We start from the raw sequence: 131409 nt of genomic DNA on the forward strand, positions 1-131409 counted from the left end.
CAGTTCTTTCCCTCTCTGCTCCTCTCTTTTGATGATCTCTCTCTTTCTTCTCCCCATTATTCCTCTCTCTCTCACACACACACAGCTCCTATGTCATTGTTACGTACAAGTTGGAAGGGCTGAGTTTCATGGCTCTTGCATGGCAATTACGCAAATGTCATGGGAATAGGTACATGGCTAGAAGGGAAGTTACAACTGATTGTGTGGTTATAGGGATTTATTGTATGTAAATGGGTTATGTAGGGATATGGGTTAGTTGCTGTTTGTTTGTTTTTATTTTTTGATGAACAGGGATATGGGTTAGTTGTTATTCATTCTCCCATTATTCCTCTCTCTCTCACACACACACAGCTCCTATGTCATTGTTACGTACAAGTTGGAAGGGCTGAGTTTCATGGCTCTTGCATGGCAATTACGCAAATGTCATGGGAATAGGTACATGGCTAGAAGGGAAGTTACAACTGATTGTGTGGTTATAGGGATTTATTGTATGTAAATGGGTTATGTAGGGATATGGGTTAGTTGCTGTTTGTTTGTTTTTATTTTTTTGATGAACAGGGATATGGGTTAGTTGTTATTCATGGGAGTTGTGGTTAGTAGAAGTTATTAGTGGTTGCCATATTTTGTTATTGTAACCATTGTAATCACTTATCTTTGAGAAACGAGGCCAAGCTTCCTCGGTATAGCCAAAGTTATCCTATTTTTCCCTCTCTTTTTCAATTTTCTCTCTTCTCCCTTTCGTGTAAAAGGGCGTATCCAGTGCATGAGGTTCCCGCCATTGCAGGGTCTGGGGAGGGTCATAATGTACGCAGCCTTACCCCAGTTTTTGCAAAGAGGCTGTTTCTAGACTCAACCCATGACCACTTGATCACAATGGAGCAACCTGACCCTTGTACCAAGGCCCTCTCAACATTGATACGTGAGGGGTTGTTTCTTCTTCCTCTCGTGTATGTATCAATATTCAGCCCTTTCAACTTGTACCTAATAATTGGTACCAGGATGCCAATAACTTGCCCTAATAATAATAAGGGGAAAGTTTTCATACACGGCCGTGTAAGCATGCATGGTCATGCCCCCTCTCATAAAGAGTTGGCAAAGTCATAAACCCCCACCCATTAATTAATGCCTTGAAACTCTCACCCTCTCACATACACGGCTTACACAGTCGTATATGAAAATTTTCCCCTAATAATAATAAGGGTTTTTCACAATTACCATCCCAAAAACTTTGATATCTACTATTACCCTCCTAAAAATTTTCAAACAACTATTACCCTCACTTGTTGCATACTAATAACTAACTGGCCCCCACCGTTACATACCCGTAACGAAAAGGATTAGTTGTGAGAATGTGCCGTTGTCACGAATTTTTTAGGACCAAAATGCCCTTTTAGGGTGGTAATTGGAAAAAAAAAAACCCACCCGATCACCGTTCCTTCTTCTTCTTCCTCCTCCTCTGCAACCCCAACCGCCCCAATCTCTCTCTAGCTCTCTTTCCAAGACCTCCTCCTCTATACCCAAAAAACGAAAGAGAGGTTTCTGCTTTTCCCAGCGTCTTTACCTTTTAAAGTGACACCTAACGCGTATAGTTTTTAACCCACCCAACGCCCACCATCTCCACCTCTTTCACTCCTACACTCTCTTCTCCCCTGCTTCCATCATTCTCACTTTCCCTCCATTCTCTCTTTCTTGCTCTCTCTGCAACCGAAGAAGACAACTACTGAAGAGAGAATTAAACAGGAAAAGTGAAAAGCGAGGGAAAATATAGAAAGAAAACAAATACCTTAATTGCTCTGCTCCATTGATGGTTGAGAATCCGAGAGCTTTTCTTCCAATGCAAGCCTGAAATTCCACTTCTTTTGCTCTCTAGATCCACTCTGTTACTTTCCTTGTCTCTTTTAGCTTTAAGGTATGATCAATTCTTTACTCTTTACTTCTGTTTGAATTGCGTTTCCCTAATTTATTTCTCTGCATTTTCTTTTCATTTAAAAATTTCCTGGCTCGTCAGTGGTGTCCGCCGTCCGATGATTTTTTATTTGGAAAGGGAGGTTAAAAAAAAGGAGGAAACCTTTTGTTCTTCGATTGTATCTTTGGTGATTTTTTTTCTCTTGAGCTTCTCCGTTCCTCGTATTGGATACCTTTTTAAGCATTTCCGGTGGACTGGATTATGTTTTGGATTGCTATAATTTTGTTCCGGTGAATGGACGAGAAGGTTCAAGGTAAAGAACAGGCATGGAGTCATTTCTTCTCTAATCGGTTGCTGCTCACTGGATTAATGCAGAAACCTCTCTTTCGTTTTTTGGGTATAGAGAAGGAGGTCTTGGAAAGAGAGCTAGAGAGAGATTGGGGCGGTTGGGGTTGCAGAGGAGGAAGAAGAAGAAGGAGAAGAAGAAGAAGAAGAAGAAGAAGGAGGAGGAGGAGGAGGGAGGTGATGGGGTGGGTTTTTTTTTTACAATTACTACCCCAAAAGGATATTTTGATCCTAGAAAATTCTTGACAACGACACACTCTCACGACTAATCTTCTCCGTTATAGATATGTAACGGTGGGGGTCAGTTAGTTATTAGTATGCAACAGAAGAGGGTAATAGTTGTTTGAAAATTTTTAGGGAAATAATAGTAAATATCAAAGTTTTTGGGATGATAATTATAAAAAACCCTAATAATAATAATAATAATAATAATAAGGGACAAGATTCCCTACACATGCCCCCTCACATGAACATTGATATGTGAGAAGGTTTGAAATTTCATTTGTAAGCTCACATTGTGTACTATTTTTACCCTAATAATAATTAGGGAGAATGTTCTCTATGCCGGGGCCACAGGCTACACCCAGACATGGGGGTGGGCACAATGACCACCCTACCCCCTGAGTGGCAGGCCCATGTGTCTAGGCGGTGATTGCGCTGCGGCATAGAGAACATGAGCAATTCCATCTCTTTTTTATCCTCTTCTTTAAATAAAAGATGAAAAAACATTACATATGTCATGTCCAGCCTATAAGATCATGTTCCTCAATTTGAGCCACATAGAGGGGCCATGTGGCACATCCAAATTCTTGGTTCGTTCCCCCATTTGCCATTCACATATTCCTTGCTTTAATTGTTGCAACAGCTACAAGGACCATAGAGGTCATGAATCAGCTTGAATCAAACATCCCAGTTGAATTTTGTAGTTGTCACTTCCCTTACCTATGCTAGGTAGGTGCCCCTTCAAAGTCCTCTCTCACATTCTGGAGATTATCAACTCTGCTAATTTCCCATCTACAGAAGTTTTTCGCACTCGGAGCTTCATTGTAAAACCAAATGGAGGCATGGTTTCAAATATTGGTATTGAATCAGCCGTATCGGTTTTAGCCTAGATCGAAATGGTTCTTTTTAAGGCAAATTGGTTCAAAAAATAATAATTTTTTTCAATTGAAATCAAGGGCAAAATCATCCGATAAATCCCAATATGGAATACACTGAGATCGATACCGATATATTTGGCTAGTATGATACCTAATCAATGGTTTTTATGCATAGCCGAGGCCTTCATATACCCCGAATCAAAAGTTTTTGGAGTTGGGATTGGGAGGTTAGAACTGATTACCATCATGGAAACCTCCACTCCCTAATCAACAAAATTAACCTCAGCGCATTTCAACTTTAGTATTTTCTCTCTGATTGCCCAAATGGAAATAAAAATGAAACCTAGTGTAACGAAATTAAAAACCTTGTTATGGTAATTAAAAATTTTCAAAAAAATATATTCTTCAGCTTGTTTTTTTTTTATTTTCCGATTTGAATCCAATTTGATGAGTTCATGAGTTTATTCTCATTAAGCGATCATTTCTCACACTATCACTAGTGAAGCAACAATCTTTCTCCTTGATCAATCTCCACCTTCCAAGCTATTGAGAAAATCTGATAGCATCACCAAGTGACGATCATTTTTTCCAGTCAGGATTTAACTTGATATCTTGATCTCGAATTATAACTACTCAACTTGGCATTGATCAAGATCAAAACATTTGAGACGATGCTTCTTTGCAAAACCAGAATCCCTTTGACTTCCTGTAAACTTCTACCCCAAACTTGTCGATCCAACAGTGAAGGCTGAAGACACCAGCAAGGTCACTCTATTCATCTTCCCTCGGTTCCATACAAGATTCACCAATACAGGACAGTAACTTATTTTCCCTGCTGATATACCAAATAAGCAATTGCTTACTTTCTGGCTGAACAGTACTCACCTCTTTGGTCCATTTCACCAAACCACAGTTTTCTATGCATTACATTTCCCCCCCCCCCCCCAATAACTGAGTCTTGGGCATCCTTAACAATTGTATTAAAAAGAACATTCTTCTCCCTTGCAGCATCAGGCATCCCCTTATAAAGTGTGAACATTTGAGGACCTAAATTCCAGATTTTAAGGGTTTCAGATGCTCACTCAGCCTGAATGTAATTAAGACATCCCTGATTCCTTGTCACAAGCAGCTTGGATACTTCGGAAAAGTTTTGACCTTCGTTTTCTAATATTTTATCTTTCTTTCCTCTTTCTTTTATCCCATGGGAAATACTCCCCATAGAAAACCAATGCAACCTTTGCTAATTCAAGCCAAAAACCATGTCTCTGAAAGTAGTAAAGAATGTTTGGAGTTTGAACATAGAAAAATAACACAAACCATTGCCCCTAACAATAAACAGTATGAACTGCCAGCTTTCTTCTGGACCCTCTGATCTCAGGAGGTCCACACTGTTGTTGTCGAGAAAGGTACAACCCATCCTCAATAAAGACTTCTAAAGTTAAAAGTGGATTCAAAACCTCAGGTATCGTCAACCTGTGAGTGAAACACAAAACTCGGGAATGTAGTAGTTATGTCCCTGTTCAAAGAAAATGAAATAGTTAGTCTCGAGGCAATAATGATTTATGTGACGAACTAATAGAGTACTGTGATTTACAAGAACTTCCTACTTTCTTATTTGGTATCAGAATCTGTAGTAAGATCATCCAAGGCCCAAGAAGACATGAAGGCTAAACCAGGAGTGGACAGGACTTTACCTGTATTTGGGGCATTATCCTATGGAGTTACTGTCCCTTAGGTCTTAGGGTTAGTCACCTTTGACCTGTTCGTTCTGTTGTACTAAATGTTAGTGTAGCTTTGCATTTCATTATAAATTTGTTATCATACCCGAAAAAAGAATCCATTCAACTTAAGTAACCAAGGTTTCTCAGGGGACATATTATGGGTTGAACATGACTTCACAATCAGAGAGACATCAGCTTCATTAGAGTCATTGGTCCTTAAGGAATCCGTTAATTTTGAAAAACTACTCAAGAGAACACAAATATTACAGGGTTTCAATTTTAAATAATAGGGAGTCATCATCATTCCCTCAATGAATAGAACAAACTACGGCAAACCATAACCAAAGTGCTCCTTTGATCTAGAAAAAAATTTACAATATCCATACAGAGCAGGAGAGTTGTTTGATGTGATTAAGGCATGTAAACCAGAGGCCATCATATGGACTGTTGAGGGAAAGTAATAGTGAAACAGGAGTTATGTAGCCAACTGCCAACCCCAATTAGTTGGAAAAAGACTTAATTGAGTTTAGTTATCCATACAGAAATAAAATATCTATCTCCTTCTGTGTTCCATTATTGCACAATGTTGTTTCCTTCATATTATTCACTACGAGCTTCAATGTGAAACCAAATATCTAGCCATATCAAGTTATAGCTTCTCACCGACAAAAAATGAAATGCAGTTGAATAAGACACAATTGGACGAAGAATTTTAAACAAACTAGGCAAAACAGAAAATGCCACTCGACAAATGCCCATAAAGAAAAAGAAAATTATTCATATTATTAAGTCAATAACTTACTTGAGGTATTGAAGAGTCATATTCTTCAAGAGAGATGGATGTCGCAAAACAAGACTACGCCACTCTTCCTTGTCAATTTTGCCATCATGTTTTGTATCAGCCTCCTCAAAGGTCTGTAACAGATCATGCATTGATGTCATAAAATGTAATATTACGGGATACACACATGAAACACACAAAACTTAAACCTAACCATGATTTGGAAAAACATATTCAAGAACATTGTTGCATGAACATCCATGTAACTGAATTAGGTAAGAAAAGTCAAACTTGGAGTTGAAATTTTACCAATTGAGTTTAAGTTCCCAAAATCCCTTGCCTTGAGGCTATAGTTCTAACATAGTATTCAAATTTCTGATTACAACTGAATTAGATTAAATAAAGTCGACTTTGGAATTGAAGTTAGGGCAAGGGTCCAGTCTTTTTGGAGGTATTTCGGGCAGAAGCCCAAGGGCGAGGGGTTATGAAAAGGGCTCGTGGTGCATCAATGAAGTAGGTAAGGTCTATGGGCCATAAGCTCATAAATCAGGGCATTTGTGAGGCATGGGATTTATTCATGCAAGATTCCTGAGATGCGAGCCTCATTAACCCCATCATATTGGGCTTTATTTTTCAACATAAATGCAATGTTATTTAAAAACTGGTCCAAATTACTACTTTATCTAATTTATATATTAAAAAAAAATGAAAAAAGAACATTGAGGTTGTTAAGTTGAGGACAGGTAAGGGGGCTATGACATGGATACATTTCGTGGTATTCCGTAGGATTAATTTATGAACCAATCTCAGTGTTCCTCCTATGGGACTCATGATCAGATCCAGCATGTTTGGAGCCTTCCCCTTCCAACAATGTGAAGCTAAACACAGATGGCAGTTCTCTAGGGAACCCTGGACTGGCAAGGATTGGAGATATGTTTAGAATTCACAAGGGATTGGCAATGCCGGTTCTATCACAGCAGAGCTTCAGGCCCTTATTCAAGGGATGGAGTAATGTGATAGTGGAAGGTGATTCTTCCATTGTCGTCCATAGGCTTCAAAACCAGGATGGGGGGCCATGATGTTACTTCAATCTCATTAGAAAGGCAAGGGCCCTAGCGGTGCAAGGAGGCTTTCTCTTGGAGGTGAGATCTGCAAACTCTATTACAGATGAGTTTGCTAGGGGGTCTGTAAATACAGTATTTGTAAATGGGCCATTAGTCCATTACCCTTTCAAGTAGTCCTGTAGTGGGGTTTGGCCTCCTGTTGTTGTACTATTACTTTCTTGCTTGGTACTTTGTTTCGTTTACTTAATAACTTAGTTACTTGGCTATCTATCAAAAGGGGGAAAATATGTCCTAAACTATTAAATTACCAAGAAATTATGTTATGGTGTTCACGATATATTTTTTTCTCCATTAAGCTTATGTTGCATATTATAACATATACCTTGGATACAAAATAAAACAAAAAGAATATGGATACTCATACTACCCACACACCCAAAAAAAAGGAACAGTGCAACATAGATAAACACTATCTTTTTCTCTCCCACAGGCACATACACATATACAGTCATCTAGTTAGATTATACATAGAAAAACACTATCTTTTTCTCTGTCCTACATACACATATACACATTCATGTCGTTAGATTATGGATGCCTCATGTATGCCCATGAGGCTTATGGTCCCTGCCCTAAGGCTTACACCTGACCTTTTTGACAAGTGGAATGCCTAACCTCACGCCTTAGCACTTCAAGACATTGCAAGAGTCCAAAACATGAGGCACTCAAATAAGGTTATGGAATTTCACCGGTTTCCCCATCCCAATGAAAAAAACAGTTAATGAATCTTTTCTCTCAGAGATTCATCCATCTGCACCCAACCATTAACTCCTTTAAGTAAAGGGCATACCCAGTGCACGAGGCTCCCGCCACTGCGGGATCTGGGGACGGTAACCATTGGAAAACCATAATCATACCATACTCATCCAAAACCCTGGCTAACAATTCTTCAGCATATCCATCACAAATATAAAGTTTTGCGGCTTTCTATGTCCATCGACAACCATTAAAATTCATTCTATGCCTGCCCCATATAAATCGCCAAAAATCAAAGCTAATACTCAAAAATAATTTCGCAAAAAACCTTAATTCCCACCTTTATCCCTACTCCCCACTTTAAGCACATGTTTTGCCTCGCACCTCAAGTGTTAGGAGGCCTTAGCATTTTCTGTGCACCTCTCAGCTCACTAAAACTACATCTGACCAGCATGTATGTTATCATGCCTGCCAATCCAATACAGGTCTAAGAACACAACTAGTGAGAACCCACATCTATTTCAGCATTCAAATAAAAGTGACCATTATTCTAGTAAAGTCATCTTTCAGAGTGCCTTGACAATGAAAATAAAGGGAGTTGAGCAAGGATTATAACTGCTGGAGATCTGCTGGTACACGGCAGCCAAGGGTTTGGATTTCTAGGGCCACACTCTAAGGAAGAGGTTGTGGGGAAGGAGGAGAAAGGGATAAGACCGCTAAGAAAAGGAATAAGGGAAAGAAAATAAAATTAGGCACTATTATGTGACTGTGAACACTTGAAACCCCTTAAACCAAGGTACTTTCTAATTCAGCCCAATAATAGTTGTCATGGCATCTAGGCGACCCTAGTTGTCAAGGCACTAGGACACCTAGGCGACGTTTTGACAACTATGATCCCAATACAACAGAAATCCTGATGCAGAGCATCCAGCAGGTTCAAGCCCAGCCCAGGTTCAAGTCCAGCCTGGACTGAACCAACTCTGGCCCTTACAGCAATTTTGTGGAGCCTTGGGACTGCCAAGTTCTGGCCCACAAGTAAACAAAAAATCCAGTGACTTCTCAGCTTCCTAGAATAATTTAGTATTTCTTGTAACAAGTTTCTAAGTTTCTTGTTTATTGTTCCTAGGTTTATTGGGGATAGTTTCCATGTATGGGGAAATGTTTTCTAGGTGTGGGAACTCCACTAAAACTGGGAGGACTAACAACCAAGTTTTGAGATGCATGTAACTAAGAGACTTTTGGGAGCTCTTCCTCCCCTATAAATAGAACTCGTGGAGGCTGCTGTAGCATTCCAGATTTTCAATAAAAACTAAGACTTAAGTCTACTTCTCTTTGAGAGTGCTTGTGAGTTATCAAGTGTCTTAGGCGAGACTCCTATGGTGAGACACTAGTGAGACTCTAGTTGTCTAAAACTATCCATCTTCTCTACAATTTCAAGTTCAACTATCAATTACAGCAGCCAAAATCACCAAGTAAGTTAGTCTCCTACATCACAATCCTTCCTTTCATTCCCCCTTCATTTGCAGCCTTTCTCTTCATAAAACCCTCCAACCGTGGCCCTTTCTTTACTTTCCATTGAACTAGATTTTGACCCTGGCAGCAGCCATTCTTGACTGCACCAAATCCCTTAGAAATAAAATTCCAACCCATACAATCTTCAAACAAGCCTATAACCTTTACATCAGAATATCAGATTGCATCATCTACTTAGGTTCCCAATCTGACCCGACATGCAACCAACCCCCTCCCCTTTTCAATTTTCTCCCTCTCCTAGGTTAACAATTTTCTGAATGACAGGCAGATTCCGATTGACAATTACCACTAGATTTACATTTAGGTTGTGAGTTGGGACTGCTCAACATGTTCAAACCCAATGGTAGGGAGAGAAAGAGAATATGTAGTATTGAAACTATATGATGCAGTAGTGAGGCCCATAGGTGACTGGATCGATCTGATCTATTGAGGAGGCCCGAGTCAAGATCTAAACCAATAGGAGCTGGCAGCAACAAAAGAAGGGCAGTTTAGTCATTAGGACATGTTTCGGGGGGGAGTCAAATTTGTAATTTGGAATTTGGAATTTAATTGGGCTACTTGAATAGTCAAATAGTCAATACTCAATAGTTATTAATAGGATATTCTTGTTTCAGCCATCAAGTAAAGTGTTTGAGGCAGTTTAGGACTTTAGAAGCAGCAGTGTTGGATTGTGTAGTCAGAATTAGCTTAGGAGACTGATTAGGTATCCTCGAATGCACAAGCAATGTAGGTTCTGGATTAATTAGTTTTAAACCTCAGCAGTTCAGAGTTAGCCAACCAAGTTTCAATTTGGTTCTCATTCAGGTTTAGATTGAACATTCCTCAAACAAATTGCATCCCAACTCAACTGAGTGCCACCTCTAATAGAAAGCAAACATAGGGTGAAACAACCACAATAAACCAAAATAAGGACTTAAGATCCCATCTGTAGATGTCAAGACTAGGTGTCTAGGCTCTGTCTTGGGTCCAAGGAGATAGCACGCCTTGTTAACACTTCACAAGTTTACGTTGATTGATGTTTATTACTTTGTTTTTTCATGAATATGCTTATATTATATCCTAAGCTTTATTTGTTATATGTTGGTTTTCTCATATGCCATTACTAGCATAATGATGCAGATCCAAGTAGGAAGAAGAAGAAGAAGAAGCCCTGAACTTAGGGCTTGGTTAGGGAGCCATAGATTAGGAATATTATTTTCCATACTTAGTTTATTTTCCTGTTTTTAGATTGAACCGGTTTAGAATTGGTTGCACCCAATTGGTTCAATTGGTCTAATTTAAGTGAAGTGTTCCTATTGGTTAATAGGTTCTTATATCCTATTGGCTAGTATGGAATCTTCTTTTAAATTAGTTCTTTTAAGTTAGATGTCTTTTAACTTAAGTTAGTAGGGTTAAATAGGTCTTTTACTATTTTAAGTTATTAGTTTTAGTTTAAATTCCTTCCTTCCACGATTTTGTGAAGGAGAAGTCATTAAGTTGTAGTAGGATTTGGCATAAAGCCACATTATAAATAAAGTACATCGTGGAGGGCTCCCCCGCATTGAATTTGAATTAAAAAAGACTGTTACTGCTGGCCAATTGTTGCTGCTGCTGTTCCTACTCCTTTGTGAGTGATATCCTTGTGGATCTCAAGGTGGATAGGGTGGGTGGATTCCTGCAACTCCTTGCATCGAGACGATCGGGAGGTTCCTTCAATTATCAAGCTGCTGCCAGTGGATTCCTGCTGTGAGTTTGAAGTTTAATTCTGTTCTTTTATTCCTTCTCCTTCCCCATTCGATCCCTTTATTTTTAGTTTGAATCCCATAAACCCTAATTCATCTAGAACCTGTCCAGCCTTCATCCTTCATCAGTTTTCATCCAAAATTTAACCACAGATCCCTTACTGCCCTCCCTCCACTCGACCTAACCTGCAGCCTCAACTGTCCATCAAAAAACCTAATCCCCTCTTCTCCATTAAAACCCCAAAAAACCCTAAATAGCCTAATTTCTGTCTAGAGCTAACCACCCATCAGAATCTGTCTATATTACAGTCGAACCTCCCTCCTACACACCTGAACATTCGACCCTAACCCCTGATTCAGATTCCCATTATAAACCCTAGTTTTGACTACTTGGTTGTTTCCCTAAAACCCAAACCCTAACCCTAAAAATTCTGGAAATTGAATCTTGTTTCAAAACTTGTTAAAATCTGTTTTAATAGCTTCCCCAAAGCCTGCCTATCAAAATCAGATATACATTACCCCATTCCCCCATACCTAACCCTAGAATTTAACCTAAAAACCCTAATTCTGCCCAGCCAAACCAGTAGCCTTATTAGATCCTATTGTTTGGCCTCTAGTGGGATTTTTCTCCTATCTAGAGCTACATTACATAATTATACCATATTGCATTGATATGGCTTCTATGTAGAGCATATAAACTTAATTATACAAAATTATCATTGTTATATTACATATAGTCATATACTGCACACTTAGGGCACCTAGGCAAGCAGCTTGTCGCCTAGGCACCCCTCGAATGCCTTGGGTCGTCTAGTCGCCTTGACAACTATGATCCTGTGACCCTGTCACCTCCTTAAGATGCAAATATGAATCTGTACCAACGGTAAATGTCTATAAAATTAAGCTCTTTATGGAAGGCTCGATTAAAAACAATAACATTGGACATTTAAATGTCTTAAGTAAAATATTACAGCAGCGGAGACATACAAAGAAGGAAGAAACCAAAAGGGTGCACAAATGAATTATCTGAGTGAAGGTGAGCAAGATAATATACGATCAATCCTAGAGATAAATTAAACATGAAAATTGTTCCAGATTAAGGAATCACCTTGTCAATGATACTTTCTATTACATCATCTGAAAGATTCATGCCAGATTCAGCAAGTGTAGCCACTACCATTTGCTTCACCTATAGAGAAGTCGGTCAATTGTCAGAATTATATTAAGATGTCCAAGATAAAGTGCAAAAAATTTGATGTTTTAAGATAATAAAAGGTGAAATATTGCTCCTATAATTTTCGAAGACTATTTCAAAATTACAAGAGGTTATATGTAATAAAACAAGACACAACAAGTATGAACCAAACTGTCTTCGGTTAAATATTGTTTACTTTAACCCATCGATCACTCTATCTTTAACACATTTAAACTCTTAAAGCCACTAACATCCGTTCAATGCATTTCCTTTCTCAGTGTTTTTTATTATTGACATCCATATCTAACTTCCGAGCCCAACAATACTTGAAAGTATACCTATTTTCCCTTCGATAGATTATGTCAAGGAAACACACTCAATTTTATCCCAAAAACTGTAGATTATTGCAAACAAAGGTAAGCAACAAAATAAGAAATATAAGAAAGAAAAGAATTGGATACCCAATTTATAGAACCAAAAGAACTTGTACTTGGAGACTTGGTAATTAAGTTGACATTCATGAAAATTAGCATTAAACATATATTTTTTTATAGATAAAGTTGAAGACATTTAAAACACACTTTATCTTATCAATGTGCTCATACTTTATTTTATATCAGAGTTATAAGAGTTACTAGTTATAACACGACCCAGCTATTAAACTACAGCTATGGATACATGTAACTATGTATTGTCTTCAGAGGTTGCATAATGTAGGACAGCCTAGGGTTTTGGATTTTAAGGTTGAACTACAAGGAAAGGTGGGGGGAAAAGGTTATAACTGTTCAGGCTTTTAAAAGTTACAAGAAATTAGAGGAAAGGTACTCTTATGCAAAGTGAACAGTACAGTGAAGAGTAGCCTTGAGAAAGAAGAAGAAGAAGAAAGGAAATAGAAGCCATCAAGTAGAGAGACCAAGTGAGCTTACCTCACAGACACAAACGCACTTCTTTATTTTATCATATGGCACTAATATTCTGGGGGTCAAATCTTGTACAACAACCCATGTGAAAGAAAATTATAAACATGAAGAGTAGAAACTTACTACTTTAGGACTCCCAACATCTTCTCTCCGGATAGGCAGAGAAAGGATTTATCAAGAAATATGACAGAATATGTACGTGTTACAGCTGTGACCAACAAGCACGCTCTACAAAAAAACTTACATATAAACAAAAAGGTCATCTATTTACAGGTTGTGCTTGTCTAATAAGTAAGAGGGCCAGCACAATGGTAAGGTTGCTCCATTGCAACCTAGTGGTCACGGGTTCAAGGCGGGAAACAGCCTCTTTGCGAAGCGAGGGTAAGGCTGTGTACATTATGACCCTCCCTAGACCCCACAGTGGCAGAAGCATCGTGCACTGGGTATACCCTTTACGTCCACTTGTATAATAAGTAACCATTAAGAGACTTAGGGAAATCTTCCAGGTAACGAAATCCTATTGTTGACATCATAGATATGTACGCAAGGTTGGTGTGGCAGAAGTTCAAGAAGCCTTAAGAAAGATTAAAGAAATGTATGAGAATGTGGTGACTAGTGTGAGATCTGTGAGAGGCCAGGGTAAGGAATTCCCAATTACAGTTGGGTTACATCAAGGATCAGCCCTAAGCCCTTATCTATTTGTGCTTATCACAGATGAATTAACCAAGAACATCCAAGATGAGGTACCGTGGTGTATGCTCTTCGCCAATGATATCGTTTTGGTGGATGAGACAAAAGTAGGGATTAACGCTAAGTTAGAGATGTGAAGATTGACCTTGGAAACAAGAGGCTTTAAGATTAGTAGATCAAAGACGGAGTATATGATGTGTAACTTAGCCACACTATGATGGATGATGACAAGGTGAAATTTGAGGAGAGAGAGTTACTGCCAAGTGACTATTTTAGATATCTGGGGTCTATCATACATAAAGAAGATGATATAGATGATGATGTCTCACAAAGAATTAATGTGGAATGGATGAAGTGGAGAAGTGCGACCGGAGTACTGTGTGACCGATACATTCCTTTAAAGCTTACAGGAAAATTGTACAGGACTGTGATCCGACCTGCTATGATGTATGGGGCAGAATGTTGGGCAGTTAAGACTAATTCATAAAGCCTACAAGCAACCAGAATTCTGTTAGGGAATGGTCAAGTCTGCAACCCACATGTTGTTTCCCCCTCATCACTGCAAAATTCGAGGACACATTTTTTCAAGATGGGGAGAGTTGATGCAGATGCATCACCAAAAGAGGCTTATTTTGATAGGAATAAGTCTAGGGTTAGGTTCTATACATGTTGGGCCTTTAATCTCATGGATTTTATATGTAATAGACTAATAGGTCACTTTTATGGACCTAAAGTATGGGTAATAGGGTTGCATACTGGATTAGTTGTTTTAGTTCCATACTTAGTTTTATTTTAGTGTTTTTGTTCATAAATTGAACCGGTTCAACCAATGGTTCAATTTAAGTGATTTTAGTAGTTTTCTTTTAAGTGTTCAATGGGGCTGGATTAGGACTATGTTTTGAGTCTATTTCTGTTCCCTAGTCAGTTTAAGTCACCTAATAGGTTAAGGATTGGGTTAGGCCTTTCCTTTTTAGTGTAGGAGTCTATTTTTGAGTCTTTTATATAAGGTTGTAAGGGGGGGGGGGGAAGTATTGAACACGAATTTTTTATTAATGAAAAGCTTTTTTGTTGCTCTTCTCTTCTTCTCCATTGAAGATTTTGTCTTGTGTTTGATCAAGGCTAGTGGGATCGGTGTTTGATCCGATTGACACCTTGCGGTGGGAAACCCTGGTGGTTCGTTGGTGGGATTGGTGTTTGATCCAATCGACACCTCGCGGTGTGAAGCCCGAGTGGTTCTTTGAAGCTTTCCTTCAATTTTTTAAAGATCTTCTTCAAGTTCAAGATCAAGATTCAAGATTTATTCCAGATCCTCTAACCAATTGAGCTGCCCTTGCAACAACAGTAAGTTTGAATCATCCCATCAATACCCACTCTTCTCTTAATCCTCCAAACCACCCCCAAAACCTTAATTTTCCCACCCATTTCTTGAAACCATCCCATCCATTCCATCTCCCAAAATTCTTAACAAACCATTCAGCTAACAACACTTTCACATAATTGGATCGAGTATTCTCCTCCCAATTGGAATACTCGAACCAAGCTGCTTTCCCAATACCCCATTCAAACCACAACATCCCACCTATTTCTAGAGATCATCCCATTACCCAAATTCTTCACAAACCAATCCAACCATCAGAAACATACCATTCCTGAATCGAAATTTCATTCGCCATACTAGGAGTAATCGATCCAAGCCCTAGCCCCAAATTCCCATCCTAAACCCTAGATCCCCCTCTTTTCCTCTTTTCCAAAACCCGAAACCCTAAACCTAAGTTGCTGCCCATTCAAATTACACACTTCCATCCATTAAAACATCTCAAGACCTTTACTGATAGACTCCCCTACCTCAACTTGACATAACCAATAAATCAAACTCTAAACCTAATTTCACCAAAACCCCTATTTTGACCTAGCCGATTCACCTGGTCATAACAGATCCTGGTTGATTGGCTCCTAGTTGGTCCTTTACCAATCTAGGACTACATTACTTATCATGTGACTTGGACCCGTACCAATTGGGAGGTCATGAAACAGATTCTGAACGAGAAATTTATTCCTCCTAATTATGAGAAGGAATTGTTTCACAAATTGTTCAATTTTCAGCAAGGCAGTAAGGATGTGGATACCTACACACTAGAGTTCCACAAATTATCTTCAAGATGCCAACTTCAGGAGACAAACCAACAGCGGGTTATGAGATATATCAGCGGATTAAATACTGAGATTCGATTAGAGTTTGCTAACACTGAATAAAGGTCCGTTGATTTGGCTGCAGCTCATGCCAAGACAACTAAAGAAAAGTATAGTTATCTGACTCAAGACTCCTTCATCTCTACTGATTTTGTTCGAGCACATAACCTTCCACAGAAGCAGTTTTTCAAGAACATTCATGTGCAAGGTTTTGGACCTATAGCTCGCGAAGAGGCCACTGCAGTAGTTCGAGTACACCTACAGTTTGGGCCATTGCAGTACCATGTGTCTTGCCTAGTTACCTCATTGGCGCATTGCGACATTCCTTTAGGGCGACCTTGGGAAGGACATGCTGGTATTCTCTATGATGGTGCACGGAATACCATCAAAGTAAGGCAAGGAGAGCACATGTTTCTAATGTTGCCTCATGCATTGAAGGATATGCCACGGCAAAAACAGTTTTCTCTTCCTTCAGTTATGGATCACTCTACTCGCGGAATTGTCGTTCGATTGTCTACCTCAAGATATGTGCCACCTCAACGTCAAGATAATTACAAAGGCATCTTAGGTTCGCGACCTCACTCGACAGAGTCGAGTTCTTTAAAGATTGGGAGAGTTGATGTAAATCGGCTGCCTAAGAACAGCCACAAGAGTAGGGATTCTTCCCTAGACCAGTAGTGTAGGTGTAGGGATTCCCCCCTACACCAACACTAAATCATGGGATTAGGTTTAGGAATATTTGACTTTTAATTAAGTGTTTTATTTGAGTTTTGTTTGGAGTTGTAATCCTCATTGGGATTTAGTTGTGAACCCTAGTTAGCAATCCTAGTTTCTATTTTTGAGTCAGTTTGAATTTGTTTTTCTTTTCAGCCATAAGGCTATAAATATGTAAGAGCTCTTGTGAGGGCCCACGATTGAATGAATACAAGTTTGCTTATAGCATTGCTGACCCCTGAGCTACCTATTCTATTCCCCTTCCCCTGCAACTATTCCCTTCTTCCCTACCGGCCCTACATTACAACCCAAAAGGCCAAAACCCTTGAATCTTATTCCAAGAAGTCCCTTCTTCCATAAGTAAAGAGTCCGAAAGCAAACCTGGTTGCTACAGTACCACAAGATTTAGTAGGTAGGAATTAGAGATTAGTGGCGTGACAAACTACTCTTGAATCTTCAGATTGATTGGATCTCTGAGATGGAGATTTACATGAAGAAATAGCCTTTCCGCTGCTGGTTCGACTCTAGGTTGAAGACGATAACCCTTCTCCCTCACGATTCCTTTGTTGCTTGATTTTATTTCCCCACTTTCCTTTAATGCCCCTCACCATCTCTCTTATCCTTTCATATCCGTCTTTTTGAGTTATTTCCAAGTCTACCCTCACTCAATAAATACTAATCCCCTTTACATCCTTGTCTACCATCTCCTTAAACATTCTGGTTGTTTACAGTCTTGCCACTCACCCTTTAAAACTCTGAAATGTTTACAAGATTGCCATTTTTTCGTACTTTTGGATATGGTACAATTGGGTGGGCCTATAGCGAACCCAATAATGTCTTTCGAATACGGGTTCTGCATCAGGAATAGTTCTTGCCTCCATACAAATAATCTACAATTGTCATGAACAAGACCATATTATTTACGCATGTGTGTTTTCTGCACTTTGTTTATGTTATATTGTTATTCTAAGATTGGTTTAGAATTATTTTTCATAAAATAATTCTGCAAGCAAATGCTATGAAGGATAACAAATATTTATGTTTCTGTAAAAGTAAACTATTTCTGCTGTCCATGTGCCATCCTTTAGCAGTTATTGACTATTGCCAACCCATGGTTCCCAATGATAACAAAACCTGAATCGTACTGAGGCCATAATCCATTTGATGGAGAAGAGTGACAACTCTTCTTACGTGGAGTATAATAGTACAATAGACAACTATAATAGACATAAGTCCCCCCAGAGGGTCTTTACTTCTATAAGGTTATGGGTTAGGAATATTTCCTCATGGGAGAACCAAATCAACTCTATCTGATTAAAATCCTAACGGCATACCCAGCACCCACAAGAATGTTCCAGGTAAGGACAATAAAATGAAAATAAGAAATTGAAACAAAAGAATTTTCCCAACAGTTAAGCAAGGAGTAAACTACCTCCCTCTGGCAGATGTACAACTACTATACTCTCTTTGTGACCAACAAAGCCGTTATTCACAAAAAGAAAAGAAAAGGTCAAACACCAAACTAGGAAATAACTATAAATTTTTATGGGTAGAAATAACCATATTTAAGATCAAGATGGAAGAAGAAAGCATTTAAACTAGCAATTTGTGCATCTTGTCAGAGCTAGTTGAACTAAGATTAATTGATTCAGCTTTCACATAAGTAACCTAACATTGTCAACTGACTAACATTAGATCTCAACTATTAATTAATTAGTATTTCTAGCAACTAAGAAAGTTACCTCTTGTCTCTCAATGAATCCTTGCTGTTTGAGGTCGTATAGTTGAAAAGAAACTGCAAAGGAACAGTGAGGAGTTAGGGATGACCCACATCTTCCAACATAAAAGCAAATCATCTTGAACATTAGGATTAAACTTAACTTGAAAGTCAAGTAACCTTCCATAGCTCTAACAGTTCCAAAACTACAATCATATAAATTGTAATACACTTATAAGGAGCTAAACAGTAAAATAAACATCAGCCCAGTGGTGCTGCAACTCACATTCAATCTTATCATCAATTGGTGCATTGGGGTGAAAGACTGACAGAGCACGTGCAAACTCCTCAAAACCTAATATTCCATTGTGTTTTGTGTCAAACAAATCAAACACCTGCATAGTTCGAATTACAGCCTGACAGTCATTATATGGAATTCTTGGAACTTTCCAAAATGTAATCGCAGTAAAAAATATCAAAATTGGCATAACCCCCTCCTAAGTACCAACAAAAAAAAAAGAGTCAGGTTCCAACTGAAGCGGTTTTTCTAAAGTGTTTGATCAGGCCCAAATTTAATGGACATGTTGTCCACATCATCTAACCATGTGTCAGATTTCAGACCAATCTGATTTCTCCATATGCCACTTTGTTTGGCACTGGTTACCAGTTACAACATAGGAACTTAAAAAAAAAAAAGAGGGGGGAGGGATTGAGATAGATTCCCAAATTTGACATATGGCCTATCCAGGTCAATTCTCATCTATCCAATGATCAGAATGACCGACTAAATAGTCCACGTGGCAAAAATACCTGCTTCTGTTGGAACACTTTCAACTGTTCTCCAGTTGGCTACATTTTCAACAAGAAAGAGGATGGGGAAGAAAAAATAAGAAAATAAGAGAATTGAACCATGGTCATGTGGAAACAGAACGAACAACAAGACAAAACTGCATAATAAGATTGAAAAGAGTACCCGATCAGCAAATAAGCTTTCCTTTTTGTTTGTCTTGAATAAAGCCAACTGAAACTCTTCCTGTGATGGTTTGCAATCAAAATAACATAATAGGAAAAAATTAGAAAGAGAAAAGTCAACAGTACATTAGGTAAGTGGAGAACACAATTGAATCTTTCCATCTCATCAAGATGCATACACTACAAGGCAATTTCCAATTAAATTATGAAAACAGAATAGTAGCCTGGAAGTTATACCTTGTTGATCAGCCCATCATCAATTACAGCACTGCTGATCTTCTTAAATAGCTCATATAAAGCTTCAATTTCACTTACACTAACTGCAGCAAAACAAAGGGAGGAGGTAGAAAAGAAAAAATAACAATCTTAATATGAATTGTTCATCAATTGCTTCAACGGCACAAAAGGATAACTAACTAGAACAAAGAAAGACATGAAGAAATTAAATCGGGTGGATGAATAAGCCAATTATGGTAAATGATTTAAATGATTCTATGACTTGAGCAAAAGAACTTCAGAAAGAGAACTAGAAAAGTAAACAATGTTTCAGTCTAAAAAAGGTACTATCATTCAATTGCCACATTTTATTCAGAAAAGGATAAACCGATAAAGAAGGAGAAAATGAAATAATGAATAACATATGGACATCATGTTGGCTGGTAAGAAGCAGCAGGTCGTGAATCAAGCTGCAACAATAATTCTAGTGTATGCTAATTGCTACCAGTTTCAAAAGAGAAATATCAATCTCCTATATTTTTATCATTTCCCAGCCAACCCATTGCCCCCCGCCCCCCGCGGAAAAAAAAGGGGGTGGGGAACAACATCTGCAAAGGAGAGAAGTTACGTACAAACTGTCACCCTCGCAAGAAGTTCTGGATCTACAGGGCCCTCTCGTTGATTATCACAACACCCCAGCAGGACAGCAAACAGATGCTTATATCCCTCTAGGCACTGCAACATGATATTCTTCGCACATCAACACACTCCATATCTGTTGGTAAAAAAGAAAACATTGTTCAGATCACTCCAATCAACATATCACTCAAAATATAACATCCGTAAAATTGGTAAAAATGTCTATTAATGTTTCTGCAGACCCAAGCCCCAATGCAGGGATCATAGAACTGGAGAATGAATTAAAAAATTTATCTGTTACTGACAATGAAACGCAAATGTTCATTCTTTTCTTTATAAAAAATGAAAATTTCCATTATTTCGGGCTCATAAGATTACCAGTTCTTGGCAGCTTTAGAGGTCATTTGACTCCCTTCCATTCGTTCTGTGCAAAGACTTTTTTTCAGATTGCGCAAGGAGTAGCAAGTAAGAAAACAATTTCAGTCCCAGACAGAACCTGATGATGCGGATAATCACAAGTAATTTACAGCAGAATGCTGCACAAACAGTGATGCGCGAGTAAGATGGTCAATCAATCTTCCAAAGAAATAATATGAGGAAAAATATAGAATAGAATGATAATACGATTGAGATTTCAATTTGATAATCAATTACATTTTACAAAGGAGAAATCGCTTCTATCATCTGTTGATAGGTGTTTGATGTGCCGGTAATTGTGATTAAACGACTCAGATCTCTGATTGGGTGAACTTGATATACAGTACCTGAAACGTATATTCCTCTATTATTTCTTGATTTCTTCAATAATTCCATTGTAGTTGTATAAAAAAGGAACAAAATTTCAACCTTTCAGTCGATTTGAAGGAAAACTAATCTAATCAAAAGAGAGAGAAAAAATAAAAAAAGAACAGAAAAGAACCAGAAAAACATTCAAAATCAAATTGATCATACCTGTGCCTGCCATCAATCACCGGAGAAAAATCACGCCAAGGTCATGGAGGTTAGAGAGAGAGATTCTGCCGCAATTAGGTTTTTTTTTGGGGGGACAAAAACAGAAAATATTTGCACTTTCTGATAGCTTTTGATTTGGATCGGAATTTTACTTTTTTTGGAGTTTGAAGTTTCAACAGAAGTGAGAATCCATGATGGATATGGAGTGGAAGAGGAAGGAAGACTCTCAATATTCTGCAACATCATGTCTCGCTGTATCTTTTTATTTTTTTATTTTTTTATTTTTTTATTCTAAATTTTGCAGGAAATAAAATAATAGCGATAATCATTCGGTAAAGGATATAATATAATATTAACATGACGACGTTGATGGGTAAGTGGGTAACAGCATACATGTAACCATGCTTATCCTTTGGTCAGTTGGGGTTAGAATACGCATCTGTGCACAATACTCCCAAAATCAATTTCTTTCCCTTCTGTATCCAGGAATCGGGGACAATTATCGTCTACGGTTCCTAACCGGTGCGGTTCCTTAATTCCTCTCACAAGAGGGGGTGGGATCCACCCGGGGCACCTGACCGAATAGTCTGCCCAGGTGGGGTCCACCCAGACCTTTACCCCCTGAGGTTTGCTGACTGGTAAGGTTGTGCAGTTTCTCTCATAGGAGGTGAAATCATTTCACCCCCTGACCGAATACACTGCCCGGGTGGGGTCCACCCTCCTTTTATTAGAGGCATTAGGGAACCGTACCGGGCAGGGGAACCGCAGGTGATAAAAATTCGGTCCACTCTCCTCTTGTGAGAGGAAATAGGGAATTGCACCGGTCAGGGAACCGTACAGGAAAAAAATTCCAGGTATCGGACAAGTTTACCCCTGTTTAAAAAGAAATGGATTTTTTTACATTTTTACCCTTGTCCATACTGATCCACCTCGGTTAGGAATCAGTATCGATTTCCACCAATATTGATATGAATCAGCCGATACGATACCGATTCCTCAAACCATGTTCTGTATAGGTCCAGTGTTCGAATCTACTCTAATTCTTGACCAGCACCATATTTAAGGGTGTCACTTAGTTCAATTTTAGTATAAGAGCATCTGAATGACACCATTAGGAATTTGATACTTCTTTTAATTGCCCCTTGTATTATTTTCAAAATGTTTTTTATGATATATGGGTAAAAGGGCAAAGAAGTAAGATTACAAATTATTTGACAGTTTGACGGGGGATCTGGCTCTCCTTCAGCTGTGGTGGGAGCTAGAGGGTCCAGCCTAGCAAAAATACCCAAAAATAGGAGGATATGATCATTTCATAGGGGTCCACCTGTGAATTGACCAAAACCACCCTTGTTTTGCTGGGCTAAACCCTCCAGCTCCTGCCATGGTTGGAGGAGAACCAAATTGGCTTGACGGGGTGTAAATAAGAAAATCCTTATAAATGGTTTGATTTGACTCATTGTAATTGACGAAAATCAAAATCAAATCAATTATTAGTCGATTTCAAGTACTCAAATCAAAACTGATTACTAATGGGTTTGAAACATAATTAGCAAAAACGGACGATAAAAAAATGGAGTCTTACGGTGTGAGTTTTAAACAGTAAAAAATTGTAAATGGACGGTCAAATAAAATGGTCAAAAAATAGAGAACAATAAAAAACGAAAAATGGAATGATACAGGTTTTAAACGTCTATATTTCAAAAAACGAAATAAAAGCACTAATATGGGCAAACCATAGATCAGTTCCAACAAAATCCAGATGGAAAATTTGTAATTTCTCTTTCATAGACCATGAGTACGTTTTCCCTTCTTGAACCTCTGAGTCATTGATGGAGAACACAAATTGTTAAGAGTGAAAAAAAAATACAATATTAAACATTCTAATGGAAAAACCATGATTCGCTACACCTAAGTATTAGTGTTTGGGGTTTCTTCGCATAGAAATCGACTAGTAAGCATAACATTTGCTGTCAAAGAGAGCGATGCAGCCAAAACCTAGAATTCTGATATCGGATTTAATCAACAACCTAAACCCTTGTCAGAAACGAGAGAAAAATAGTGAAGAAGGTTTTCGATAGAAAAAACGAGAGAGACGTGTGGAAAAGAAAATCCGGAGTGACCAGAGGATTCACCGGCCAATGAAGAGAGGGGGTTGGGAGTTGGGGGTTGGGCCGTTGGGGAAGATGGGGTATGTAAATTACGGTTTAATCCTTTATTAGAAATTCCGTTAAATTCTTGGTTTTATTCAATTTGTTTGTTTCTATATCCCACCGTGAATGTGATTTCACTGAATTATCCTATAAATTAATTTCCAAACACATCCCTTATTTTAGTTTTAAGAGGATAGTTGGTGTCTTGTTATGTTTAGATAAATAACAGACCCTTGTTACATTAATAATTTCCTTATAAATTGAGATATTTTTATTTGAAATATGCATGTTTCTAATTTTGGTATCAGTGCATTGACTTTGAGTTAAAGTCTTAAAAGTGATATCATAAAAAATGCAGCACTTCAAGTCATTTTTACATTGGTTAAAGAATTAGGCCGATCAGAGTTTGGGGAGAGAGAGAGAGAGAGATGATCACTTGAGTCCAAGATCTTAAAGAACGAGAAAAAAAGGGAACGTGTTTTAAACACATTTAAAACGGGAATGCTTACCGTTTGCCATTTTTTCCCGTATGTTTGGGAAACATATAGAAAATCGTGTTTAGAACGGTTAAAAACGGAAACACGTTTTTGCTGACAATGGTTTGAAATCAACTATGATTATACGGTTTATTATCGTTTGTTTTTTTACTTTGTTATACGGTTTATAAGCATTTTAATCGGCTTAGTTATTCATTTTATTTTCTTTTTCAATAAAAAGAAGAGGAAAAAAAAACTATGGTACTTGCGAAAATAGAATAGTTTCAACTTTAGAGTTTATAGAGCCTAGAGTTTATCAACCTTGGCTTAACTACCCATCTATGTGCAGTAGAGACCTCTTCCTTAGACCTCTCAACAACAAAAACAGAGTTAAAACTCTTCATAAGTCCATAGACATCATATAGTAAGTGAACATGTCCCAAGGCCATTATCTCACGTTTTCATGCATTAACCAATCTACCACCTCTTGACAATCCGTCCAAACTATAGCATGGGTCCACCCTTGCTCTTTTGCTTCTTAAAACCCCTGATATACTCCTCGTAATTTTGACTTTTACCAATTCTTTACATTGCATATGACAAACATGACACCCCTTCTAATATTTTTTTGATTGGTTATTTCTTGTATTCAATCTAATGATTAATATGTTTTAAACGGTTCAAAACCGAAATTGAATCAATTAATCCTTTTATAATACGTAAAAGAACTAAACCAATTAATAATTGGGTCGGTTTAATTTTGATAAACGATTTCGATTTGAATTTGACAATTGACACCCTTTGGCCCATTTTCCATTGTTTCATGGGCCTCAAATTTTCTTGATTCATGTGGGTTGTGGGATGTTATATGGGCCTAGGGTTTTACCCAATCTACCCAAAGTAGAGGGCACGGGCTCGTCGTTATAGAAAAATAATTATCAATAGGACAAGAGATCGTTATCTCATTGTGTAGCGATTACACCAGCGTGGGGCCAATAAGAACACATGCAGAGCATGTGATTGAATGGAATTTTTTAATTCACTGGGGGCTAAACGGTATTTTCATACAGCCCTGTGTCTAGGTGCAAGAACCACCCGATCAGTTAGCATTCTATGACTTGAAAATATACTATTTGAGAATTAGAGGTGCAAATTTAGCCTGAAGAACAGAAGAAGGCCGAGGATACCTAAGTCTCATTCAAATATTTCAGGGTCTGGGTTGAACTTTTGAACCCGCACGATGTTATATGGTTGGGAAATCCAAGTTTGTGGTCAGGTCAAGATGAGCTAAGGTTGAGCCCTCGGGTTAACCTCATCCATGATTTGAGGTATTGGTATTAGATCGTCTGACAAAGGCGATTCGTAGCGGTATCACTAGCACCCGATCCCAATACCATTTGGTGAAACAGTATGGACTAGGGCTAAAACAGTCAAGAAAAATCTGATTTTTTAAGAAAACCAGGGACAAACCTGTCCAATACTGGCCAATTCATGCCTATCCATATTGGTATTGTATCGATTTTGAAAACAACCTATACCTGATCCAATATTGTCCACTAAATCCATGAGCTCATCATCCCAATGCCTCTGGGTAAAATATTTTTGCGAAGGTCTAATCATTCTATGTAAAAGGTCAAAGTTTTGATTATTTTTGATCATTTGTTTGGTAAATTTTTGGATCCAAATGGATTGAGAGTGTAGAAACAGATGAATCCGGATCAGTTCCCCGTATCTAAAGGTTTTACATATGATTTGGTGATGATAAATGTCTCTTAATGCTGCCATTAAGAATGTATAGAAAGGCATTTATGGGGGGGGGGGAAAAAAAAAACCGACTGTCACGAAACCATATGTAAAGAGTTGTTACCCTTCATGTATAGTAGGGATGCAACCGGGCCGGGTTGGGTTGGGTTGGGTTTATGAAAATCCAACCCGTTAACTCACTAATTGACAATAAACAAAAAAATCTTAATGATGGTAAGACCTTTAATAATTCACTAATTGACAATAAACAGGTCATAAAACTCCTGCAATCGTACAAATTGAATTCACATACTGTTTGTAAACATCCTGCTAATGAACATTATATCATAATTTAAACCTCAATAAAGACTAATCAACTTTGGAAATGAAAAAACAGAAAACCATGGTGCAGGCAAACCTGGTGAAATACAAGACACCTTTTCTTCATTTTTGTTTTAACTTCAGCAGATACCAAAGTTCAATGTCAGTTCTCAGAGATGATAAAGAACACATTAGAAACGTATTTGAGTGACAACAAATCTTCTTCCTCCAGAAACTAGTGTAGGTCAGCCTACTTACAGGGCAGGCAAAAGAAGCATGAGAAAATAGTATATCCTTTTAGACTATGAAGATAAGATGGATCAAACAAATAAAGTCAACAGCCAAGAGCTTGCTTCTTATGTCCAAGTAAAAATTTTGTTTTGTGGTTCTGTAATCTTCGGTAGAAATTGACTTAGAAACATCAACTAAAGATAATCTGATAAGCATCAGGCAGCAACGAGAAATATATCCACATAGAAAGGCCCATATTCATGCCGTAGAGTAGTCAAATATAGAACACTAAAGAAAACTGGGTCATCACACATACAACACAGATTCAAACCTAGGAAAAATACTGAGACTACCACGTAGACATTCTAGAAAGCAGAATTGCAAGTGAAGAGATAAGGGAAGTGGACCCTTATATAGATTCACCAAAATCAGCTACTGCTTGGTCATGACAATACTTGACAGAAAGTATATGTAACTTGCAATGTAGCCTTCAGTGAATCATGTATCGGCATCTGCTATGCTTGCCAAGCATAGCTCATGCAGTTCATTCAGTATCCACTCCTCGCCAGTTTGCCCACCCAAGACCAGAACTCTAGCCCCTCCAACCACACATGTGCTGTGACCCCATGCAAATTTGGGTGGTTGCCCAGGAACATTAAGAATCCTCCATGATGGCTTCTCCTCAGAAGGATCCAGAAGGAACAGCTGCGAAGGAGAGTGGAGACCAGCAATTGAGCCACCAAATATGATAATTCTTCCACAAGGCATGCTGACAGCAACATGGTCTAGTCTGGGTGGAGGAACCACTGCATTCTGGCTGCCCACAACACCACAAACTAGTTGCCTCCACTGTGGTTCATCCTCCTCCAAATCAATTGTGTAAGCCTCACCTGATCTCAAACGTAGGTTTCCGATCTTGGCAAGTCCACCAAACATAAGAATCTTGGTCCTTCCATAGACTGAGAGCGAGTGTCCCAATCTAGATGGAAAAGCCCAAGATGTAGGAATCTCTTTCCATACGGGCTTGTCTGTCATTAGATCCAACAGATGTATATCACTGAGAAGTACCCCAGCATCTGTGCATCCACCTGAGACCACCAATTTAGAGCCTTCCACAGTGCAAGAGCTGTGCCAGGATCTGGGAAGGGGAGGAGTTCCACCTAAAACTTCTTTCCATGTCGGCTGTTGTGCATCCAAGTCTAGCACAAACATATCATTGAGTAACCCCTGCCTCCCACATCCCCCAAAAACCACCAACCAGGAACCATTCACACATGAAAGAGTGTGGCCCCAGCGGCCTGGTGGAGAGGATGTCACAGTCATCCGTCGCCATTCTGGATTTGCTGCATCAAGATTGAGAACAAATGTGTCATCCATTGGCTGCATGTTCACCCCTTCTCCTCCAAAGAGTACAAGCCGATTACCAGCTGCACATGCACTAAAATTGCAACGTGAAGGCTCAACTGCACCCCCAACAGTTAGCTTCTTCCAACAAACTGCCTCGAGGGTGGTCAGCTCCCTAGCGAGACGTCCCCACCCCAATCTCTTGGTCATTAATTCCAGCGTACCCATGACTTCACTTCCCCATGCATTTTGACAGACCATTTTCCGCACATGCTCATTCTTTGTTAGTTGACGAATCCTTCTGCAAACAGACCCAATGGATGCAACATCTCTTGGTGTCAAGCGTGATAAAATGTTATGTGCTAAGACTTCATCAGATAGCTGAAGAATCCCACATACATCAGAGGTTAGGGAATTTGCTGCTTGCCCGTTTGTGGAGGGATTTCCACCTGACAGACCACACTGCTGATAGGATGTCTGTTTGAAAACTGGGTATGATACATGGTTCAGGTCAATCTTTGCTTCAGAGAATGTTTGAATACCCATGACGTGTGTTACAATGCCATCATCCCCATGTATGGGCCTGAGTTGTACCATGTTCACCAAAGGAGTACCATCCTTCCTGAAATTTAGGAGCTCACCATGGAATTCAACCCCTTCCTCAAGACATCTTCGCATTTCAGATACGACCACAGGATCCACCAAAGGATGCCGCCTTCGCGCACGTGGGTCTCTGTACTGTAAAAACCGACTGAAAGGAAAGAGATCCACATTAGACCAGCGTAGGTATTGTGTAATATGATTGCAATTATGAGGAAGACACGATTCATTGTGAATGAACGTTATAATGGTACAGTATTCATTTGAATGAACTCAAACACAAATATTTACTCAAAAACTGTAAAGCTTCATAATAACCCATAAAATTGACAGATTGAAAATTGCTGATCTCTACTATTTTTTGAAATATGTCCAAAGAGCAAAACCAACAACCAACAATCAAAGTTATTTGTGGAAGGTGAACACTTCTAGTTTCAGATAATTAAATCAGCACAAATTCTAACAAATTTTAAAGAGTATGTCTTATCACCTATTTGACACCAAGACATCCATAGTTTATACGATAGGAGGATTTGAACAAAGAATCATACACAATTAAACCTTAATGCCAAACTCTTCAGACTACCTATCTCATTATGGCTCAAAGTCTATATATCTGGATAAGAAACTAATCTGACATAGTGGTCAAAAGGCATCTAGTTTAAGTCAATTCCAATTAGGAAGGGATAAAACAATAAAGACAACACTCTGTTGCACTCCTAGAAGAGACTTGCCTTCCTATGGGAGATTCCCAACATATAGGGCACTTATGATGCCATTTCTCAGCTACAAGAGAAACATTGGAGGCAACCATGGCAACAGAAACATTACAGCTCATTGAATTTCATTATCTCAAAAAGGCCTCAGGCTCCAGTTACATTTTCCTTTTATGGACCAATAGGCTGTTGTCCCCTATTGGTTAATCATAAAACAAGGACCACTAAATGCCTGTTTGATAGATTGATTTACAAGATCATCACCATTGATGATATTAGCATGCTGACCCAGCAAAAAAGGGAAAAAGAATGGTATTAGCACCAATTCAAACAAAACTTATGATGGTTAACTTTGCATTACTTTTCTCATACTCGTGTTATGTTGAAAGATAAATATTCCACTATCAAGAATCACAAGATCTGCACTTTTTCATTCTTCAAAAGAAATACTCGACTCAAACATCACAACTCCTTGGGCTCAGATACACAATACTGTTCCACCAACTTTATTTAGGACCTCATTAGATGTTAACGCATCAGCAAAGGGCATACCCAGTGCACAAGGCTCCCACCACTGCGGGGTCTGGGGAGGGTCATAATGTACGCGGCCTTACCCCCGCTTCGAGGAGAGGCTGTTTCCAGAGACTTGAACCCGTGACCACTTGGTCACAATGGAGCAACCTTACCATTGCACCAAGGTCCACCCTCATGTTAACGTATAAGCAGTCGTGTATTTTCCACCATTTCAATCCAAGTCAATTTCATCTTTCTCCTTGTAATTAACAGGGAAAGATATGTAAAGTAGCAAGTGCATCTATGAGTCTTTAGCTTCTCATCCACGACAAAATTAGTTGGGAGATGGTGACATAAGATAACAATTCACTAAAAAGCACTGTTTTATATAAGTATGGCTACCTATTTAGAAATATTATATTCTTCTTAAAGGAAGAATTTAAAGAAAGACACAAGTTTTTTCCCAAGCAGGTATTATAAATAAAAGTAACTTCACATTGGAATATCATCAAGTTTCCTAAGGAACTCTTTAAGCCTTTCCCACATTAAAGGCCAAATTTATTCTTTCAGTTGCTTGAGACTTTGACCAAACGTAGCACCAGTTGTTCTGCTTCATGGGAGCTGATATGCCAACTCCAGATCATCCATCACACAGTGGACCCTCTGGATGAGCCGTGCATGGAGTGTCACTGTCCACACCTCTCACCATCTGTTACGGCACTTTCAACTAAAATATAGCCCTTGAAATTAGACCAGACATCAAGGTAACGCTTCCTTTACCTTTACCTTCCAAAACACCTATGCCCATAAACATAATTCATAACCATACAGTAACTCAAAAGGCCATTCATGAATAACTTTTTTGCATATATAGACACAGTCATTAATCATACAGTGTAAACAATTGCCTTTCAACTGGAGAACAAAGTTCAGATTTCCAATTCAATGCACCCAGTAGTAATGTCATCAGGAATTAACAAGAATATCCAGTTGAAAAAACGAGAAAAGGAACGAATGCTATGTATACAACAGTGAGAGTATTAACTTGGATCAATTAATAAGAAAATCATGTGTGTGACAGAACAAGTAAAAAAAAAAAAAAGTATTTGCAGGAAAAATTGAAACAAAAGTCACTACTGCAAGTACCCAAAAATAGAAACCGAAGTGAAAGTAAAGCTATAGGGTACATATAATGTATAAACTCTTACAATTCAAACTCAGAAACAGAACAGAACCTTGCCAAGTACATATTTCCAAAGTCCAAACCCCACAGATTTAACAATCAAAACCAAACTAACAGAGTGATAATATACCTAGAATTTGGGTCAGTAAGAAAGCAAAGAAAAATCTAAGCAAAATGAACCGGAACAAATAAATCGAACAAGCTTGATTGAACTGAAAGCCGAAACAAGTAAAAGAAAAAAATAAATAAATAAAAAGCAAAAGGGTAAGCGTAGGTACCAGTTCCGACCGATGATTTCGTCGGCACGGTAGCCAGTGAAGATTTCGAAGACACTATTAACATATATGATTGGAAAATCAGGTTCTAGAGCATCGGAGACCACGAACGCCGTGGGAGCCATGGGGTAGAAAAACGATCCAGGCATCAAAGGAATATCACTCTCGTTTTCTTCCGGACCTGCACATTTAAACCTTTTTCCGGAGTTCTGAAGCTCTTCTCCTACTTCTTGTTCTTCTTCTCTTTCCATACTTCTGCTTCTGTTCATAGCTTTTCTCTCGCTCTCTCTCTCTCTCTCTCTCTCTCTGTCTGTCTGTCTGTTACACTTCCAGCGGTTGGCATCAATAAATCAAAAAGGTTCAGGCAACTAAAGCGAATAATGTGGAAGCACAGATAGTAAAAATGCTCAGTTTAATGGAGAAATTTATGAGAATGCCAAGACTAGATTGTGCTTAGCATACGTGGTGGGCATTTCGGGATTTTAAATAAAAATGAGGGGTAAGGTGAGATAGTACCGGAATTTTTGAATGACACGTGTCAGTAAATATCTTGAGGTCAATAAATATCTCGGTGGGTTTGTATCGTCCACTACTAGGCGTTCACGTCATCCCTTCGAATCAAGAAGATATTTTTGAGCTCCTTGGAAAGGACCAATGCGGAGCCTATATCTGATCTCTTTAACTTTGGTTTTTTTGTTGGGCGGTAAGCCATATCTTATCGCTTTAACATATCTCAAATATTCTTTAAGAAAAAAAACATATCTCAAATATTCGGAAATGGTACGGACAAGGGTAAAATAGTAAAAATAACTTTTTTCTTTTTAAGAAAACAAGAGGTAAACTTATCTAATACGATCAATCCATGCCGGAACCATATCGAGATCATATCGATTTTGCAGATAGCTGATACCCGATATGATATTGTGTACTAAAATCATACCTATTACCTTTATCTCTTATGAAAATTGGATGAGATTCTTAGATAGAGGGCGGACCTTGGTGCAACAGTTAGGTTGCTTTATTATGACCAAGTGGTTATGGGTTCAAGTCTTTGAAAATAGCCTTTCTACAAAGTAGGGGTAAGACTGCGTACATACGGTATATTATGACCCTCTACATACCCCACAGTGACAGGAGCCTCGTGCATGGGGTATATTAATTTGGGTATCGAATATGGTTGATTTGTATCAATGGCTGGTTGTGATCGTCAATTTATGAGGGTGCGATGGTCATTTTATATCAATGGCTGGTTGTATCCAATTATGTGGAGTCATTTATGCAGTCCTCTTGTTATGGAGAAAATTTTCCTTAATTGTGTGGGAAGAAAAACCCGCCATTGTAGGGCTATTATGTTCCTCTCTATTAGACAAAGTCGATAATATCATCACCCTTATATGCGATATCCTTTTTTGTTTATCCGAAAGTTTTGGTCAAGGGATCGTGGGTGTGGAAAAACTCAGTTCTTTAAGTATCAAGATGTTATGAAAAAAATGGTTGTCCTGTTTTTTTTTTTTAAAAAAGTGGTTGTATCTTGACAATCAATGTATTTGACATCTATGAAAGACTACTCTCATCATATGATTGGATTCTTCCCTCCACTTAACTATGCCCAAATGTGGTTCTTTATCACGTTTAACCATAAAAAGAATAACGAAATGGTATATAAAATAAAGCAAAGGGTTCCCTTTGATGCTCGTCTGCAGTTTTGGGCGAAGGAGGGGGTAGAATTGAAAACTTTGTCAAATTAAGGGGTATTAGGACTTTTAAAAGGGGAAGTGCTACAGTGTTGCAAGTGAGGTGGGGGGGGCGTAAAATTTTGTCCTAGACATTGGCATCATGGGATCTTTTCCCCATAAAATAAAATAATAAATTTTCAAGAAAATATTTATGGTGAAACAAAGAGAGCTGAGTATGTTCCTATTTTTCAATGATGGTTTTTTTTTGCTAATTTTTTTCAATGATCTAATTTCTTGCAAAATGGTTTTACTTAGTATTTCAATTTTGGGTACAAGTGGAAAGTTGAATTAGCGACCTCTCCCTTGGACTTAGCGTAGTGCCCCACTACACTGCCAGCCACCACCACACCAAGAGGCGCTTCACTCACCCCAAGCCCCCCCCCCCCCAAAAAAAAGGGCCAATATCTAATACGTATATCTAAGTAGGATGATTCACAATGATTGCAAGATGGTTGAGCCGGGCTGGGTCAGACCGAGCCGGGGAGGGGAAAGGGAGATGCAGGGGCTAGGCCAGGCAAGGGAGAAGAAGAAGAAGAAAGAAGGGGCCAGGCCAGGCTCAACCCGAGGCCTCAACCCTAGCTATGATGCAGGGCTAAAAATTCCCAGCCTTGACATGCCCTCAGGGCCAGGGTCTCTTAGCCTAGGCCATGTTCAGGCTCGGGCCAATAAGGCCAAACTTGAACCCTACTCTCCTCTGCATAAGTGAAGGTGCATTTAGTTGCAATGTATGGGCATGTTTGGATAATCCAGGCAGATTTACTAGGATTGCTACTTTCCCAATTAATGGGCTTGTTTTTTTTATTTCTGAATGGGGCTTTAACTCCTTGAGATTAAAAAAAAAGGGTAAAATTGAATATATGGTGAACCATATGGCTCAGATGGAGCTTGAAACTTGAGACATGTCAAATAGGGTTGAGAAAAAAGTGGAGAGAAAAAGAGAATGCATTCAAATTAAAATTTTGCACGAAAAAGAATTTAAAAAAAAAACAAGTGAAAAAGATTGACTTGGGTAATGTTATACCCAAATACAACCACCTAATTAGATTGCATCACGTCATCAAAACATTGCCGCCCCATAACAATCAAGGACTCAACGGATCACTTCCAATAAGAAAACCTACCAAAAAAAGGCACAACACGCCACGCAAGCAGAAATTAACCTTTCCTTTTGCCAACTTACTCCTATATGAAAATTATTAAAAGTGCTCACGATCCCTATGAATCAGGGATCACACTCTTAAAGGAACTCAACCAAAGATTTTATTACCAAAGATAAAACCTATCATGTTGGGACTCTCTTCTCAAAAGCCTATGTCTGCCACGAACCCTACATATACTCAGGTATAACCATATACAGAGACATCTTGATTATTTTCAATTGTTGCTTAGAGAGATCTGACTTATGCATCGGAGAGTCCCCCACTGGTACAAACCAGCTCTCTAGTGTGTCTTCTGTGCAAGCTATAGTACAGGAGGATAGATTGTGGAGATTTCTTGACGCGACAGGTAATATGCTCAAAACATCTTGACAACGATTAAATTACCACATGGTAGAGTGCAGAGTCCCAGTAGGTCATGGATTCGACTCCTCTATAGTCCTTCAGGCATTGTATTGTATTGATAGTTCAGAACAACTTAAAAACAACTAAGCCACCATCATTGGAATCTGTCAAGCTTAATATATTCTATTTGGAGATTGAAGTGACATAAGGTTTTATATAAGAGGGGGGGTTGTTTCAAGAAGTGGTCTTTCAATATGGTTTAGAAAATCAAGCTGCTGATGTATTAGCCAAATATGCCCTAAGATTTAAGGTCTTGATTATTACTATACATTGATGAAGCATCATCCTCCTTTTTTTGAGGAAGGATTGGATTATGTAGTATTATGTAACCCTCTTGGTATTTTGTGAAGGAGATTTACTTATTGACACTCCTTAAGGTATCGAATAATCAGTAATTTTACTTTTTTTGTCCTTTTAGTATAATGTATTTTTTTTTAATCAAGGTAAATCCTATCATTTCACATGTGTACTCGAAAAATGTACAAAGATAATGATAGATTTTGATAATGACATGAAAAAATCACTTTCAAATTGTTTTGAAAATCCATTTTACATTGACTTATAAAATGTTCAAGGAACCCAATCTCGGCCATGATCTCCGTATTGGATTGGACTTTATCGAATCAAAAGTTTTTCAGATACCTAACCTTAAGGGGCTCTGTTATAAATAAAACTCTTCTCTTTTGGTTAAGAAAATGAGAAGATATTTTTAGTTCACACCCCTTTGTAAAGATTTCTTCTTCTAATTTGGTGATAGAGGAGAGATTTGAAGGCTCTTTGTTGATTCCAATCACCTCCTCTCCCCACTCTCCCCAGAAGGGCATCACAATAAAAGATGGCGAAAGTTTTTCTTCATTGTAGCTGTAAAGAATCTAAACATTGAGGATGTTATTATTCCTTCCCCCGCCCCCCATATTGAATGCTCTTATTATCATTATTTCAAGAATCCCATCCAACCACCAAAACCTAGGTATTAAGACATAAAACCCGTGTATTAAGAGATTCTCTCCTCGCCATGGGTGAAAGAATCTCAATCAAAAAAAGATTGACCTATGTTGCATGTTGAATACCCCTTCCAGGAAGAAAAAGAAACAAATGTGTGTTTCAAAACCAACCTCTCTCCATCTCATGTGGATCGTGCCTTATTTTCTGTTCCTTTGCATATACAATCTAACAGTAGCAGTACTTCTATGACTTTAGTTGAGTACCAAGCTATACCATGGGGGGGGGGGGGGGGGGTTGTCTGATCATTATTTGTGATGGGTGTATGGACCTAGTATCTCATTGCCGTGGATGGGCTACTATCATTCTTTTTCAATCTGAGTTTCACTAGGCTTCTTTGAGTTTTGGTGTTTCAAGGGATGTGTTCGCATCAAAAGCCAGAGGCATCATGTAGGATTTGCACTATATAGAGACACAAAGATTCACGCGGATAAAAGTATGAATAGATCACAACGATCTTCGCTAATGGTTGATGCAAGGGAATTAAAAATGTTGGCATTGAGATTTTTGACATCCTTTTAAAAATTTCAAATATTATGGCTAAGTTAAAGGTTAATGTTTTATGTAAGTGTCCTTATTTGATTTATGTAGAGCTGTAGACACCGAATTTTCCGAATTTTGTAGAATCTAAACTGATGCTACCCGATTCTTGCATCTTGTGGAGCTCTTGCACTATACCAGAAAAGAAGATCTATAGTGCAACAACTCAACAACTTGTAACATGTAAAAGGACTTTAAAAAAACCTGTGCAATCGAAGGGGAATACATGATATATATATATATATATATATATATATAGAGAGAGAGAGAGAGAGAGAGAGATTCTTTAAAAACAGAGTATGACTCTGAAAAGGATTCCTAATTTGAATCTAAAACTCCAAATAGCAATAGTTGATAGCTAACCTTTTATACAACAACAAACACAGCCTTATCCCAATTGTTGATAGCTAACCTTTTATAATTAATATATATAAATATACATAGTAAATTATAATATAAAATTTAAGTTTAGAGCAAATAACCCCAAATAAAAATGAACACTCTTGCTGGACTAATATCCAAATTTAGCTTAGTTCTTATTGGCTTCGGCTTCCAAACTGGAATTTTTTTTTGTCCAGCCAGGCTAGTGCAACTGCATCACACGGTTGAAGTTGAATTTGCTTCAGAGAATGTTTGAATACCTATGATGTGTGTTACAATGCCATCATCCCCATGTATGGGCCTCAGTTGTAGTCTGTTCACCAAAGGAGTACCATTCTTCCTGAAATTTAAGAGCTCACCTTGGAATTCAACCCCTTTCACAAGACATCTTCGGATTTCAGATGTTACCGCATTATCTACCAAAGGAAGCGGCTTCTGTGTAGATGGGTCTCTATACTGTAAAAACTGACTGAAAGGAAAGAGATTTTCATTAGACCAGCATATTTATTATGTAGTATGATTGCAAATATGAGAAACACATGATTCATTGTGAAGTAATGGACATTATGATGATAAAGAAAACATCAATTTGAATGAACTTAAATACAACTATTTACTCAGGAACAGTAAACCTTCAGAATAACCCATAAAATTGCCAGATTGAAAATTGCTGATCTCAACTGTACTTGAAAAAGACGTCCATAGAGCAAAACCAACAACCAACAATCAAAGTTATTTGTGGAAGAGAACACTTCTAGTTTCAGATAATTAAATCAGCACAAAGCAAACAAATAAAAGAGTATGTCTTAGCACCTAATTAACACCAAGATACCAATAGGTTAAACACTTAAACAGACTATCTCATTAGGGCTCAAAGTCTTTGTAGCTGGATAAGAAATTTTAAGTCAATTCCAATTAGGAATGTGTAAAACAATAAAGACAGCACTTTGTTGTCCTCCTAGAGGAGACTTGTCCTCCAAAAGGAGATTCCCAAGGTTCTTATGATGGCATTTCAAACCAACAACAGAAACATAGAAGGCAACCATGGCAATTTATATAGAAACATTACTGACTCTACGAATTTCATTATCTCAAAAAGGTCTCAGGCTTATGGGAAAAGAGAGAAGTCTATCTTTAAAGTTTAACAAAGACAACTATTCACTAAGGAGCACTGTTTGATATGAGGATGGCTACCTAGTTAGTAATACTATATTCTTCTAAAAGGAAAAATTAAAAGAAAGGCTAAAGATTTTACCCCCAAGCAAATCATATAGATAAAAAACACAACTTTTTGGAATATCATCAAGGTTTTCAATGGAGTTCTTAAGCCTTTCCAATTCATTGTTAGTCCATATAACTGAAGTCCAAATTTATTCTTTCAGTTAATTGAGATTGACAGAAGGTAGCAGCAGTTGTTCTGCTTCAGGTGCTGATATGCCAACTCTAGTGGGCCTTCTGGATGAGCCGTGTGTGAAGTGTTTTTGTCCACACCTCTTACCATCTGTCTCTGGCACATTCACCTAAGGTAGCTCTTGAATTTTTCTAATTATCTTGACTTGAACCAAAGTGAGAAATGAATCAGTTTGCCATGTGGCAGATTATAGTTTGGGCTGAAACTTGCCATCTGATTAGTTGATGTGTCAAAACATGTAGTTTCAGGTTGCCACCTCACTCATTGACACTTGAGTTCTGCTACATGAAAGCAATATTAAGAACATTTCGACAAAACTAAATTATCATTTTCTCTTTCTTTTTTTTCATTTTATATAATATCAAGAAAGAAGCATGAATTTATAGTATTATACCAGAGGGAGGAAGAGATAAACAACCAGGATATCTAACATAATGGGAGTTTAGTTGGTGTTCACAATTTGTAGACATGTTGTCCATATTGTTGTCTACCTTAAGCCATAAGGCAAGTGTCAGGCCAAGCACATCAGCTATATGGCTTTATGGAGCTTTCAAAATGATTGAAAACTCAACCTTCTGACAAAATGGCTCTAAACAACTGAAAATTTGAATGTGGCTCATCCCAAGGGTATCTAACCAACCATCAATGTGGCCCAAGTTAGGCCAGACATCAAGGTAAAGCTTCTTTTACTGGCCTTCCAAAACACCTATACCCATAAACATGATTCTTAACCATGGAGTTACTGAAATGGTCATTCATGAATAACTATTTGTATACACCAGAAACAGTCAATTATCATACAGTGTAAACAATTGCACTTCAACTTGAGAATAAAATTCAGAGTTCCAATTCAATGCACTTGATAGTAAAGATCAGGAGTAAACAAGAATATCCAGTAAATAATGAGAAATAGAATGAATTCAATGTAAGCAACTCAGAGTATTAACTGATAAGAAAATCATTCATTTACATAAAATATGGCAGAAAATCAAGATCATGAAAGAACAAGCAGTTCGTGATGGTGTCCTCTTGGCACTGAGGCTTCAAGTTCAGCGTCTTGTGGTGCTCTTGGATTGCTACCCGATTGTCTCGGCTCTGATTCATCTATTGGCTACAGTTGACCGGGCTACTAGGTCCATTGTAGATGACATTGTTTCATTTTCTCACTTTTTTTGTTCTGTTCACTTTTTCTATGTTGCTCTTAGATTGAACCCTGAAGCCCACTGTCTGGCTACTAGAGCTTCTTATTCTGCTTTGTCGCATGTATGGTTCTCCCCTCCCACCTTTCTTCATTCTGTAGCTTCTTCTTCCTTCTGGAAAATTTTCCAAGGGGGGAGGGGAAAAATTCTGCCATCCCCCCCCTTTCTTCATTCTGTAGCTCCTTCTTCCTTTTGGGAAATTTTCCAAGGGGGTTACATGTTAATAAAAGTTCTAGTTTTCTGCCCAAAAAAGAAAGAACAAGCAGAAAATAGGTTCGAAATCAGAAACCATAGTGACAGCTCTGACAATCAGGGAATTTTAGCTTTGATAAAGCTATAGGCCACATACAATTTCTTTTACTCTTAAGAGATTATAACTTCTAACTTTCCAACATCTCTCCTTCTTTCTGGTGGATCAGTATCGAAATTTATCTATTCCATTCTTGAACATTCCTAAATCCTAATAACTTAAACAGAAAGAAAAAAAGATCTTTTCATATAGAACTTACAATTCACACTCAAAAACAGAACAGAAAGAGCCTTGCTAAGTAAATCAGAGAAATGCTTCCCATGCTCAGAAACATATCTCCAAAGTCCAAGCGCCAGACAGATTCAACAATCAAAACCAAACTAACAGTGATAATCTGGGCAGAATTTGGGACAGTAATTAAGAAATCACCGAAAAAACAAAATCGAACAAGTTTGATTGAACTGAAAGCCAAAACAAGAAAGCAATAAAAAAAGGAAAGGGATCGTAGGTAACCAGTTCCGGCCAATAACTTCGTCTGCACGGTAGCCAGTGAAGCTTTCGAACATTCTATTGACATATATGATTGGAAAATCATAATCTAGAGCAGCAGAGACCACGAACACCGTGGGACTCGCGAAGGAGAAAAACGATCCGAGCTTCAAAGGGAGATCGCTCTCTTCTTCTTCTTCGTCTACTTCTTCCAGTTCGGCGTATTTTAGCCTTTTTCCAGGGCTCTGAAGCTCTTCTTCAGCTTCTTCAACTTCTTCAACTTCTTCAACTTCTTCCACTTCTTCAACTTCTTCAACTTCTTCAACTTCTTCAACTTCTTCAACTTCTTCAACTTCTTTAACTTCTTCTATTTTCATATTTCTGCTTCCGCACACAGCGTTTCTCTCTGTGTTAGTTACTTGGCCGTTGGCACAATTAAAAAGGCTCAGGTGATTTGTGACAGATAATAAAAATGCCCTGCTTTGTGAAGAAAATTACCAGAATACCATTAACTATATTGTGCTTAGCATACCCAAAGGGTGTAAATCGGTCTGGAATCGGATATTTGGTTCGGTGGTTCTAGGGAGTGTTGGTGTGATCTGGAACCGAATCGAGGCCGCCACCATGCCCCTGAAAATTCTGCTTTTCCAGGGTGAGTTTAGTCATTTAAAAAAAAAAAAAAAACATAAAAGCAATTCACCTGGAAACTGAAGTAAGTAAAATGTAAATCTGCATTCCAAAACAGTAAGAGGCCCTCAAGTCCTCGTCTCCCTTCTGTTGTTCAATGGTATAAACTTAAATTGCATTGATAAATGATTCCTTGATATTCCCCCTCCCAACCCTTTTTTTTGTATTTTTTTTTTATTTTTACTAATTTATACATATTTATTATATTAAAAATAAGAAATAAGGGTGATTCGCCTTGATCGGGTTTGACAAGACTGAGTCATTAGATTTTCTGAAAGATGAGTTGAGACTTGAATCGAGGAAGAAAAAAATCTTTTTTCCATTTTTAGTTTCTTTTTTTTTTATGAGAAATAAAAACAGATTACTAAGAGAAAGAATAGATATTGTCGTGGTACACAAAAAAATCACATTGTCCTACTAGTGCAGTAGTGGCTAAGTATCCAACTATGTCCAAAAACCATCAGATTTATACACAAAAGATATGTTCGTCTTAAAAAGATCAACAGACCGAGTTAGCAAATAAAAATTATCTCAAGTCCAAGCTGTCTTCTTAGGCTGAGTGAAAAGATGTGAGATCCTATAGTTTCCACACGAAACATCACGAATCGTTATCCCCTCCAATTCGCTTCCCCCTTCAATCTCTCCAATTCCTCACATGGGGGCGAAAATGATCACCCCACCCCTGCCCTAAAACACTGCCCAAGGTGGGGTCCACTTCCCCCTATTAGAGGGATTGGAGGAATTGGAGGTGGAGGTGGTAATTATTCCAAACATCATAGATGGAGATGTTCTTGCTTTTCACATGCTTCCAAGATGCCTTTTTAGTTCTTACCCCAAAAAAAAAAAAAAAAATTGCCTTTTTAGTTTCTTATTGGTTTTCTATCGGTTTTATCGGTTTGATTGTGGGTTCAGTTCAGTTTTTTGTTTTAGTTGGTCCAATCGGTTGAGTTTTTATAGGTCTTCAAAAACCCTAACCTTAAACCACTTGATAAGTTGGTTCGGGATGGTACAACCAAACCCATGGCATTTACCAAACTACCCTAAAGATGCTCTTTCCTGCTCAATGAATGGACCATGGAAGATTAAGTGAATTTAAAGCTTGTAGGCAAAGAATAGTGGAAAATGAGATTTTGAGGGTCAAGCTTTGGTCATGGTCACATTCATGGATAAATGATATGTTTGTCATTTTTGTGGATACCATGTTATAGCATGAACAACAGAGAATTTCCATGTGTTTTAGTTTGGTTGTTTTTGTCAAGATTTTGATATTTGCCCAATATTTAGGTACAATTTAGGTGGTGATTTGAGTTCCTTGCCTAGTGCTGAGTTATCCAATGAGATTAGAAACTCATGGAAGCATTTACACCAATCATAACTTCTTGATCTTGTTTCTTTTTAATTTGAATTCCATTCTAATTTTTTTTTTTGTGTTAGAATTTAGTCCAATAGGGAAAGACCCACAAGGGGATAGAAGGGGCCACAAAGTATCAACACTTGATTCTAGAAGAGACCTGACTTGCTGCAAACGATAGGGAAGAAAGGGGGGGAGGGGGAAATGGTATCATTTAATTGGTACAAATATCATTAAGAGTGTTGAATTCTTGACCTCCTGGGAGAGCATGTACTCCAACTAGCAAGACTCCAACAAACTGAGCTAGCAGGTGTTCACAACCATTATAACTAGGTTTTTAATCAATCAAAGATCTAGTTTCTCTTCATCCATGGTGTTCTCCTATGATGAAGAGATCTATGGGATCTGACCATAGATTAATTAGAAAAAGTATTTTAAGCTCATCCAATAAAGAATGAGAGTTAATGATGAATCCAATGTCTAGCTTCACATCATTTCTAGATCATGGATGAAGGAAAACTTAACTTATCAATTAATGCATGCATGACTACTAATTAAAATTTCGAAGTAATGATAAATAAAAGAGCATAGAATTCTATGGCCAAATGTCAAAGTAATTCAACACTTTATTTTCGTTTCTTAAAACTCTACTGTTCATGTGGAAGGGAGTACTCTTGCGTTAGGTCTTCCAATCCATTCATAGCACAAGTTGGAGATGAAACAGAGTATTCCGTTTGTGAAACTATAAGTAGTAATTCTATTCTAAGGTCAAAACAAAACTATTATTGGTTCTGTCTATCCAAGCGTGTATTGTATCCCTTCATTCACTTGTACATCTCATCCTTTTTCCTTGGTTACTTTCTCCTTTTGTTTATATGGTAGGCAAGGATTTGATCAGCTTAGACTAAGAGAAGTTTATTCCCAATCAATTACCTTAGTCAATGGAGAAATTCTCGCCAATATCTTTGTAAACATATTCCTTCTATCAATACATTTAAATCACTGGATTTTGAATATCAAATTCGAATTTTACAAAAACTAAAAGAAAATCCTTAGATACAGAGAGAGATCTGGCTTTTCACTGAAGGGGGTTCGACTAAACCCAAAATAGAGAGAGTGAACCCCCTCCGCCTGCTCTGGTGGTGTTTTCTCTACTTTGATTGATCTAATCAGCCGATTTATATCAGTATGGCTAAAGATATAAAACTGTAAAAAAAACCATTTATATCAGTATTCAGTATGGCTAAAGATATAAAACTGTAAAAAAATCCATTTAATTTTTTTAAAGAAATTTTTTAAGAAAAAAAGGGTAAACCTGACTAATCCAAACTGGTATTGGATTGTGGTAATGACAGAGACTGATACCGATTACTTATCTTGAATCTCTTCTTTCTTCAATTGTTATAGGTTTGTTTTTCACACTCGCTAAAGAAAGGTTGTGTTTGTCAGATTGAGCTCCTCTCCAAGGAATCCAGCGCCCGAAGCATCCAACCGTTAAGTAGTGCCATACATATCCCAATGGCTGATTGGGCACGCGCCAAGATCTTTGCACCACAGCCAGCCCTTAGATGCCCCCAGGCACTCCCTGCGCTGGGCACCCTAGAGAGGAACCGGATCCGTGTCTGTACAACTACTGTGATCCGGCCTCAATAATGGAGGGGTAAGAGCAATAAACGGCTCAGATTAATTATAATCAGATCAACGGTTAAAATTTAATGTAGTGAATACAAGTTGTCAGGATTATGCACTACTCAACTTTTTTTCCTCTGCTTTTTTTACTTTCTTCATGAACTGAAAGCCTGAAACCGAGTGATTCTGTGGCAGATCTGCGATTATTTGAAGCTGCCGGCGATGAGCCTGAGAGTGCTTGTGGACGATGACACAACCTGTTTGAGGATTTTGAAGCAGATGCTTCGGAGATGCTTGTATCTTGGTAAGTTCATCTTACTTAAAGATGATACTTGTAGTAGTTATGGATCTTGCAAGGGAGATACTGCAACAACGGATCAGTTTCCTGCTGGTCTGAGAGTGCTTGTTGTAGACGATGACACAACCAGTTTGAGGATTTTGGAGCAGATGCTACGGAGATGCAAGTATCTTGGTAAGTTCATCTTACTTAAAAGGTGAATTTGATGTTCGTTGGCTTTGATTTCAATAGTTAACTGACCTATTTTTGCTTTGTTCAGTTACAACTTGCTCCCAGGTTACTATTGCTTTAAACTTAGTTTGGGAAGGAAAAGGTTATTTTGATGTGATAATAAGTGATGTTTATATACCTGATATGGATGGATTTAAGCTTCTTGAAAAAGTTGGGCTAGAGATGGACTTACCTGTTGTTAGTGAGTAATTCTTTTTTTCTCTTCCCCTAATCAATTTTATTGGTTATTTAGGTTTGTAAACTATAATTTGATATTTCTTCCATAGTGATGTCTTCTGTAAGGAAAAAGTGGAATGAGAATAAAGAAGATGAACAATCTGGTTGTGAAGATGAGGGTGAATTGGAAAATGATGAAGATGATGAAGATGACCCGGGTACATCAAAGAAACCCCGTGTAGTGTGGTCGGTGGAACTGCATCAGAAATTTGTCTGTGCTGTGAATCAGCTTGGAATTGATAGTAAGAGCCCCTGATTATTACCCTTTGTCTTAATTTCTTTATCATATTCTTTACTGTCAAATATCATCTTGGGATTTAAGTGATTGCATTTAGATGACACTGTAAATTTTCATTTTGGTTCATGGTTCTAAGTATACGTATGGTACGTACCAGTTTTGTATGTAGCCGATCCCGATAATATGCCGATACTGCATCGGTGACACGGTACGGACAAGAGGTAGAATGGTCAGAAAATCTATTTTTTAAAGGAGATTTAGGGGTAATTTTGTCCGATACGACTGATCCATTCTGGATATCGATACGGTATCGTATTGGTTTTGCAATTGAGCGATACCATGAACTAGAACAATGTTGTGGTTGGCTATTTATTTGTTCATTTCTTTAGTATTGTGCTTTGCCATTAATTAATGATGAATTTCCTGGCTTGACTGTGCAGAGGCTGTTCCCAAGAGAATTCTTGAATTGATGAGTGTTCCAGGTTTAACTAGAGAAAATATTGCAATCCATTTGCAGGTTTGATTCTAACTGAGCTGGATTTTGATGTACTGATGATTTTGAGAAAATATTGCAATCCATTTGCAGGTTTGATTCTAACTGAGCTGGATTTTGATGTAGTGATGATTTTATTTTATTTTTAATTAAGATGGGGATAAATAAGTGAATCAATTATAGTGGCCATTTTAAAATAGTTTATGGTTGCCAAACTAATTTTTTATGTTGCTATTTAGCTTTCAGTATTGTCAATTAACTGTACATAATTTTTCACTCAAGAGTTTCCATCACATTGAGGAATTTAAGGGGGTATTCACCTCCTATCCCCCAAGAAAAAGGCCAAGGATAACAAAAGAGAAAAAAAAGAGTTTATTCTCAATGTTTTCCATCTTAACCTAAAAGTACAGAAATTCAATGTATCAGTATAGATATAACGCTGCTACCAAATTGTATTCCAATGAGGGTAATAGAGACATTTCACATGTGTATTCGAAAATTGTGTGTGACAATGATACCTTTTGATAATGACGTAATGATGTCACTTTCCTTTTTTGAAAGCCCTTTTATACCCCTATTGATGCAGGGTGCACTCCCATGGATCAACCCGAATCCGTTTGAGAATCCAAACCAAGATGAACCGGATCCCAATCCTGTTTTGGTTCAGTAGGATATTTAGGATTTATTTTATTTGGTTTTAAGATATGTAATTTTTTATTTTGAGTAGCTATTAGACACGTAGGGATAAATTCTAATTTGAGTTTTATTGAGTTTCTACTTTTATTACTCTCAAGTGTTAGGAAGTAATTAGGAGTCTTTGGTTTCTGGATTTTATAAATATATGTGTAACCCAACGATGGGAGTAGATTTGACAATGAAAAGACAACTGAGTATCTGGGTTGAAGCCTGTGTGGTCTTGCATGAGCACTATTCTTCTTCCTATGTGATACCCTCTCTCCCCTGCAACTCTGATATTCTTCTCCTCCTCCTAATCAAAAGAACTTTTGGGAATAAGACAAGGGGCTATTAAAAGAAAGTATCGAGTTCTAAATACATCTATAGAGGTGTGATCATTCAGACTTTCCTATGAGAAAGAGTACAATATGGCTATACAACCACATCGATTCCACTAATCTATTATATAATTTTTCAAACATATAGATCACCATATTAAAACTTCTGAAAACTTGACACTTGACATACATAAACTTCATCTATGTTGACTAACATTATTTCTGATTTTTCAATGTGCAGAAATACAGACTATGTTTAAAGAGGATAAGTGGAGTAGCTCAGCAACAAGGGGGGATTTCCAATTCATTCTGTGGGCCTGTGGAATCAAATGCAAAACTTGGTTCCTCTGTTCCTTCTGGGTTTGGAACCTGTACACCTAATTCTCTTGGTTCTGTTGGTCCTTCAGTCAATTTTGGGGGGCTAAACATTCAGAACAATAATATGTTGATGCAAATACTACAGAAGCTGCTGGCGATGAGCCTTAGTATGACAGCTAGTAGTTATGGATCTTGCAAGGCTGATACTGCTACTACGATGGATCAGTTTCCTGTTGGTCTGAGAGTGCTTGTTGTGGACGATGACATAATCTGTTTGAGGATTTTGGAGCAGATGCTTCGGAAATGCATGTATCTAGGTAAGTTCATCTTACTTTAAGGTGAAGATGATGTTCTTTGGCTTTTGATTCAGTAGTCAAATGACCTAATTTCGCTTTGTTGCAGTTACAACTTGCTCTCAGAGTACTATTGCTTTAAACCTGCTTCGAGAAAGAAAATGTTCTTTTGATGTGGTAATAAGTGATGTTTATATGCCTGATATGGATGGATTTAAGCTCCTTGAATATGTTAAGCTAGAGATGGATGACTTACCTGTTATTAGTGAGTAATTTTTTTTCCTTTCCCCTAGTTATTAGATTTGATCACGGGTTCAAGTCTTGGAAACAGCCTCTCTGGAAACAGGGGTAAGGTTGCGTACATTTGACCCTCCCCAAACCCTGCTAAACGCGGGAGCCTTGTGCACTGGGTACGACCTTTTTTTTAGGCAAATTTTATTGGATCTTTAGGTTTGTAAACTAATTTGATATTTATTTCATAGTGATGTCTGCTGATGCGAGAACCAATACTGTGATGAAAGGAATTAAACATGGGGCTTGTGATTATTTGATTAAGCCCGCTTAGAAGAGTTGAAGAATATATGGCAGCATGTTGTAAGGAAAAAGTGGAATGAGAATAAAGAAGATGAACAAGTAGTGACAACAGATATGACCAAGAAGGGAAGATTCAATAGACGGTTGTGAAGGTACCTTTGCCCCTTAAATGTAATGTAGGCAATTCAAGCCAAAACACCAAGGGAAGTGTATATGGTTGGTTTCTTAGTATATTAGTATTAATTAATTCAAAGGAGTGATTTGATTCAGATTAATTGAAGGTACTAAAAGAATTAGGGCATTGCCTAAAATGATCCTAGGAGAAGTGGTGAAGAAAGACATGTATAGGTTAGATCTTGTTTCTAGTATGACGTCGAATCCGTGTAACAGATCTCAATTAATTTATATAAGATTGATTTGTATTTGTGATTGTTGTGTATTTTTTTTATTATTTTTTTTTTACCTTTTTTTAATATTTTTTACAGAGCTAAGTATGATGTTGTTGTTGTTGATGATGAAATAGAATATTAGATTTTTTTTTCATCAACAATTATTTTATAAATTGTATTATAGTATGATTATATTATTTATCGTTAAAGTTTATATCTTAATGAAATTTTTATTTCTATCAAATTTAAAACAAAATCTTACATCTGGAAAAACATCTTTAAAAAAATCAATGGTATTTTTGTAGTTACCGGTCACATGGTAGTGCCTTTCAATTGTTGGATGGGAGTGGGGGTAGAAGTGTAATAATGCATCCCCTCTCTCCCTCACCCAACAATTGAGTTCCTCTTGCCATGAGATAATAATTGAGAGCCAAATTGACCCAAATGGTATCTTTCCATAATCTATGGCATTTTTATCAATATTAACCCAGCAATATAGGCGAAATAACATTCCTGGTTAAATGTTTTTTTGGCCAAGGTGGGCCCGACACAATGGTGGCTCGGAAGGGGATTGGGCACCTAGGGACCTCGAGGGGGAGGGAAGGGGAGGGAGAAAATGGGTAGCTGGGAGTAGGAGTTGAGAGTGGATCACTTGACCTCCTGGACTTGCACCAAACCCACTCGCTGACAGCCAGTCAGCCACCATTGCGCTGCACACGCTTGCCCAACATTCCATGGCATTTAAGCAAATGCCAAAGCATACATACGACGACACCGACCTTTTTTGCTTTGTTTGTGTGTTTGCAGGTGAAGCTGACTTAGGTACTGATGGCACCGAGATTATTGTTGACTCCGAAACTCCAACTGCCTTTCAATCTTCATCAATCCTTTCCTGTTGTTGGACAAAGCTCCACTCGCAGATTCAGCAGATTCTTACAGATCTGTTCGAAAGTAGGCTGTGGCATCGACTCTGGTGGTCTTCTTGTCGACGATCGAAGCTCCACTCGTCGATCCAGTAGACCTTTGCCGATTCAACAAGTCTGTTTGAAAGTAGGTTGTGACAGCGTGTTGACATGAGTAGGCAATGTGACGTGGGACTTTTCGGCCCGTATGGGGTTCCCTCTATTGGCGTCAATTTTTATCCTCTCCTGTTACAGCACGGTGCTGTAACGCATCGTGTGGCAGCTCCAGAGGTCATGTGCATCGTGTGGGACCCGTTGTGCCACATGGCCTCTGCAACGCATGATGCGTTACAACACTGTGTTGTAACAGGAGAGGATAATGATTCCTATTGGCACGCATGTGGATGCGTTAAATTTTAACTGTATCTATAGCCTTTTATCTAGGAAAGTGGTTGTAATCCATCCCCTAGTTTGGAAGACACAATCAATGACATGTGAGACCGGGTCAATTTCCACTCTTTGGTTTTGGATACCATATATCTAACCTTTGCGTTTATCATGTTATCTATCAGCTTTATGTATCTTGTTTTTCTTTGTTTGGCGTTTGACGCGCATGAATGAATAGTTTGCTTTCTACCCCTTAAAAAAAAAAAAAAAAAGGTATTTTCATCACCATTTCATGAGGGAACACAATGACTACATATATAGGGAGTGTTTGAATGGCATCTCTATTGGTGAATCCTACCCGGGCAAAGGTAGGGTGGTCCTTGTTAGGGGGACTGAAGAACTGGACTGGGCAGGGAATCGGAAGGAATAAAGATCCAATGTTTTGACCTTATAAGGGTCATGATGGGCTAGAGCAAGGGCTCCGATGTACTTGCCGAATCTTTGTGAGTACACCCCTATTGAAAACAACTACTTACCGAATCTTTGTGAGTACACCCCTACTGAAAACAGCTACTTACCGAATCTTGTGAGTGGGGATTCATATAATATGTAATAGACCACACTGCATGTGGCCTCAACCTCATCAAATTTATGTAGTGTGACTGTGTGAGTAAAAAGTACACCCATCTAGGGGGTGTCAATTTCGAGCCCGAATGGGTCGTATTAATCGAAACTGACCGGTTTCGGCCTGAATTTAGTGATTCCTCTTCGTTGGTTTAGTTTTGCTTTTAATTTTTTATTTATAAAATTCGGTGAAAATTAATCAGATCGACCGAAATGAAAAAAAACTGAATCAAATCCTAAAAATCGATAAAATTTGATGAAGCCATTAGTTTCAGTTTTTTTTTTTTAATGTATAAATGAAAAATCAAAATAGAACCCACTGTTACATCAATCTGATAAAGGACTAAACCAAATCGGACCTTTATCGCCTACGGTTCCTTGCCTGGTACAGTTCCTACAATTTTCTAACAAAGGGGGGGCAAAATGACCCTTTCACCCCCTAACCGAACACTCTGCTTGGATGGAATCCACCCCCATCTTGTTAGAGGACTGAAGGAACCGTATCAAGCAGGGAATCGTAGATGATAAAAATTCAAACCAAAGCTGACTAAAATCGAACTTTGGCTTAACGAATATTTGGTGAACCTCTCTCTCTCTCTCTCTCACACACACACACACACACAACAGGTCCCATGTCTCTTGTTGAAGATAATCTTGCAACTGCATGTTTGAGACCATTATTGTACATTGCAATTGGATATTGAGAGAGAGAGATCAAAGCAACAATTTTACCGTCAGCCCTTCAGGCATTCATGCTTCTAGAGTTTAGAGATTCCTACACTTCCCTTAACTTCACATATCTATGACTTACTATTTATAGAACTACTCAGAATCTTTTGAACTCAAATATCCCAAAATATGTGAGTAATATGGATAGTTGGGTTTACATATTTAGCATGGAACCCCTTATTTGCTAAAATAATAATCGGTCAAATTTTTTCCAAACATTAAAATAGAGTAAAATTATCATTCACGTTAATTAAAAATTAAAAAAAGACTTGACGATTTCGATAATGAAACCGAAACCAAATCAAATCAATGAAAGATTTTAGATTTTGAAACTAAAATCGAATCGATTTAATTCGGTTTGATTCGCTTTTAAATGACTGGTTTCGCTTCTAAATTGAAACCCTTACTTGGCTGGGCATAGGTTTCAAAACCCGACCCAACCCGGCCTGACTTCAGCCCTAAGGGCTAGGCTGGACCTTGGAGCAAACCTTTCCTATGTTGGCCCTACAAATTAAGAATCTAAAGACTTTTTTATTCCCCTGTATGTGTTTACTCTGTTTGGGCTTAGCCTCAGCCACTTCCTTTGTTGGACAGTCCTTGTTTTATCTATCTATACTTTACCAAAAGCAAATGCTATGCATGCTCACAGGCTTCACAGCTCATCTCTATCTACAACATCGCTGTCTCAGGATTTTTTTTCAGTTTATTCGTCCTATTGACAGCACATCTGTACCATAAGGGTCCAGTTTCGTGCAAAGAGATTCCAATCTTACGCTAAGATGCTGAGATTACAGCCCATTAGCATCCTCACATGATAAAAATGGGGCGGTGTTCTTTGTGCCGCAACGCAGGCTGTGCCCAGGCACATGGGGGTGGATGCAATGACCACCCTACCCCCTGAGTGATAGATCCATGTGCCTGAGCGCAGCCTGCACTGCGGAACATTCTCTCAATAGAAATATAGGCTCTTAAAGAGTGTCAAAGTTTAGCCTGAATCGATCGGACCAGTCAAAACAAACTGGTTCAGTCTAGGCCAAATCAATCATACTTTATCAATGTAGTTTTGATTGGTATTTTTACGGTTCCACTTGAAATCGAAGCCAAATTGAATTCACGAAATACATCGATCAAAATAAAAGACCTGATCGAACTTGATAAAAAATCGTTATCAGACCAACAGAAACCCAATAAGAAACTAAAAACACACATACAAAAAAAAATAGTTCTCTGTGAGGATGTGTACTTACCACTCTAGATACATAAGGGGCAAAATGACCACTCCATTTCCCATGAAAGGTGGAAATCCTTCCCCCCATGATGCCAATGCTTGTGCTCTCGTTGGCCTTTGGAGCATTCAGAGGGCACACTATCCCATAGAGACTGTCGACCGCCCCCAAAAAAAAGATTTTCTCAATGCTTTATTTATGTATACATGTAAACCCAAAAATCGGATCAGACCGAACCTAATAGTAAAAAATGGGACCAAATTGGATTGAAAATCGAAAACGGTTTGGTTTGGAATTGACACAAATCGGATGGAATCGACTATTGACAAAGAGTGAATGGACCCACCCAAACAAAGCAGTTCAATCTAACGGCTGTAAAAGGATTATTCATGTCCCCACAAAAAATCCATTTGTCCTTTCTAATCATTAGAACTAACCTATCCTGACGCAGCAAAAGCTAAACTTCAAAGAAAGATTGATTAGAAGCAAATCATCTAAAACTTAGGACTAATGACCTTTGAAAGAGAAAAGGACACTGTTCTTATTTACTTGGGCCCACTTAATATGGTGGGCCATATCTGTATGGTATAGCCTTTATAGCCATTTTGTCATTTTGATGTGGGGACCCACTCACCCACAACCCGTTGGTTTCTTTTTATGGGCCCAATACCAACAGAGCTTCAAGCCAAAGCCAGGTTGGATACCATGAAACCCAATTAATGATAAAAGGTATGGGTCCCATTAGGTCAGTGAGTTAGTGACCTATCAAGCTGAAACATAGGTGGAATTAGCTGTGAACCAGCTTTGATGGGCCTTTAGGGCCCATAAAGGCCCAATTCCATGAAGCTTTGTTCTATGGATTTGCTTTCACTAAATGGGCCCACCAACTTCTGATTGCTCTAGTTATTGCAGTTACTTGAGTAGGGTTTAAGCCTTTCACCGTCCAAACCTTATTTTCCGCCGCTATGGAAGTGGGCACAGACCTTATCCTAAAAGAGTTAAAAAAGATGTTGATTCTATATTCTTCTTTTCTAAACAGGTATGGTTTTGTCAAACCATGATTGGACCGGTTCTGTTTGACCGGGTTTGATTCAATTTAGCTTGAATATATGGGGAAAACTTTCCTACATCTTCCTAAGATCGCTGACCAGAGGTGTAGTCCCTGCACCACCAATGCGGGGTCAATGAGAGCGCGCACAAAGGCATCAACAGAATATAAATGGGTTTTTTTTTTATTTCATCAGGTATGGAGTGATAATTTTGTATGCTCCTGTTTTTTGGTGTAGGGGCCATGTGATCAAACAACATTTTTTTTCCTATATATGTGTGAAAAGAGAGATAATTATCTAAGCAAGCGGCATAGGGAGAACACCAATTAGGAGGTGTTTTCCATGATCAGTCAATAGGGGCGGGGCGAAGATAGGATACAGGAGAGAGATAGAAACAAGCGTTGTTGGGGTAGTAGTCCACACGAATAGCTTAGATAGACTTTTCCTATAAGAATATTCTAATCCCTTATTGGTGTGGTGTGCAGATTTTTTATTACATTGCCCTTGTAGGAAATCTTCCCCCAAGTTTCATCTTGTTTTCGGAGTTCTCAAACTACATTTGGTTGTCCAGAATTTAAAAAAATGGAATTTTCAATTAAACTTTAAAAAATAAAATGTGAAACTCATGTCCTCCCCCCCCCCCCACCCCCCCCCCCCCACATTTTTTACCCTTTTAATGATATAAACTTTGTAGTATTATAAAAAAGGAAAGAGAACGCTACCTAATCGCATGCGATGTGCGGCTCCTACGCTTAAACACAAGATTTCATGAAATTACACCCTCGTGGATTTTTGCCTTTTCATGGGGGCAAGACAGTCATTATGGGATGCCATGTGTCTTCTAGGTGCAAGGGCCATGCGCTGCAAATGATTAGGTAGCATTCTTTTCCCCTATAAAAAAAATAACATACAGTTCCCTGATCATAGTGAAATTTTACAATCTATTGTTGACCATTTGACTCCCTTGATAAAATTGGACCCAAATTGACCATCGTTAGGGGATGATTCAAATTATGTAAACATTTCTTATCTTATATATTTTTTTCGGGTAATAATTTCCTATTCTATTTTGCTGCTTGACACCACTAACCATTTCAACAACACTTTTCATGCTTGATTAACTAATTCAATCTCATTGATTAAAATTTCTTGAAGGGAAAAAGAACTCGATAATGTGGTTCCACTATCAAGACATTCCTGTGTGAAAGTACCACTCTCACCCCATGAAATAAAAAATTACATCTATGTTGATGCCTCTCCATGCGCTCTTATTGATCTTTGAACTGGTGTAGAATGTAGATGATGCACAATCAGACAACGATCTCTTACCCATCTAAAACTCCTAATTTAAATCATCACTACAATAACATTTTGTTGGATTGCTAACATCTTCTAAAAAACTTATTTATAGTTTGTGGTTCGATATAAAAATTTTCTTTTCTCAGGATAGGATCACTACGATGGCAGAGTGCACTTTTCCACTAAGATGGGATGGGAAATTACTTGTCACGTAAGGAGTTTTAATGAGGAGAGAGAGTGCAGGGTCCATGGGTGTCACTAAGAGGTCGTGGGCAAGAATCTGCACATTGGTGTTGTGGCAATTCCTTTATTAGCTTGAGAAAAACAATTTTTTTCCCTTATCCAATTGGACCCAAATCCCACATTTTTTGCCCTTTAAATCAAAATCCATCCACCACCATCTCTTCACCTACTATAGATTCACATGTAAGCAATCTATAGGAACCAAATCTAGCCTTATTGAAACTACTTCATAAGTCTGGTGAACCAAACCACCAAACCTGTTGAAAATGGATTTTCCCATTTGTGGTCCATATTGGTTCGGGTTCAACCAATGGTCCAATCAGGGTTATTGAGCCAGCGAAGCCACAGGGAAAAACCACTGAACCTGATCTGATATCTGACCCAAGCCGCAGCTCCAGACTGAGAATTCTGCGGCGTGGTTCGCTGCCTCTTATGAGGGAGTCACTGAGTCAGTACTCACACTCACTAATATATAAATATTAAATAAATGATTAAAATATATATATTTATTATTAAATTAATTAATTAAATAAAAGAGACAGCTTAAATCGTTAATGGAGGTTTCTCCACTGGCCTCTCGCTGTCTTTTGGTCGTCTTCCCTTCTTTACGGGTCCTTTATTTTATTTGTTTACTAAATTTTACTTTTTTCCCTTTCTCTGCTCAAAGACTGAAACCGAGTTCGACATCTCTGGATCAGTGGATCGATGTTTCTGAACTCAAAGTGAGCTGTAATTCGTCGAAGATTCTCGTCTTATAGACGAACAAAGGAAGATATAACAGTGATTCCGTGGCAGATCTGTGATTATTTGAGCTTAGAAGGATCGGGACAGAGTACAAGAGTCTTTGAAGGGAGATAAGAAGGAAAGTTTTTTCGGATTTTCGTTGTAGATCTGGTGGGGAAATGGTGGTGAGGTTGGTCTCACGACCTATTCATAGGAAGGATCCGCCATGGCGGAGGATCCAGTTGATTTGAGTTTGCTTGGGAGGAAGAAGACTTGAGTTTGAAGGGTTAGTTGTGAGATTCTCTGTGCTTGGTGATGGCTACTGTACAGAAACTGTCGGCGACGAGTCTTAGTACAACGGCTAGTAGCTATGGGTCTTGTAAGGTTGATACTGCTGCAACGGATCAGTTTCCTGTTGGTTTGAGAGTGCTTGTTGTGGACGATGACACAACCTGTTTGAGGATTTTGGAGCAGATGCTTCGGAAATGCATGTATCGTGGTAAGTTCATCTTACTTTCTCTCTATTTGTTGTTTAATTATGGCATCTAAGTTAATTTGACTGAATTTGGTGCAAATTCTGTTTAAAGGTGAAGATGGATGTTCGTTGACTTTTTTTTTCAGTTGCCCAACTTAAGATGCTATTTGGTGTTCTGAGTTTTTTTTGTTTGAATAATTCAAATGAGTGGGTCTTCATATTGGGATCTGTCTATTCCTTAGTATGATGGGAAGTAGGATACTTAGTTGGCACTCATGACAAATGCAAATGAACGAGGTACTTGGAGGGTCAGAATTACTATTTCTTTGTTGAAGCAGTTCCATTGTTGTTTATAGACAGTCCTGGGTCCTCAGAGATTGAACGGGGATATTTGTTATCTATGTTCCAGAACTATTGGATGTGTGGACTCTTCCATTCTTGTTCTAAGGCTCATCCACTTTTCTGGCTATGGAAGACTAGCAGTGGAGTGTGACTGCTCCTTTGTTTAAGGCTTGATTCAGTCCCTTGTGGTTTATGTTGTCAAAGCAGCTAACCATGTCTGCTTGATTCAGTCCCTTGTGGTTTATGTCATCCTTCACATCCATGAAGTGAGGCTAGATGGTTAGTCTGTTTGAATATTTCATACTGTTAGATTCTGAGGTGGGTAGGTTGTCCTACCGCATTGTAGATCACTTGGCTGACAGTGCAGTCTTGGGAAACTCTATGTGATGGGCCTGTTGTACCAGAGTGAGACATTGATATGGTTTCAGGGTTCAACACGAATAGGTGTTTGACATAGCACATGCTTTGAATGTTATAGAGATTTAAGTAGAAAGTGGAAGTGTCAATGTCTATGTTGTACATGTACATGTACATGTACATGGGATGCCTAATCTTGCTAGTTTTGGAAAACAAAATATGCTTAGATAGCGTTGAAGAGAGATTCATCATGGAAAAAGGAAAAGAAAAAAGTGAATGATCAACACATCTGAGGTCATATTTCAATCTTCAACTCTTTTTCTTTCTTTGTAACTTCTCAGTTGTTACCTAGTTACAGTATAAAAGCATGCAATCTTACTTGGTGAATATCAAGTATTCCATACATACAAAAGGCATAGAAAGGAGGAATATGTTAACTAAAATGGGAATCTTCTTTTAAAAATTCTCAGCCTTTGTTTGTAACTCACTGACTAGATTGATATAGAAAACTTGTTTTTGGATCTGTAAGGAAAGCGATTTTGGTTGAATAGTTATTAAGGAGTACAGAGAAAGGAATTGACCTTCTAATGAGGCTTCTGAATAATTCCAATTGGGGATAATGTAACCTATCTTATCATTTTTTCTTTTGTGTTTGGGGGGAGGGGGGGAGGTGGGGGGGGGGGGAGGGGGGAGGGGAGGGATTTGATTGTAGACTCCTTCAGTGGGAGGTAGAAGGTGATTTGATTTAGCCAGTGTTGAAGGGACCCCTCTGGGAATTTAAACTTGAACATAAATCTTGCATTTGGCAACGAGTCAATCATGTGGAAGTAGTTTATGGGTGATTCTAGATTATTAGCTCTTTGATTTGAACTTCATATCATCATAGAAATGATTGTGGAGTGAGATTGTTAGGTGAAACTTGGTAGTGGTTCGGTATGAAATATTAAAGGATATTTCTGGTGCCTGATGGTTTTTGTGTCACTACAATTTGTCCCTTTCTCTCACAAAGTCAGACATGAAAACAACATTTTTTTTTACTGCAATGCAGCGAGGCAATCATTCTGCCTCAAAAACCAATTGGGTTTTCGTTTCATCTCTGCTTTCTTCATGAATAATCGAATGTCAGAATATGGGGCATGGTTTGGGACTGAAGCCAGTGGCTTAGCGAAGATGGAGAAGTGGATTTTATTATTCAAAAGAATCATGGGCATAAGTGATGCAGGAGCATCTGGGGATACCTGATGGAGGGGTTAGATCTGCTCTCATGTATTTGAGGATTAATTATGTAATCAAGGGTGATTTATTTTTTTACAGCTTTAAGGGGGGAGATTAGCTGGTCGTAGGGTATGTTTGGTGGTTCCCATATGTGAAAATAGTTGGTTATTTGGGTTCTCTTGGTTGTGTTTATTAGGATTCCTTAAATTTTAAAAAGTAAAATTTTATTCTGAACATATGTGGCCTATAAGTGCTTGTATCAGTTTAGGAAACTAGAGTCTTGATTAGCTGTTGTCCGAGATGTAGATATTTCTTTGGATTTTTTTTCCTATAAATAGATGTACCTATGATGATTATGTGTTATTGGATTAATCTTGTTTGATTTGGTAATGGTCTAGCTGGCTCTTCTCTCTCTCTTTTCTCTATCGGGTAAGAGGTATTTCCCTCTCTTCTCTCTTTCCCCGCTACTGGAGATTTTCTCTTTCATTCTGTTGTTATCCTCTCTCACTTCTTTGCCCCTATTGCTTCTCTTTATTCTTTGTATAAGCACAATATTTTTCTCTCTCCTCCTTCCATCGAATGCTACTTTCAGATCCTAAATCTTAGGATCTAACTTCCCTGCTTTATCTCCTCCACGACTTCCATAGATCTCCCTTATTTATTTGGGTTATCCCCTTTTGTTGAATCTGGTATATTTTCTTAACATCCTGTTTCTACCTTCCATTAATTCTGATTGTTTGATCTGAGATAAGATCTGAGCAATCTTAGATATTAAATCTGTTTGGTAGATCTTGGTAATATCATTTCTTGAGACAGAATCTTAGATTGGCCCATCACCTACGAATCCATCTTGATCATTCTGCATCACAAGTTAATGTGTTAAAATTTGTTATGGATTTTTGGGTGCAGCATCCTTCAAATGGCAGGTAGTTATGAAATACTCGGACTAAAGTTAGTAGTTTGATCAAGGTGGAAAATGATGAGAGGATCTATTTCTGGCTTGATTTCTTATAATGATATCTGAGTCATTAGGTATATCATCTGTGGATGTACATGGTTGTCATGTATCATCATGGGTGAGGAACATGACATGGCCATTATGTAGATGTATGCGTGCATGTTCTTAAGATGGGAACAAACATATACAATTTGAATTACATGCACTGAACCACAAAACCAACGTACACATGCAATTTGGATATCTTCGAAGTAAAACATTCCAATTTCCCAAAGTAAAAAGGAGATTTAACTGGCTTCTTGTGCTTAGATTATGGAAGAGATTCTATTGTTCTTTTGCCTTTTTTTGGATATGTTATTATATATAGTTTAAAGAGTAGCCCTTGATTAAGTTATACAGAGGGATGCACATAACATTCTTACATATTAAGATGTATTGTAATACATGCTACTAAAACTAGTCAAAGGAAGAAATTTAAAAGAGGTAAAATATGAAAGCAAACATTTGTTTGGTACTCCATTAGGCATGGTACCCAAAAGAAAAAATAAAATTGTTGATTAGCCTTTATGGCAAAGATGTAATGTTATATGCATGACATGACTCATGTGGACATGAGAAATCAATGAAGGGGAAGTGTCCATAGAAACAGTTGGTTCGAGTTGAATCTGAAGATATTAGGCTTGATGCAATGGGTAGTTGCATGGTGACCCTGATTAAACCTTGATTTGTTGCTAGAGTTCCACTAGATAAATTTGGACAAGGAAAATAGGGTGAGGCTCAAACTATTTTATCGTCTTCAAGGCAGAAAAATATGATTCTCTGGTACTAAGAATTCCTGGAATTTAATCTTATGCTCCATGATTCAAGGAGAAGATTGCTTTCTGCTGTTTGACATTTTTAGTAAATATGGCTCTTGGATTTTTTCTTATGCAGTTGCATTAGCATTTCATTCTATTGGAGACCGAATGACTATTATTAATTTTTCCAATATTTTATTGTAAGTGAACTTTCTTACATCAGAGATTTCAGTTGGAACTTAGATAAAATGGTGGCAGAAGCAGTTGCATGGCCTTAGTGCAGTGCTTGCTATTTCCTCTGGTAAATGTAGATGGTTTGATGCAGTAGCACTCGACTGGTTGGGCCAGCACGACCAGGTTTGGAAACCCAAACCCAGACGGAGCCGGCCCAACCCGGGTTTTTAGTCTAATTAAGGCTGGTAGTGGTTTAGTTTGTAGTCTTTTATTTTTAAATAATATCATATTTTGTTTTAAATATGTTACATAGGAATAGCTGAATAGGAGATAGAGTTTGAGTCAGTTTGGGTTTTCCATTCCAGTTAAGTGTCTTTGTTTATTTCTTCTCTTTATATACTTGTAATCAAAGACAGATTGTAGATTTGAAATAGAAAGTTTATTGAATTTGCTCACTGTGAGTGTGGCGTGACTGTGGCTACGAGTTTCTTCTCCTTCCTCCTCTTCACACCCATTGTTATCTTCCCATTCTCCCATTGGCCTTCCACCATGGTTCTTAACCTTCAAATATTGTGATACAAGATAGAATGATGGGATGAATGGGTAGTTCTTATGTTATCTTAATATGTTCCAAAGAAGCCATATAAGAAGTGTGCTAACTAATTAAGAGAATCATAGTCATCATGTAAGCTTTACTTCCCACTATTTGAAGGGGCTACTTGAATCCTGCCCTACCATGTTAGTCTATCTGAGCTATATGTTGACAAAACGTGCATATTGCAAGAACTATTGTTCATTGATGTTTTCATTGGTCATGTGTAAGTCAACTTTCTTCTATTACCTATGGGAGCAAACCTTAAGTGTTGTCAGACCATTGGCCAATCTATAAATGACTTTATCTTTCATACCATTATCATCCATCTGAACATCATCCTCTTGAATATTCTCCTTCCATGGATTTGTTGTTTTAGTTGTTTCTTGCTTACGTCAGAAACAATGACCTACTTTTGCTTTGTTGCAGTTACAACTTGCTCCCAGGCTACTATTGCTTTAAACCTACTTCGGGAAAGAAAAGGTTCTTTTGATGTGGTAATAAGTGATGTTTATATGCCTGATATGGATGGATTTAAGCTCCTTGAACATGTTGGGCTAGAGATGGACCTACCTGTTATTAGTGAGTAATTTTTCCCCTTCCCCTAGTCAAAATTTATTGGATCTTTACGTTTGTAGACTAATTTTCTATTTCTTCCATAGTGATGTCTTCTGATGCGAGAACAAGTGCTGTGATGAAAGGCATCAAACATGGGGCTTGTGATTATTTGATTAAGCCCGTACGCTTAGAAGAGCTGAAGAATATATGGCAGCATGTTGTCAGGAAAAAGTGGAATGAGACTAAAGAACATGAACAATCTGGTAGTGCAGAAGAAAATGATCGACATAAACGAGGAGGGGATGATGCTGACTATGCTTCTTCCATTAATGAGGGAACAGATGGAAGTTGGAAAGGTCAGAAAAAGAGGAGGGATGCTAAAGATGATGAAGATGAGGGTGAATTGGACAATGATGACCCGGGTACATCAAAGAAACCCCGTGTAGTGTGGTCAGTGGAACTGCATCAGCAATTTGTCAGTGCTGTGAATCAGCTTGGAATTGATAGTAAGAGCCCCTGATTATTACCCTTTGCCTTAATTTCGCTACCATATTCCTTACTGTCAAATATCATCTTGGGATTTAAGTAATCACATTTAGATGACACTAAATTTTCATTGTGTTTGGCTATTTATTTGTTATCATCTTGGGATTTAAGTAATCGCATTTAGATGACACTGTAAATTTTCATTGTGGTTGGCTATTTATTTGTTCATTTCTTTAGTATTGTGCTGTGCCATTAATTAATGATGAATTTCCTGGCTTGACTTTGCAGAGGCTGTTCCCAAGAGAATTCTTGAATTGATGAATGTTCCAGGTTTAACTAGAGAAAATGTTGCAAGCCATTTGCAGGTTCGATTCTAACTTGCTGGATTTTGATGTACTGTTGAATCTTTTTTTTTTTTTTTTTAATTAAGGTGGAGTTAAATAAGTGAATCAATATTCGGAAGACCTTAATTTAGCTTTCTTTGTCCTTTTTATTATTTTTATCTATATAAACATGAGCTATTGAATTCTTTTCACTATGACAGTGGTCATTTTAAAATAGTTTATGGTTGCCAAACTAATTTTTTATGTTGCTATTTAGCTTTTAGTATTGTCAATTAACTGTAAATAATTTTTTCATTTAAGAGTTTCCATCATATTGAGGAATTTAAGGGGGTATTCACCCTCTATCCCCCAAGAAAAAGCCCAAGGATAACAAAAGAAAAATAAGAGTTTATTCTCCATCTTTTCCATCTTAACCTAAAAGTTCAGAAATTCAATGGGTCAGTATAGATACAATGCCTCTACTAATAATTACTGTAGGCATAACCTAAATCTTCGAAAGAAAAAAATGATAATTTATTCAACAGTTATAAGAATATTGTCTCTATAAAAAAAAAAGAAAAAAAGAAAAAGAAAAATCTGAGGGTTGAGTTGGAGAAAGGGAAGTAGGTTTGAATAAAAGAATAGGGGTATATCACTAAAATTTATAAATGCTTCATTTGTGGTTGAGAAAGGATTCTATTTTATTCAACATTTCTGAACTGTCTTGACATTGAATAAAATGTACTGATGTCAGCTGATATTTCGTTAGTTCCTTCCTACTTAACAATTAATGATCATTATCAGGACCTTATGACTGTAACATGCACAATGGATCATAACTGTATTTATTAATTCTAACCATGGTTAATTCTGAAGTTGTATTCTGCTCTCTCTCTCTCTCTCTCTCCTCCCCCCCTAAAATTTTGGTAACAAAAATTTTATTTTTATTTCTCAAGAAAGATTTGTTTATCATTATATTATATATGGGATTTTCTTGTTGACACCTGGTGTCAAATAGTTTGTAACCTTACTTTTTTGCCCTTTTGGTACAATTTTTTTCCAATGAGGGTATTGGTGAGATTTCACATGTGTATTTGAAAAGTGTGTAACAATGATACCTTTTGATAATCACATAATGATATCACTTTCTTTTTTGAAAGCCCTTTTATATCCCTATTGATGCAGGGTGCATTCCAATGGATCGACCCGAATCCGTTTGAGAACCCAAACCAAGATGAACTGGATCCCAACCTTGTTCTGGTTCAGTAGGATATTTAGGATTTATTTTATTTGGGTTTAAGATATGTAATCTTTTATTTTGGGTAGCTATTAGACACGTATGGAAAATTCTAATTTGAGTTTTATTGAGTTTCTATTTTTATTAGTCTAAGTTTGAGGAAGTAATTAGGAGTCTTTGTTTTCTGGGTTTTATAAATATATGTGCAACCCAATGATGGGAGTAGATTTGATAATGAAAATATGAGTTAAGTATTTTGGTTGAAGCCTGTGTGGCTGTGCATGTGTAATCTTATTTTTTTCCCCCTCCCCCTTTCTTCTTCCTATGTGATCTCCTCTCTCCCCTGCAACTCTGATATTCTTCTCCTCCTAATTGGACTTCCACCAATTTGGTATCAGAGCCGAAGGATCCATCTCCTTCCCAATCAATTTCTTCTTCCCTAATCTCTCTTTCCTGTTATTGTTCTGCGGTGCAGTGAAAAAAAAATAAAATTCCAGCGACCACACCTTCCCTTCGTTTCCAACCTCTTAGTAAAACCCAACCCACCTTCCCTTTTCCTTTCTTCCTCACTGTAACCGCGAACCAAAAAAAAAAGAAAATAAAAAGAACTCTGTCGGAAAAACAGAGAAGTCGAAAACCCTACCCCAGCCCATTCCTTCGATCCCACAGAATAACTCCACCGCCCTCCCTGTTTTCCCAACAACCTTCGATTGCCCCTCCCCTGTTTTAGGTTCCCGCCGGCAACCAAAAAACCCCGAATAATATATACCTGGTCTCAAGTTCCCGCCGCGAGTCATTCTCCTTCCGTCGAAGTCCCAGCGGATCCACTTACCCTCTGGAGTAATCGGCTTCCTCCCTCACATCGCAGCATGTCTTTCTCCTTCCGTCGAAATCCCAGTGGATCCACTTACCCTATGGAGTAATCGGCTTCCTCCCTCACATTGCAGCATCTTCCTTCTGGTTTCCTCTCTGGTTACACAGAGAAGAAGACTCCAAGTGAAGGCGGTAACCCTCTTTTCCCCTTTCTCGTGTATGCCCCCTTCCCACACAGTTTCATTTTCTCTTACCAATTTTACCCCTCCCTATCCTCTTTATCTTGATTAATCTCTTTTTATTTAGTTCCATGTTTGTCCCTCATTCTCCCCCATACATTAGGTCCCTTGTGCGATTTGACCCTACTATCCCCCCACTAATTTGTTTAGTTCTTTTTTTTTTTTCTTTCAGATTTGCCCCCTCCCTTCTATTCTTATTCTACTTTGCCTTTTTTTAGTAGTTTCCAAGTTTACCCCTCCCCACCCATCGTTACACCACACTTTCTTTTCTTCTCTTTAGTTTGCAGTCCAATAAATTACAATTCTGCCATTGTTATCAGAAACCCACTACAACATCATGGAGGTTAATCGATACGATTTACTTAGTGATGGGTTCCATAAACTGCAGACAACTTTCTAATTTGACGACAGGTTTTCGAGAGCTTGCCAATATTAACAACAACTTCTGTGATAAGATGTTAAGCATGATACAATCTTTAGAAGGTGGATCAGATGTGGAAGAAAATGTGGACAACGAAAGCAACGATCAAATTGAAGTACACGGTCCGATCAGGATTGAAGTTGAAGAATTGATTGACGGTCCGATTTCGGTTGTGAAACCCCACTACAACATCTTATCACAGAAGTTGTAACAACTACTTCTGTGATTAGATGTTAAGCATGATACATTCTTCAGAAGATGGATCAGATGTGGAAGAAAATGTGGACAACGAAAGCAACGATCAAATTGAAGTGCACGGCGATCAGGATTGAAGTTGAAGAATTGATCGACGGTCCGATTTCAGTTGTGAAACGCGACGATCAGATTCCCATAAAAAATATGTTGTTTGCTAACGACCATCAGAAGATCGTGAAGGTTGATCATGAGATGTGCTGGATCATCACCCCCATCAAAGCCTATGTTTGTGGATACCGATCGAGTGGTACTGATTCTCTCATTTTACAAAACTTGTGGACAAATTTTTCTTAACACCTGGGGAATTGATGTAGGTGCACTCCCATGGATCGACCTGAATCCGTTTGAGAACCCAAACCAAGATGAACTGGATCCCAACCTTGTTTTGGTTCAATAGGATATTTAGAATTTATTTTATTTGGGTTTAAGATATGTAATCTTTTATTTTGGGTAGCTATTAGACACGTAGGGAAAGTTCTAATTTCAGTTTTATTGAGTTTCTATTTTTAGTAGTCTAAGTTTTAGGAAGTAATTAGGAGTCTTATGTTTTCTAGGTTTTATAAATATATGTATAACCCAACGATGGGAGTAGATTTGATAATGAAAAGATAACTGAGTATTTGGGTTGAAGCCTGTGTGGCTGTGCGTGTGCCCCCCCCCCCCCCCCTCTTTTCTTCGTCTTCTTCTTCTTCTTCCTATATGATCGCCTCTCTCCCCTGCAACGCTGATATTCTTCTCCTCCTAACTGACCCTCCACCACCTATCTTAAAGAACTTTTGGGAATAAGACAAGGGGTTATTAAAAGAAGGTGTCAGGTTCTAAATACACCTATAGAGGTGTCATTGAGACACTACATCGACTCCACCAATCTATTACGGTAATAAATTAGATTACTCTAGTAATTGCAGTAATATCCCTGAATAGATAAATATGGACAGAAATAGTCCTCTATGCTTGATAAACTATTTTCAACAGTCTTCCTCAAGCTGGAGCTTATATAACACCATACCCAGCTTGTAACAAAATTGAATAGAGGGACCATTAAAAATAGATCCAGTACAAATGTCACCTAGATTATTGGAATATTCATATAAGGAGTTGAAATAACTTTACACATCACTCATCACAGATGAAGTGGTAGTCAACCTCATATCATAAAAACACAGGATGCGTGGTTGTCAGAAAATATTTCCATAGGCTTATCAATAGAAAATCCCAACTCGTCCATGAGACTAGAGCCACATCAATTCACATCTAGTATGAACGATAGCTCTATATTCTGCTTCTGCATTTGAGTGGGCCAATTTAGTCTTATGTCGGTACGTAACCAGATTTCCATCAAGAAACGCACAATAGCCGTCATAGATCTTCTGTCATCATCATTTCCAGCCCAATCTATATATATTTTTTCAAAAATATAGATCACCATATTAATATTTTACCCCCGTACTTTCAATGGTTGATCTGAAGTTGTCCCAAAGTTGCTACAGGTGAATTTTCTACCCATTTTTTTGGCTTTATATCTCCATATGGGGAAATCAGATTGGGTTAAAGCTTATTAGACTAATAGATGGTGATTCCACTCCCCAAAAAAAAAAGAAAAGAAAAAGATGGTGATTTGAACACCATGTCCACAAAATTAACCGCCAACAGTGCTGCCATGTGTCAGACATTTGGACTGTCAAGATATGCTTATCTCAATGGCCATCAAGATAAAATGAACGGTCAGACTGCCGAATCCAATGATCTGTGAGAAGCCTGATACAAAGGTTACTAAATTTACTATCTAATAATGAGAATGCATGGACAAGCTCCACTGGTAGAATAATGCATTATTTTATGGTCGTAGGAGTTCACAAATTGTATATCATGTTATGAAACATCATGATATAAATTTTATATTACATTTTGTGTTATCTAGGCTTTGATAATTGTGATTTCTGATATCTGTGGTTCAATGGTTCGACCAGATGCTTTGAATGATATTTTGTTTGGTAGTTATTGTAGTGCAAAAATGATCCAGGGGTTAGTATAAGTGTAAAAGCTTCCATTTCATGATCATGTGTCATTTGTAGTCAGGTTTTTGGCTTCGATCCTTTCCCCTAAGGTTTAGCAACATTCTGAAGGCTGGATAATTATGATCAAGAAGCTGTGCAGTAAGGCTAATTCCAAGAATAGTCTAAGGATCATTCCTGTTGCCACCTCTCTGTAGTTCCTAGTAAGGTTAACCTGGATTGGTATTTAGAGTTAAAGTTAACACATTATAATCCAATTATTGTGTATTTATTTGTGCTCATAGTCCGTTGAGGTTGCCAACCTCATTTAGTTGGGATAAGGCTGAGCTGAGGTTGGGACGCAATGGAGATGGTATAGTCATCTGTAGTCATGAAAACTGTTAAAAACCATTTCAGTCTTCTGGTGCCTGCTCAAAATCTAGTGGTCCATGGGAGGTTGTGATTGTTAATCTAAAACCTCACAGCATTATGTTCATTATATGTTGTTAAACCAGCTGACGTGTGATTTATGTTTGGTTTTCAAGTATACCAATGATCAATACGACAAGAGATTATACTTCTGGAAACTTGACACTTGCCAGACGTTAACTTGATCTGTGTTGACTAACAATATTTCTGATTTTTCAATGTGCAGAAATTCAGACTATATTTAAAGAGGTTAAGTGGAGTAGCTCAGCAACAAGGGGGGATTTCCAATTCATTCTGTGGACCTGTGGAATCAAATGCAAAACTTGGTTCACTAGGCAGACTTGATATCCAAGCATTGGCTGCCTCTGGCCAAATCCCTCCTCAGACACTGGCTGCTTTGCAGGCTGAGCTTTTTGGTCGACCAACAGGTGGCCTGGTGTTGCCAGCAATGGACCAACCAGTTCTTCTTCAAGCATCATTACAAGGACCGAAATGCATTCCAGTTGAACGTGGTGTGGCGTTCGGTCAACCCTTAATAAAATGTCAATCGAACATAGCCAAACAGTTTCCTCCATCCAACATTTCTGTCGAGGATATTCCTTCTGGGTTTGGAACCTGGACACCTAATTCTCTTGGTTCTGTTGGTCCTTCGGGCAATTTTGGGGGGCTAAACAGTCAGAACAATAATATGTTGATGCAAATACTACAGCAGCAGCAACCACAACAGGGTGTGCTACCTGAACCCAGCCACACAATTAATGTTCAGCCTTCTTGCCTTGTTGTCCCCTCCCAATCATCAACCAGTTATCAGGCAGGAAGCAGTACTGTTCCCCTCAATCAGAGCTCTAACATTAATAGCAGTGCCATTATTGATTACAGCTTGCTTTCTTCTCAACCCAATAACGTCTCATTGGGTATTGGACAAGTAATTGATGGGGATCTCAAAAGTACTGGTGTACTTAATGGGTATACAATTCCAACTTCCATTTCCCCGTCAGTGCCATCTTGTGCAGTCCGAGCTGACAACTGCACAAGTTGGCAAGTTCAAAACCCGGCTGTATCTTTTAGTACTGCCAGCCAATTGCCAGGGTTTGTCCCTAATCCATGTGAGATTCAGCGCTCTTATGACACAAAAGCAGCTCCATTGCCAGATCAAGGGCCTGGTAGGAATCTTGGATTTGTTGGTAAAGGTACTTCCATTCCAAGCCGGTTTGCAGTAGATGATATTGAATTGCCAACAAGCAACTCAAGCCATGGAAAGCTGTATATGGACAACACTGGAGACAGAGTGAAGCAAGAACTCAATTTCGATTTTATGGAGAACCCAAAAGTGGGTGTCCCTGTATTGCAACATTTTTCGCCTAATGATCTCATGAGTGTTCTCTCCAAATAGATTCAGGTAATTCACTAAAGGATTATGCTCTGTTTCTTTTCCTTTTCTCAGAATGAGAGTTTTTATATGTATATTTTTTATGACAGCTAGCCCTTTGGTATTGGTTTGTTTTTTTTGGAAAAATCAGTCTGATTATAATATCCACTGGGACAATGTAGGCATGTGGTTCATGTTTCTGTAGTATTTTTGTTTGAAATTGAGAGTCTCCGCCTGAAAATGAAGTGCCAAATGCTGATAAGCAGGTTGAGCTCATGATATGTTGTATTAGTTATGATATATGTTAGTAGTGATTAGTGAATATATACATATTTCTCCTGTGAATATCAAAAAACCACCAAGAATTGAATAATTTGGTAGGAGTTGACTTATACAGTTGGATGCTAATGAGTGTTCATGATAGCATAACTATACTGCGAGCCCCTTATAGTTTGATAGACCTCTGCTTACCAGGACAATTAAGCACATATGCAGAAATCCTAGAAATATTCTGATAATCAAGTCAAGCAATTCAACTATGCCTGATAAAAACTCTTGGTTCGGCTACTTGAATCTGTTTCCGAATTATACCCTCCCCAGGGCCATATTTTCTGCTAAATAAACAAAGTCCATATATTTTCTCTCAACAAAATTTATCTATTTTGCAGCTTATTAAATACCAAGGATGATCTCTCAAAAGGAAATCCTGTTTGGTGTTACAAATAATATACTCTGCTTTTTTTTGATAAGTCTCTAACTCAGTGTTTCCACCGACCATTGAATTGAGCAGACAAACTGTGCTTGGACAATTCAGAATCGCAGGCCTGAATCCATCTCGCCACAAGGACTGGAGTTCCTTTGAAAATTTTTGACTTTCCAACAAACCATTCATTCAAACTATCCGATCATTCAAATTGTTCATACTAGTTGATTGGACCATTAGGCCATGGGGTGGTTAGCCGTGTAGGGTTTAAAATTTTTATTTGAAAAATGTGCCTGTGAAGTTCCACACAAGATTATTTTTTTATTATGTTTAAAACATAACTGTTATTCTACCTTCTCTCTTCTCTTCTCACTAGTTGATTAGTTAGTTACAGAGTTGATTTCAGATGTCGTCCTCCCTAGTCCACCAGATTCAGTTTCAGCCTTTATGTACCATCTAATCACACGATATCCTGGGTTTTTGCTGCTTGGAATCGATACGACCTCAAGTTAGCAACCTTCGCTTGCAATTTCAGAACAAATCAAGTTCATAGGTGAGAGTTCCCTTTCTTGAAACGAGTCTAGGATCTCGGCTGGTTGTATCTAACATGAGGTTGAAGAAGAAGCTTTATTCTTCTTATTTATTATTAAATGCACTACTCCTGTTGTTTCCATAAAAGGTCCTCATGTTAATAGATTGCATAGTTTTAAATCCCACTTCGTGTTAAACCTAAATAAGCCCACCTCCTCAATTTAAGTTAATGTTTCGCCCCAGACTCCTTTAATCCTTTTCAAAAGGGTCTTAGTTGTGCTGTAGATTTACAGAATTGCCCACGTGAGGTTGGCACATCATCAATGCACCAATGAGCTTACAAAGAGGCTAGTAACTTTTATTCTACTTATGTAGTTCTTGGAACATACACTATGTTAACATATTAGACTATTCAGATCATCTGACTGGATGGTCAGACCATCAACTGCCAGGCCAGAACGGTGCAATGTAAAGAGTCCGGTTTTTAAACATTGTCTTCCTTGAGAAAAATAATGGTTATAATATTTGGTAGCTTGAGTGGAGGTAAGACTTTCCTCGTTCAGATGCAGTTAAGAGTTTTGCCTCTGCCCCCTTCCCCTTCCTCCAGGAAATAAATTCCTGGCTTCGCTGTTGCCAGTATGGTTGTAAATATGAAAATTTTGTAACACATCAGTGACAATCTGCTACTTCTTCCATGTTGGAAGGTAGCACGTATCCTACATGATTTCAAGCTGGGAGACCCATGCATTCAAGTTTACATACAATAGGGAATGAATGGGATATTTTAATTGTGTAGTCTCCTTGGAATTCCAGAGTTGATTATGCAAAAAATGTTTCAGACATCTATCCCCCCCCCCCCCCACCCCCACACACGAAAAAAAGAATAAATGTTTGTGACAAAAACTGATGACTAATGGAACCCCCTCCATTGTCTTCACTTTAGTTGTGCATTGTGATGTGTTATATAACAACATTTTATTAAATATTATTTCTTGTTATAATGCTTGCTTGCGTTTTCAGCAAAATATATTCATGGTGTGGTGAAAAATACCTTGAAACTCAACCTTACATTATAATGGAAGACATTCCATTTTTCAAGATACAATGTATCCCACGTTTATTACTATAGTGATACATTGCACTATATATACCGGTTTGTGTGTGTGTGCATGTGCGATCATCAACCTCAAATGTTCGGTCTCTGTGCTTGTGGATGTGTGCTTTTAAATAGTGTGGTTGAATCATGCATTTTTCTTTGTATTATCATATAGGCATCTATACTAGAAAGCCAGAACTTCTCCATGCTTATAAATTTCAGAGTCTATACTAGAATGCAGGAACTTCTCCATGCTTATAAATTTCTGGGTGGAATCTAATCTAAAACTCACTTGCAGGGTATTGTCTTTCGTGCCGAGAAGGTGCTTCAAATTCCTTGGAGAATGTCGTATGATGATTGCCTCCAAAGAGTGGGAAGAACCTTGTGTATGTGTATTATTCTTAGCATAGGTTCTCTAGGTAAATTATCCTGCTTGCCTGAAGACCCCACCACCTGCTCCCAGATGCAGAGGTAAGAACTCTGATTTCTCTGCTTGTGGCCTGAGATAAACAAATTTCAAAGAGAAGTTTCTTTGTATGATAATTTGTTTCTTTGCTTGGAGCAGGTATTATTTGGTGTCATTTAAGTATTATTCCCTTTTAACTAATTGGAAAAATAAGTTGTGTCAAGAATCTGAAGCTTGGTAGTGGGTTTATTTCAAAACATAATGGTGTTTCTTGCCAGCATGTTTACAAGAAGGAAAAGTTATATGCAATTTGTGATGATTCTACTCATGCTTGGTTGCATGGTTGGTATAATTTAGGAAAATTCTTGAAATTTAAGTTAGAATCAAAGGGATTTGGTACAAAATTGTATACTTATTTGTTTGAAATTATTTGAAAGATGGATTCTAGTTCTGGACTCCTTAGGTGTGATGCTAGTTTTCCTGCCTCAATTCTCTCACCAACAAAATCTTAAAGCAGTCTTGGCTTAGATTTTGTCTGTCCAAATCCGATTAATCTCCGAAGGATGAGCATTGATTATCTGTGGTTTAGACCTACGACCACTTAGTAATTTAATTTTAGTGAGAGGGTTTTCTACACGGATAGTGTGTAGTTTCATGCCTTGGAGGATGAGTATTATGGGAAAACATTAAAAACATGGGGTATATGAGATATTTTACAACGGTTGGTGCTATAGTAATCTGAATCTTACGAGGGGTGTCATGCAATTTTTGAAATTAAGCTGGCGTTGTGTAAATCTTTTACCCTTAATTTTAGCCTATAATTTGTGGATAATTATTGTAGTTATGTAATGTATACAAATCTTGCCATCCATGTTGGTGTCTCTATGTGCGTTCTCATTGGCCCTTGTGTTGATGCATGGTCACACTACCAGGCAATGATCTCTTGCCTTTTTATATATTTTTTTAGGGGAAAGAAAATTAATAAAGAAAATCATGTGAGAGGATGTATGAAACACCTTAGGCTCAAAGAGGCTTCTCCCTTATTATTAAATATGTCCTTGAACTTATAATATGGTAAATGTAGATAAAAGTTTCCCACCAATGGGATGCTATAATGACTGGATTTCTTGAGGCATTGGGGGCCTTGGTGACACAAAAATGTATATATAGAGAGGTAGAGATGTCTCTTTAACTTGTAAATGTCGGAAAAAATCTTCTATAATTTCTTAATCTTGTGGTGCCTTGTAGTTCGGGCCTGAGAGCTCAACACGTGGAAGATGCGACATCCAATGGTGTCAAGCTCGAAAAAAAAGAAGAAAAAAAAAATTGGATCAATCGAGCTTGCACCGTTGGATGAAGCATCTTTCACGTGTCGAGCTCTAAGGCCCAAACTATAAGGTACCGCAAGATGAAAGAATTGCAGAGGATTTTAATCCGTAAATGTTAAGGAATTCATAAGTAACCTATAGACAATGATGGCTCAGGGCTAGTAATGACCATGATGCATTCAACCATCCTTGACCCTTCGATTCAAGGGGGGATTAGATATTTTAGGATTGGCACTTTGGCCACATTAATGGTGGTACTAAGGGTGTCAATTGCGACAGTTATTGATTGGTTCCGGTCCAAGAGACCAATCCCATAACCATTCCATCCATTTAACGGTTCAAAAATGAGATCTGGTCCTGTTTATTGATGGGATGGTCCGGTTCTAACTCGTAAATTGTTCTAAAAATGCTACAATGTCCAAAATTCCAAAATAATCAGATAATGTGGCCTGTGATAGTTTGTATCAATTGTATCAGATGGATTTTGCTTGGATCCCTCTAATGCCGAGCTGCCCAAACTGCGGTGTGCATCCTAAACACAGCAAGGCTGCAAAAAGACTACCTTACCCTTGCCTGAGTGGGGGTAAGGCGGTCTTTATTGCCTTGCTATGTGTGGGACGCACATAAGTAAGGGCAACTCAGAAGTAAAGGATCCAGATCCCTCAAAATATCAATACCAGAAATTTTTTACATTTCTACCATCATCTGTACTATTTCAAGGGTGGATATTTTTATTTTTTCAGTAAAAGGGAATTTTATTGCAAAGAGGGGCAAGAGGAGTACAAGGCATCCTGATTACACAGATCAAGAAGCCAAGGAGTGGAAATTGGCCAAACTATCGTACTTGCCTCCGATAGCGCCTTCTGGGCTAGAGAGTCAGCGGTCGAGTTCAAAAAAAAAACTTTCAAGGATGGATATTAGTATTAGATTGGTATTGATGTTGACCGATACTGATATACAACAGATACCAAACCGATACCTAAAACCATGGTTCAAGTTGGTTCCTTTTATTGGGGTCGCAAAATAAATACGACACGTCGACACCCTTGAGCCTTGAGTAACATATCAGCTCTATGTGGTTCCCATGCTATTAGATGTGATGGTTAGTTACTTTTAATTAATTCCACTGAAAGAGTCTCGTGAACCATGCGTATAAGAAACCCCAACTTATTACCAAAAAAACAGAAACCCCTAAAATATTATACCGCTTTTGCCCATGGACCCACATGGTACTACCGTGCGTTCCTACGTACAAATGTGGTGGAAAGTATCGTCTTATTTTGCTTAAGCAATGTACTTGGGTAAGGGTAAGGTGGTACATTCCACTTTGCTTGTATGTCAAGACGAACAGCAGTAGGGGCGGCAGAAGTAGAAGAGTCGAATAGGTCGATAAGATGACCCAAGGTCTACAAAGAACATCATATACCTCAATCTTATGCCGTTACTTTGGAATCCTTTTCATTAGGAACTTTGAAAATGCAAACCTCATTTACTCCCTGGCCCACCTAGTCGGTTCCCCGTGCCAACCTCCCAACTTCCCCAATTCCTCCGGAATTTACAGTCTTGTCAATTCGGATCTCCCATAGTGTGTGGTTTACATTTTCTTCAATTTCGTCAAGTCAGTCTCTCTCCCCTCACTGCTTCACATGCTAGAGTATTCAAGAGCTTCCGAGTAGTCTCTCTTCTCTCCTGTGAGCACAACCACTCTTCGCTACACTCTACTCTTCTGAAACCAGATGGAGAAAAATCCAGAAATCGCACTTACCCAGATGCGAAAATCTGTTCAGAAGCTTGGGTCTTCAACTGAGGTTACCTGATTAGCTCACTAACTCGACACTCCATTTGGGTTTTGTGGGTTTTGTTCTGTTCTTACTTTGGTTCTCCAGGGCTTCCCATCTGATCATTTTGAGTTATTTTACTTGCAGAATCATGGAGATCAAACGCTTATGAGGTTTTTGATAGCTAGATCAATGAACCCTGAGAAGGCAGCGAAGATGTTTGTTCAATGGCAGAAATGGAGAGCCGAGTTTGTTCCTTTAGGGTTCATTCCTGATTCTCAAGTACCAGACGAATTGGCTACTCGGAAGCTCTACTTACAGGGCCTTTCAAGGAATGGACACCCAGTCATGATTGTTAAAGCCTGCAAGCATTTCCCTTCTGGAGATCATCTCCAACTCAAGAGTATGCAATTATGTCCATTTCCCCCTTTTTAATGCTTAATTTTTTTCTTTAGCTTGTTATCTGATCCAGATCACCCAATTGTAATGCAAACACTCTATAAAATAGATCCAACGATAATTATTTATTAAATTGGGCCCACAGGAAGAATTTTTATTTTTTTATTTTTTTATTTTTTTATTTTTATTTCTATTTTGACAGCTTTAAATTAAACACTTAGGTTATTTGTGGACCAGTGACAGTTGAACACGATAGCGCATACCAGATTCCTCGTAAAGATAATGTTACTAAAATTTCGATTATTTAAATAATGCTAATTTCTTAGAGCTAACATTTATTTATATTTTTTTGGGCAATTTTTGTCTTTTACTAATCATGCTTTGGCGTAGCATCTGCATCTTTGATAGAGAATATTCTATTAATTTTGTGGAATTTATGCAGAATTTGTGGTGCATTTACTGGACAAAACCATTGCAAGGTGAGAAAATCCTATATTTTGTTGGTTTAATCTCTAATTCTGTTCTCTTACCAAAAAGAAAAAAAAAAGTCTAAGTCTGTTCCAATATATGATATTAAAGATGGGGTCATCATCATTCAGTCATTCTGTAGGGCTATGATCCTAAATCAATAGTAAAACCCAATAGTGATGCTCTTCCTCTCAAACAAAACTAGATAGACTGAACTACTATGATATTGAAGTATTGAACAGTTAATATGCTTCTATTGAGTCTTCTATCTTCCAGGAAAATCAAAACTTATGGCGACCCAATTCAAATTGATCTTTGTGGCTTCTCTAATTGAGCACTCCTAGAGAGTAATCTCTTGGTGGCTGTTTTTACCTGCCACTTGGCAACCTTAGTTTGTGCTGAAATTTAGTGGACAGGATGTCATCACCCTTGAGTCATGTGTTTTGTTTCAGTCCTAGATCATCACAATACTTCATGAATCAACATGTCAATTTTGGTCAAGATTTGGAAAGTTACTGATGCTAAGGTAAAGGATTAAATAGATGGTGGGCCATATGATTTAGTTTAGCTTTAAAATGATTATTGAGCCTCTTCCCATTGCAGGCCTTGGTGCAACGGTAAAGGTTGCTCCATTTTGACCAAGTGGTCACGGGTTCCAGCCTGGAAACAGCCTCTCTGGGAAAGCAGGGTAAGGCTGCGTACATTATGATCCTCCCCAGTTCCTGCAGTGGTGGGAGCCTTGTGCACTGGGTACGCCCTTTTTTTATTGAGCCTGCTCCCATTTGACGAATGAAGTTATGAGGAGAGAAGATCCAGAAGATTGTTAGCCATATGGTTGAGAAGAGCTATGAAGTTCGACATGTGCAATCCAATGGCTGCTTTATCTTTCCAATGGTCAGATAGGCCATAAGCATTACAAATGGGAGAAAGAGCCAGCCTCCTTGTTTTAACTCTCTAGTTGTGGTCACCCAGAGAACCTTTTACCTCTTCTACTATATAGTTGTTGTCGGGACCCAAGGCATTGGAGAACGCCTAGATGGAAGGTGCAGTGGTGCACCAACATGGTGGACAAGGCATCCAACGCTTTGACAACAATACTAATACATAGTTACTTACTTTTGTGATATTGGACTTTTGCCTGTCTCTATTTTCCTTTAGGTGGACTGTCAATGTATGTTTCATGTTATTTGCTTTATTTTCCCTTTGCAAGACATTTTGACGTTTCTTTATGTTTGTTTCAGTTCTTTCAAGGGAAAAGAAATAGGAAATGAGAAATTGATTGGCGTTCTCGATCTGCAACAAATTACGATTAAGAACATAGATGCTCGTGCTTTAATTACTGGATTTCAGTTTTTACAGGTACGCTATTTTATACAAATAACATGCACTGCAAAAATTTGTATAGATATGGATGAAGAAAACTGGGATTAGACTTTTAGAAACTTTGGAAAACTAGGATCTAGAATGATTAGTTCGTTCATACAAGTGGTATTAACTGTTTGATTGGGCACATTAAATAGTTAAATTATTTCAATAGTTAGAATTATTATCTTTAGATGTGGTAGAAAGAACCTAGTTCAGTTGTGTGCTTGTATGGAACTTCAGACTATATTAATTACCTGAGCCATGGTAACCAATAATGTACCTTGTATAGAAAATTGGATATCGTCATATCACTGATCAGTTAGTGAGAAACTCTGATAGAATTTAATTTTTTTTTTGTTCGAAGACCCCACAAGGGGGGGGGGGGAGAATTTATTTAGTCAACTGAGGCAAAAAGGGAGATACTACATCCAAAAGGTCCTCCGGAAAGGAAGACACCCAAAGTCTACATCGGGGTAAAGAAAGAGCCCACTTAGAAATAGTATGGGCGAGCATATCTGATAGAAAATAGGAATACTTGAGAAGAAATATAGTTTTACATAAAAAAAATTCTGATCTAAACCTCTTGAATTGAGGTATCCAAAGGAAAAAAACCTCCCCAAAAAAATCTTGAATCGCATATGAGATTGTAATGAGGTCTACTCGAGCTGGAGACCTATATTGACTATGGAGTTGCACCTATCTTCAGATCTTTCATTTCACAGAACAGAGTTAGAACTGAACCTGTTTCACTTTCTTGAGAGGGTAAGCCAAGTCTTTCCACAAAAATCAGTCACAGTTGAGCCATTTCTCAATCCTACCTAGGATATCCTGGGAGAGTAATCTCTTCCATTGGTGTCAAAATTCCCTCAAAGCTGGGGTCATTTAGTAAGAAATTATTTTGGAATTCCTGCAGTATGTTTGTCTATATTGTTAGAAAAAGTGTTTCCTAATATTAATACATCCTGGATCTATTAAGCCATGGAAAAGCAGAGTAATTGTCTTTACACAGTTTGTCTTAAGGTACATCCTGGGACAAAATAAGATAGATAAACACTCTTGAAAAGCATAGGGTATGGAAGTGACAGAAGAAAGAACCCCCCCCCCCCCCACACCATCTTGAACTGCGCTGATTTCCTGTACTAATGATGATATTTATTTGCAGTTTACTGTAAGTACATCTCCCTCTTATCACAATTTCTAAGCTGGATATTGTTACTTTGTAAGACATGAAACTGCATGAATGATAAATAAGGGCTAAGCAATATCATCTATGTGCATTTTGGCTTCAAGCAGGCTTACTATCCGGAGCGCTTGGCAAAATTGTTCATCTTGAGCATGCCATGGTTTTTTGTGAGTGTCTGGAGAATGGTTTCCCGCTTTCTAGAGAAGGCAACGCTTGAAAAGGTACATAAACAAAACCATATATGCCTATACATCCTGTGTTCCGTTGGATATCGAGAATAATTCTTTAATCATCATGGACAGATGGAAGGATAAATTTTGCAGATACAGTTATGCCTGATTACTGATATGCTAACCCAATTTGTTTGGATCCACTGATTTGGACATATAAGTTGGGTTTGATGATGCAGTTATGAAGAAATAGAAAAGGAAAAAAGAAAGTAAGATAGTTTCAGTCCAATGGCTAGCTCAAAAATTTCCTAATGATTTCCCATTTGAGGTTGTCATACACATCTGATATTAATACCAATCATACATACCTAATGTGCTTGTGAAAATATCTTCGGGTTGGAGGAAGACTCAGTTACTAAGAAAAAGTTTTATTCATCTTTCTGGAAGATGTCCTTTTTTTTGACGAAGTAGAATAGAATCGCGAATTTTCTAATGCTGGATTCAGTTATAGGCTTTAATTTGACCATTAAAATTTGTTCTCAAGAGTCTGTGACTTTATTTTAATAAATGCAGATAGTGATAGTCACCAATGAAGATGAGCATAAAAATTTCCGAGAGGAAATCGGAGAGGATGTTTTGCCAGAAGAATATGGTGGACAAGCAAAGCTTGTAGCTCTCCAAGATGTTAAACTTGAACACTTCCCAGCAGAGAATTGAGAATATTTTAGGTAATTCATTGCACTAGAACCTTTATAGAGTGAGAAAATAATTAAAAAATAATCTCCATGTTGCCTTTCATATCCTCAAATTTGTTTGTTTCCATTTTCTGCTAATATATTCTTCCTACCTCAATTTTCTACTGTTTTTTGCATTAAAAAAAGACGTACCCAGTGCACGAGTCTTCTGCCACTGCGGGGTCTGGGGAGGGTCATTATGTACGCAGCCTTACCCCTGGTTTTGCAGAGAAGCTGTTTCCAGACTTGAACCTGTGACCACTTGTTCACAATGGAGCAGTTTTCTTCTGTTTTTTGCATTGGTATTGTCTAATATTCCTTTGGGAACAATTATAAGGAGTCGTCCCTCATCAGGAAGGCCTACTCTATTTCCTGGCAAGTTGATATAATATGATATTCATGCCAAAACAGGGTAGGGTGCAGCAGCAAGTGGTAATCATACACCAATCCCATGCTGAAGAAACACCCCATTTGATGGGAATACTAAAAGCCTAAAGCACTGGTCAAAGTTCAGAGAGGTTGAAGGCAAATCTGCTGGCAAAGCTACATATCTTTCATGGAAAATCTATCAAACAGCATGTTATACCATTTGGGGTTATGCTAGAAGTTCTGACAAGTGCAAAACTGCAACATAAAATTTGAAGATACATATCTGATATATAAACATGAATTCTGGACAATGTACAATTTGAATGGGGACGTGTTACAAACATAGTTGTTAAGGCGATTAGGCAACCCAAGGCGTTGGAGGGGCGCTTAGGTGACAAGGTTCCTAGGCGTGCATTAATGACTATATGTTATATAGCAATGATAATTTATATAATTATGTTTATGTGCAACATAGAATCCATATCAATGTAATATGATATTATTTTGCTAGTAATGGCCTAATATGAGAAAACCAACATATATTTAAAAAAATATATTCATCCGAAATAAGTTTGAGTTTGGAAACAGCCTCTTTGTAAAAGCAGGGGTAAGGCGGCGTACATTATGACCCCTCCCCAGACCCCGCAGTGGTGGGAGTCTCGTGCACTGGGCATGCTCTTTTTATTTATTTATTATTTATATTACATAATAACTTTAAACTTGTCAAGTGTCAACAAGACGCAATGTTGTCTTGGACCTAAGAAAGAGCCTGGACGTCTAAGTGGCACCTAGGTGATGCCCGGACAACTACAGTTACAAAGCCTCGAGTCAAATGTGCATTACATAGCTTGTAGTTCTACACTGCAACTGTGAATTTTGATTCCCTTGCCTCACTTGTTTCACATTGTTAGCTGCTGACCTATCCAAGATGCTAATTGATAACTATGCAGAATGCTGTATTATCAGTCATTCTCAGGCTATTAAGGAAGCAATTTGTTGGACTTCAGGGTGCCTTCATGAGCAATTCTATTAAAATCTGTTTGAAATTAATTGAACTGATTCTCAATTCATAATGAAACAGTTCAGTAAATAGGGTGAATGAAACAGTTCAGTAAATAGGGTGAATCAAGTGAATCAACACTTTGGAAGATGACAAAGTGTAGATTTTGTTTGGAGCTTGAACTGATGCCTTCCCAGAATCCAGATGGGATTGGTAAGGTCATGTTATAAGATTTACATTCTTGTCCAGTAAATGCTTCTTGCCTAGAAACTATTTAAAGTAAAAAAATTTTGGGCTACTCATAGAGTATGAAATCCTTACCCTTACCTCCCCATTTAGCTATCCCTTTTAGGATACACTCCTTGGGTAGGGGATCTTTATCACCTCCAGTTTGCTGACCGGCCCAGTTCCCCAGTTCCTCTAACAAAGGGGGGCTGAAATGACCTCTCTACCCATGCCCAAACACCTTGCCCGGGTGGGGTCCACCATCCCCCTATTAGAGGAACTGGGGAACTGGGCCGGTCAGCAAACTGGAGGTGATAATTTTCCTTGGGTAGGAGAAAACTTTTGTTATTCTACCTTTTAGGATACACTATCACATGGCTCCACCTTGTGTTGTCACATGATAGGTGATCATAATATATGAGTGAGCACTAGGGCAAATATACAAAGATGAAAATTGCCATTGAAGGCAATTGCTAAAATGGTTGAAATCCCAACAATTATTACAGGATCTCAAGATTTAATAACACCCTCCCCCCCCCCCCCCCCAAAAAAAAAAAAAAAAAAAAAAAAAAAAAAAAAATCTCACCACCCTCCTTTCTGTTTGCTTGATGAACAAGGTCCATCTTCGGATCTTTCCATTGCCATTGGTCTTGTAAGAATTTATGGTTACAATGATGTAACAATATGGATCGAGGGTAAAAATGTAAAAAAATTTGATTTTTTAAGAAAAACAAAGGCAACCATTGATTTTTTTATTTTTTTTATTATTTTTTATGTCTCTTCGATATCATATAATATGATATGTCTAATATGCTACATCTCTTAAAATCATTCTTTCGATATGAAATCTAATATTGGTATTTAAATCGCTGAAAAACATTGATAAGTCTAGGTTCATTATTACTTTTCTTATATATTAGAGAGCCCAAATGCACAACCTGCAAGTGCAATGATGAATAGTGATTGAGAAATATTATGTTCACCATGAGTGAGGAGAAACTCAGTAGGAGGAAAAATGATATCGATTTCGTGGAAATTTCTTAAAGGAGAAGAGTTTTCTTGTTGGGGAGTATACCGCACATGTTTAGGCACAAAGGAGGCAAAATGATCGTTCCACCCCCCAATGAAAGCTGGAAATCCTACCCCATGAAGCTTTTGCACACATTCTCATTGGTCCCTTTGTGCAGGAACTTCTACCAAAAAAAAAAATAAATAAATAAACATGGGCAGGAGCCAAGCTCCCCCTAGAGAACTCTCCCTTTCCTAAATCTATCAACTCTATTTTTTTTTTGGGTTAAAGAACGTCACCCAGTCGTGGACACTATACCTATACACAATTGGGCGCGAAGTGGCTGCCCAATCACCGCCAAGACACCTGAAATTTCTGCCTTGGAATGGGGGTTGGGCGATCATTCCATACCCAGCTATGTCTAGGCGCAATGTCCACGATGCCTTAGACACAATTGGTTAGCATTCTTTATCCCTATTTTTCTTTTTTGGTAAACATCTATCAATTCTACTAGTCCACCATTCTCTCACCTCCGCTCCCTATTTATTGTCTTAGATATAGGATCTAGCCGATTCAACCTGGTGGTTTGCTATTCCCTAGGGAGAACTGCATCAGAAGCTTGATCGGTGGTTCAAGCCTCTTTGGCGGCACCAAATCCACATTTACTTGCTTTCCAAAAAATGGAACTCCTATTGGTATCATATTTGATCCCTTGTGAATCTTGTCCTTACCTCCTTGAGGGGTCCTGATGGCCAATAGTACCCAAAAAAAAGATGTAGGACCCACACAACAGTACATAGTGTCCCAATTATCCAATGAGGACCTTATGCTTCGTGATCAAGACTTCATTTCCATTGGTTTCTCAGGTATCCCATGCTACTCCCCACTATTAATTTTCCATGAGAACCCAATGCATTTGTTTGCTGACATGGACTAAAACAAATGTCGTTTTGTATGAATTTCTTAGAGCTATCCCTTTCAAGATTCCTTTTAGATTATAAGGTACACTTATAGAAAAGAGAGGAATCTAATATAAAAAAACAAAAATCTACCGGTCCATGGTAGGTGGGACCCAGATATTTAATTAACGAAGACTTCTTTTAATGAGTGAGAATGATAGGATGGTGCGTCAAAAAAAAAAAAAAAAGAATGATAGAATGGAAAAAGGCCGTCAGTTGCTCCTAATACACACGTGGTATAAGACTATACATCTACCTGGTCTTACTTGATGACGATTGTGAGTCGTTGGATCTAATGACTATTAGGGCTGCAACAAGGTCAGGTTGGACCGGGCCTTTAATAACCCCAACCCAACCCTGAGTCTCCTTAGCTGGGCTCAGGTCCTATTCGGCCCTGACTGAGGGTCAGAAAAATCCAACCCTGTGCATGATGAGCTGGTCAGGCTGGGAAAAAGAAGAATAAGAAGAGAAAGAAGAAGGCAGGGTCGGGTTAGGCCAGGTCGAGCTGGGCTTAGCTTGAGGCCTCAACCCTGACTTGGCCTGGCCCTGACTCAGGGCCAGAAATTCCCAACCCTAACCCTCCTTCAGGACCAAGGTATCTCAACCCAAGCCCTGTTCAGGCTCAGGGCGGGTTCGGCCGTCAAGGCCAAACTTGCACCCAGACTACTTCTCCATAAAGGATGTTTGGTTACAAGGGCAGCTCTAACTTTCAAACCTTGTTTGGCTGAATGTGGACCCCACTACGACGACCCCCCACTACGGCACTACGTCATTTCCTCGACGAAAGGAGACGACGACCTTGATTGACTTGAAACAGTAAAACTAATAAATGAGTTTAGAGTGACCATAGTATTAAAATGGGAGAGGTTACGTGTCACTTACTGAAGCTCCCATTGGACTTGTTCTGAGCTCACATCAGGAAAAGATTCTGATCCAGCGGTGTTCATATTGGGAGAGTAGAGAGCTTAAGCCTTGGCAGTGGCACTTGGACTGTTAAGTCACTCAGGTCTGAAGGCTCCAAAATATTAAAAGAGAAACTCTAAAGCCGAGAAGGGAAGGGGTTTTGATCTTTCCTTCCTCTTTCCTCGGAGTGATAAAGCATTGTTACCTTCAAAAGCAGCGATCATGGATTCTATGGTTTCATTTATTAGTATTACTGCTTCCTAGTTTCTTCTTCACTTAACTCCTTTACTTTGAAACCATCTCTCTACTCTGTAGTTTGAGCAAAACCTGAAATCTTCTGGTGGAACTTTGAGACCTTTGAGGTGAGGTAGTTATCTCGTCTCTTGTGCTTTTTAATATTTTATTTATGTTTCAAGAAGTGGGTTAAGTATGAATTGTTGTTCTTATGCTTCTTTGGTTTCTGAATAATTGTTTCCATTTCATCTTGTCTTCTTTTTAGTATTTTATTCCTTTTCTGGTACCCTTGTTTCTGTTTTCCTGTCTTTTGCATGAGATGATTAAGCATTAAGAAATTTACATTCTATTTCTGAAGTGTCAATAAGTTGAGGCAGGATCTCTCGATCAGGGGCTTAGCTAATTCTTTGGAAAAGAGCGAAAATTGCATTTTTTGGAGTGATCATCCATGAAGAATTGTACATTCTATTTCTGAAGTGTCAAGTTGTGATTTTATCTCTCTTGTCCTCTGTAATGGCTACAGCTCCAATAGTAGTTGAGGCTGGATCTCTTGATCATGGGCTTAGCCATTTCTTTGGAAAAGAGGGAAAATGCATTTTTTGGAGTGATCTTGTTTTATAATAAGAGAAGATAGTTTTTCTTTATGATTTTTAAACATCATATATGTATTACCCTTTAGCAGTCACTTGGTATGAGATGATCAAGCATGAAGAAATGTATATTCTATTTCTGAAGTGTCACGTTGTGATTTTATCTTTCTTGTCTTCTGTAATGGCTACAGCTCCAATAATCAGGATCTCTTGATCATGGGCTTTGCTATTTCTTTGGAAAAGTGGGAATTGTATTTTTGGAACTCTCTCTCTCTCTCTTAATTCTTTGGAGTTGAAATGATCTCGTTTTCTAATATAAGAAGATGGTTGTTCTTCATTCTTTTTAAATATCATATATCTATTAGTCTTTAGCAGTCACTTACTTGGTATTAAACAACATGGAACTGCAGTTTGGATTGGTTGGAGGATATGGGGAAAACAATTCATCTTTCTCCGTTCCCTTCTAATGCGAATGCGGAAGAAGTTAAGAGCTTTCTAGAGGGTTACACTGGTGATGGAACTGTTTATGCAGTAAAATTCAGACCACCGCAGAATCCAAGGCCAGATACGAAAGCATTTGCTTTTGCTATTGTGCAATTTACAACTGCTAAGAGTGCTGATCATATAACCTCCTTGGTCAGTAAGCGCCTGTATTATGGGACTCTTTGGCTGAAGGCTAAGCATGTGGAACGTGATATAGTACCCAAGCCAAGGTCCTCGATTCTCACTTTGGAGAATACAGAACTGTATTTTGGCTGTCAAGTTTCAAGTGACAAGTTCTGTGTTCTCTATACAGGGAAGAATGTTATGGTTAACTTTGGTTTTGACATGCGGAAAATATACTTTGTCCTGGCTAATGGAGGTGTAGAATATAAGCTTGAACTAACTTATGAGGACATCTGGCAACTCCAGCTTCGTTGTCCAAATGGTAAATACAAATATCTCCTAATTCAGGTATGCTCATTAGTAGTAGTTCAATATTTTTGCTTATTTCTATTTGACCATGATTTTATCCATTGCATGGCATGAAGATGTTAATTGTTCTTGAGAAGATTGTATTTTTGTTCTATTTAGTGCCTTAGAAATTGGGATACATCACAATTCAATGTCATGTAAAGTATAAAATTGAACTATAACTTTTCTTGGTTTCATTGCTTGTTTAGTAATAGGGTAAGATCCTAAGATTTTTTGATTCAGTAACTAAACGAACATCCTAGAAGTTAGTTATATGGTGATAATAAGTGATTATTCATGTAAAGACATACTAAGGGATTCTGGTACTAAGTAAATTTGGATGTGATCTTTTGTAATTGGAATTGTGAGTCCCTGATTTCAAACAAAACCATTAAATTTGTAATGGTTCTTACAAAAATTTATAGATGTTCCCACATTGATAGTGAATTTTTATATGTGGATATTTCAATCACGTATGGGATCATATGAAATTCTGAGAGCCCATATACATTGATTTGGATAGGCATACCTGATTGGTTCACGTGGGTAACCACAGTTCATTGCCTCAGTAACTGGTCAGACTGAATTACTCGTGTACTAGTGCAGAGCAGGCTGCACAAAAGCTCCCTTTGTATCTGTGAAGCTACAGTATAGTTTTGTGGGATTGAATGCAAGCAATGGTTGTTAGAATTTTGCAATTGATTTAATTTAATAGTCTACTATATCATGGCCTTGAGCTTTTGACTCCAGCATTGCTGCTTGAAATTTACTATTTTTACTGCAAATTTATGTAGTCCAAACATGAGTGCTCTGAACATTTGTAATCTTTCACATAGCATGTGATTTTAGACAGCTGACATAACTTCTTCAAATTTAGGTGCTTGGTGCTCCTCGGATCTATGAGAAACCTATGTGCTCTTTAGGGCTCGTGTTTGAAGATCCCAGTTTAAACTATTTCAAGGATGCTTCAGATGATCAGTGGGATAGAGGAACAGATTTCACCACCTCATGCTGTATTGGACAATCTTCTGCCATGTGTTTAAGGCTTCCAAACAGCTATGAACTTCCAGATTTGAAAAACTATTTTGTCTACTACAAAGAAGATAAAGGTCAGTTCATTTTGAAGAGTGGATCAGCGTTCTCCAGTAATTTGGATCTAGTCCCCATTGTTGGCCCTCCTGATGTTCCTGAGTTGCAGAGATTCCCATATGACATCCTGTTTAGGGTATGTACTTTGGTACAGAATGGGTGCCTTGCAGGGCCAACGCTTGATGCTAATTTTTTCAAGTTAGTTCATCCTGATTTCATTCCAGTTTCCTACATAGAACATGCTCTGGAGAAGCTGCTTCATGTAAAAGAATGCTGCTATGAACCAGTTAGGTGGCTCCGTGAACAATATGGAAGATACCGTACATCCAAGCGCACTCCTAGTTCCCCTACTATTTCCTTGGATGCTGGTTTGGTATATGTTCGCAGGGTTCAAATAACCCCTAGTAAAGTTTACTTTTCTGGTCCGGAAGCTAATGTTTCGAATCGGGTGCTACGCCAGTACTCTAACCACATTGATAATTTTATTCGTGTTTCTTTTGTTGATGAGAATTTGGATAAAATGTTTTCAATAGATTTATCTCCACGTACATCTAATGGCAGAAATGAAAGGCGTACTGGAATTTATAAAAGGATACTCTCTACATTAAGAAATGGCATAGTTATTGGAGAAAAGAAGTTTGATTTTCTTGCCTTCTCATCAAGTCAGTTGCGTGATAATTCTGCATGGATGTTTGCAAAAACGGATGATGGGATTACAGCATCAGAGATCAGAAAACAGATGGGTGATTTTCATGAAATAAGAAATGTGGCAAAATATGCTGCTAGATTGGGTCAATCTTTCAGTTCTTCCACAGAAACTCTTAGTGTTGATAAGCATGAAGTTGAAACCATCCGTGATATAGAGCTGCAAAGAGGACAGATGACATATGTTTTCTCAGATGGGATTGGTAAAATTTCTTTTGATTTTGCAAGGAGAGTTGCAAGAAAGTGTGATGGCTTAAAAAATTCTACTCCATCTGCCTTTCAAATAAGATATGGTGGCTACAAGGGTGTTGTGGCTGTAGATCCAACGTCTGCAATGAAATTATCCTTGAGAAAGAGCATGTGTAAGTATAAATCACAGAACACAAATCTAGATGTTCTGGCATGGAGCAAGTATCAGCCTTGTTTCCTCAATCGTCAGCTAATCACCCTTTTGTCAACGCTTGGAGTGAAAGATCGTATATTTCTAGAGAAGCAAAGGCAGGCTGTAGACGAGCTGGATGCTATTCTAACCGATCCATTAAGGGCACAGGAAGCACTTGAGCTGATGTCTCCAGGTGAAAACAGTAATGTTCTCAAGGAAATGTTGATGTGTGGCTATGAGCCTAATAACGAACCATTCCTTTCGATGATGCTACAAGCATTCCGGGCAGCGAAGCTGCAAGAACTGCGAACAAAGACAAGGATATTTGTTTCAAATGGAAGATCATTGATGGGATGCTTGGATGAAACTCGAAACTTGGAATATGGGCAAGTATTTGTCCAAGTTTCTAGCATTGGGCGTAAACAGTTTCATGGAAATTCCTCTTTTATGTTTCACAGAAATGAATCGGACCAGCAAAAATTTATTGTTGGGGGAAAGGTAATTGTTGCTAAAAACCCATGTTTGCATCCTGGTGATGTGCGTGTTTTGCAAGCCATTGATGTCCCAACATTGCACCATATGGTGGATTGCGTTGTTTTCCCACAAAAAGGAGCAAGGTGAGACATTCTACATAATTTATTCTGATAGTTACCTTTTACTATACTGAATCTTGATATTTTTCTTGTCTCAAATCAGGATCTTAGTTTGATTTATATCAAACAGATGCTTAGCAGATATAGGTTATACCATCCAGGATAACTGTACCTGAGTTTTGTCTTTCCTTTTCGAGTTGGGCCCCCGACCTCTCTCTCTTCTTATAACTGGGTTTTATCATAGAACTGAAATATTTGGATGCTTTGAATGTTTTTATAGTAGAAGCTCCTAAGTAATTGCTATCAAAGCAGAGGGGTTAAGTTTTTTTTTTTTTTTAATAAAAAACCCAGTTTTGTGTTATTTGTTATTTTTTATGCATAGTGTTCTCTTATTGTATTCCTTTGAAATAAATGCTCTTTATAGATCTCAATTTTTCCTTCACTAAAACTTGTTTTTAATGTTATCTGAACTGTTGTTGTAGACCACATCCAAATGAATGTTCAGGGAGTGATTTAGATGGAGATATATATTTTGTCAGTTGGGACCCTGCACTTATTCTGTCCCGGCAAATCCAACCCATGGAGTATGTTCCCGCACCAACTCTGTTCCTGGACCATGATGTTACAATTGAGGTACTAGTCTTGCATGTTAGGATTCACGATATATTTCTGAAACTCTTTAGTATACTCCTCCATAAAGATTCTGGTTCTTACTTAATCTTTTATGTAGTGTGAAGTTGTCCTAGTATTTATAATTTTGAGGCAATTAATTGGATAATGGAGAATGTGAACTTCTTGTAGTTTTGTATTGGTTTATTACATAAATGCTGTCTCATTGTCCACAATGAAACATTTATGCATCCGTACATACTATCAGATGACTAGCGATTTGATTTTTAAATAGCAACCTGTACTCACGGTTCCCATGAATATTGACTAATGCCTTGTAGATTTAAACCTCCATCAAATGAGCTTAATCAAATGCACAGTTTATTTTATAAAAAAAAAAATCAAATCTGTATTATTTCCTTCATAATTACTCTCTCTTTCTCCCTTTCACATTTGATACTGTTTCTGGAGCATTCTCCCTCATGGCTGTTCAACTGAAGCTATGTGAGCTTCCATACTAAAATCTGACTATGTTCTCTAAGTGTCTTGATAACTGATTACTATTTGTTGCAAAGCAAATTAATGCTGTAATTGTTTAAAAGAAAAGGTATCTGTTTGATAAGTATCCAAAGATCACCTTAGTTTGATATTAAAACTTGCATCTCACCATGTTCTTTTGACAACATCTCAAGGTGTGCTTGTATTTGTCAGTTGCATTTAGATTGTGCTTCTAAGATACATGGTCATAGGCTCTTACACTAATTCCTCATCATAATGTAGAACTGAAAATCCGTCGGAGTCATGTTTGTTTTGGTGTGGTACAGGAAGTTGAGGAGTACTTCACAGACTACATTGTGAATGAAAGCCTTGGAATCATAGCAAATGCTCACACAGTGTATGCTGACAAGGAACCAAACAAGGCAGAAAGCGATAAATGTCTAGAACTTGCAAAGCTATTCTCAATTGCCGTCGATTTCCCAAAGACTGGTGTACCAGCTGAAATTCCAGCTAAATTACGTGTCAATGAATATCCAGATTTCATGGAAAAGCTTGACAAACCAACCTATGAATCGCCGAGAGTGATTGGAAAACTCTTCAGAGAGATAAAAGACAAATCATCACACACATTCTTTATAGAATTCACTCGGAAGGAGGCGAGGAGATCTTATGACCCTGACATGGAGGTTGATGGCTTTGAGGATTACATCGATGATGCTTGCTATTACAAAGGTGAGTATGATTCGAAGCTGGGAAATCTAATGGATTATTACGGGATTAAAACCGAGGCAGAGATCCTCAGTGGGAATATCATGAAGATGGCAAAATCATTCACAAAGAAACGGGATGCAGAGGCAATCGGATTGGCAGTTAGGTCTTTAAAAAAGGAGGCAAGGAAATGGTTTGATGAGGGACTTGGGACAGGTTCATCTCCTGATGAGGTATATGCCAAGGCATCAGCTTGGTATCACGTAACATATCATCCTGATTATTGGGGATGCTACAATGAGGGAATGAATTGGGATCATTTCCTGAGTTTTCCATGGTGCATCTACGACAAGCTGATAAAGATCAAGAAGGACAGAAACAGTATCATCAGATCCCGTCGCTTGTCATTGCTGGCACGCCGATTTGCGGATGGTTTCAGGCTCAGTTGAAAACCAGGGTTCCCTTAATTAAATTAATATCTGATGTTTGCTTATGTTGTTTTATATTTGGATTGGGAAAAAAACCATTTAGGTGTGTAAAAACTTAGGGTTTTAGGGAACTGCTGAATGTGATGTAAATAGGGAAGCCTGGACCAAACTGCTGAAAGGAGTGTCTAGTTGCTGATACTAATATTAATCTTTGAATACCAAACTACCATGTAGCAGATATTAGCTAATATCCAACTGTTTCTTCTCCACAAACCCAAACTGTGGCATGGCCATATGGATCACTGAATGTATCACACGGTGGCATGCAATCCTAGTGACTGAAACTCAAGTTTGCTCCATGGCACCAAGATTAAGGTTATAACTTATATTTTTTTTGTCTTGATGGTCCACCAAGATTGAGAAATAATGGATCATACATGGACTTCTGGTGCAATTTTTGAGCCAACAAAGTTAGGACATGGTAAGCATATATATGGTTAGTCCATGTGTTAAGAGGACTGATTCTCACAACCATCTCAATTGTAAATATTCAGTCCAAAGTGAGTAAGGAAAGTGATTTAAAGGTTAAGGGAAAGGGTTCTTTGAACAAGCAGGGCACTCTACACCCTCTCAAGCTAATTTTTAATCTTTATTTTTCGTTAAAAATATTAATAAAATAAACTCATGTGAGGACGCAGTGTACACCTTAGGCTTAAAGTGAAAGTATTAAGATTACACCCCACTTCTTTTTTTAGAGTGGGGGTTGTTATGATAAGATTACAAAATTGCCACAAGAAATAATTGGGAGAAATTTTTCCTCCACAAAAATATACACTTGATTAGTTTTATGAGTACAAAAAAGTATTCAATGATATCTTAATAAAGGAGCGGGAGTGGGAGCTTGACACACACTGACACAAAAAATGTTAGCATGTCCTCATAAGGAAGTTTAGGTGGGGCTAAAATGTCGTGGACAATTATACCTCAAGATCCTCTATTCACATGTCAAGTTTTAGTTCAATTTGAGTTTGCTAATGTCAATTCTAAGATTACTAAGAAGGCGCACAAGACTATCAAAGGTGATGTTCATAGGAGGGATACCTGTATATGAGAGGGAAGATATCGTATTTTAGTTTGAAATTTGAATTATAACCAATCCGCATAATTTCCTAGACACCAAATGATCAGAGTTGCCACATCATTTGTTTTTTTCACATGAAAAAAAAAAAAAAAAACATTAGACATGATATGAAAATCCAAAAAACCCTTTTTTCCTTTAATAATTGCACTTACCTCCCAATTTACACAAAATGTTGATAGCAAATGATGTAACTATAAAAGCAACTACAAGCACAGTTGATTGCAACTGCAGCCATGGTTCTAAGTATCAATATCTTATCGGCATATTGATCATAATATTGCCAAAGATTGATATTAATACGATAGAGATACAGATTAATTGTATTGACCAAATACGTATGCTGGTTGATACAAACACTGAGGCTACGTTTGGTAACGTTCAAAACAGCGTTCTGAACAATTCTTTTGTTCAAAAAGAACAAAAAAACATGAAAAAGTGTTTGGCTTTGTGGTTCGTTTTTTCGTTCTTTTAGAACGAACCGGAGATCTTGAGCACCAAAAGAACAAAGAACGATGCGAGCGACAGACAAATCACAAAACCCGTGATTTTTTTGAGAGAAATCACGACACTCATCTCTCTTGCTCTGCTAGCACTAGGAGACGACGAAGGAAGGACTCGCTCTACAACCCCAGGAAGGACTCACTCTCTCTCGCTCTCTCTCCCTCTCTATCTCTCGCATGCTTTGGTAACGTTGTTTCCCTCTCTCGATCTGTTGCTGTCTCTCCCTCTCGATCTCTCGCACTCTCTACACCTCTCTCTTGCTCTTACCCTTTCTCTGTCTCTCTCTCCTTCTCATATTCTCTGTGTCGTTTTTTTGGTTCTTTTCCTCTCTCTGTCTCTCTCTCTCTCCCTCTCACCGTCTCTATGTGGAGATTATGGAAGATTGATCCAATTTGTTTCCGATTTTGTCTCAGGAAGTGGATCAACACCCTACAACCGAAAACAGACACAGAGAAGCACCCCTTTGTTTCCCATTTTGTCTCAGGTAATATTATATCTCAGATCTAGTGTAGTCTAGTTTAGTCTCTGATTTTTACTGTAATATAGAATATTGGTTCTGATTGTCTTTCCTTCAATCTTGAACCTTGTATATTCTTTCTCAAATCTTTGTTTATATTTTGATTGAGATGTAAAATCAGATTTTGGGATATATTCAGAAAGAGTTGTTCCGATTAATGTATCGTGCATCTATAGTGACGCAGTGATGCATACACAATAGACTTTTTTTTTCTTTTAAATTTTTTTTCCTGCTATAACGTCTCTGGCAAAGTTGTTGGTTCGTGTGAGGTATGTTTCATTTTTTTCTCAGATTGTACCAGAGGATCTGGTTTATTACTAGTGTTGAAATTGTGATTTTGCTTTGAATACTTCATTCCTGTAATTTGGTAAGTTATAGAAAGTCTTTGTTCCAACAACTCATCGATCTAATCTCAAAAATTAGCTGTGGGAACCCTCTTGAGAGATAATGTTTCTCTTTACAGCAGGGAACATTGAAGTGAACTGAAGGTTGTTTGATGCCCCATTTGCTTCACTGTGCATGGTGTAGTTTAAATTTCATTTCGCTGGCCATAATTTTTGGGTATTTTACACCATTCTGTTCGAATCTTTTTGATCCTGTACAAATAAAGGTGTATGCATGTATGTGTATCTTCTTTTGATCAAGGCATGTATGTGTATTCATTTAGGTATATGTGAGCATGAATCATATTGTTTAAGCAGGGAGTCTATGATGGCTCCTTTGCCTTTGCAGTCACTGGACAGGTTCAGTGAGAATTGGAGCACCCAAGGCCTACAACAGGCCCCATACTGCTTGGCTCTCAGTTTCTCTCACTGTACCTATCCAGTGATGAGATTACGGACTTCTTTTTTTTCATGGCAAAACATCTTTAGAAAATGAACTTCCATATGCTGATCTACATAAGTGGATCCATAATACCATATCAAAGGGTTCTATATGCATTTGTCCATTGCATTTTCATTAAAGCTACTTGGTTTCTTTCCCCAGAGAGACATCTTCTATTAGAATCCCCAATTAGTTGGGCCATTTGTAGAGCTATAAATAAATTTATGTTTTAATGGTAAAACACCTACTAGTAGTCTTATCTTGAAAGAGTTTCTGCTATAATCCTCTAATGCACCTAGTGAACTTGGGAGTTCTCTTTTGCCTTTAATCTTTTGTGGGTCCTTATGTTAGCATCCCATGTTTCTTTTCACAAAGACAAGATGGTGCTTTTGGGTAATTTTCGTTTAATCTCAATAAAAGCTTAGTGTGTGCAGAGGGAGAAGAAAAGATTTCTACTAACCTTTGCCTAAAGTGGTTGAGATGATTGCACTTTGAGGGAATGAATACAAAAGCTGTTATACTCTTGTATTGTAAAAGAATTTTAGAAGTCATCAGATATATGGATGAGTGAAAGATGCAAATCAGTTTCAATTTTGATTTTTCAAAGATTTTCATATAGTTTCTTACTATGGAATCTCTTGGCTTTCTAGAATCCAAAAGAATGGAGAATATAATTTGGTTTAATTTGTTGTGTTAATTCATTGACAACTTGATGGGTCTTTAGCTCAAATTGGTAGAGCACTTGGAACATGAGCATGTTCCAAGAGGATGGTGGTTCGAGTCCACCAAGGCCCTCTTTATTCAACTGTTCATAGCATAGTTAATTATGCCACTAATCCACACAAGAACCCAATTTTAATGGCATCTTTGAAATTTGACATCTTTTTATACTAACTTTGGTTATGTTAATGAGATATTTTAATTTTATGTTAAGGTTGGGAAAAGGATTTTACAAGTCTTTTTTTGGTATAATTGACAAAGAAATGGCTTTATTGTAATTAATATCAAATAGGGAAGAATAGATTTTACCAAACACCATTTTCGTTCTAAATAGCATTCTTAAGAACGTTACCAAACGGTCATTTTCGGTCTCAGAACGCTGTTCTAGACCAAGAATGCAAAAGAACGTTTCTAGTCAAGAACAGGTGTTCTTTGTTCAGACCGTTACCAAACGTAGCCTGAAACCAATACATATGCTAGATTGATACAATTCGAAACCTATAACCTTGAGGGTTTGGATCGAACCAGGATCCTTTGCAGTGCCACCTGGCCCTTTGTTGTGCCATTGGATGTGCACCGCCGCCCCGCCGATACTGCAGAGGATTTTAATACGTTTCTCACGTGGGAACAGTCACCACCTTATTCACACCATACCAGAGATGCAAGACGCACCTTGGCACGCGAGATCCATACTCCATAAACGGTGTGAATGAGATGGAGACCGCCCCCACTTGAGGAGACTCAAACCTTGACTGCAACAGGGTTTAAAGAGATGAGGTCAAAATTTTTTTTTCCTCCCCTACCCCCCATCCTTTTTCTTTGCTTGGGGAACAAGGTTCATCTCTGTATTACCATTGGTCTTCCAAGTATCCCATGCTACTCCCATTATTTAGTTCCTATCATAAGCCTATGCATGTTTTCTGACATGGAGGATAAGAGACGTCATTTTGTAGAAATTTCTTAGAAGCTAACATTCATGATCCCCATTAGATGTGTCGTTTTGTAGGAATTTTCTTAAAGCTTTCATTCATGATCCCACTAAGATTACATGTACAGTGAATAAAGAAGACAGAAATCTAACAAAAAAGTGTTAAAGTTCACTGTTCATGATAGGTGAGGCCCAGAAGAAATAATAATGTAAGACTTATACTTTTATGAGTGAGAACAATGAAGCAAGAAGTGAGAGTAGAAGTGAAGTGGTGTTCCTTTTAGCATGGAAAGATGACATTCCTTCTCCTCAAGTCTGGGTACTGACAAAGCTTAGTTACCTTGGAAAGCAGAGCTCATGGATTCTATGATTTCATTTATTATTAGTATTACTGCTTCCTAGTTTCTTCATTAACTCATTCTTACCTTGAAAGCATCCCCTGGAACCTCAAACCTCTCTGGTGGACCTTTGAGACCTTTGAGGTTAGGTGGTTTATCTTGTCTCTAAGTTTTGTTAATGTTTCAGGAAATGGGTTGAGTATGAACTCTTATTATGTTTCTTTTGTGTCTGAATCATTGTGTCATCTTTTTAGTATTTAATTTCTTTTTTTTGTGACCTTTGTTTCTGGTTTTGCAGAAATGTACATTTAATTTCTGAAGTATCAAGTTGTGATTCTATCTTTATTGTTTTCTGTAATGGCTATGACTCCAATAGTAGTTGAGGAAGGGTGAATAGAAAATGGGCTTGTGGGGGAAATAGCAGTTGGAGCATGGAAGTTTCTGCCTCTCTCTCTTTTCTTCATCTTTTTAGTATTTCATTCCTTGTTTTTTGTGACCTTTGTTTCTGGTTTTGCAGAAATGTAAATTCAATTTCTGAAGTATCAAGTTGTGACTCTATCTTTATTGTTTTCTGTAATGGCTATGACTCCAATAAGTAATTGAGGAAGGGTGAATAGAAAATGGGCTTGACCATTTCTTTGGAAAGAGGGAAATGGCAGTTGGATTTTGAAAGTTTCTGCCTCTCTCTCTTTTTTTCATCTTTTTAGTATTTCTTTCCTTGTTTTTTGTGACCTTTGTTTCTGGTATTGCAGAAATTTACAATCAATTTCTGGAGTATCAAGTTGTGATTCTATCTTTTATTGTTTTCTGTAATGGCTATGACTCCAATAGTAGTTGAGGAAGGGTGAATAGAAAATGGGCTTGGCCATTTCTTTGGAAAGAGGGAAATGGCAGTTGGAACTTGGAAGTTTCTGCCTCTCTCTCTCTCTCTCTCTTTTCTTCATCTTTTTATATTGCTTAATCCTTTGGAGTTGGGAATGATCTTGTTTTTCTAATAAAACAATATGTGCTTATTGAATCTCATATATGTATTAGCCTTTAGCAGTCACTTACTTGGTATTAAACAAACATGGAAATGCAGTTTGGATTAATTGGAGGATATGGGGAGGACGATTCATCTTGCTCGGTTCCCTTCCTGGGTAACTGCGGAAGAAGTTAAGGAATTTCTAGAGGGTCGTACTGGCAAAGGAACTGTTTATGCAGTAAAAATCAGGTCACCCAAGAATCAAAGGCCAGATGAGGAGGCATTTGTTTTTGCTTTTGTGCAATTTACAACTGCTACGAGTGCTGGTGAACTTGTAGACTACTTGGTCAATAAGCGCCTGTATTGTGGAAATTTTTACCTGAATGCTTCATATGCGAAACATGATATAGTACCCAAGCCCTCGATTCTCACTTTGGAGAATATGAGACTGCATTTTGGCTGTCAAGTTTCAGGTGATCAATTCTGTGCTCTCTATACTGGACAGGATGTTGTGGTGAACTTTGGTTTTGACCTGCAGAAAATATACTTCTTCCTGTCTTATGGAGGTGTAGAATATAAGCTTGAACTCTCTTATGATGACATCTGGCAAATCCAGCTTCGTTGTCCACGTGGTCGATACAAATACAAGTTTCTCCTAATTCAGGTATGCTCATGAGAAGTAGTTTCACTATTGCTGCTTATTTCTGTTTGATCATAATTTTGTCCTTTCCATGGAGTGAAGATGTCATTGTTCCTGATAAGATTGTATTTTGGTTCTATTTCTAAGTAAAGTAGTCCTCTTGCCTAATGATTTAGTGTCTTCGGTGTTGGGAGACAATTCACAATTCAATGTCATGTTCAATATAAAACTGAAGTATAACTGGCTTATGTCTCTTTATTCGTCTAGTAATAGGGTACGATCCTAGGATCTTTTGATTCAGGAACTAACTGAACATCCTATAAGTGAGTTATGTGGTGATAATAAGCCATCTTTAGATGTGATCTTACCTTTGCAATTGGAATTGTGTGTCTAATTTCGAACAAAATCATAAAATCTGTACCTACATTGATAGCGGATTTTTATATCTAAGATTTCAATTACATCTGGATCAATATGAAATACTGTGAGACCATATACATTGAATTGGCTAGGCTTACTGATTGGTTCACAGGGGTAACCACAGTTCATTGCCTCAACAACTGGGAAGACTGAATTACCCATTCACTAGTGCAGAGCAAGCTGCAAAAAAGTGCCCTTTGCATCTGGGATGCAACAGTATAGTTCTCCATTCCAAACCCAATCATTCTGAGCTGCACCAAACAGGGTTTAGTCCTGGTTTGATAACTCTTTTATAAGGATTTGATAAGTTTCACTGTTCATTTGATTAACAATCTTTACTTCAAAAGTAGTTGCTTCATTTTCGCTTACTCTAGTGTTGAATTGAATGTAAGCGATGCTTGTTACTATTGATTTAGTTTAATAGGTTACTACCTCATTACCTTGAACTTTTGACTCGAACATCGCTGCTTGAAATTTTTTCAATTTGTACTGCAAAGTCATGTAGTCCAAACATAACAATACTGCTCTAAACATTAATAATGTTTCACAAAGCATGTGAATGAAGACAGATGACATAATTTCTTCAACTTGTAGGTGCTTGGTGTTCCTCGGATATATGAGAAACCTGTACACTCTTCAGGGCTTGTGTTTAAAGACTATTACAAGGATGCTTCAAATGATCAGTGGGATAGAGCAACAGATTTCACTCACTCATTCTGTATTGGACAATCTTCTGCAATTTGTTTAAGGATTCCACACAATTGTGCACTTCCAGATTTCAAAAAACATTTTGTCTACTATAAAGAAGATAAAGGTCAGTTTATCTTGAAGAGTGGATCAGCATTCTCCAATAATTTGGATCTAGTCCCCATTGTTGGCCCTCCTGATGTTCTTGAATTGCAGAGATTTCCATATGAAATCCTGTTTAAGGTGTGTTCTTTGGTTCAGAATGGGTGCCTTGCCGGGCCAATGCTTGATGCTAATTTTTTCAAGTTAGTTCATCCTGCTTTCATTCCAGTTAACTACATAGAGTGTGCCTTGGAGAAACTGTATCATTTAAAGGAATGCTGCTATGAACCTGTTGGGTGGCTCCATCAGCAATATGGAAGATACCGCAGATCCAATCGTACTCTTAGTTCCCCTACTATTTCCTTGGATGCCGGCTTGGTATATGTTCGCAGGGTTCAAATAACCCCTAGTAAAGTGTACTTTTTTGGTCCAGAAGTTAATGTTTCGAATCGTGTGCTACGCCACTACTCTAACTACATTGATAATTTTATTCGAGTCTCTTTTGTTGATGAGAACTTGGATAAAATGTACTCAATAAATTTATCTCCAAGTACATCTAATGGCAGCGAGGAAAGGCGTACTGGAATTTATAGAAGGATACTTTCTACATTAAGAAATGGCATAGTTATTGGAGAAAAGAGGTTTGATTTTCTTGCCTTCTCATCAAGTCAGTTGCGTGATAATTCTGTATGGATGTTTGCAAAAACAGATGATGGGATTACAGCAGCAGAGATCAGAAAATGGATGGGTGATTTTCATGAAATAAGAAATGTGGCAAAATATGCTGCTAGATTGGGCCAATCTTTCAGTTCTTCCACAGAAACTCTTAATGTTCATAGGTTTGAAGTTGAAATTATCCATGATATAAAGCAGAGGAAGTATAATTTCTCAGATGGGATTGGTAAAATTTCTGCTGATTTTGCAAGGAGAGTTGCAAAAAAGTGTGGCTTAAAAAGTTCTACTCCATCTGCCTTTCAAATAAGATATGGTGGCTTCAAGGGTGTTGTGGCTGTAGATCCTACATCAACAATGAAATTATCTTTAAGAAATAGCATGTGCAAGTATAAATCACATAACACAAAACTTGATGTTCTGTCATGGAGCAAGGATCAGCCTTGTTTTCTCAATCGTCAAATAATCACTCTTTTGTCAACACTTGGAGTGAAAGACTACATATTTCTAAAGAAGCAAAGGCAGGCTGTAATCAAACTGGATGCTATTCTAACCAATCCATCAAGGGCACAGGAAGCACTTGAGCTGATGTCTCCAGGTGAAAACAGTATTGTTCTCAAGGAAATGTTGATGTGTGGCTATGAGCCTAATGTTGAACCATTCCTTTCAATGATGCTACAAGCATTCCGGGCAGCAAAGCTTCAAGAACTACGAAAGAAGTCAAGGATATTTGTTCCAAATGGAAGATCATTGATGGGATGTCTAGATGAAACTCGAACCTTGGAATATGGGCAAATATTTGTCCAAGTTTCTAGAATTGGGTGTAAACGAGTTCATGATAGTTCCCCTTTTATTGTTGAGAGAAAGGTAATTGTTGCTAAAAACCCATGCTTGCATCCTGGTGATTTGCGTGCCGTTGATGTCCCAGCATTGCACCACATGGTGGATTGCATTGTTTTCCCACAAAAAGGAGCAAGGTGAGACAGTTTACATGACTTATTCTGTTAGTTAATTATACTCTCTGATTTTTTTGTGATATCAATTCATAATCTTAGTCTCACTTATATCAAATAGATACTTATGCAGATATAAGTTATACCATCCAGGATGTAACAGTACCTGAATTTTGTCTGTCCATCTGGGTTTGGGCCCCCCACCTTTCTCTATCTCTCACTGTTTTTTTTTTTTTTTGGCAGAAGCTCCTAATCGATAGCTATCAAAACAGAAGGGATTTAGGCCTTTTTTTACTTCCTTTTTGCAAACAGTTTTCACTTATTTCATTCCTTTGATGTGAATGCTCTGTATAGTTCTCAACTTATCCCTGTCTAAAATTGGTTTTTGATGTTATCTGAACTGTGATTGTAGACCACATTCAAATGAATGTTCAGGGAGTGATTTAGATGGAGATTTATATTTTGTAAGTTGGGATCCAGCACTTATTCCTCCTCGTCAAATTGAACCAATGGAGTATGATCCAGCAGCAACTATTACCTTGGACCATGATGTTACAATGGAGGTACAATGTAATTCTGAAACTCTTTAGTACTTCTCCATATAGATTCTGGTTGTCACTTAGTTCTTCATATTTACTCTGTTTCTTCCTTTCACTTTTGATACTGTTTCTAGAGCATTCTCTCTCAGAGTTGTTCAACTGAAGCTATGTGAGCTTCCATTATTGAATCTGACTATGTTCTCTATGCATTACCCTTGATAGTACTAATTAGTAATTACTATTTGTTGCCAAACAAAGTAATGCTGAAATCTTGTAATGTTAAAACTTGCATCCTGCCTTGTTCTTTAGATTGTACTTCAAAGATCAATGAATGGTCATATGTTCTTACACTAATTCTTCATCACGATGTAGAACCAAAAATCCCTTGGAAGTCATGTTTATGTTTTTCTGGTACAGGAAGTTGAGGAGTACTTCACAGATTACATTGTGAATGAGAGCCTTGGAATCATTTCAAATGCTCACTTAGTGTTTGCTGACAAGGAACCAAACAAGGCAGAAAGTGATGAATGTATAGAACTTGCAAAGCTCTCCTCAATTGCCGTCGATTTCCCAAAGACTGGTGTACCAGCAGAAATTCCAGCTTATCTACGAGTCAATGAATATCCAGATTTCATGGAAAAGCTTGACAAACCAACCTATGAATCAACAAGAGTGATCGGAAAACTCTTCAGAGAGATAAAAGACAAAGCATCAGACACATCCTTCATAACATTTACTCAGGAGGTGGCAAAGAAATCTTATGACCCAGACATGGAGGTTGATGGCTTTGAGGATTACATTGCTGATGCTTACCATTACAAAGGTGAATATGATTCTAAGTTGGGAAACTTAATGGATTATTATGGAATCAAAACTGAGGCAGAAATCCTCAGTGGGAGTATCATGAAGATGTCAAAATCTTTCTCAAAGAAACGGGATGCAGACGCAATCGGATTGGCAGTTAAGTCTTTAAAAAAGGAGGCAAGGAGATGGTTTGATGAGGGAGTTGGGAAAGGTTCATCTCTTGATGAGATATATGCAAAGTATAAAAAGGCATCAGCTTGGTATCATGTAACATATCATTCTGATTATTGGGGATGCTACAATGAGGGAACGAATAGGGATCATTTCCTGAGTTTTCCATGGTGCATCTATGACAAGCTGATAAAGATCAAGAAGACCAAAAACATTTTCTTCAGGTCTCTTAATTTATCATCACTGGAACACCAATTTGCAGATGGTTTCATACTCAGTTGAAAAGGAGGGTTCCCTTCAATTAAATTTCTGATGTTAATTGCTTTTGTTGTTATATGTTTGGATTGAGAAAAAACCATTTAGATTTAGGTGTGTAATAAGTTGGGAGCTTGATGGAACTCCTGAATGTGACGTAAATAGGGAGGATTGATCAAACTGCTGAATATGGCTTTTGTAGTTGCTGATACTTATATTTGAATTTGAATACTATAAAATAATATTAGGGAGAGGGTTCCTCATGCAGCCATTGGAGAGAAATCTGCCCACACCACCAATGGGTGTCCCGAACAGGTGAGCGAAAATAATAAAAAAAGGGAAGTAGTTTTCTGTCCGGGAGTTTGGTATACACCAATACTTTCAATGTGTCCATCTCTCTCCTCCTCAAAGCAAGGGGGCAGAGGTGTCTTTTCATATGGGGAAGAGAGAGATAGACTCATCGGAGTGTTGGCGTAAGCTACACTCTCGGGGAGAGAGTTCTTTCACTTCCCTAATCTTTATTTCCTTTGCAACCAAACGGTCACATGGCAGAGTGAGCCTCCACTGATTTGTGAATTTTTTCACGGGAGTCTTAGTATTCCATGACTAGGACTCCACATGGCAAAAAAATCTACTTATGTTCAAAGTTTTTATAGTAGTCCTCTACTTATGGGGACTCTTTTATTACTAAATTGCAGTCCCTAGCTCATTCATTTCTAAAATTCTGAAATGGATGGTGGTTGGGTCACCATGGATCTAGTTCATGGTATTAGCATCGGTATGGGTTGCTGCTGAAATTGATATCGATATTGATCTCGATCTGCCATATCAGGTTGAATCGAATGATTTTGCTCATGATGATTCTGATACTTTTTTTGACTATTTTGCCCTCCTTGGTTTTTGTACCACCGATACAATGTTGGTCAGATATGATATGACTCGACTGATACACCCGATCTGATACTAATTCTTAAATCCTTGTGAACCACCTACATGGGACCCAGCGGGGTCATTTGTCAAATAAAAATGGTCAAATCACATCTAAGGGCATTTATGACAATACACAATGTGGGTTGTGTATAGGGGTGCAAGTTTGGCCCTGGCGGCACGAACCCACCCTGGCCCGCTCTGAGCCCAAACAAGGCCATGGTTGAGATATCTTGGCCCTGAGGGTGGGTCAGGGATGGAAATTTCTAGCCCTGAGTCAGGGTTGGGTCGGGTCAGGGTGGGTTGTGTATATATATATTGATATAATATATATTATAAACTTTAAATGTCACCCACATTGTGTTATATAATATATTATATATGAAGATAATAAGTGATATAATACATTTTATTGTGTTATTTTACATAAAATTGATAACTTTCTCCCCGGCCCAGTCCAACCCATGCATCTCCCTTCCCCCTTTCCCCTTCCCATGATCAGGGCCAATCAGGGTCAGCCCAGCCCGAGGGCGGGTCAAGGTTGGATTTTCCAGGCCTTGAGTCAGGGATAGGTTGGGCTCGGGCCTAGATAAAGGAATTTAGGGTTGGGCTAGGGTTTTATAAAGCCCGATCCAACCTTACCTTGTTGCAGCCCTAGTTGTGTATTACGAGTTTAATACAACTCAATTATATTCCTTCTCTACACAATTAAGTTGTCTTGTTGTAGCAGACTAGCAGCCCTTGTTAGGGAGGGCAAAAAAAAAACAAGATATCTTTTTCTCTATTGTCGTTGTCAGCTGGATCACCCGTGGGGTTTGGGTAAGGATGTCAAAATCAAAGCAAAATTGAAACCGAATGAAACAATTTAAACCAAAACCGTAAAACCGTGTAATAAATGGTTTTGTTTATGGTTTCAAAATTGAGGCCGTTTAATTAAACAATTTTAACTGAACTGGGCTGTTTAACGCTCTTAGATGTACATAAATGTACCAAAAGCAAACAGAAACCATTTATCGAAATTGAACCAAACCATTCAAATAGAAACCGTAAAATCTTTTAATATATGATTCGATTATGATTTCAAAATTGAGACAATTTAATTAAACGGTTTTATCGGAACTGATCGTTTAATAGCCTTAGGTTTGAGGCAATCATTTTCATTTAAGGATAAATGGAGAGAATCTGCCTTATTGGTTTTTGATAAATGTAGTAAGAATCGTGGGAGCGGTGATAAGGATTTTTTGCCAAAAAAAAAAACTCAAAACAAAAAAGGAAAAATGGAGAAGAAAGAGACAGAATATTGGATTGGAGTGGGACTGATGATAAGCTACCAACATCATGTGATTGGATTGTGATTCAAATGAAGTTGAAAGCGGTTACTGTAGTAATTGTTGTTGCTAACATGAATTCTGTGTGTGATTATTTTAGGCATGAAGCTGAATTGGCAGCAGCTGCAGCACAACCTCTTCCTGATGATGATGATGACACATTTGAGTAGATTCCTGGATGGTCTTCTTCACCCAACCTCTTTTAGAATAGGTCTAGCTAAATATTCTTGGGCTGTTATAGTGCCAGTTATTTTGCAGGTTCTGGTCTTTTAAGTGTGGATCTGCAATGTACTCTTCTTTCTCTTTTCTAGATCTTAGTCCATGGTGGGGAAATTACATCTTTATTGTCATTAGTGATCCAAGTTTAGAGTTCTTGGTTATTTTGTAATGGTATTCGTTATCTACATTCTTTTCAAGATTTGGAACTGTTTCAAAATTATCTCTCTATATTTCATTGCTGGAAATAGCCTCTCTGCGAAAGTAGGGGTAATGCTGCATACATTATGACCCTTCCCGGACCCCGTAGTGGCGGGAGCCTCGTGCACTGGATACGCCCTTTGATCTCTCTATATTTCATTGGTGGCTAGACCATGAGAAAAAATCAATGGGGGGGGGAGGAGCAGATTTGTTAACAGCCAAACTGGCCTGTTGGTTAGCCCAAAATTGGCCTAAGTCTTGCAAGGAATATTAGCCACCCACCATCTATATAATCTATATAAAAATAACCCCCGAGATGCCATGTTACAGAACACAAGCTATAGAGGAAAATTTGTTTCGCTTGCACAATTTCCACAGCAAAAAAGAGTATTGATGCACATATACGCATATATATTTTTTGGGGAGTAGAACGCTGCCTGGTTGTGCGTCTTGCGTGGCAACTAGTCCCAGACACAGAACCGTCTTGGGGTGCCCTGAAAAATCCACCTTTATATGGGGGCAAGATGGTCATTTCTAGGCTCCCCAAGGCAGTTTTGTGTCTGGGCATGGTTGCCACGCTAAGCATAAGATCGGGTAGCATTCTTTCTCCCATATTTTTCTTGGAGGGGGAGTGGGGAAGATGAGTATAGAGACAAATATTATATTTAATCTTCCAAGTGGAACCACCACCTTATTGGGCAAAGCAAGACAGTTGATCTCCTTTATATCATGTGTTCAAGTAGTGATTACTTTGCTACGTATCTGTTGGGTAACCTAGAGGGGGGTGAATAGGTTACTACTAGTGGATTTTGCCTATTTTTTGATTAGTTGTACACTTAGATTAAATATAGCAATGTAAAAAGCAAAAGTAAATGAGGCACAAGATTTATAATGGTTCAGCTAACTTAGCCTACATCCACTCCTCTCAATCTTGAGAGAATTCCACTAGTATTTTCATTTCTATACAATAAGTGGAGAAATGACACAGTTACAACTCTTTTTAACAGGATAAGAGGATCCTTACAATCTTAGTTCCAGGACAAGAGTATCCTTTCAATCTTAGTTACAAGACAATAGTATCCTTCTAATCTCTTACGGATGAGAGGGTCCTTGTACTAATCTAAGTACGGTCTAGATTAATACAACAATGCTTTTTCAAATCAAAAGCATAAACAAAATAAATACAGTAGAGTTGTGGTATAAATACCGATCAAAGAGTAGTGACACTTTACCCTTTGAGTGATGTTGGTGCACAATGATATGAATGATGTCGATGATAATGATGCACCTTTGATCTCACAATACACTTCTCTTGATGATACAACTTGGAGAAGATGTGGAGAATAGAGAGCTTGAGTTATTGGACAAGAACAATAAGTTGGAGCTTTGAGCTCAACACTAAAGAATGCTCTCACTAATGATTTGAAACTCTCTTCAAATGATCTCAATTGGATGTGTATATTGTATGTTCAAGGGTTGCTTTTAGAGCCATTTTGATGCTCTATTTATAGCAAAAATATGGGTGGAGTTTGAGTCCCAATGGATATAAGACGGTCATAATTTTAGTCTGTCGATTGACCTATAAAACTTGTTGGTCGACCGTAAAAAATTAGCCGTTGAAGAACTAGCCGTTAAAGCCAATTTTTGGGCTATTGGTCGATTGTCGATCAACCTATGGATCAACTTACAGGTGTCGGTCGACCGACAATTTTGTTTGTTGCAACCGATAGGCCACTGGAATCAGGCTTGTGACTTTTAATTACTGTAGGTCGACCAATAGAATCTGTAGGTCGACTGACAGACAGTTTGTCCTATTTTTGACTGTCTGTCAAAGGATTTTTGGTCCGATTTGTTTGGGACTTCATGGGGTTTTGTCCAACACTTTTATAGACTTATTCTTAGGTTTAGGGCATGATGATTAATACCTCCTAGAGTCTCTAAGAATGTATGCAATGCGTATGCAATTTAATGTGCATGTGTATAGATTGTGTTCTAAGTGCAGTTGGTTCTTCTTGGAGCTTCTTCCACTTGTGGGTGTGAGTTCTTGGCTTCCTTTAGAGATGTTCTTCAATCTTCAAACCTCAATCTACCATCATTCTTTTGTAAGAATGGTGAGGTGTCTTGAAGTTCTTCCATCTTCAAGTTGTGAGAGATTTCTTCTTGAGCTTCCAAGTTTTGGACTTCTTTTGAGCTTGATGTTGAATTTCTTTATTCAGCCTTTGTGCTATGTCCTTCAAGTCTTGGCTTGTTCTTCTTTATTCTATCATCAATCCTATTGACATAATGATACACAATGGCTTGTACCAATACGCTTGTTATCATCAAAACAATCATGGATGGAGGGGAGTGTTTTCCCAATAATCTTCCCCTTTTTGATGATGACAAACATATGATTTGACTAAAGTATATATAATGCAAAGATAGAATAAATAAGACAAGAAGCATATATTTTCATCAAGTATTATATATAATCATTCTCCCTTCTCCCCAATTAAACATGCTAAAAAAAATAATTCAAATCATATCAATCCTTTTCCCCCTTTTGTCAACAACAAAAAGGAGTAATATAGGGCAAATGGGCTCCCCCTGAGCCAGTGCTGGTAAATAATTTAAAATATTCATTTTTAAAGTAAATAATGCAAGAGTGAAGCACAAATTAAAAATTAACTTCAGGTGGCTCCCCCTAAGAGTGTGCTTCCTCGTCAATAATATGTATCTTAATAAATCTCAAGAAGTAAGATATCATATCATAGCAGATATAAGAACTTAAGTTTACCATTCTATTTTTCTCTTCAAGCATAGCAACAAAGCAAAATTAATTATACATTGGACCCCACTGTCCATCCATATTAGGATAAAACATACCTTTAGGTACCCAAACTTTTCTAGAAGCATGATTTTGTGTTGTGGGTGTGTGAGTTGTTGGCCTTTGGTATCTATATGGTGCATAATATTTATGTGGTGTGTAAGACCAATTATTGATATAAAGCCTTTGGTGATCATAAGGCCTAGTGTGTGTGTTTGGCCTATACATCATGTGTGGTCTTTGTTGAACATATGACTTATAGTAATTTTGTGATCTTTGGGGTGCATATGGCTAGGTGTGGTAATGGGTCCAAACAAATCCAAGTGTAATAGTTTTAGTGGGCTAGTGGTAGACACTTCATTTTTAGGCTTATGAAATACATTGGCTTGTTTTCCTGTTTGACAAGCATCACATACATGGTCTTTTTCAATTTGAGTTTGGGTAAGTTTCTAACCAAATTCTTAGATGTAATGGTCTTAATTACTTTTACATTAACATGTCCTAGTTTTCTATGCCATAGGTAGGGATCAACATCATTTGACATAAGACATATATTGCTAAAATTAGCTTAATCCAATAAGCAAATGTAGATGAGTCAATGTCAAGCATCTTGGGGTTAATGAATTCCCCAGAGAGATCTACCTCATGGAATTTAAGGATGGCAGTTATGAGTCTGTCATATGGAAGGTTCCCCCTGTAATGAGGTATTGCACAGTGCTCCATGGTCTTCATGATCAAGTATGGGAGATTGATGGGATTGGCAGTGACAAGACATCAAGTGATATAGGCTTGAAAGGCATTGACTTGGTCCCTATGACCACCTTTTGGCAGAATGTTGTAGCTTACAATGAAGTTAATCATCTTAGGTAGTTCATGAAGTTGGATAGCTTTAACAGTTGGTTCAAACCCAACATAGTCTTTCATGATAGCACCATAAACTTCATCTACATTCATAAAGGTCTTGGCATCTCCTTTGGGAGGAAGATATCTCACGTCTCCAAAGGTGGGAATTCCCATGATTTTTCCTAGATCTTCATATGTGAACATGATGAAAACACCCTTTACTAGGGATGTGATGGCAAGCCTATCATTCACCATTTGGGTTCTAAGATTGCAATAAAAGTGTCTAGCAAGATCAGGATAGCAAGGATCAACATAAATTAAGGTATTTTTCCAACACAAATATTTAAAATACTCTTTAATTTCAAAGTCAAGGAATTGAGAAACCCTTACAGTTCTTTCCTTGTCAACCTTTCTCTTCTCAAAACTTCCCCAGAGAAAGGAGGCTTCTTTTGAGATGAAGAGAGACTTGTCATATGCTGCAGAGCTCTCCCCAGCTTTGGCTTTCTTCTTTGGTTGTTTGCCTTTGTTTTGCTTTGGAGCCATTTGAAACCTAGGGCTTTAGAGATTAGAGAAAAGTAGAGATTTTTGGGTTGGAAGTGGGTGAAATGAGTAGGAAAAGCGATTTGGGGTTTGGATTTGGTGAAATCTCAAGGATTTTTGCAAGGTTTTGCTTTAGAGTTCAGAGAAGGTACCCAAAAAAAAAAAAAGAAAAAAAAAAGGGTTTTGGAGAGGAGAGGTCCCAAACAAAAAAAGAGGGAAATGAGAAAATGTCCTCTCGGTTCTGTTTAAAAACAGATTTCTTTTGTGTCGGTCGACCAATACGACTCTGTAGGTTAACCGACAGACTAAAAACAGGGGTATTTGAGTTTTTAGCCCAGAATTTTGATAGCAGTCTGAGTTCTCTCCTCAAATAGCAGAATCTTTCTTCACTTAATGGTTTGGTGAAGATGTCTGCGAGTTGTTTTTCAGTTTCAATGTATTTTAGAATAATTTTCCCTTTTTGAACTGTGTCTCTAAGAAAGTGATGCCTAATATCAATATGTTTGGCTCTAGAATAGAGAATGGGATTTTTGCTTAAATTGATTGCACTTGTATTATCGTAATTAATTGGAGATGAATCAAAATGTATCCCATAGTCCATGAGAGTTTGCCTCATCCAAAGGACTTGGGCGCAACACCTACCGACCGCAATGTACTCGACTTCTATAGTGGAAAGAACAACAAAATTTTGTTTCTTGCTAAACCAAGAAACCAAGCAGGATCCTAAGAAGTGGCATGTACCATTTGTACTCTTACGATCAAGATGGCACCCGACAAAATCGACATCCGAAAAACTTATCAAATCAAAATTTTGGTTCAATGGGTACCATAATCCTACATTTGTAGTTCCTTTAAGATATTTAAAAATCCTTTTAACGACACTAAAGTGGGATTGCATTGGATTGGCTTGGAATCTAGCACAAGCACACACGCTAAACATGATGTCTGGCCTGTTAGCAGTGAGATATAGAAGGCTGCCAATCATGCCTCTATAGCGTGTAGGGTCTATGGGTGTGCTTTCCTCATCTTTAGATAGTTTTAAAGAGGTACTCATGGGGGTACTAGATTATTTTTGTCCATCAAAATCAAACTTCTTGAGAAGTTCCTTGGTGTATTTAGTTTGACATATAAAAATTTCATTTTTGGTTTGCTTAATTTGAAGTCCTAAGAAAAAATTTAGTTTACCCATCAAACTCATTTCAAATTCATCACTCATGCATTTGCTAAATTCAATATAAAGATTTTCATTGGTAGATCCAAATATAATATCATCAACATATATTTGCACAATAATATAGTCTTTTTCTTTATGCTTAACAAACAAAGTTGTATCAACCTTACCCATTTGAAATCCACTTTGGATTAAAAATTCACACAATCTCTCATACTAAGCTCTAGGAGCTTGTTTGAGTCCATATAAAGCTTTGTTAAGTTTGAAGACATAATCCGGATGTTTTGTATCTTTAAGTCCGGGAGGTTGTGCAACATATACTTTCTCCATGATAAAGCTATTTAAAAAGGCATTTTTTACATCCATTTGGTATAGTTTGAAATTTTTATGACATGCAAAAACAAATAGCATTCTAATGGATTCCAATCTTGCTACCGGTGCATAGGTTTCATCAAAATCTATCTCTTCTTGTTGATTATACCCTTTGGTAACTAATCTATTTTTGTTTCTAATGATTGAGACATCCTCATCAAGTTTGTTCCTAAACACCCATTTGACTCCTATAATAGAATGATTTTTGGGTTTTGGGACAAGCTCCCAAACATTGTTTCTTTCAAATTGGTAGAGCTCTTCTTGCATAGCTACAATCCAATCACTATTTTCCAAGGCTTCTTTTATGTTTTTAGGTTCAATCTTAGATATGAAGGCAACATTGTTGCAAATGTCTTGAGTTTTAGATCTAGTTTGGATTCCTTTGTCTAGGTCTCCGATGACATGATCTAAGGGATGGTCTTTCCAAGGTCTAACCTCCTTGGGTAGATCCTTTGGTTGGTCATTGGGTTCTCTTAGAGAGAAATTTTCTATGCTTTCCCTAATTTCAACAAAGGTATCATCATCATCATCAACTAATGACTTGTGTCTTTCTTTAGGAAGTGATTCATCAAATTTTATATTAATTGATTCTTCAATAATCAAGCTTTTCTTGTTGAAGACTCTATAGGCTTGACTATTTGAAGAGTATCCAAGGAAAATGTCATCATCGACTTTAGCATCAAATTTTTTTAAGTTATCCTTAGTATTTAATATATAGCATGTACACCTAAACACTTTAAAGTAATTAACTTTAGGTAATTTATTATGATAAAGTTCATAGGGTGTTTTGAATAATATAGGTCTAATTAGCACACGATTTAATACATAACAAGCCGTATTGACCGTTTCGGCCCAAAAATATTTTGAAAGAGAATATTCATTTATCATTGTTCTAGCGATCTCTTGGAGTGATCTATTTTTTCTTTCAACCACTCCATTGGATTGAGGTGTTCTAGGAGCGAAGAAGTTGAGTTATGTCTTGTTCATTGCAATAACTCCCAAATTGATTGATATTATCAAATTCTCCTCCATGATCACTTCTAATGGTTGTTATGGGATATCCCTTTTGGTTTTGTATTATCTTGTATAGAGATGCAAACTCATCAAAGGCTTCATCTTTATGTCTTAAAAATAAAGTCCATGTGAAGCGAGAAAAGTCATCAACTATTACAAAAGTATATCTTGAACCGCCTAGGCTTTCTACATTCATAACACACAATATCCTTGTTAGTATTAATAGATTTTTCTTTTGAGTATGTTTTACTTTTATTTTCTCTTGATGGTTGTTCTTTGTTGAATCTTCCTCCTCTTTTTCTTAGAAATCTTTGGAATTTCCTTGTGATTTGAGAGATTTCTTTCTTAAGATCATCATCATCGCTTTTCTCTTCTTCGGATTCATATGAGGTCTTGAGTGCGATGGTCTTTCTCTTTGGTTCGTTTACTTCTACAACTTTCTCATCTTCGAGGAGTTTTACCTCATGAGTTTGTAGAGTATCCATCAATTCATCCATCTTTAGAATCTCTAGATTTTTTGTTTGTTTGATGGCCGTCATCATTGGTCTCCACTTAAAAGGTAGTGATCTCAAGATCTTCCTCACATTTTCAGCTTTTGCATATTCCTTCTCTAAGCTTTTCAACTTATTGACAATGTTAGTAAATCTAGTAAACATATCAGAAACACATTCATCATCAAGCATTTTAAACAGTTCATATTCATGGATGAGTTTATCAATTTTGAGTTGTTTTACTTGTGATGTTCCTTCAAAGGTAACCACAAGAATATCAAACATCTCTTTAGCTGTGCTACACATACTAGTTCTATTGAATTCATTTCCACTAAGAGCATATTGTAGAAATGCAATAGCTTTGAAATTTTATTGTATATGTGTTTTATCCAATGGTATCCATTCGGATTTCTCCTTAGGTACAGTTTTTCCTTCAATTTCTTTTGTGAATTGGAAGGGACCTTCTTCAATTATAATCCATACATCAATATCATGTGCACGCGTATAATTTTTGAACCTACACTTCCAATAGGCAAATCCTTCACCATCAAAGTATGGTGCCCTAGTAATGTTAAGTCCCTCAATTTGGTGTGTAGATGACGAAGATGCCATGGATCGTTTTAGCACAAATTAAAGATAGATATGATTTTAGTTTTGAGCTCCCTCTTTGATACCAATTGTTGGATAACCTAGAGGGGGGGTGAATAGGTTACCACTAGTGGATTTTGCCTATTTTTCGATTAGTTGCACACTTAGATTAAATATAGCAATCTAAAAAGTAAAAATAAATGAGATACAAGATTTATAGTGGTTAAGCTAACTTAGCCTACATCCACTCCTCTCAATCTTGAGAGAATTCCACTAGTATTTTCCTTTCAATACAATAGGTGGAGAAATGATACATTTACAACCCTTTTTAACAAGATAAGAGGATCCTTACAATCTTAGTTCCAGGATAAGGGTATCCTTTCAATCTTAGTTACAGGACAAGAGTATCTTTCCAATCTCTTAAGGATGAGAGGGTCCTTGTACTAATCTAAGTACGGTCTAGATTAATACAACAATGCTTTCTCAAATCAAAAGCACAAACAAAATAAATACACTAGAGTTGTGGTATAAATACCTATCACAGGGTAGTGACACTTTACTCTTTGAGTGATGTTGGTGCACAATGATATGAATGATGTCGATGATAATGATGCACCTTTGATCTCACAATGCACTTCTCTTGATGATACAACTTGGAGAAGCTGTGGAGAATAGAGAGTTTGAGTTATTGGACAAGAATAATAAGTTAGAGTTTTGAGCTCAACACTAAAGAATGCTCTCAATAATGATTTGAAACTCTCTTCAAATGATCTCAATTGGATATGTATATTGTATGTTCAAGGGTTGTTTTTAGAGCCATTTTGATGCTCTATTTATAGCAAAAATATGGGTGGAGTTTGAGCCCCAACGGATATAAAACGGTCATAATTTTAGTCTGTCGGTCGACCTATAAAACTTGTCGGTCGATCGCCAAAAACTAGCCTTTGAAGAACTAGCCGTTAAAGCCAATTTTTGGGCTATTGGTCGATTGTCGGTCGACCTATGGATCGACCTACAGATGTTGGTCGACCGACAGTTCTGTCGATTGTAATCGACAGGCCACTGGAATCAGGCTTGTGACTTTTAATTACTGTAGGTCGACCGATAGACAGTTTGTCCTATTTTTGACTGTCTGTCAAAGGATTTTTTGTCCGATTTGTTTGGGACTTCATGGGGTTTTGTCTAACACTTTTATAGACTTATTCTTAGGTCTAGGGCATGATGATTAGTACCTCCAAGAGTCTCTAAGAATGTATGCAATGCGTATGTAAATTGATGTGCATATGTATAGATTGTGTTCTAAGTGCACTTGGTTCTTCTTGGAGCTTCTTCCACTTGTGGGTGTGAGTTCTTGGCTTCCTTTAGAGATGTTCTTCAATATTCAAACCTCAATCTACAATCATTCTTTTGTAAGAATGGTGAGGTGTCTTGAAGTTCTTCCATCTTCAAGTTGTGAGAGATTTCTTCTTGAGCTTCCAAGTCTTGGACTTCTTTTAAGCTTGATGTTGAACTTCTTTATTCAGTCTTTGTGCTATGTCCTTCAAGTCTTGGCTTGTTCTTCTTTATTCTATCATCAATCATGTTGACATAATGATACATAATGGCTTATACCAATACGTTTGTTATCATCAAAACAATCATAGATGGAGGGAAGTGTTTTCCCAATAGTATCATGTAAGATAAAGTTTTCCTCCACCTGCGAAAATTATCTCCTCCAGTTCCTTGCCGGGCCTTGTTCTCCAAGTGCCTGTAATAAGGGAGTGGATCCCACCTAAGCAGAGTGTTTGGGCAAGGATAGGGTGATCATTACGCCCCCACTTATTACTGAGGAGAACAAAGATCCACTTTAATATTGAAATTAGTGATGCATGCACTCTTTGAGTGGCCTTTTACACAACATGCTTGGTTTGGCTCTTGTGTATCAGTGAGGCCGTATTATAATCAAGGGTGGAATATTTATGAATTTGGATTCTGATCCAATTGTCACAAAACAACCAGCTAGTTATTAGGGATCCAGATCAATGAGGACGGTAGGATCATGTCCATCCAGATCACAAGAGAGCAGTCCACGTGGCACCGTCAACTGAATAACTTCTCCTCCCCCTTTCCCTTCTCCAGTGACCAAGAGAGGGAACCCTGTACCTGTTTTCATAAACAATATCTACTTTCTTGATTGATTTTTAAAGATCGAGCGAAGCCTTATCGTTGTCATCGACACAATAATAATTCGAATTCCGAATCCGAGCTTCGAGGTAAGCACGCACGAAACGTTGAAACGATACTCTTCTCTCTCCCTTCCCCTTTGATCAGTTTCGCTTTTAGTAATTTAATTTCTTTGTGATTTTCCTGTTTTTTCTTTTTCTTCTTATTTCTTTCTGCACTAAACCGTGTAGTTCCATGTTTCTCTGCAAGCGGACATACATCTAGATTATCGTGCTATCTTGTTTGAATTGTTTAAACAAGAATGCATTAGCCGAAAAAATCACTTGATTTGTGGCCTGAAGCTTCGGTTTTATGTGTGTTTTTTTTAATGGTTTTGCGCTTGTGTATTACTTGATTTTTTGGGTTCAGGCTACAAATTCAGTCCAGCAAGCTTTGGTCGTAAACCCTGGGACCTTTGACCATCAGTTGTTTGATGAAATGCTAAAGAAAAAGGGGGGGAGGAGGAGGTTTATCCCTATCTAAAATAAAAAATGCATTAGACAAAGATGTATCCAAACAATGTTCTCATTTTTAGTTAAGAATGCATACCAAACATAGCCCTGAATCCCGGCTATTATCTAATCCTTCTCTTCTCTTCTCTTCTCTTCACGTTCTTAATGCTTCTTTTATTTCTAATCCCATTTTTCTTCCTTATTCAAGCCAAGTTCAGTTTCCCTTTGCTATCTAAATGTATATAATTCAAAACTTCTCTTTAGCTTTTAGGCTTTCACTGAATTGTAGCTTCTAATTAAAATGTTCTTATTCTAATTTTTTGTATGTGCATCACATTAGTCAATAAATTTGTTAGACTGTGTTGTGCTGCTCATATCTGGAAACTATCGATCAACTTTTAAATGTCTTAATAATGTTCTCAACCTCTCAAATGTACTTTTGGATCCTTCTCGGCATGTCCGTTGAGTCATTTTCCCCCCTACCCAATGTAGAGTTTCATACTTCCAGTGATACTGTATTGTTTTATTTATCATCTGTTGTTGAGGTCCTGTGATGACGGTGGCATTCTAATTTCCTGGTGACTGCTCAGCCTTTTTGACAAATATAAACTGTGGGTCATGGAAGAAGACAAGAAGGATAATAAACAGGACGTAGCAAATACTGGTGATGTCACAGGTAAGAACTTGAAATTCCTGAACTTTTGCTCCCCCCCCCCCCCCCTTTTTGTTTTAATTGTTTACAGCATGTCTGTTCATTAGAGGACTCTCGACTCCAGTTGACTAAGTCTTAACCCAATTAGTTTGAATGGGGTTGTACTCCATTATCTGAAATTGACTTGTGTCAAACAGGCAGCACTACCCTTCTGAAGCAAGTCAGTTTGCGTTTCTTTTTATTATCAACTAGCTAAACACACTCTTTCATAATTTCTTTCATTATGTTGTTAGATCATTGAGTAGTGCATATATTTCCTTCCAATCTGTTATAGTTTGCTTCTATACCGTTAACAAATAACCCCAATTGGAGGTGTTACCAGAATCTCTCTCTTACGATATATTTCCTCCACTCACAAAGCATTATTTTTCCCTTCAGAAATATAAGAACTTATTCAATGGCCCTTCCAGAACGAGAAAAAAGTTCTTTCTGTGGTTTACGCTACCATTACATAAAATAGAAAAGTTTGGCTGGCCCAGCTGCCATCTCCAAATTGCCAAAGTATTGGAGTTGGGAATAAGTTCCAAAATATACTGCTTTGGGAGTCAAAGAATAATGGAGAATTTCCAGCATCACATTGACCACTGTAATATCCTTGGCATAACCTGTAGGTTTGCCAGCATCACAACACATGTTTGAAAAGGCTGCATGAAAAGAAGATGTAGGGAACTAAATCTTCTTTGAAGTACTTTAATTGGTGCAGCTCCTTGAAATGTGGAAGGTGTTGATCCGTAGAAGTGCTCAAATTGGGACCTCATGAGAAAATCATAAACCAACTGATCTATCAAATCTTCAAATTCTCCTATTATTCCTCCACTTCAACTGCTACTCTATCCGTAACTCAAAGAGCTGATCCAAAGATGGACCATAATGGACTTTTACATGGGAATTACAAACCTCCAAATTTCTTCACCTGTTATCCTCCTTCCTTTTGAAGAATATCCCAGTAGCATCCCACTTTTTTTTTGAAGTTTCTCCACTATTTGTTCCCATTCCCTTGTTCCTGCTGTATTTGTTGCTCCACATATGAGAGGATGGTGGGGATTCACATCTAAGACCAAGACATGCGTCCCACACTCATGTTGAAGACTTAATCAATTCGCTATTGAAAGAATTGATACACAATCCAAATAAATTCAAGAATCACAATTGGTTGTGGGGTTGGGACCACCATGAAAGATTAATTTAATATCTGCTAATTGCTGGTGGTAGATTGTCTGTTATCCCTCCATTCCATGAAGCCCCCAAACTTAACTCCTACTGCTCGTTGTGGTATTTTACTTGGAGCATCTGAAAAGAATGAAGAAAAAGGTGAGGTGGCTCAATTTGGTGGAGACCCCTCTAGCGTCTGAGGAAACCAGCTGGAACATCATTGGTTAAGGATAGAGAAGCTTGCCTAGGAAGGGTGACATGACATATACTAACTCTTATCCACTGTCTCCACTTAAATCTGAATCTCAATCTTCTCATGGTATGATCTAGGATCATTTGCATGATTGTAAGCTTTCTCAATATCAACTTTACCTATTTGACATTGTTTATTGCTACTAGTAGTCAAACTTATGCATTCGTTTTTACTGAATGAATACAACGAGACTCTTGTGTTCTTTTTATTGAGGATCCCTGAAAGTGCGGCATGTTTGGAGCCAGGACTTCCCCATTAATATATGAATTAATGAACACTTTATGGAAAAGAATAAAGACAGAGTATCACAGCCATAATCTAGTGGGAGAGAGTGAGAGGGGGTGGGGGCAAGAAATACCAACTCAAATCCACTTAAATTCCTTGCTAAAACATTTTTAGTAAAACCAAAATGATTTATTGCATATTTAAATGTTTTTTGTTGTAATCAGTGGCAGTTCATATACAATTTCTGTTCTTTCAAGTTTTATATGGATCAATTGCCTGATTGCAAATAGGCTGGATTTTGACACGCTTAACCTTCACAAATTTAATCACTGGACTTATTTTTGTCCGGCCTATAATTGAGACAGCCTAGTTGTAAACCTATCTGTATTTTGATCTATTGATTATGAACTGTGACTTACTTGTTATAGAAGGTGTCTGAAGCACTGGCTTATGCTTCGTGAATGCATAAGCTTTTTCATTATGATCCTGACTATTGTCAATACCAACAGCATGTTATGTTTTTCTAGAAAGCTTTCTTCCACTTGAAGATTGGGAGAAATTATGAGCAGACGCAAGGGGCTACTTTTGCCCTCTCTCTTTGTTGCTAACCTAAATATTTTGCTGAAATTATTTTTGGCAAGGGGGAGGAAGAGTTTGGGGATGCCAACAACGAGAGGTTTTAGGGTTTGATGCGGGAGGGAGAGGGAGTAGGGTGCTAAGTAGATATAAAAGAAGTTAGATATAGATAAGGAAAGATAGTGTGCTGAATAGGAAGGATTTTAAAAGGGCGTACCCAGTGCACAAGGCCCCGGCCACTACGGGGTCTGGCAAGGATTTTAAGTTAGCAAAAAATTGTAATTAGTTAAAATAATAAATTACTAATGAGAACAATTTATTTAAAATCTCTTATTCTTTAAAAATGAGAAAAAAAGTTAAAAAGGTGATTCAGCATTGGTGCCTTGTTGGTAATCCTGCTCCCTTTTAAGTGAAGAATGAGCAGATTCATCTATATAAACTGACTAACTTGATTAGATTATCCCATATATAATTATGTTATCTAATACTTCATTTGTCATTTGGTAGCCTGTGGCTCAGGAAGTCCTATTAAGGAGACATGTTGGAATCAAAGAGAGGCCCTGCCAGGGGAGCCTTCCTGTGTTATTTGTGGCCGCTATGGTGAGTATATATGTGATGAGACAGATGATGATATATGCAGCATGGAATGCAAGCAGATCCTCCTTGGTAGACTTGCCAACTCCCGAAAGCCAGTATGTGTTTCATCTTCTATAAAAGTTCCTGTCACAGATGAGTGCTTTTATGTTAGAGATGATGATCAGAAATCAGATTCTGAGAGTTTGAGCAGCAACCAGATTGAAGCTTTAAGAAGAAGAATTGAGATCCGAGTCAAGGGAGAATTTGTTCCACCACCCATCCTGTCGTTTTCTTCCTGCAGTCTTCCTCAAAAGCTCCAACAAAATTTAGAATCTGCTGGCTATGAGATGCCCACACCTGTCCAAATGCAAGCCATTCCAGCTGCTTTGATTGGCAAAAACTTGCTCGTTTCAGCTGATACAGGTTCTGGTAAAACAGCATCCTTTCTAGTCCCTGTAGTTTCTCGCTGTGCAAATTATCTTTTCAAACACCCCTCAGACCAGAAAAAGCCATTAGCGTTGGTTCTGGCACCAACCAGAGAGCTCTGTGTACAGGTGGAGGAACAAGCAAAGCTACTGGGGAAGGGTCTGCCCTTTAAAACTGCACTTGTGGTTGGTGGTGATGCCATGGCTGGACAAATTTACCGCATTCAGCAGGGGGTGGAATTGATTGTTGGAACTCCGGGCAGGCTGATTGATCTTTTAACCAAACATGATATTGAACTTGATGAGGTATCAGTTCTGGTTTTGGATGAGGTGGATTGCATGCTTCAGAGGGGCTTTCGGGATCAGGTAATGCAGATTTTCCGGGCTCTTCTACAGCCTCAGATATTGATGTTCTCTGCAACAATCCCACCAGAGGTTGAAAAGATGGCAAACTCAATGGCAAACGATTTGATTCTTGTGTCTACCGGGAAGCCAAACAGGCCAAACAGTTCTGTAAAGCAGGTTGTTATCTGGGTTGAGTCAAAGCATAAGAAGCAGAAGCTTTTTGAGATATTGATGAGCAAGCAACATTTCAAGCCTCCTGTTGTAGTGTTTGTGAGTTCAAGGCTTGGTGCTGATCTCCTGTCTGAAGCAATTATAGTCATGACTAGGCTGAAAGCTCTTTCAATCCATGGAGAGAAGCCTATGAAGGAGAGGAGGGAGAGCCTGAAGTCGTTCTTGATGGGAGAGGTTTCTGTGATTGTGGCCACGGGTGTTCTTGGACGAGGTGTGGATCTTTTGGGGGTGAGGCAAGTGATTGTGTTCGACATGCCCAATTCCATTAAAGAGTATGTCCATCAGATTGGTAGGGCATCTAGATTGGGAGAGGAGGGAACAGCAATTGTGTTTGTTAATGAGGAGAATAAAAATCTGTTTCAGGAGTTGGTTGAAGTTTTGAGATCATCAGGAGCTGCTGTTCCTCGTGAGCTTGCTAATTCACGGTACACAATTGCTTCCTACTCTGTTGGCAAGAGCCAGAAGAAACGGAAGCATGGTTGCTGAAGCCTACTGATGTGAAATTTTCAAGTGGAACATAAAGTGCTGCCTGCAATGGAGTTGGGATGACTGGCATGTCTCAGAGGCAATGGCCTCCCAGGCTAGGCTAAATAGTTTATGGCTTTTCCTAATTGATGACAATCACATCTGAAAACTCTGGCAAAAGGGAAGTCTGCACTTTGACAATAATGATGGTATACCTTGTGGGCCCATTTTCTATCAGTGCTTGCAGGTTCAGCTCAGGTAATCCCTTTGTGCATTTTAACCTAGTGATGTCCACAACTGATGCATCTGATCATTTATTGCTGTGCCATATCCAACCTTGGCATTGCTCATGGTCTGATTATTTTTCTTGATGGATCCTGTTTTAGGTACTGTGCAATTTTTTCAGATAATTCTTATATGGCTGCAGCATAGACAATGAAAGTTATGGCGCAGATATTGTAACAAAAGGCTAAAATCAAACTACATAAAGAGGGGGTCCCTCCACCATAGCATAACTATAAATGTTAGTGGATACCAACTTTAGCCATCATGGGAGTATAAACATTTAGCGACCTGGGTATATTTAAGTTGGGAAGAATCCACTAAAATGCCAACTTGTATATAGTTGTGAAATGCAACACAGAAATAGGTTGTAATATCAGTTGCATTCCTTTTCTTTCGTTAAGATTTGTATTTCTATGTTGTAACGTGTGTGGGCTCTTTCATTACAGTTCCATTAATCTATTCTTCCTTGTAGTCTCAGAAGTTGGGATTTTAGGTAAGTTTCAATCTAGTAGGCAGACATTGTTCTCATTGCATGTCTGTGAGCTTATGCAGAAAAGTCATTATTTGTATCCTCTAGCATCATTATCTATACAACTTTCATGTAGACTGGAAAAACAATTTCATTATGTAATATGAGTGCCACTCGCAATGTTCCATGTATAATTGGTATTCCCACTGAGCAATTCCACTTCTATTCAGGTTGCATCCTCTGCACTTTGGGGTCTCACAGTGCATCCTTAGCATTTTCTTTGCACAACTGCATACATATAATGATTAATGGCTCTATGCTGGGTTTAGTTCAACCTTGGCTGTGTGGATGCCTACTTGTTAAGCTGTTAAAGTGCAACTTGAGGGCTGAACCTGAATTTCTCCCCAATTCATCAGTGGTTATAAGAGATGGACTAAATACCTTGGATCATAGTAATCATAAGGGTAGTTATTCATGTAACAATGGAAGGTGATGTTTCTGAAAATCACAAGACAAATTTGAGCCATCCATTTTTACATTTAAAAAAAAATAAAAAATTTAAACCATCTGTTCCCAGTCAAAGTTGGGAGAGTGCACAATAATGTCTAGAGTACTAGTACACATGCATGGACATACATGGGATAAAAGAGAGTATTTGATTGAATTAGACTCTGAAATTTGATACATGGCTGATCTAGACCATGTCCTCTCTTTCCAATTGTCAGAATGAGCATGTCATCTGTCCATGTGGCAGAATAGGTATCTTATGACATTTGGAAAAATAACAGACCATTGTGACAATTATAATTAATAGAGTGCAATTTTTCCTCTCATGAATTTATTTATTAATTTTTCTTTCATGCTCTGAATATATGGGTCCTATGTGGATGATTCCTTTTCTAGGACAACCATTGGTGTGACATGCAGATTCCTCCTCACACTGGCAGTCTGGCACCGTAGGAAGTAGGAACCCCATCCCAATAATAATCATCTAGATGTCACTATGCCTAGTGAAGTATAATGCTTCATTATTTGCCCCTTGGGTATGTCCTTATGATGGAGGACTATGCAAGCATCTCATTAGTACAATTTTTGCTTAAAATGAGTAGAGGAAGTGGCTACAATTCATTTTATATTTTGGAAAAGAGATCGTTGCCTGGGCCTCTAGAGCCTCGCCATGGGGCAGTGTGGTACTTTCACGTCTTCTTTGTCTAGGTGCAGGAGCCACGCGGGCCATGCGACCAGGTACCGTTCTTTTCCCTTATATTTTATATTCATTTCCATCTAATAGTATTTTGTAATTTTATTAAAACTATGAATCAGAGTTTGAGTCATTTTTTTTGCTTATTTTGGGCTAAAATTGGACCAAGGGGGGTCTTCTATCACATGGACTATGTCATGTACTGTTGCATGGATAGTAAAGATCTGCCCATCACCCTTTTAGCAAAAGTTTGCAACCTGACTGCTGTTGAATTGCTGGTATGATGGTCCTGTATGATCACATGATTTATCCAGATGCTAGTAGGGAAAGTCTTACTATTTGAACAAATGATGAAATGAATTTATCCAGATGCTAGTAGAGAAAGTCTTTAGAGGTCCATGGAAAATGGTTTCCTGATCTTTTATCCCTAAAAAGGCAGCCGTAGAACTCCTATTTAATTAAGTGGTTTGAGGCAGTTATGTCAACAGCCTTGAATCAATAATTCAGAGATGATCCATTCTGAATCCAAAGGCAAGCGCTCTTCAGTTTCGAATTTGAGATGGCATGCAGAGCCACAAAGAATTCAATAGAGTTAGGAGCTGATATTGCCATCGAATTAAGAATAGGGGTATTTCTTTGCAGAAGTTCACTGAAGAAACAAAATAGAGAAGTGTTTGGTTGTTCACTTCTGATATTTTGAAGTTTCTTTCAGAGTCACTTCATTACCAGTGATAATAGAAGACTTTAAATGATCTACAAAGAAGAAAATGAAAAAGCATTTGTAAAAGATGAGGTGCAAAAATTCTCACTTTTAACACAATTCTAACAAAATCAAATTCCTTTAGAACTATTTAAAAGAAGTGATATCAGGTAAAGCCAGTGCTGGAGCTCGGCACTGGTTGATGGATCTAAACTAATTGAAGTTATTTATTTATTTTTATTTTATTTTTTATTAACCTTTTTTTTTGGGGGGGGGGGGGAATAGGGAGGGGAAAGGTTCCAGCCAGGAGACTCGAACTCGAGACCTCCTGGTGAGCATGGGCATGAAGCTCACCAACTGCACTAGGCAGCTGTTGGTAACTAATTGAAGTTAAAGGCCACTGGTAGGCATGAAAGCAATACCAGACCCAGCTTAGGGAGGAAGAGAGAGGTTTCAAATCTAGTTTGTAACAAGGACTTGCATCAAAGAAGATAAGAGTTGGGTCATCCACAATGTCAACTTCAATCTTTTTGCAGGGGAGAATGACAGAAAAATGAAAGGAACATGATCCATAAACAACCAAACCTGAAATGGCCTCATGTGGAGCTTAGTGTGATTTAAGGATGCCAACATAATTTTTGGTAAATGACAAGGATGGTAAGTCATTATTAAAGTCAAATGAATTGAAAACAACTTAATCCAAAGCTTGGCTTTTGAAAAAAGATTAGGATGATTGTCACAAGTTCTGCCTATTCTAACAGCTGCTGCATTAATAGCAGAATGGTGAGTAACAACGAGCATATTGAAGAAATGGAAATACAGGCCAAGTCATGCACCTACTGTCCATGGCTCCATGCATTTAAAGAAAACTCAACTTAATCAGCCAAAAACTGTAGCAAAAGACCAGTATAGAAAATTCCTGTGATTAGTCCATGAGAAGGATTAGCGAGAATTGGAACCAAAGGCATCAATCACATTAAAGGCTATGTTTGGTATGTATTCCCACTTTTAACTGAAAATGAGAACATTGTTTGGATACATGTTCCATTAAAATGCATTCTTGATTTTAAAATGTTTATATTTCCTTTTAGCATTTCATCAAACAATTCATGAGCAATGGTTTGCACCAAAGATATCCAAATTCCAACAATGTAAGCTCAACACAATGAAAGATAAACAAGTTAAAAGAAAGGGGAAGAAAGAAAAGCATAAAACGGAGATCACTCGCAGCAAACTGCAACACGATCCTTTCAATCTCCCCATCTCCTTTTACCTTTATACCCACTTGATCTCTAGTCTAAGCAAATCCCTCAACTCCATGGCAAGGCTGGGGATGACCTTGAAGATGAATGGTTCATTTTCTTCCTCCCCTTCGAGATAACCCGCAGAATCCCCTCCATTTCAGTTCGGGTTTGGAATCGACACAGTTTCTCCTCATCAAAGCGGCTTTCATTCTCCCTTGCTGGATAAAGCCGAAGTGCAGCTTGAATATGCAAGAGCCTTGCCTGATTTCACTGGTGTTTGAAGGTTTGTATGACCGTGACATTGATTCCATGAAGTACGCTGTTCGGATGGAGAAGTTTCTGAGTGAGACGTTTAAGGTGCTCAAATGTTACCCGATGCCTTCCAGAACCCGATACTTCCGCTTATATGGAAGCAGAGAGGTGGGGATGACTACTTGTTGATTCGAGATGATATATCAACAGAGGCATCATGAAAGGTCGGAAGTGAAAAAGAGCACCTGGGATGCGTTCAGGGAGAGCTTAAAGCGTATTCGATATTTCAAAGGGCTTCTTCTCCTTTGATCGAAAAAATATCATCAGCTCCCGGAAAATTCTCGAGTATTATCGGTTCCTTATTCTCTGGTTACCGAAAGCGCAAGTGAACACAGAATGAGTCTAAAGCACGTTCTAGAATGGGCCACGTTCTTGAAAGCATTACAACAGAGCTTCAGAATAGAGACAGGGAAGCGTGCAGGTAACTGACAGTGTATACTGTATACAAAAGCCATGGATTGGATTGTACATAAACTTTAAAGAAATTTTTTTAACCAAGATGGTTGTGGAATAAGAAGAAACATTTCAACCATCCAAGTTTGAATCCTAAAGATTCCCACATGTCTCCCACAATTCCAGCATAGAGAATGAAAAAATCTGTCACTTTCAAGTACTTATCCTACATCCTGGGTCTACAAGCTCCAATGCAAATGAGAAACACACTTTGGAATTATAATGTAAATATCTATTTACAGGTGATATTGCATGGAGATCAAATACTAGCACAAAGATATATAGCTCTTTTTGTTAACACTACAGTAATTTACAGCAACTAGAATACACACCAAAATGGAAAAATTGACCCCACCACCTAGCTTCAAGTTGACAGGGATTAGAAGAATCAATGCACCTTGCTTTCTTCTTTAGACTTGTAATTTTTAAGAAACTGGGTATGCTTGTTCAGATACAGATGCCAACCCCTGCATTAGTCTAACAATTTCCACTGTATCATCCAAATAATACTTGGCCTTACTGGGTTTGCGACCAACAGTACATGCAAACACTTCTGCCATTGGGGTTAAAGATGATCCTGCCATATTTCTAGTGATTACTTCAAACATGTCTTCATCAGATCGATCATCACCTATGCAGAGAACAAAATCAGGTACCATTCCTTTCTCCTGCACGGTGGAAAGAAGGCGTTCTGCCACAAGCCCCTTGCTTACACCCTGCAGACATACAAACAAAACAGGATTAGTTTAGAGTCAAAATCTTAACATGATGGCAAAATATGATTTAAGACTGGAAGATGATTCCAAACCTGTGGCTTAACCTCCACAATATTCTGCCCACTCTTGACGGAGACCGGTTCATTTGCAAGGACACTCTCAAGATGATCAAGAAGTTCCTTAGCTTGACAAGATCCAAAATCAGGATCCGCATCCTCGTAACACCATACCAACCCTGTTTCCTTGTCTTCAATTGTGGACCCGTCAGTTGTCTCAGTGTACAGCTTCATGACAGGTTCTGCTATCTGCTTCCAACTACAATCAGCCACTGGTACACATGTTTCCCAATCGGCATCTCGCCTGAGCCTGGACCATTAAATTGACTCCTTAACCTTCAACTAAGGCCTAACTATTTCATATTGTAAACAAAAAGGCTATAATAGAAGAGTTTTTTCAGAAAATTCTAACTCACACACCTGAAGAAGTAGCCATGCTCCGCTGCGATTCCCAGATTCTCACATGGAGAAAACCATTCGCTGAGGGTCTGCCGGCTTCTAGCACTTACAAGAAAGACGACATTGTTCTTATCTCTACACAGGCTGTTTAAGATATCAATGGATCTAGAGCTTGGGCTCTTATCAATAGAAGCCTGAGGCATCAGAGTGCCATCATAGTCTAGAAGAATTGCTCTAGTTTTAGTTCTTTTATATGCAGACACTATGTGCTCCATTGAAAGCTTCCTGAAGTTTGGATCAAGGGCCACAACCCTAAACCCCAACCCAAATCCAATGCCCCAGCATCTCCGCCTTAAATGATCCTTACATGTCCTCTCCAAATCTTGTAGGAAGCTATGTGCCCAATACCCTACATCATGAGTACTGACATACTTATAATGTTTTTCATGTCGGAGCTGTTTCTCAGGCTCTGCCATCTCCAAGGCACAGTCCATTGCATCTGCCACTGCATCTATATTCCAAGGGTTAACTCGTATGGCACCACTCAGAGAAGGGGAGCACCCAATGAACTCAGATACAACTAGCATGCTCTTTTTTGAGGATGATGGATCTATTCCCACAGCATTGTTCAATCTTTCATTGCCTTGCCGGCTAATGATGTATTCATATGGAATAAGGTTCATCCCATCCCTAACAGCAGTTACCAGACAACACTCAGCAACCATATAATATGCAACTCTCTCAAAGAACTGAAGCGACTCATTGATCAAGATGACTGGTTCATATCCGGGTTGTCCGAATCTCTCATTAATCCGCTTCACAGTTGAGTAAGTCTCGGCTTGAACTTCCTGCACATCTTTTCCTCTGCCCCTAGCTGGATTGGCTATCTGCACCAAAACGACCTTCCCACGCCACTCTAGGTGCTGCAAAAGCAACTGCTCCAAAGCCAACAGCTTCAAGGTGATCCCCTTGAATATGTCCATGTCATCTACCCCAAGCAGCATTGTTCTTCCCCTCTCAGTGAACTGCTTAATGAGCTCTACGACCTTAGCTTCAGTCTCTGGAAGGCTCAAGACTGATTGGAGCTGACCCATGTGGATGCCAACAGGAAGAATTTTGATGCTAACAGTTCGGCCATAATACTCAAGACCAATATAGCCTCTCTTGGATTCATAGCTGAGCCCAAGCATTCTACTACAACATGAGAGGAAATGCCTGGCATAATCGAATGTGTGGAATCCAATAAGGTCAGAATTCAAAAGGGCTCTCAAGAGTTCTTCCCTGACAGGCAATGTCTTATAGATCTCTGAAGATGGAAACGGACTATGGAGGAAGAACCCAAGCTTCACCCGGTTGAACCTCTTCCTCAAGAATGTTGGTAACACCATGAGATGATAATCATGTACCCAGACGAAATCATCTTCTGGGTTGATCACTTCTAAGATCCTATCAGCAAATATCTTATTAACCGAGACATAAGCCTGCCATAGGGACCGATCGAAACGACCACCAAGGTCCGGCGACAGGGGCAACATGTAATGGAACAAAGGCCACAGCTGTTGCTTACAGAACCCATGATAGAACCTACTAAAGAGGTCAGGTGGAATGAATGCGGGGACGCATTTGAAAGACTCAAGCAGGATCTGAGAAACATCATCCTGCTCATTGGGGTGAACATCTTCCTTCAGGCAACCTACATAAACGACCTCAACTTCATCCTCCCCAAGACCATCTTTCAGCTGACGAAGAAGTGAATCTTCATCCCAACTGAAAGTCCAACCCTTGTTATCAGGTTTTTTGTGAGCCCTAATTGGAAGTTGGTTAGCTACTACGATGATACGATCTCTAGGTACAGAGGAGGAAGAAGAATCAGAGCAAACACTATCAGCTGTGTCATCATCAAGGTCTGATATTATGCCTGCAACAGTCATTACACGGGGAAGTCGACGGCTCATACGGCCAAACGATGGAGCCTCACCTGAGGCGAGCTCCAAAAGGTTTGAATACGATCTCGAGACCATTGTTCTTACTTCTTAAACTCTTACAGAACAAAACAAATCCAACCCACTAAGAAGCTTGTTTCAGTACATAAAAGGAAGAAAAATAACATTAAATTGACACCCTGGATCAAGCTCAAGAATAGAATTCAATGAACCCAAAACCTTAAACGAAGCTGAAAAGTACACAAAACTGACTTTCTCCAGTAGGAAAAACAGTGTGAAATGAACCCACTAAAAAAGAGCCGAAATTTCTTGGTTAAGGAAGCTCAGAACACTGAATCAAGTCATGATTGAAACACATTAAATCTTTAAAACTTGAAAGATTGAAAGAGAATCAATATTCAATTTAGCTCATACAGCCAAGAAATCTACTGAGACTAGAATCACTCTATCAATAAATGGATTGAGTCAAAGTCGGAAGTAAATAAAAATCCAAAAACAAATAGCTAAACAAGATTGATACAAGATGATGGATTATAAGGCTTCAGAAATTTACCGTGACCAGAACCCATTTCCATTTTCAAGTTCTTATCTAACCTCGAACATAAAAACCCTAAATTTCTGCAACCAGTCACCACCTTCATCAAACCTTCTCAACTCTAAGCCTACTATATAGAGAGAGGATATAAACTCTTCACAAGTCTCCTTTCTTGTTGAGCTGAAAAAAAAAATATCAAAATAATTTATCTCTTTTATTTCTCCCATTAGAAAAAAAAAAATTAAATAAATAAAATTGTTAGACTTTATCCTTTCGCGAAACCCGCCACGAGGCATCAAGCGTTCAGCAGTCGGGTAAGACTGTAATAAGAGTCCAGACATGTAATAAGAGTCCAGACATAGAGCACTTAAGTGGGACCCACAACTAGTGTCTAATCTTAGCTGTCTAGCTCGTGTTTTCTGACACGTGTTTCGTTTTTATTTGTTCATCAAAGTTTACGTGGCTACCTCGGGATTCGTGCATACTTGGACCGATCTATCGGTGGGAATCAAGTCATCAACTTTTAACCTTCCCAAAAAAAAATATCTAAGTGGCCACGATACATTTTTTCCGACACAATATGGTTTGGTAGATTACAGCTCAGCAAAATGTGGGACCCATGAAATAAGTGGTTTGGCATAAGTGGGGCCAGAAAGCTTTGAATGATTGGAATTTTCCAGGGAAGGAAAAGAGTGGATAAGCTTCACCGTAGGAAATAGACCGTAGGGTTCGTCAAACCAAAAAAAAAGTTGAAGTATACGTGTTCGATTACTATTGGATAATAATAAAGTTAAAAAACGTGACATTTTAAGGATATCGGTGCACCTGTCTAGAGTTTTCGGCGTAAGAAAAAAGAAAAGATCACACAACTCACAAGTGAGAGAAAAGTGATCACAGCAACGGTGCATTGCGGGGCCCACATTTTTTTGGGGGTAATTCGGGGCCCACATAAGTCAGTTAAAAAAAAACGGTGTTATCGTCCATGATTCAATATGATATGTTTTTTCAATACGGAGAATGTTTTCTGTGCTCAGGCACATGGGCCTGCCACTCAAGCGGTAGGATGATCATTGCACCCACCTCATGTGCATGGGCATAACTTGTGCTGTGGCACAGAGAATAGCATCCCTTTTCAATATTAAACAAAGGATTTCTTACTCTGCCAGGGTGAAGGGAATTTTCTACATCACACTAATGGGGAAATGGATAATGTATCATTCATATGGGTTCATATGATACAGGTAAGAGAGAGAAAAATATAGTGGGACCAAGTGAGATTATGATGAGAATTCAAATTCTCAATTCTAAATGCCAGGCAATTCTTTGAATTGTAATTGGGATTATATTTCTTAAAAAGGGAAAAAGATTGCTATGCTATATTTGAACAGATTCTTTCATACCATTCTCACATAAAAATAGTGGGGTTTATACTGACAGTTTCTCTAATTTAATACGTGAATCCCATATAGATCCCACATAGATGATACCAATTTCTAGACCCTTATTGGTGCATTGTGCAAATTCATTCTTATTCTATCCTTGTAGAAAACCCTCCTCCTTAAACAGGAGTATTTTGTTTGAACGCACTATTTTTGTTTCCAATTCTTCTTCTCTCCTTTAATTGAGGACAAAACTTGTTTCTCCTTATTTGCTCTTGTTTCTTATGTTCTAATCATAAAATGATAAAAATGCCCCAATTAAGCACGCGTAATGTATGCTAGTTAAAGTCTATGAAATTTCTATTTTCATGTCGAGACTTTGCCTTTAATTATGGTCTCTTAAGCATTGTCTTTGTCTATGCCTTCAATTTAGAGAATTGTTGGCTTAATTCTAACTAATTTTAAGAATTAGCCATCATAATTGGAGATAAATATGTTCGTCATAATGCCAATTCTAATTCTTCAATCCAAAATTGAACTTCGAGGGAGAGGGAGGGTATAGAAGTGAATGTATATAGAAAAAAAACATGTGATGTAGATTTTATTAGTGTTGTGTGTGTTGGATGCCTAAGTGTGATTATCACAATAGTATACGTTTGGACTGACTATCAAGACCTAATTGGTTAGTTAGATGAATGCAAGATTTTTTTAGTGACCATGGGAGATGTTTTCTCTTATGCTGGATATTAGTACTTTCATTAAACAAATTCGATCTGTAAATATTTTAAAACATGATAGAGCATGGCCCATAGGCTAACTAACAAAGCTATGGTAAAAAAAATAAAGAGAGATCATAATTGAACTTAGTTTATGCTCTTTTTGATTAAAGTTCTATTCTCTTTCTCACCCTAAAAAAGGTAGAGGAACTATATATATATATATATATTCCTCACAATGCTTATTACTTATTATTAATCATAATAATCAACTATTTAATTTAGTGATCTTTTAAGGATAACATGTGTCAAGTGATCCCCCCACCTTTTTTTTAAAAGGTAAGAGATCACTGCCTGATCATGTGGGCCTTGCACTAGCGGGGGGCATCAACATGAATGAGATTTTTTTATTTCAAAGGGGCGAGATTGTAATTTTACACGCTCTTGTGTCTAGGCATAGGGGTCATACGATTAAACATCCTTCTTTTTCCTTTTATAATTGGGAAAGGGAATGCTACCTGGTTGCGAGCGGCACACGGCTCCTATGCCTAGACACAAGATTGTATGAAATGGCCGTTGCACCTTCAAGGATTTCCGCCTTTCCATGGGGGTGTGGTGGTCATTTCACGCAGCCCTGTGTCTAGGCGCAGGAGCCATGCACTGCATGCGACCAGATAGCATTCTTTTCCCCTTTAACTATGAAACTATGAAAAAGAATATCATAGCAAGTGGACATGGGTTGGTTACTCACTCCTATGTAGATGTCCTAATTCAAGCAATATCAAGTGGGACTAGTGGAGAGACCAAAGTGGCCATTTACAATTTTACATGGATGTCCACACACCACACCAACACCACCTTACAAATAGGAAGGGGTTAGGATTGGTACTATGTAGGTATATGTCTTTAGACATGGGTGATCACGTGTCCCACTTGAAAGATCAAAATTCATACAAGTCATTATATAATGGTTTCTCAAATATAGATATAGGGAAGTAGTTCTCTGTCCGGGAGTGTGGTCTACACTAGCACTCCCATGTGTCTATCTCTCTCCTCCTCAAAATAAGGGGGCAAAAATATCTTTTCATATGTGGAAGAGAGAGATGGACTCATGGGAGTGCTGGCATAGGCCACACTCCAGCCAGAGAACTTAATTTCTCCCATATATATATATATATATATATATATTGTAATTGTAAGGATTCTTCTCTACACCCGCTCATATATATATATATTGTAATTGTAAGGATTCTTCTCTACACCCTTTCATATAACTAACACGCTCTCATCGTGACATTCTCTCTCTCTCCTTCCCAACTTTGAGGTCCCCCTATTGATGAAACAATTCCACATGTTGATTGGTGCAGTAACTAGGAACTCATGCCCATGTCGGACTCATGTAGATGATACCATTTCTCAAACCACCATTGATGTGACATAAGAGATTTTTCTTACACTTACGCATGGAAAACCCTTTTACCTTTCTTTTATGTCTTCCTGCCTAAAAGAATTGCTTGATCTGGTTGGATCCGGAGTAGAAACTTGACGAATGCCTATGCAAGCCTCAATGCTTGCAACAAAGAGAACAAGAGTCCAAAGAGTGGCCTTATAACAAATACTATACGTACAATAATCAGGGAGGTTTGGATGGATTTTATTATGTCAACTCTCTTTTGACTTATTAGAATGCAGCCATTACATCAAATATTCCATTTTCTTTCTTTGGTAAGTCATCATTTATACTTATAACAGCCTTCACTGTTATAAGGACCCAGTTTGATATGAATTGCTATCTTTTTCCTAACCTTTAACATATCCTTAACAAATGATATTAGTTAAAATGTCAAAAAGGGAAAGGGTATCTTTTAAATTAGTAATTCTAATAGCTGGATAGATAAGGTGGATTAATGATAGCTTCTTGTCATGTCATATTCATCAGGAGTCCCATCTCAACCATACACTAATCAATTTATTCCAACCTCTTAATTTGTATTAAACAAAATTTCTTCAAAAGGGTTTCAATCTTTCTCTTGTAAGGGAAAGCTTTTTCCTGCCCCACTAACCTTTTATCTTGAGAAATTAGTCTAGGCTCCCTTCCTTTAATAAGGTTTATTCCTCGGATTCAGATCTTTTACGGCGTGGGCTGTCCATTATGTCGTGCTGCATAGACATAAGGCGACATGCATTTTACTGCCTTACCCCTATTTGAACGGGGGTTTTGCACGTGACCCTGAATCTGCATAGCACAGGTAGAACAGAGTAGCGTGCCGTAGAAGAAGATCTGTGTTGTGTTTTTCCCCTCTTTTTCTGTCCTCCACTCCAAGTACCCCACAGCTAAATGCTTAAAGATAAGAAAAACAAAGTGGTACTGTTAACAGTGACAAGAGTACAATTTAGTAACTGGCACTCAGACCTTTTGGATAAGCATGAATTAGCCAATAAAATGTACCAAAAAATATATTTTTTTTAAAGAAAGCAATTTCCAATTATGGGCATGACCCACCAAGAGAGAGAGAGAGAGAGAGAGAGACAGCACAGATAGGTCAAAATCAAAGGTAGAAATGCTTAGAAATAGTTTTTTTTTTTTTTTTTTTTTTTTTTTTTAGGGTGCAATTCAAGGGCCCACCAGTCATCAACCTCAACAGGACCCCACAAGGAGGCAATGAGAGGACCCACAAGGGGTCAAATATGGTACCCAAAGGATCCACTTCTTGGAAAGCAATTAAATGTGGACTAGGTGTCGCTAAGGAGAGTTGAACCACCAATCATGCGCTTGACGCAGTTCTCCCAAGGGAGTAGCGAACCACCAGGGCAAGCCCTGGATCGACGCTTAAAAATAGTTAGTAATGCAGTGAAGAGATGGAATACACCTGAGGACTGAGGTATATTCCTATCTTAACATATTAAATATTCATAAAAGTATGTAAAGTATTTGGTTAAATAATGACTAATAAAACAAGTTGGGCTATGTGCCTTTGTTTATTTATTAGGTTAGCTTATGAATGATTAGCCCCCTTGATACTCAATACGATAATACTGGTTCTGTGACAATAAATATATCTCAAGTGACCAAACTTTTATTAATAAATTATGGACAGGAGTTGGTTACGCTGCCCGCGTGGAATGAAATCTCTTAAG

General features: G+C 38.1%; 10 protein-coding genes and 1 long non-coding RNA gene across 17 annotated transcripts; 6 read left to right on the top strand and 5 right to left on the bottom strand.

Moving 5' to 3' along the window:
* Positions 1 to 4592: 4592 nt before the first annotated feature.
* LOC122645770 (calcineurin B-like protein 3) lies at positions 4593 to 20998 on the bottom strand. Of its 2 annotated transcripts, XM_043839129.1 has the most exons (9): positions 20835 to 20997; positions 20174 to 20316; positions 19563 to 19645; positions 19327 to 19386; positions 18640 to 18748; positions 18379 to 18431; positions 12036 to 12116; positions 5875 to 5987; positions 4593 to 4867 (listed from the first exon to the last, which is right to left on the bottom strand). In XM_043839129.1, the coding sequence occupies exons 2-9, from the start codon at positions 20283 to 20285 to the stop codon at positions 4810 to 4812; spliced, it is 669 nt and encodes a 222-aa protein (XP_043695064.1). In that variant the 5' UTR covers positions 20286 to 20316; positions 20835 to 20997; the 3' UTR covers positions 4593 to 4809. The 2 variants fall into 2 exon arrangements, with proteins under 2 accessions (XP_043695064.1, XP_043695065.1); XM_043839130.1 differs by lacking the exon at positions 19327 to 19386 and having other exon boundaries at positions 20835 to 20998.
* Positions 20999 to 25895: 4897 nt separating this feature from the next.
* Positions 25896 to 30955, bottom strand: LOC122645769 (adagio protein 3-like). The gene is made up of 2 exons (XM_043839127.1): positions 30687 to 30955; positions 25896 to 28147 (listed from the first exon to the last, which is right to left on the bottom strand). The coding sequence occupies exons 1-2, from the start codon at positions 30950 to 30952 to the stop codon at positions 26551 to 26553; spliced, it is 1863 nt and encodes a 620-aa protein (XP_043695062.1). The 5' UTR covers positions 30953 to 30955; the 3' UTR covers positions 25896 to 26550.
* Positions 30956 to 36098: 5143 nt separating this feature from the next.
* LOC122645771 (adagio protein 3-like) lies at positions 36099 to 39539 on the bottom strand. Its single transcript, XM_043839131.1, has 2 exons — positions 39278 to 39539; positions 36099 to 36373 (listed from the first exon to the last, which is right to left on the bottom strand). The coding sequence occupies exons 1-2, from the start codon at positions 39328 to 39330 to the stop codon at positions 36121 to 36123; spliced, it is 306 nt and encodes a 101-aa protein (XP_043695066.1). The 5' UTR covers positions 39331 to 39539; the 3' UTR covers positions 36099 to 36120.
* Positions 39540 to 43142: 3603 nt separating this feature from the next.
* LOC122645328 (two-component response regulator ORR21-like) lies at positions 43143 to 45850 on the top strand. The gene is made up of 6 exons (XM_043838642.1): positions 43143 to 43392; positions 43478 to 43630; positions 43716 to 43907; positions 44344 to 44420; positions 45651 to 45769; positions 45817 to 45850. The coding sequence occupies exons 1-6, from the start codon at positions 43143 to 43145 to the stop codon at positions 45848 to 45850; spliced, it is 825 nt and encodes a 274-aa protein (XP_043694577.1).
* Positions 45851 to 45873: 23 nt separating this feature from the next.
* LOC122645975 (two-component response regulator ORR21-like) lies at positions 45874 to 71985 on the top strand. Of its 3 annotated transcripts, none has more exons than XM_043839417.1 (6): positions 45874 to 46044; positions 59465 to 59617; positions 59698 to 60099; positions 60368 to 60444; positions 66017 to 67189; positions 69788 to 70118. In XM_043839417.1, exons 1-5 carry the CDS (start codon positions 45885 to 45887, stop codon positions 67181 to 67183), a joined length of 1959 nt encoding a protein of 652 aa, XP_043695352.1. In that variant the 5' UTR covers positions 45874 to 45884; the 3' UTR covers positions 67184 to 67189; positions 69788 to 70118. The 3 variants fall into 3 exon arrangements, with proteins under 3 accessions (XP_043695352.1, XP_043695351.1, XP_043695350.1); XM_043839416.1 differs by lacking the exons at positions 45874 to 46044; positions 69788 to 70118 and adding exons at positions 54040 to 54624; positions 71973 to 71985; XM_043839415.1 differs by lacking the exon at positions 45874 to 46044 and adding an exon at positions 54040 to 54624.
* An 897-nt stretch (positions 71986 to 72882) lies between these two features.
* On the top strand, positions 72883 to 77858 carry LOC122646607 (sec14 cytosolic factor). The gene is made up of 7 exons (XM_043840193.1): positions 72883 to 73031; positions 73149 to 73404; positions 73843 to 73879; positions 75110 to 75227; positions 76527 to 76637; positions 77160 to 77314; positions 77732 to 77858. Exons 1-6 carry the CDS (start codon positions 72960 to 72962, stop codon positions 77301 to 77303), a joined length of 738 nt encoding a protein of 245 aa, XP_043696128.1. The 5' UTR covers positions 72883 to 72959; the 3' UTR covers positions 77304 to 77314; positions 77732 to 77858.
* Positions 77859 to 82105: 4247 nt separating this feature from the next.
* LOC122646634 (probable RNA-dependent RNA polymerase 1) lies at positions 82106 to 88794 on the top strand. Of its 2 annotated transcripts, none has more exons than XM_043840225.1 (5): positions 82106 to 82147; positions 83020 to 83563; positions 84441 to 86356; positions 86815 to 86965; positions 87766 to 88794. In XM_043840225.1, exons 2-5 carry the CDS (start codon positions 83039 to 83041, stop codon positions 88594 to 88596), a joined length of 3423 nt encoding a protein of 1140 aa, XP_043696160.1. In that variant the 5' UTR covers positions 82106 to 82147; positions 83020 to 83038; the 3' UTR covers positions 88597 to 88794. The 2 variants fall into 2 exon arrangements, with proteins under 2 accessions (XP_043696160.1, XP_043696159.1); XM_043840224.1 differs by having other exon boundaries at positions 82111 to 82152.
* On the bottom strand, positions 88720 to 106421 carry LOC122646638. The gene is made up of 3 exons (XR_006330661.1): positions 106409 to 106421; positions 106143 to 106147; positions 88720 to 88798 (listed from the first exon to the last, which is right to left on the bottom strand). It is a non-coding gene; the product is annotated as an uncharacterized LOC122646638 (long non-coding RNA).
* LOC122646635 (probable RNA-dependent RNA polymerase 1) lies at positions 93658 to 99991 on the top strand. 2 transcript variants are annotated; one of them, XM_043840226.1, is made up of 5 exons: positions 93658 to 93689; positions 94627 to 95173; positions 96164 to 98007; positions 98396 to 98546; positions 98940 to 99991. In XM_043840226.1, exons 2-5 carry the CDS (start codon positions 94646 to 94648, stop codon positions 99777 to 99779), a joined length of 3363 nt encoding a protein of 1120 aa, XP_043696161.1. In that variant the 5' UTR covers positions 93658 to 93689; positions 94627 to 94645; the 3' UTR covers positions 99780 to 99991. The 2 variants fall into 2 exon arrangements, with proteins under 2 accessions (XP_043696161.1, XP_043696162.1); XM_043840227.1 differs by having other exon boundaries at positions 93671 to 93689; positions 94643 to 95173.
* Positions 106422 to 113414: 6993 nt separating the features above from the next.
* Positions 113415 to 118723, top strand: LOC122646637 (DEAD-box ATP-dependent RNA helicase 41). Of its 2 annotated transcripts, none has more exons than XM_043840228.1 (3): positions 113415 to 113579; positions 116329 to 118121; positions 118250 to 118723. In XM_043840228.1, the coding sequence occupies exons 1-2, from the start codon at positions 113522 to 113524 to the stop codon at positions 117882 to 117884; spliced, it is 1614 nt and encodes a 537-aa protein (XP_043696163.1). In that variant the 5' UTR covers positions 113415 to 113521; the 3' UTR covers positions 117885 to 118121; positions 118250 to 118723. The 2 variants fall into 2 exon arrangements, with proteins under 2 accessions (XP_043696163.1, XP_043696164.1); XM_043840229.1 differs by having other exon boundaries at positions 116341 to 118121.
* Positions 118724 to 122719: 3996 nt separating this feature from the next.
* LOC122645827 (alpha,alpha-trehalose-phosphate synthase [UDP-forming] 6-like) lies at positions 122720 to 125819 on the bottom strand. Its single transcript, XM_043839206.1, has 3 exons — positions 123720 to 125819; positions 123336 to 123609; positions 122720 to 123243 (listed from the first exon to the last, which is right to left on the bottom strand). The coding sequence occupies exons 1-3, from the start codon at positions 125717 to 125719 to the stop codon at positions 122953 to 122955; spliced, it is 2565 nt and encodes an 854-aa protein (XP_043695141.1). The 5' UTR covers positions 125720 to 125819; the 3' UTR covers positions 122720 to 122952.
* Between the last annotated feature and the right edge of the window lie 5590 nt (positions 125820 to 131409).

This window comes from Telopea speciosissima, chromosome 11 (genome assembly GCF_018873765.1).
Source record: "Telopea speciosissima isolate NSW1024214 ecotype Mountain lineage chromosome 11, Tspe_v1, whole genome shotgun sequence".
NCBI classification, from domain to species: Eukaryota; Viridiplantae; Streptophyta; class Magnoliopsida; order Proteales; family Proteaceae; genus Telopea; species Telopea speciosissima.

Coding starts and splice junctions, on each gene's coding strand:
- LOC122645770 (XM_043839129.1), bottom strand. CDS start 20,285: ATGTTGCAGTGCCTAGAGGGATATAAGCATCTGTTTGCTGTCCTGCTG. Junction 18,749..19,326: donor AAAGCTTATTTGCTGATCGG/GTACTCTTTTCA, acceptor CGAACTATGCAG/GTGTTTGATTTGTTTGACAC. Junction 12,117..18,378: donor GATTCATTGAGAGACAAGAG/GTAACTTTCTTA, acceptor ACTTCTCTATAG/GTGAAGCAAATGGTAGTGGC.
- LOC122645769 (XM_043839127.1), bottom strand. CDS start 30,952: ATGAACAGAAGCAGAAGTATGGAAAGAGAAGAAGAACAAGAAGTAGGA. Junction 28,148..30,686: donor GAAATCATCGGTCGGAACTG/GTACCTACGCTT, acceptor CTTTCCTTTCAG/TCGGTTTTTACAGTACAGAG.
- LOC122645771 (XM_043839131.1), bottom strand. CDS start 39,330: ATGTTCGAAAGCTTCACTGGCTACCGTGCAGACGAAGTTATTGGCCGG. Junction 36,374..39,277: donor GAAGTTATTGGCCGGAACTG/GTTACCTACGAT, acceptor CTTTCCTTTCAG/TCAGTTTTTACAGTATAGAG.
- LOC122645328 (XM_043838642.1), top strand. CDS start 43,143: ATGAGCCTGAGAGTGCTTGTGGACGATGACACAACCTGTTTGAGGATT. Junction 43,393..43,477: donor ACGGAGATGCAAGTATCTTG/GTAAGTTCATCT, acceptor TGCTTTGTTCAG/TTACAACTTGCTCCCAGGTT. Junction 44,421..45,650: donor ATATTGCAATCCATTTGCAG/GTTTGATTCTAA, acceptor TTCAATGTGCAG/AAATACAGACTATGTTTAAA.
- LOC122645975 (XM_043839416.1), top strand. CDS start 54,441: ATGGCTACTGTACAGAAACTGTCGGCGACGAGTCTTAGTACAACGGCT. Junction 59,618..59,697: donor GATGGACCTACCTGTTATTA/GTGAGTAATTTT, acceptor TTTCTTCCATAG/TGATGTCTTCTGATGCGAGA. Junction 60,100..60,367: donor GAATCAGCTTGGAATTGATA/GTAAGAGCCCCT, acceptor TTGACTTTGCAG/AGGCTGTTCCCAAGAGAATT.
- LOC122646607 (XM_043840193.1), top strand. CDS start 72,960: ATGGAGAAAAATCCAGAAATCGCACTTACCCAGATGCGAAAATCTGTT. Junction 73,405..73,842: donor AGATCATCTCCAACTCAAGA/GTATGCAATTAT, acceptor GAATTTATGCAG/AATTTGTGGTGCATTTACTG. Junction 76,638..77,159: donor AGAAGGCAACGCTTGAAAAG/GTACATAAACAA, acceptor TAATAAATGCAG/ATAGTGATAGTCACCAATGA.
- LOC122646634 (XM_043840225.1), top strand. CDS start 83,039: ATGGGGAAAACAATTCATCTTTCTCCGTTCCCTTCTAATGCGAATGCG. Junction 86,357..86,814: donor TTCCCACAAAAAGGAGCAAG/GTGAGACATTCT, acceptor CTGTTGTTGTAG/ACCACATCCAAATGAATGTT. Junction 86,966..87,765: donor ACCATGATGTTACAATTGAG/GTACTAGTCTTG, acceptor GGTGTGGTACAG/GAAGTTGAGGAGTACTTCAC.
- LOC122646635 (XM_043840226.1), top strand. CDS start 94,646: ATGGGGAGGACGATTCATCTTGCTCGGTTCCCTTCCTGGGTAACTGCG. Junction 98,008..98,395: donor TTCCCACAAAAAGGAGCAAG/GTGAGACAGTTT, acceptor CTGTGATTGTAG/ACCACATTCAAATGAATGTT. Junction 98,547..98,939: donor ACCATGATGTTACAATGGAG/GTACAATGTAAT, acceptor TTTCTGGTACAG/GAAGTTGAGGAGTACTTCAC.
- LOC122646637 (XM_043840228.1), top strand. CDS start 113,522: ATGGAAGAAGACAAGAAGGATAATAAACAGGACGTAGCAAATACTGGT. Junction 113,580..116,328: donor AAATACTGGTGATGTCACAG/GTAAGAACTTGA, acceptor GTCATTTGGTAG/CCTGTGGCTCAGGAAGTCCT.
- LOC122645827 (XM_043839206.1), bottom strand. CDS start 125,719: ATGGTCTCGAGATCGTATTCAAACCTTTTGGAGCTCGCCTCAGGTGAG. Junction 123,610..123,719: donor GAGCATGGCTACTTCTTCAG/GTGTGTGAGTTA, acceptor TTAATGGTCCAG/GCTCAGGCGAGATGCCGATT. Junction 123,244..123,335: donor TTGTGGAGGTTAAGCCACAG/GTTTGGAATCAT, acceptor GTATGTCTGCAG/GGTGTAAGCAAGGGGCTTGT.